Raw genomic sequence first — 144,179 nt, 5'->3', positions numbered from 1 at the left:
CCATCTTGACTTGTTTGACATGTTGCCCCATGCTCTGTAGATGTCCCTGACTGACATGCATTCTTACACCAAGCGTTGCTCATCACATAATTGTTCCTATGACTGGGCTGTGAGACATATTTATTATTACTCCGTTTCATCTATCAGAAATGTGAAAACTCTGCTTTAAATTTCCTAAGGAAAAAAACATTTATACCTGCCAGATATATCTCCTATCTGCCAGCAAGCTAGGAAGAAACCTTTAATGAGAGGAATTTTAATGTTTCTTCTTAAGTTTCCATTTTCAAATGTCAGAACACTCCGATGTTTCCATATATTTCTGAATTCAGCCCTAGAAAAACAATTGGCTCCCAACAGTCCATTTAAATACCAATTTAAGCACATTGGTTGGGGAAACAGGAGAAATCTTTATAGAAATCAGAATTTTATCCGAAAAAACTGACCTTTTAATTCCTTAGATTTTTATCACGTCTATAATTACAAAGTGTTGATCAGTTAGATCAGGAATATTTTGGATAGCCTAACCTAAACAGACTCCACATACTAGAGTCAAGAAATGACTTCTGGTGAAGAATACAACGTATTTGGCAATAATATTGCACATTAGGCAAGAAACTGGAGTATTTCTCCAAAATGGTAGGAGAATTGCCTCTTGAGATAGTTTGGAGTTACAACAACAGAAAGCAGTGCACATACACACACATTTTAGCCGGGCCACTTAGGCTTGTGACAATGGGAATTTTGTAAAATTTAGGGTTACTTCCATTACTGGATATTTCTTTTAATAGTCTCAGAAGATTAGAAGATCTTCTGAAAGGCATCTGGGAGATACTTGGGTATGATGGGGAAAGAGTAATGTTGGAGTTGTACAAGCAGAATAGTGTGATATATACTTATTCTTATGTTTGTGATAACATCTGCTGGTTTGTTTTAAACAGTCTGTTTAAGATTCCACACTGCCTTAAGTGCCTTGGCAAAAATATTGTGTACAGATGCATTAATAATAATAAAAAAATGTCCAAAAGAATGAGGTAGGCAGGAGCAAACTTTAGTTAAAATGTGAGTTTGTGGCAGGGAGACACATTTTATGTAGTAAATAGAAAAAAACACTAAAAAATATTTATGAGCTATATATATTTGAAGCTATAATATAAAAGTCAGAACACACTATTGGGGAGTCTAGCCCGAGGAAGGAATATATATTTTATATCTTCTTTTTAAAAACAATTTGTTGTGAATCAGTTTGTACATTGCTTATCATGCTATCATTTTTCATAATAAATGTGTTAGGACATGACACCCAGAACACAAATTTTCCCAGTCATGAGATTTAATGTTGCAGCAGAAAGTGACAATGAAATCATTATACATATTATTACTGCCGTACTGTATATAGTCTAAAAGAAGGCAATAATAACCTTGCTGTGTTTCATTAATTCACATGGTTTAACACAGAGATTTCTTGCAATGAACAACTGATCTGTCATGCCCCTGTCGTAGTCTGAATCCAAGGAGGAAAATGAACAGCTGACAGGGAGTAGGAATGTGGCTCCATTGGCTGTGAAGGAAACTGGGGAAGGGCAAAGTCTGGCTGGGCAGAGCAGGAAAGAGGTAGAACAAAGGAGAGGGAGTTCAGAGGAAGACCCAGGCCCACCCACTCTTCATCCTAGGGCACACTGGGAGGAAGGAGAAGAGAGCAATGTGGTTTGCGTGGCTTACGGGGGAGGAAAGGGCCCTGATTCCCTTCATTAGCCACAGCTGGGAAAGGAGTTTAAAAGAGATGCTCCTGGAGGCAGCTCTCCTTGAAGCATGAAATAAGAACAGGTCCATGAAACAAGGACAGGTCCATTTTTAACATCTCTAATCAACCTTTAGTTATCAAGGATCATGGATGAGGGTAGCTAGATTCCTTTTCTCTAGAAACAGCTGTGGTCATTAAATTGATCCCAGGTTTCCTAGATACCATTTCTATTTGTTCTTCCAATAAGAGTTGGATCCAAGCTGAACTTTAGAGAATAAATTTTGTTTTACCAGAAAAAAAAAGTTATCCCCATCAAGGATAGATGAACACATTTCCCCTAAAATCATGTGGGCCACCATATATCATACACTTCACATCATATAAAATCAGTTTCCATTTGATAGCTATCATAAAGGCCAGGACTACCAAACTGGCGGCCTATGGGCCGGATGAGTCACACGTAGGCCACACCCACCCCAGCTCCGCGAAGGAAAAAAACATTGTCACTTGATGACAATGTGATGCTGTGAGCTTGACACCTGTGATATAAGCTAATGCGTTTGATTCCTAAATTTCTTGGGGAGGAAATGAAGTCAAATGTATGCCTGATAGCCCTTGAGGAATATTCCTTGGTATTTGATGAAGAGCTTTTAAATATATCCATATTAGAAGAAAAACAAAGATGACCTGCCATGCATATCTCACTATGTTGAAAGTAAAAAGGCACAGGTTAAAGCTCTGGTGTCTTTAAATAAAGATACCTCAAAAATACATTGAGAAAAATACTAGTTAAGAGCCTAAAGTTTTGCACCTATTTAAAGTAGGCAACCTTGAGCAAAAGTGGAGATTTAAGAAATCTTGTATAACAATTCCTCATCACCTTCTGTTTTAAGACTACCACAGCAGCTGAGATGTCCAACCCTTTGCAGTGGCTCAGAAGAATGGGATGGCCAATTGTTATCATATGCCATTAAGGCAAGGGTCTTCAAACTTGGCAAGTTTAAGACTTGTGGACTTCAACTCCCATAATTCCTGAGCTAACATGATTGGTGGAGGAATTCTGGGAGTTGAAGTCCACAGGTCTTAAAGCTTTCAAGTTTGAGGACCCCTGCATTAAGGAATAAAAAGGAATAAATAGCCATATGCTGATGCAAGCTTTCCACACACAAAAAACCCAGCCTGAAACTCAACTGGAAAGATCCCAGAAAAATGACTAGATTATTGCCAAGTCTGCTTAGAAACCCAAAATAAGTTTATTGAGGTAATGCAAGATTTCTGATCAGGAACATGATGTTTCATCCAGACTCAGAAAGAAGGGTTGACTACCTGTAAAGCCCAGTCCATAACTTTGAATTATTGCACATGTGTCACTCTCTGAATTGAGCAATCATGGCTGATTCATTAGATTCTTTGTGGTACTGGCTATTTTAATGAATATTTTAGGAATTTTTTTTTCTTTTCTTTTCTTTTCTTTTCTTTCCCTTATGGAAATCAGCAACGAATCATGAAAAGCAATGCTCAAAAGCAATGTTGTTGTTGTTTTTCCTCCATTCACTATAGTGAACAATTATTTTATAGTATGTATTGGTTAAAACATCCATACAAATAAATGAAACACCAGCCAATGATTTCTTCCACTGACTTATAGGATCAATGCAACATATTTCACTGATTCTGCCATTGGTTTAAACTAAATTCCAGTTAAATTTAATTAAATTCAGTAAACACCTAATGTAAAACTGTCCATTATACCATCATAAACCACTGCAACTTTTTAAACAATATTACCCTGATTTGTTTATGTTGAAGTTGTTGAATGACTTAATAATCCACCAGACAGAACATTTTTTTTAGTATTTATTTGATTTGTCAATCGCTTACAAGATACAGGTATAAGAATAAATATAGTTTTGAATACATGAGATAGATACTTATAAGAAAAATAAAAAAAAAATAGGACAGGGACTGTAGGTACTATTGGTGTACTTATGCACGCCCCCTAAAGTCTTGAGTAGTAATCTGTTGTTTTCTCCTTTAGTAGAAAAAAAAACTAAGAGTAGCATTAAAAAAATACAATTCTTCCTTTAGATCTGGCGTCCCCAATTCGAAGTCCGTGGACAGGCACTGAGCTGTGGCATGCCAGATACCAGGCCACACAAACAAGCAAAGGCCCAACCACATGATGTAGGTAGCATTCAAAACCACGCCCCCTCAGGTCCGCAGGAAAAAACTCTCTCCACAGAACTGGTCCCTGGTGCCCAAAAGGTTGGGGCGGTTGCTGCTTTAGATTATCTATTCCTTTTGATCACTGAAGACATCTTCCTTTCCTGGCAAAACCAAAAATCGAACAAATCTGAAAGCACTAACTCTTCATCCCATGTGTGCCAGGCACACTTTGTTATATGAAATACAGCAGTTAAGTCATATTTTAAAAAGTATCTATCATTTAGTGAAACACAGTAAGAAATTATATTAAAACAGAGTTATCAGATCTGGACAGAAACAAACTCTCCATTGACTCTCCCCTGGTGCTCTGCTGGAAAGTTGCAGCCCAGATTTTATAGCCCTAGTAGCGCAGATTATATTGAACTCCGCATTAATTCCTTACAAATATTGATTTTTTTTAATGCTCATGAGTATGCTTTTCAGCTTTCAGTCTCCTGTAGTATGCATCATCATCATCAACAATATGCCTTATAGAGTTATAATTAGAGTTAGGCAACCAAATGTCCAGATGTTTTTGCTCTTCAACTCTTCAAGTATCAGCTTCTAGCCAACGCAGTTGTGGGTGTTGTAGTCTAAGCTTTTCAATGCTGATAAATTATTGTGATTGTATTATTTGAATATAATATAGATTAAGAACAATTCCACTGTGGTTCCTGGTGGGAACAAATTTAGAACTTCACTGCAGCAGATGTGTGGTGGATCCTGAATAAGTTGAAAGATAATTAGAATACAATCTGACTGCTGTTTGTCCTTCTGTAGAGGAATAGATCCATGATAGGGATGGGAGTGGGTTACACTAACTTTCTAAATTATGTGAAATAACAAAGATATCTCTTCTCTCATTCAAATGGTAAGATTTTTTTCAGGAAATGGAAAACATATATGTGCATTATGTATGTGATTGTGTAAATACATACTTTCTCTTGAGAGCAGGCAACAGAATTTCATTTTTAATGTGGGCTGGAGCGCTCACAGTTATTAAAAAAAAGACAAAAAGTTACTTGAACAGATAATTAGAACTGCAGAAAAACAATTGCTACCAACCTGCCTTCAGTCGAGGACCTGTAAACTGTACAAGTCAAAAAGAGGGCTGTGAAAATATCTACAGACCCCTCACATCCTGGATATAAATTGTTTTAACCCTCAAAATGATGCTATAGGGCATTGCACAATAGAACAACTAGACACAAGGACAGTTTTTTCCTGAAGGCCATTACTCTGCTAAACAACTAATTTCCACAACACTGTCAAACTATTGACTGTATTACTATTATTCTTTTCATCCTTCCTATTACCTATCTCTTCCCACTTATAACTTTAACCTTGTTGCTTGTATCTTTACAATGTATATTGTTTTATTTGTTTCCTAGTATGATTTGATTGCTTAATTAGTAACCTATGACTATCACTAAGTGTTGAATCTTATGATTCTTGATGAATGTATTTTTTTTTCGTTTTATATACACTGAGAGCATATGCACCAAAGGCAAATTTTTTGTGTTTCCAATCACACTTGGCCAGTAAAGAATTCTATCCTATCCTATCCTATCCTATCCTATCCTATCCTATCCTATTATCTCATCTCATCTCATATTATATCATCTTACCTTATAATGAGGAAAATGGTATTGACAAAGACTCCAACGGTGCATTCATCACTATTCTAAATGAATATCTACCTTGTTGCTGGTCACCTTTTCTTCATTTTTCTTCCACCTTTTCCAGCATTAGAGCTTTCTCCAGGGACCTTGGTCTTTGTATAATGTGTCCAAAGCAGTTTATACTCTATCTTAGCCCTGTCATTTGTACCTTGAGTGAGAACTCTGAGTTGATTTGTTGATGAGCTATTTGTTTGTTTTCTAGGTGGGAGCATAAAAGTTCATTCAGTGCTCTTCTCTTCTTGCTTCAGTGAGTAGGTAAATGGTTAAATGTTGCTTTCCTTTTCTGGTATTCCCTATAATAAAATGGCCAAATGCTTGAAGACTTCTTTTTCAAAGGTTATGTGAGGATTCAAAAGTATATTCCCAAAAATCCATTGATCTCACAATCTACAGGCTTCTGCATGTCTGCTGTGGGAAGATGTTTTGATGATTGTGAAGATCCATTCAGGCTGACTTGTAGAATCCACTTATATTGTGATTATTTTATATTCTATACAGAGCTTGTTTTTACTTGGTAAACAGTTACAATAACTACGTAAAACAAAAAACAAATTTGCCGGGTCTCTCCTCTATTTCTGCAATCCGCTCATAACCATAGGATTAATTCTTGCTAGATTTTTAGTGGAAGAGACATATATATATTATTTTTATTTTTTTTGAGAGACAAATGCTTTTAACTCAAGGATCAAGTAGAAGAAAACATTTAGGAAGAAAATCCTCCCTCAGCACTTTGACCACAATTTGGATGTCAAATTGAAATTCATAATGACCTTTCAAATATTATGGTTTATGGCCTTCTTTGTAAATGATGTACCCTTTTCAAGGATAGGATGTTTTGTCTGGGAATACTTTTTATCATAAATCACAGTTGTTTGCAATCCAGCAAGTAGCAAAAGATATATAAGCTCTAATCTTCAGAATAGCTCAAAAACAAATGTTATTAATTATGCAAAACTAGATGAGAGGTTTCATTCTTGATTATGCTAAAGGCCTATAGTCCTGTAGTATGGGTCTGAGGCTTGTGGTCAAAAGAGCAGGGGGGCCTAGAACAACTAGGCATGGCCAACTCAACATGGCCAACTTGGCACAGCCAACTGACCATGACCAACTTACCACAGCCAGCTTGCTGTGGGACAACTCACTGCAAAAGAGTTACATTAATATCAAAGAAATGATGGGATAGAATCATTAAGGAAAGGATACAAAAGGAGGGACAAAATGAAATGTGAATGACAACAATTAAAATAATTTTAATTACTTTAAATACTTAAGTTGAATTGTTGATTTGTCCTGCAGCAAGTTGTCCTATGGTGAGTTGGCCACTACGGGTTGGCAATGAAGAGTTGGCTGTGGCAGATTGGCCCATTTCTAATCAGTTGGTTTTTCTGATCTCCACCTCTGCTCTGCCTTTGTTTAGAAGCAAAATAGTTGAGCCAGTGGCAGGCAAAGCCCCTCTGGCTCTCTTAATCCACTGTGACATAAGGTCAACTCAGTTATACATGATAGAAAGAAAGAAGAACATATACTAATTTCTTAAAGCAGACTGTCCTGGTTTGAGCCAAGACTCATCATTTTTGTCTGTGGCTGGAACTGGCAGTGATTTTTCATGCCAACTATAACCTAATTCCGATTCATGCCAGTTTGCAGTAAGATGTTCATATCTGTAGGAGCAAAGGAGCTGAATCTAAGCTTTCCCAACCAGGCCTAAATAATGGATCTGGGGTAGTTTTCTTGTGGCACGTAAAACTGAAGCATGCTTTTCTGATTGTCTGGTGTATTGTTGATTACATTTCTGTATTCTTTTCAATGGAAGTAGCCATTCCATCTCCCCATAATTGCAATATATATATATTTGACATGTTTGCTTAATGGAAGAGAAGACAAATAAGACTATCATCATCCCCTTCCCATTCCTTCTCTTTCATTCATGTCTTTGTTCGTACTTTGCTCATACACACGCTTTCTGGAAAATTAGGATCCCAGATTTTGAGGATACATTTGAATAGTTATGAGGTAAACTTATACATAGGCTACAAGGTTGGCATGCAATTGGGGCCAGTGTCTGTACCTTCTTCCAAATGGTTACTGCCCCAGGATTTGCAACATCTGTATTAAGCTTTTACTTCTTTCTGCATCTGGATCACTGAAATGCTTAAGAAAGCTTTGCAGGGGGTAGGATTTGTGTAACACAGCAGAAGATGGAAATGCTTCTAGAACTTCAGCAGTGGGGCCTATGGATCCTCTATGGTGTTACGTACACGTCCTTGGCAACAGAATTAAAACTCTCTCAAGAAAAATTGAGCTTTAAACATATGTTTTCATAATTAGTCACCATTTCTAGAGGAAGGAAAAAGTTCTAAATCAAGACATTTTTATCTTGGAAAGCTTTATAGCTACCTATGTTCATTTCCTTTAAGTCTTGCCACCGGTTTTTGAAGATAAAATCCATTTTAAAACCCTGCAAGCCATATTAGAAAGTGATACATCACCGATTTGGTTCACCTCACAGCTGTTCAAGGCTTTTTCTTTCCTTTGCTGCCCTTGTCTGCTTCCAGCTCTATTTTTCCAGCTGTAAATATCCACTACCCCCTCTTATTCCTTCTTTCTCTCTAGATGTACGCCATTTATGATAACATTATCTGTCTTTGGGGTGTTTTCAATGGAACAACTTCTTTGCTACCAATCAAAAGTCATTCTGGTACTATTCTGCTGTTCGTCCTTAAAATATTTTATGGTAAGAAATATGATGGAAGAAGCAGAGGAAAAGCACGGGAAGATACAGGTGAAAGATATCAATCTCTGAACTGCTGTAAAAGGGCTGAAAATTAAGCCGAAGCATTACATAATGGAAGACTTTTCTGGATGTATTTTTCATCAGCTGTAGGAAGCCTCTTTCCAGATGTTACTTCAACCAGACCAAATCTCTGGAGCAACATATTTAGATTTCTTTATGCCCCTGGTTGATCTGGCATCTCACACCAAAAATAACAACAGCAACAAGGTCAAAATAAATCACACTGTTAGAATAGTTTCCTATAGCAACGCCCATTTAAGAATCGGTGTATGCTGCTTCAAATCAATGTATAAAAGTCTGATATAAGGATACTTTTTAATCTGCTTTTTTGTTTTGTTTTTGCATAACTATCTTTAGAGCTGCCTTCCTAATAACGTCAACTGGGGGAAAATCCATGCAGGAAATTTATAAACATAATTCCCTTTTTTTTAAAAAAAAAAAAGTTGAACTGGAAGTACACACACACACACACGCACACACACGTACATACACATTGCATCGACTATATTTTCTAATGAGATGGATTATGTACAAGTGTAATTTAAAAAATCCCCCAAAGACTTTAATTTTGTTTGTAAAAATAGCTTCTGGCATAAGATAATGATCTTTAAAGTGGTTGCAGTTTAATAAGATTTTCTTATGTCCCAGAATCTTTGATAGCTAAGAGCTGTGTTACCCTTTGGTTCATCTTGGTGATTAAACTTTTCATTCACAACCTGATTGCCAATCCTATCAGGTAGACCAGATTCAGAAACCGTTAACATATTTTTTAGTGGAACAGCATCTTGCAAATCTTAATGTGCTTGATTACTATCTTCAAATATCTGAAAAACTGGAATTTAGAAGACAGGGAAGAATTGTTCAGAGTTCTTTCTGGTACTGAAAGAAGTAAGTTTAAATTATAAAGAAATCCATGTTGAATGAGACGCAGTTCAGTGTAATGATTAAAGGTATCAGACAGAAAACCAGGAGATTTGTGACATCTAGTCCTGTCATTTTCTCCCAGCCTTAGGAAGAAGGCACTGTCCAAAAACATTGCCAAAAAAACTAGATAGACTTTTTAAGGCCATCACCAGGAGTCAAGACTAAAACTTAAAGGCACGCACACAAAGATTGGACATCTAAAAGAGTGGAAGAAACTTTTTCAGGAAATAGTAGACTTCCTTAACTGGATTTTTTTTAATGGCTAGAAAAGAAGTTTTAAGAGAGGACTCTCACACTGAGCAGAGAGTTGCTCTCCAAGGTCACTTTTTAAACCATTATATTCAATTATTTTATAAATGAACAATGCTAACTTGTAATGCTTTGCTAATGACTTTGGCCCCTAAAAATCTTTAAAGTTTAGCAATGACAGACAAGCTTTACTGTGTATAGGTTCAACCAGCAAGATTGCAGATGGCAGCCTAGATATCCACCAAAAGTTGGAAAGTATTTAAAACATAATTCCTGAAGAGTCTTACTAACTCAGTCATGTGAAACAGGTTTGTTTATCTGTTAAGAATATATATAATATTCATGTAATAGGTTGATGGATTGATTGATTAGGTGCCATCAAGTCACTGTTGACTCTTGAATTTTTGCCATAACAATTTGTCCCCAACCTGTTCCTTCAGATCTTTCAACGTCTTATGTATTGCCACATTAATTGAGTCCATCTACCTTGCTGCTGGTTGCCTTCTTCCTCTTCCGGCTAGTAAAATAGTGCATTTTATTTATTGTTTTTCTGTAGTTGTTCTTCACTTGAGAAGATGACACACAGAAATATATGCATAATTTTGCCCCTCCTGAAGTAGAGGAAGATATGCACATCATAAACTCTGCTCAATTTCTTGGAACTGAAATATCTATATTGGACTTAACACTTTCTTTTGGATCAAGCAGAGTTTTTTTTTAAATTACATTGCACTATGTGTATATTTTATAGTGGGTAGGCATATAGACCATTAAGAATGGACAATTCTGTCAGTTGCATTTCACTAAATTCCTCATCTTGCCAACCAGAAGCAGTATTCAGCTAGTTATTTATGAAAATAACTCAGAAAAATATGATATAAAAATGAATGTGACACTTTAATGCTGTATTTGGTATGAAGGTTTCCTATTAAGCTCAATGTTCAGGCATTTTTCCCTTAAGGAAATGGATTTTTGTAAAGTTCTCTTTGTAAAAAAAAACTGAGCAGGCACATGAACTTAGAATAAACATATTTAGCTTGCAAAGCTTAACTCCCTCTTTGCACAAAGTCTTCTCAAGTGTCATTTCTATGCTTCTAAATGCTCACAAAAGTTAGTGATAGGAAAATATGTGACTTAGGTGAGATGGGGGGGGTGGCAATGGTAGAAAAATGATCAATAAAATAAATAAATAAATAATAAATTCTTGCCACATTTTTCTTCTGCCAGTTTTCATTCAGTTAGATGAATGAGAATTCACTTTTGAGATTTCTTTCAAAGGAGATGAGAATTTGGTAAAATTCTATGAGTAGAAGTCTTATATGTATTTCTATGTGCACATATTATATTTATTTTTATTTATTCATTCATTTAATTTTTACACTGCCTGACTTCCAGTAGCTCTATGGGTACATTTTTACATATAAAATACATACCACAGATATGTATATACTATATATGTATGTAGGTACAGTATGTGTGTGTGTGTGTGTCTGTGTGTGTGTGCATGTGCATTTCTATATGTACATATTCTTCTTTGTATTTATTGATGAGATGGTTATGAAATGTATATGGATATACAACATATAATCTTGCACTGTAGAATTGTGTGTACGATGGTCTTCAGTTTTGTGTGCTTTAGATATTTCAATATTTCAATTAAAAAAGGAAGAGATCAATAGGCATTCTCATGGACTTTTAGAGGTGAGGAAATTTATGCAGTCAGGAAGGTCTAACAGCAAATATAACTACAGCAACTGACTCTTCTACCACCACTAGCAGAAGATCAAAAAGTACCTCTTAAAGAAACTATGGGAGGGTCTGTTTAACCTGGCTCATTTTATTTTTATTATGACAGATATGGGCATCCTTTTAAATACCATGCTTGTACTTTTATTAAGACATAACTGGAATATTTTCATAGGTCATTGTTTTAATAGTGGCTATAAAAGTCTGGGACATGTATTGCAACACTAACATACTTTTCTTTCTATATCACATCAATGGCAATGGGAACATCTAATCCTCTGTGTCTTGAAATGTAGTTCTTCCAGAAATGAAAGTATAGGAAAAAAAATTGTCCTTGAAAAGTCAGGAAATTTGGATTTCTATTATCTTCTCTCTTATGGTATCCAAGATATTTTTGGATGCTCATTTAAAAAATAAAGTAAAATCCTGGAAACTCTACTACTGTTTCATGCTAAAAATATACTATTCATCTAGAGTTAGCAGATACAATCTTGAAGAATCATAGCTTCAATGCTAGCCAGTAAAAATCATTTCATTGTACTGTTTTATTTCACAGCTATCTGAATAAAATCAAATAAAATGCAGTAGGTGATAAAGCCAATTTGGTGCAGTGGTTAAAGCACAAGACTAGAAAAAAGGTCTTGGGTCTCATTCTCTTGCTCCTTTTCAGAGTTGACAGTTGAATCATCAGCTTTCCATTTCACTATCAGCTACATCAAATACCATCATTGTCCTGCAAGCTGAGAGCCCTCTAATATCAAGAAATAACCAATTGAAATAGTTTCACCTAAAATCCTGTCAGAAATTTCACTGACAAAGGATATGAAAGGAAAGGAAAAAAAGGAATGATATAGAAAACTGAGGAACCTGCCAGAAAAACTCAAGAAAAGAAATTACCATAATACTATTACTTTACTACTATATACATCAGAAAGTATATGAAATCTGGAGAGTCCCTTGAAGGACCACACTATTGTGTTTTATTATGCCAATTATGTGTGCCAGGAACATTTCAGAAACTGTCTGGATGAGACTTCCTGTTTTGAGCTTCCCCAAAGATGGACCGCTGACCGTGATCATGCACAACTTTGGTTCGTGCTTCACCATCAAAGAACCCCAATCCTTTGGATTCGGGGAAGAAACTACCTCATAGGGGTGGTGGAGGAAGGGGAGACCGTCAGCTGGGTAGAGGGGAGTCGCAAATCCCCTCCCCGGCTTGGCAATTGCTCTCTCCTGAAGACACCTGAAGTAGTGGTCTAAAATGGCCACCCTGAAGAGGAAGATTAGACTGGAATAAGATTGTGCAGGAGAGAGAGAAAGAAGTGAACAGCAGGAGGAATGGGACGATATAATCAAATGGAAGATATCCCCAGGATTAACATTTCAAAGAATCTAAGTGGCGAAGAGAAAGAGAGAAAAAAAGGTGTGAATTGCTTTTGATAAGCATTGGGGCTTCGAAACCGCAAAAGGTAGAAGCTGGAGAAGGAACTATATAATCAGCTTGGATAAGTATACTTTGATTTTATATTGGCACTAATAAACCTGAACTATAGACTGTTAAAGAGGAAATTTAATATCAACTGGATTTGATCTTTTTCTTGTTGGAAAATTGTTTAAACAGCTCTGAATAATAGAGAAGAAAGAAGAAAAGAGCGGGTGAAGACTTAGCATAATAAAGAGTGCCATCTCAGTTAAACTCAACTTGTTTTTCTTTTAAAAAACTCTTGTTTCTTGAAATTGCATGGAAATTGATACAATAAAGCAAGAACTTTGAAAAATTGAAACATTGTAACAAAGAAAGATTAGGAAGACTCTGCTTTTGGATTAGTTGCTGATTCTGACATGAATTTGGCACTGGATTAGCGGAGACTTAAAAACTTGAGAGGAAGAAAAGTTGACTGTTGGAAATAAACTTTAAAGATACTATTTGGATTAAATTGCGAATCAGAAAGTTGTAAAATGGCGATTTCTCTTCTGGCATTAAAAATGGAACTCAGAAAAATGAAAGAAACACTACAAGAACGAGGTGAATCACTGGGTTTTGCTTTAAAATTTATTGAAAATGCGACAGCAGAATATGAACAACAAAGACAAAAGGCAGAAGAGGAAGTGGAGCAAATCATAGAAGAGACCATCTTTAGTGATCATCGAGAACCAAGAACTCTTGAAAGAAAGAAGAAAAGAGTTGGAAATAAATACAGGAGATTTAAGAAATTAAATAAAAAGGGGAATATCTGAAAAATTAAAAAAAGGAAAAAAGCAGAAATTCAAAGGGTGAAAGGAAGCTATAAATAGAGAGAAGGATAAAAACTGGAGTGAAAGCACAAAGGAGGAAAGAAGGGACAAGAAAAAGAATTTGGAAACAAAGAAATATGGGAATTGTAAAAAAAAAGGGGGGAATCCTTAATTGGACACAGAGATAATGGGTGATTATTATATAGAAAGGGGATTCTGCAAGGTATTGAGGGGTAATATAAATAAATTTATAGTTACAAAATAGGGACATATAAACTGACAAGATGGAAAAACAGAATTATTATTTTTTGGATAATAGAATCTAATGCTCTTCCTCTTTATGCAGAGAGATAATTGTAACAAATAATGGAATAAGTATATTAGATATATTGAAATATTTTTAAGATTGGAATGTTGGCTTTTTTGGTTTAAATATGAATGGAATAATTAATGGAATATGTGTATTAAATATATGGAAATGAATGAAATGATATAGGAGGAGAGCTGAAATGGAATTAACTTTAGGGTTTAGGATCATTTTACTGTTTGAATGAGTAGATTAATATGTCCTTTTTGTGGGGGGGGACTTAATGAAATTTAAAAGGAGAAAAATCATGCAGAATCTGATTTATATATGCTATGTAGTTTTAAAGGGAATATTAAGTTTAATGTTTTAGGTAATAATGTTAAATGTTCTAACGAGATTTAAAAGTGGTGAAAATAAATGAATGTATAACTTAGAGGTGGTGCACTTATATTGAGATTTCAGGGGGGAAACCAATTTATAGAAGAAGTGTCTTTTTTTATTAGAATTTAAGATGAAATATACAAATGTGACAGTTAAAAGTACTAAAGTATAATGATTATGAAGTTATCATAAGTGAATTAAATAATGAGATAAATATTTGGAATAATACAATAAAATAGAAAATGTATAAAAGCACTGTTAAGATAAGGAATTGGATATAAAAATTGAATATGTAACCATGGTCACATTTGTATGTATATGTGAAACCTGTAATCATGCTGTTCACTAAAAAGAGATGTTAAAATATGGAAAACTGAATAAAACTTGTTTTTTAAAAAAAGAAAAAGAAAATATCTGGGTGAGAATGTAACCACGTGAGTTCCCCCAAACTTCTCAGTGGCTTTTGATATTATGAATTAGAGAATAATGTCAGATGGCCTCAAAGACCAATCTTCCAGATCCTTTCGTAAGATTGGCATTTGAGAACATTGCTCAACAGTGTTCCAATGCTTCCTATCAAGCAGTTTCCAGAAGATAGCCTGGGGGGAGACTATTGTCTGACATCTAGATTGTAGGCTTACAGTGTCCCACAGGGTTGTATCTTGTCTCTTATGGTGTTAACACAGTTATGTGAAAATACTATGAGACGTATTTGAAACCCAATGCCACTGGCATGCTGATAATTCTAGGACAAACTTGGCAACTTGAAGATGTGAGGACTTCAATTCCCCACCAACAAATTTAATAATACTGAGCTTATTCTTCACCATCCTCTTGTAGATTGGCTTGTCTGTTTGGAAAGTCAATTTTAAGACCTCATACGATAAGAAAAGTAAGGTCAAAGACCCATAAGTAGATGCAGGTTTGATTTCCCTTTTAAACATATTATGGCTGTATTTGTCTGGATTTGAAAATGAAGCAGAACTGAGTGGTTAATATTTAGTTGGGAAGATATCTATGGAGATTCTCAACCATCCAGGTCATGGTTGTCCCAAAGATGCTTTTCCAAAAAGCAACTGCACTTTCTTGGTTTTTTTTTTCTTTGAAAACATTTTGCTTTTTATCCAAGAAACTTCTTCAATTCTGGTTGGGAAATCACCAGGGAATACCAGTACTATAGACTAAATTGGGAAGTTAAAAAAAAACACCAAAAAAAACCCAAACAATGGCAAACCATACGGTTCCATGTGGTTCAGTAGTATTGCCAGGAAAATGACATACTTATGTCCATGTAATTCCATAGAACTGAGTTTAACTTATGGTGTGTTCATTTTTTAACTACTGAATATTTCTACCAGTCAGATAAAATAGAAGGACCATTGAGGAGAAGCGGATGGTCTCATCAAGGCTGGGGCTCGGCTGTCTCTTCCTAGAAACTAAAGCTCAGTCCGAAATTCTACAAGGTAACCTATTGACAAAAGCTGCAAAAGCCACAAGTAATATGTAAGAGACAGGAGGATAGTTTTAAAACACCAAAGGAAAAGCTGCCAAAATGTGAGAAGAAATCTGGCCTAAGAAGAATATAGACCAACAGCTGCAGGACTGCAGTCCAGGCATTTCTAATAGTCTATAGCTTATTTTCTTTGCAGCTAGTTCCAGGAAACCTGGAAACAGAAGTCCAAAAAAAACGATGGGCTTGAGGACTAGAAGAGTGCTACTTCCCTTCCCTGGACTTCATGGCACAGAATACTAACCAAGAATGTAAAAAGATCTTATCTTGTCCCCATAATAGCAAAACAAATTCAAATCCAAGTTGGCAATCAGGTCTACAATATGTAACTGATCAAATTTGTGTATAAGATGCTGTCACAAAATTAAAGTATGGTAGGAATAATGGTTCATATTGTAATAAATGAGCTATACCATGAATTGCTTTAAATACAGGAAACTGAAAAATGTAGGTTATAGTTTAACTACGTCTTCCTACTCTCATTACAAGAACTCTCAGTACTTTGATTTATTTTAATCTCTCTAAAAAGTTCTGAACATGGGATTCATTTCAATTCAGGTATAATTTAAAAAATATTTCTATTTCAATCCCTCAAAATGCACTTTTACTTTTAATCTGTTCCTTTGGAATCACAACATTCTACTTAAAATCTAGAATCCATGCACACCAGGGATTTTTAGATCCAGCACTTTATTTTAAACAAAATATTACATGAGATGATTTCCTTGTGTAACAAATGAAACATTTCATGAGAGACAGACAATAGTTTAGTCTAATGCTGATATATGTTCCAGCAAATTTCACTTATTTTCCTGCATCTATAGATTACACCATCGAGTTAATAGTAACCTTCAAAAAATTTTCCTTTTGTGATACTCTAACATTCCTAATGGTATTTTGGCAGCTCAATATTGGCAGAGAGCTATGATCTTACTGAGTGGGGGGAGGGAGGGAGGGAGAGGGGGAAGGGGGGAGGGGGGAGGGAGAGAGAGAGAGAGAGAGAGAAAGAGAAAGAGAAAGAGAAAGAGAAAGAATAGCATTTTCCTATTCTTATTGGGGCATAACAGTCCAAACCTCATACAATGTATTCTAATATTGAGGCATTGAAATAGCCTAATGGTTTGATCCTCTTTTAGATGCCATGGAATTTTGCCTTATTTTATTAGTTTACTGGCAGAACATTTGGGATGGCTTAATATTAATATTGGGTGGGAAATAAAATTATACTGTATACCAGATGGTTCTTCATGTAGGTTTTGTTGTTGCCGGTCGTGAAATTGTGTCCAACCCATTTGCAACCCCATGGACAATGTTCCTCCAGGCTTTCCTGTCCTCTACCATCTTCTGGAGTCCATTTAAGCTCATGCTGACTGCTTCAGTGACTCCATCCAGCCACTGCATTCTCTGCCATCCCTTTCTTCTTTTGCCTTCAATCATTCTGAGTATTAGGCCAGTGAGTCCTTCCTTCTCATTAGGTGGCCAAGATATTTGAGTTTCATCTTCAGGATCTGGCCTTCTAAAGAGAAGTCAGGGTTGATCTCCTCTAAGACTGACTGGTTTGATTGCTTTCCAGTCCAAGGGACTCACAGAAGTCTTCTCCAGCACCATAGTTTAAAGGCTCAATTCTTTGGCGCTCAGCCTTCCTTATGGTCCAACTTTTCACAGCCATACATTGCAACTGGGAAAACCATAGCCTTGACTATAGGCACTTTTGTTGGCAGGGTGATGTCTCTGTTTTTTAGTATGCTGTAGATTTGCCATAGCTTTCCTCCCCAAGAACATCTTCCTCCCCAGGAGCATCTTTTAAGTTCTTGCCTGTTTAAAACAACACTTAAAAATGCAGTCATGAGAAATTAATGCATTATCATATTTTAAAAAGTGTTGCACATACCAACAAGTAGGCTCTAGAGAGAAAATAATACTTGACCCTCCCCATATTCAGCTACTATCAACAGACATTAAAAAGGACCATCATTAATTTTAACATACATACACACACATATACAAACACAATGTTACTAACAGAAAGCTAGGTTCTTAAGTTCTGCTCCTAGTAATCATAAAGCTTCCACCTGGTTCAGCATAGTTGAACAATAACTGCAACTATATGAAAACTTACTTGAGAATAGGTTTTAATTCTTTCCTGAGAATAGGTTTTAATACTATCTTTCCTCTTACTATACTATTTCTCCTCTTTAATTTGGACAGTGCAAGTCTGGCATAGTTCATAGCTTGTCCAAGAAGAGCTATTTTTATGAGTGACATTGTTGGTTAAACAGTTAAGAGACGAATCCTATATTATTAATATTATTGCTCTGAGTTTCTGGTTCTTCTATGGCATCAGATATTCAGGAATATACAGAAAGTTCCACAGCTCAATCAGTGGATACCCAAAGAATTCCAAAGGAATCATATTGCTGTTTTGTAAGAAAATTTGGGATCCGTTTTTATGGGGGAAAGAGGAATGTAAATATCTTTTATAAACATTCTGTTTTAGTATTATGCTTCTGTGGCTTTTAATTGTGAGATGATACATTCCATCTTTTCAGCACATTCTCTGCACATCCAAAGTTATTGCCACAATATGTTTAACTATTCTATGTGCAGTATCTACTTAAACAAAGACCATCCCCTCTGCTTCCTCTTTTAAAAGTCATTGTCGTGCTTTCTCTTTATTAGCTCAGAAAAATGTACTTCATGTGAAAAATAATTAGATTTGAATGAAATCAAAGAAAAAGGAGAAGGTAGGTGTTTTCATTCTTCATTTCATATTTTATGGTAATGTGCTACATTAGAAGGTTTGCTTTTAATGGCATTCAGCACCTCTTGATGGTGTGAGTGGAAGAGAAGTTTCAAATCACAAATCAGAAGGTAATGGAAATGTTGAATTTTCAGGTAAATTAGTAGCAATTTCTTTAAAAATAGCCAAATTGCATATGTTATGTAGGACAGGGGTGTCAAACTCACACCATCATGTGACTCATTGTCACTTTTTCCCCCTTTGCTAAAATGGGGGTGGGCGTGGCCAGTGCATTGCGCATCTGCCCATGGGAGACAAGTTTGACACCTCTGCTATAGGACAATATATAGAACAAAGCATGGCTATCTAGAGAGTTCTGGGAATTGAAGGCTACCCCTCTTAAACTTGCTAAGGTTGAAAAACACTGCTATGGAATATAACTCCAAAATTGTTAACAACCACTGCCCGTTATTGTACATGTGTGCTTATATAAAAATGTATATGAATTTATATGTAAGTATACATACACACAATTGCTGTTCTTATATTTTCAGCTAAAATATCCAGCAATTCCCACATGACCTTGGAAGAAGCTGCACAGATTTCAGCCATGAGAATAAAAGCAAAGAAAACTCATCCTCTCTTGAACTCATCTATAAAAGTCACATCAGTGTTTGTCATGAAATGGGAACTGTAAGTGACCAAATCACGGCTAAGAGTTCGGGCTTGATGGGCAATGGAAACTCCAGCTTTTTAATATGAACCAAGACCATGACACAGAGCCAATAATAAGCGGTCAGGAGTGGTAAGATAGACAACTTAGGAAAACAACTGTTTTTGCTTGAGAAGAAGAAGGGTTCTTGTACAGTAATGAACAGCTTCTTCTCTGTAACAGAAACAAAAGTAGTGCATTTTTATCTTGCTGAAACTATCACGAGCAGATGTAGAAGTATCTTCCACCACTTACATAGGAGCATAATTAATAAGGATTCCTCAAGCTGAAATTAAAGGGGTGTTGGAAGAATTATCCTTCTGTGTTCAGTTCCAAGTGGGGACAAAGACACTGGAAACATGGAGGCTGTTTGGGAAGATGGTTTAATGGTGGACAGGATTACATGCCCTGGATGAAGAAAGAAGGAAAAGGGCTGAGATGCTGAGAGACCCTTAGTTTTAATAACCTCTGTTGAGCCCACCTTAAGTCCTTTGTAAGAAATGTATCCCATTAGTTGTCAGACTCACAGGGGTGGGGGTCTTAATTAACTTTGTAGGCTTTGTCTGGACCACATGGCTTCACCTGAGTATTGGCTGATACAATCTTCCCAGGCCAGGGGGTGAGATGGATAAAGGCCTTTATTATGTAGAATACTCTGGCCTAGGCCTTAATGGCCCATTAGCAAAGGTGTGGGGGGTGAGTTTCTGCCTCTCTGAGTTTCTACTTTAATCTTTTTAAGGGAAATATTCTGCCTTTTTAATATTTCCTAGGAAATTTCAATTTTCTAGGAGAGGGGTGGGTGCTAACTTCCTACAGGAGCCTGCGCATATTTTATTTTACTACTTTTGTGACTTAAGTGACACAACAATCATTCTACAGTGAAGTCCATGGGGTTGCCTTACTTTTTTTTCAGTAGAAGGACTCCATGCCTCACATGCAGCAATTCAATAGGCATGGCTCTATGCCAGGAAAACTTTGCCTAATGAGTTTATGGTTTTCTATAGACCTTTAAGGCATGGATGTTCTGCCAAATGAAAGATAGGAAAAGGTTGGTGCTGTAATTACATGTACAAGTTGATCTTATAGCTTTAGGAGGAGTACCAGTGATTTGACTAATTGGCTGCCCACTTTTCAAAATAATACCAGAAGCTTGCTTATTTTCTTGCTCACTCAGTCAAAATCACAAGATGGGGGAATCCTGTGCCAGTTTTTTAGTCTGAAGCAAAATAAAATAAAATAATTTTAAAAAGCAAGCAGATTGACTCACAATTCTTTGAAAATGAGAGAGGATGGCCACTTTATAATGGAAAGATTGGCATGATTTTAGTGCCTACCCAAAAGATGACAAGGCTCTAAATTTAAAAAAAAAAAGCCTGCCAAATAAGGTAAAATCAGGGTAAAACATTGGATTGGCTTCATAGTTTTAAAATATACTCAGACCCACAGCTGCATATGCACTCATTCAGAAACCCTTCACTTATAAGACTATGAATTACTTGGTTGTGTTTTGAAGCAGAAGTGAATTGGGGCAGAGAAAAGCTTGGAATTTATAATTTAATGTGACATCTGATATCATTTCTCTTGAGTCTTAGTTTTCACCTTTTCCAAAACAAAGGAAATAAGGGATATAATGGTTTCATATAGCCATTGCTGCTTTCTGATTTTTAAAAAATTCCTCCCTCCACCCATCATTGTTTATGGTACATGATAGCTTTGTTTAGCTACCAAACTAGAGACTAGAAGAAGTTCATGGCAAAATACATTAGGGCTGGGAGACATTTATTGGCCTCTGAGGCTTTACTGCTGAACTGCTCTGCTAGAAGCATGACATTTCTGTAATGTACTACAAAAACTATATCTGAAAACTGATACCGAGAAAGCAGGTTGCCTCTATTTTGCTCTGTTCATTATGCATGTGCTTATGGGCAATATATACCTCTTCTTGTTCCTTTTTGTACTAAATTTCCAAAGTGGCTTAAACTGAACTAGGCATAAGTTAGCCCCAGTGGCTCCAATTTTAATGCAGTTAGAGCAAAGCGCAGAACCATTCTCAAATAGGCAAATGTTGAGAGCTGCTTACAGCCCTTCATTCAGAAAAAATCCCTATTTATCCATACTCTGCTTTAAAAAAAAAAACTGGTAGAAGTTCATAAAAGGACACATCCTCTTATCCCCTGGCCTTAAAGTATACACAAAAACTTTTGATGAGGAACTTTGTCAAAGGATTTTTGAAAATCCAAGCATACTTTGTCAAGAGTCAGCTCCATCCAGGCGGTTGCTGACTCACCAAAACTCTAGAGGAATAGAGTGAGTACGGGTGGGGTCTTTTGAGTTCTCTGCATATCCATATTGCTTCACATTAGTGCCATGTATGCCAAGCCATGTGAATTCCACTGGCAAAAAAATTGAAAGATCACACCAATACGTCAAATAAGGACAGCAGTTTAAATAAGGTATGGATTGATTTTGAAACTATGAAAGAAGCAGGTGTATGAACAATGAGCTCTGGATTCAGTGTGTTCTGCTTAGCTGGTCCAATAGGATATTTCCTCTTTCCCCACAACCGTTTTTCTTTTCTTTCTTTTTTCTTCTTTTTTTCTCCTCCCATGGATATTAGTATTGTTGTTTTCTCTAAACCTTTTTAACCTGTTTTCTTGCCCTATGTCTGAGCATAGGGCAACTTGTAACAAGGCTATGTAATACATTCTCAAACATGACATCAAGCGTATCACGTACTTTAAAATCTGGACCAAAACTCTATTTTTTTTTCCAAGCTAGTAGTATCTTTCCATAGCCACCAATCAGGTGAAGCTATTTTGTACAACAAGCTTTGTGCAATCGTAACCACAGTATTGATAAACACCAGCGAGGGTTACTTTGCACGCCAATGATTAAAAGTCACTGGATTAGTTTTCAGAATTTTTCAATAAATATCTTGCCAGGTGCAATTCCCTCCAGATGGGTCTCAAAGAGATGTGATATAGGTCATGTGTGGCAGCTGTTGAACCACGTCTAAAGGTGTTTGTAATTTAACAGTTGATCAGCATGCTAGATGCAACTGGACTAGAGCATGGGACATGAGAATAATAACTATTTGCCTCTTTTACTCAGCCGAAGCTGCTCCAAAACAACCAGAAACGAAGGCAGGCAGGCAGGCAGAATGGAGCACTGGATTGAACCGCGGGCGGCGGGGTGGGGGTGAACGGGCGCTTCGGAGGAGCTGCGCTGACAGGAAAAGCCACCCTGCTGGCTTCTTTGAAGCAGTTTCTTCCTGGGCCGGTGGAGGAGTGAGAGAGCGACTGAGAGAGGAACAAGGCAGACACCTGAGGGATAAGGCTGAGGGAGGGAGGCAGACACCTAGGGATGAGGCTGAGGGAGGCAGAGCTGAGAGGCGGGGCTTCTCAGCCATCCTGCGGGGACTTGTCCTGAGCCGTGGAGACAGCCGCGGGCTGCCGCTGCCCAGCGCTCAGTTTTGAAGGTGCTCCTCAGCCTGGCGCAGTTCCTGAATCTGCAGCTGAAACCCTCCGTTTTAAATGTCCCAATAGAAGAGAATATCTGTCGCTCAGGGTTGCAATGAGGAGGCATTGGCGCTCCCTGAACTTGGTGGTTTGCTGGCAGATGTTTTATTACCCGACTAGGTAACAACATCAGATGTTATCTAGTCAGGTAATGAAACGTCTGCAAGCAAACCACCAAACTTGGACTCCTCCCCCTCCCCACCTCCTTGAAAAAGTGTCCCCCCTCCCCCCCGGTCCTTGAAAAAGTGTTTCTGTGTGAAACTGGTCCCTGGTACAAAAAAGGTTTGGGACCACTGCCTTACAGGGTCCCAAAGACTCATTTCTGGTGGAGTTTGGGGGAGAGAAAGAAAGACTTTTGCTGCTTTCCTTGCATGCAGCCAAAAGCAGAAGAAGAAAGAAGCAGAAAGAAGTAGCCCAGTAGGCCAAGTTCCCCCCTCTGCCCTTTCCCCCCTCCCCTCACTACCTCGTGTCATTCACAATGCAATCAATGCAAGCCTTGTGTTCCCACGGGTCACGTGGGTAGCGCAGCCTTGTGTCCCCTCACAGCCTGGATTTCTCTGCAGACCACCAAAATTTTCTCATGGACCACCAGTGGTCCCCGGCCCACTGGTTGGTGACCACTGCTCTAATGCAGGCATCTCCAACCTTGGCAACTTTAAGCCTGAAGGACTTCAACTCCCAGAATTCCCAGCTTTGCTGGCTGGGGAATTCTGGGAGTTGAATTCCTTCAGGCTTAAAGTTGCCAAGGTTGGAGATCCCTGCTCTAATGAATCTTGAAATGATGGCTTCCCATAGGGTGGGGTTTTATTTGGGGACAGAATTGTACATTTATCTAAGTTCCTGTCCTATTTTGGGATTTGTGTGTGTGGGGGGGTGTATAATAAGAAGCAAACGAGAACAGCCTCTGAATTTCTTAGGCTGACCAGTGTGAGACCGGATTCCAGAATTCTTAAATTATTTTTCCTCTTTTAGAAGTTTCTCAGCTGCTGCTGTTGCTGCTGCTGTCTTCTCTCAGCCAGGCAGGCAAGTTTTTCAGTCCTTTCCTTAGTAGAGCTGTGGAGGAGGAGCTTGGGGTCCCTGGGTACAAAGGGTGATTTTTACTAGTGCTGTTTGGAAAGTGCTACAGTTCAATAGATGATGCTGGATAAACCATTTCTTCTGCATTCAGTGCATGGAGACATTCACTCTCTCCAAAGCTGGGAATCGGAGCGCAATGCTGTTGCGTTCCGTCCTCTCCTGCACATTACTTAAAGGCAAAGGCAGCATGTTAGGAAGAACAGAGGTATTTGTTCTGCCAGCAGAGCTGCTACTATCCCTGAGGGTGGAAGGGCGAGGGAAAGTGGGGGGAGTCCAATTCGTCTATGAGCTAAGTGATAAGATTCCCATGGTAGAGATTTTGTCTGGCTTTTAGTTTCCTCTCTGTCTTGCTGACACAGTGATCTCACAGGAAAAATATAAAACAGTTTTCAATTCATTCTCCCCTCCCTTTCTCTTTCTTCAACTCAACTGCTGAAATCAGCAGAGCTATTCAACATTCAACAGGGGCTGTTTCCAGTTTTCCTGCTACAGAACGATGATGAATATATATATATATATAACAGATAACAGATAATCAAGAGTTGGAAGGGACCTTGTAGGTTATCTAGTCCAATCCCCCGCCCAAGCGGGAGACCCTACATCATTTCTGACAAATGGCAGTCCAATCTCTTCTTGAAAGTCTCAAGTGATGACGCTCCCACAACTTCTGAGGGCAAGCTGTTCCATTGGTTGATTGTTCTCCCTGTCAGAAAGTTTCTCCTTGTTTCCAGATTAAATCTCTCCTTGTTCAGTTTCCATCCATTATTCCTTGTCTGGCCTACAGGAGCTTTAGAAAATAGCTTGACCCCTTCCTCCCTGTGTCAGCCCCTCAAATATTGGAAGACCGCTATCATGTCTCCCCTGGTCCTTCTCTTTACTAGATTAGACAAGCTCAACTCCTGCAACCGTTCATTGTATGTTTTAGCCTCCAGTCCCCTAATCATCCTGCTCTTCTCTGTACTTTTTCTAGAGTCTCAACATCTTTTTTATAATGTGGTGACCAAAACTGGATACAGTACTCTAGGTGTGGTCTTACTAAGGCTTTATAGAGTGGTATTAGTACCTCACTTGATGTCAATGTATGTATATATGTATGTATACACACACACACACACACACACACACACACACACACACACACATATATGTGGATGTATATATAAGTGTGTATATGGATCTTTGGTTATTCGGGTTTTCTCCCATGTAAAATTGGAAGTAACTTGGTGACATTTCGATGAAGTCTCATTCATCATCTTCAGGCTTGTGTCTTCGGCTTTGTGCTCCTCCGAGTAATGTGAGCTTGCAGCTGCTGCTTCCTTTTAACTGCTAGTGGGGGTCTGACTTGATTGGGTGGGGGCTTGGCTGTGTTCTGATTAGGTGGGGCTGTGTTCTCATTGGTTGGGGGTTTGGCTGTGTTCTGATTGGTTGGGGGTTGGCTGTGTTCTGATTGGCTGGGGGTGTGTTCTGTTCAGGTGGGGCTTGGCTGTGCTCAGGTTAGTCTTAGTTGCTGGGGGATTTGAGCTGGTGAGATGTGGTCTTGTTGTTTGGCTTCGCATTCGTGGTCATGCCACATCTTCATGGTGGGCGTCCGTTCGCTTCATGTATGGGTCAGAGGGGTTTGAAGTGGGTAGTGATGCAGCTGCGGTACGGCTCTGGTCCATGGTCATGTCTCATCATCTTTGTGGGTGTGAGTCTGCTCTCTCTGGCTCTCTCTTTCTCTCTCTACCCCTGAGAACGGAGCTGGAGACGATAAAGAATGATCGATCGGTAGCAAAATGGGGTGGGGAATTTGCCTGCAGACTTTTTTGGGGATTTTCCCAGGGTGTCTGCGGGATTTAAAATTATGAGTTTGGTGGTCCCTGAGGTCCAAAAGGTTGGCGACCCCTGCTCTATAATACATAAGTAACCTTCTCCGTTCTGCAGAACACTTACAGCAACTTCATAGCATCACTCAGCCATTGCTGAAGTGACATAAAGTCTATCCACATGAATTTTGGGTTTGGCTAAATGGCTCTAGAATAAGCTACAAATCACCAATATGGAATAAGCTATCATTGCCACAATTATGAGAGCAAATTTAATACTTGTTTCCTTTTGGAAGGGGGTTGTTGTGAAAGCAAAAGTTTTTAGGAGGCTGTGTTAACCACACAAATTATAATGGACTGTTAAAGGAACATTTCATCTGCTCTGAGGAAAACAGGTTGACCAACTGAATGCCTTTTTGTAGGGTCTCATTTTAATTCCAATGTAACTGAGAATCCAGTGGAGTAGAAAACATGGAAATGGAGAAACAAGAAATGGGGGTGGAGTCTTGTAATGCCTTTGGGGAATAGTTGGACCACTTGGGGAAAGACTGAGGTTTCTAGCTGAGGTTTCCAATTCACCCACTATAATACAAGCGGATTATCTTGGTTTTGTACAGGATTGGAATATATATTCACACCTTTGAAGGTAGGCACAAAATCCAACAATTGATTACTTAATCATGTACTACATTTTATGTGTATCTTCTTTCTAGGTAGACTTTCTTGCATGCAAGTTACTAAGTTTGAAGGAATCTCACTTTTTACAGCTACTGAGCCTTGGAAAGACTACAAAGGATTTTGGGTAACAGAAATCAATGGATGAAAAAAGAAAAGAAGAATTTCTTTTAGGTTGAGAAACCACTTCCTCAAGCTATAGGAGGAGAAACCATTTGATTAATTTAAGAGTCTGGCTTTTAGAGCATATTTATTCTGATTACTTCATGCTGTTGGAAAACAAAATAATAGAACATGAAAATGAATCTCTAGGAAAATATACGTTACTGTATATAGTAGAGTATGCAACTGATTATGTATTAGTAAACGTATACAACATCTTACCCTCGTATATATGGACAATGCTGCCTGATAGTCTCCACAGCCAAGAAAACCTCCAGGAAAAGAAAGAATGGGGTATGAAATTATATATTCATCAGATATGTCAACAATGACCTACTGAAAGACATTATATTTCACATGTCTGGATCCTCAAAGGTTTTTCTAAAGCCCCAATCATCTCTTGGGAGGTAGGGAATAGGGGGAAATGAGTCACAAACTTTATTTTAAATATCATTTGCTAATTTTAAGTTCCTATCATACAAAAGTATCTCACTGGTGGAGTGTTACTGTGTTACTGTGACCTAAAGCCCCATATCTAAGATAGCTTCCCATTCTCAGCATAAAATGAAGGGCTCTATGCAGTGGTGGGATTCAATATTTTTTTTACTACTGGTTATGTGGGCGTGGCTTGATGGGCATGGCTTGGTAGGCTTGGCATGGGAAGGATACTGTAAAATCTCCATTCCCACCTCACTCTAGGGGGAAGTTACTGCAAAATCACCATTCCTTCCGCACCCCACTAACCTGTTTTCCAGCTCCGTTCTCCTGTGCAGGGCAACAAAAGAAGACCCAGCCGATCAGCTGGGATTCAGGAGGCAGAGAATAGATGGGGGTGGGGCCAGTCAGAGGTGGTATTTGCCAGTTCTCCGAACTACTCAACTACTACTATTTAGTTCAAGTGACTTGAAAAGAGACTATTACCTATTTACTCGCAGTTCTTCAATATTCTGAGACAAATAGTAATAATAAATTCATGCTGGTCACCTAAATTCCTACAATGTACTATATATGTGTCTCTCTCTGTTTTTCTCTGTCTCTCTGTGTGTCTGTCTCTGTGTCTGTCTCTGTGTCTGTCTCTCTCTCTATAGGTAGAAAAAAGAATTTAAAAAAACTAAGAGAAGGATAGTCAATTTAGGATTCTACCATGACTAATTAATTGAATATGATCTCATGGAAAAAAATGATTGTTATTCAAATTATATTCTTATTTTATTAAAAAAAGGTTATTTTTTTAAAAAAAGGGCATTCAAAGTAGCTGAAAATTATGGAAGTTGATAATCAAGACATCTAAGAAGACACTACCCTGGGATAGTATTGGGGAGTGTACTCTGCAACTTTGGCCACTGAATTATGTACTATAGTAGCTTGTTGGTTCATTTTTTGGGGGACTTCTTATTAATTTTTTAAAATTGCACTGGGTACCATTTTTGTGTAAAACTAATTACTGTACAGTTGGTCAGAAGAGATGCACCACTGTTATTCTCTGCAACCACACTTTATAACTATAAGATCTTATGTTCATTCTCTTTGAAAGTTTTGAATTTTTTGTCTTGTAAATATTTATGGGATGGATATGATTTAAATTATTGATAGACTATTATTTTGTTGAACAATAGCTAGAAGCAATTCAAGACAAATAGAAGACCATTTAACCAGTGGGCACCTAGCTTGCAGTCGTCCTAACTTAACCTCTTTAAACAAAACATGAAAGTCTAACAGTGTAGCTGATCAGAGCCCTTAGCAATTAGTATAATATGAATACTGACATGATTTTCATGCCATGTTTCCTCAATCTTATGTTATCCAGACGTGTTGGGATTTCAACTCATACAATTCTGGGAATTTTTGCCTCAAGGGCATTGCCCAAGGAATATTGTTTCCTCTGGCTATCTACTCATTCCTTCTGCCCCACACATATTAATGGTCAACTTAAGAGGCAAGTGGCATATAAAACAACCACATTCATTTCAGTATAGTAATATAATCCGTCCAAGACATAATATACTGCCATCTAGTGAAAAGTGAGAGGTATATTTGAACAGAACTTCCCAGTAGGGAAGAAAAAAAAAACCAAAACTTTCTGCGCAAATAAGACCCACCTTAATCTAATGCGTACAAGATTCAAAGCCATGATTCAGATCAAATTTCTGAGGGCAGAAAGTTTGAGGTGAAAATAAAGTGGCTTAGTTAAAGCTTCTTCAAGATTCATATTTTTAAAAATCATCTTCAACCTTTAAGGCCATACATCAAAAACACCCGCAACTGCTTCTAAAGTTGGCAGAATAAAATGAAAATAGCATGGATGGTAAACTTTTTTATAGAACATTAACTGCCTGGTTTTAGCTGGATACCTCCAAGGGTTTGACTGCAATGCATTTTTGAAACGTTTCCCCTTCCCCTTTTAAGGCAAAGATAGCAGGGATGAGGAGAGGATAAAACAACAATTTCCAAATTGTCCAGTGCTACCAAGTTAACGCACAAAGTCTCCTTCTGCAACTTTACAACATTCAAAAACACTTGAAAAAGTGAGCTTTGCTTTTTCGTGCGCTCTTCTGTCATGTCAGCCTAGTGTGACATTGACGAATGATAGTTGATTTGCTCTTGGATGGGTCCTTCATTAACTCTGATCACTGGCAAACTTATCTTCTTCTATAATGCGCCCCCTCAATGCTAGTTTTGTATGTTCCAGGCTAAAGAAAGAGCACACTGGCAAATTTGATTTGTTTTTGACAGGCCTAGGAAGAATAAACATTGATTTGTCTTCATAGAATGAGGTAACTTTGTGGCCTCTAATCATTGATGTTTGTGGGGCAACAAGAGGATTGGCAAAACTTATTGGCAAGACATGTCCTTGTCTGGCCATGCTATGTAGCAAGTAGAAAAGCTGGAGGAAATCTTGACATTCTCTGAACAATCTTTCAGTTTCTGATGTCACTGTCTCTAGAAGTAATCAACTACTGCCAGCATATTCTTCTGAGAAAAAAAGTCAAAACTGTCTAATAGCCTTTTAACAAGGCTGATTTATTTTCTCCATATTTGTGCTTTTGTATTCCTCGATGATTCTATTGAGGCAAACTTTTTCTTTCCCATGAGTGTTTGCTTTCTTGAACTTGATGGACAGTGAAAATCTTTAACAATTGGTGTGATTCCATCTCTTTTCCTCCCTCCCTGTCTTGAGAAAGTCAAATAGCTGAGCTGGCAAGACTAAACTTACAGATCATTGACTATGAACTTTTCACATAATCATTTTCCATTCGACAAAAATAGTTTCCATGGTCTTTCCAGCAGGCCCATCTCTACTAGTCCTGTTCCTTAAAATGATAGAACACTGTATGTTAAGGACATGAGCCAACACAAGCAGGAATAAAGAAAAACTATTTGGATGGATAGTGCATAAATTAAAAAAAAAGGAAAAGGAAGTGCTTGGGGCATTTTCATGAAGAAATTTATTTCCTTACATTTGAGAAGGTACTATATTTTTATTCCTCACTTCATAGCAGTTTATGAGTATCTATATAAATCAGTTTTAAAGACAGAATGTTAGGAGTGTTTGAATTTTTCCCCATAATTGTAGAAGTATAAAAATCTTCAGACTTTGAATTCTTTTTCAGATCATCAAATCAACTCCAGTTCTCAAATTGAGCTTTGCAATATATTCAGGATAGAGAATCGGATGCAACTATGACTCTCGTGGAAATAAGAAGTTAAATATTTTCAAAAATCTACTGGAAGACAACAAGAGAAAGGTAAAATGCGATTAAAACTGGGGAATAAACTGGGAGCATAAAAATAAATGAATGATCTACAAAACAAAAAGTAGTGTGGGAGATGACTTAGTGTAGATAATTATTTACCTTTAAAATTTATCAAGGTAAAAAAAGGATTTATCTGAACAACAAAGCCTCTTAGCATGAATTCATTATTATTCTTTCAACTGAACTAATTCTAACAGATGAAGAAAGGATTGTTTCTCCTGTCTCATCTGCCCCCGTAATTCTGTTCTGGATGTTCTGTTCTGTTCTGTTCAATCAAACACAGTAGATCTACTGAAGAAACAGTTAATTCAATCCTTTTATCATTCTCTATTAACAGAAACTTTGAATGTTAAAGAAATCTGATTAATCAAGAATAAATTCTGAGTAGAAATAACTGACATTTTAACTCTTATTTTTAAACTACTACTACTATTAGTAATCCCTTTAGTATTAACAGTATTATGTACTCTCATTATTGCTACTTAACTGGAGTGCAATCAAATAGCCTGGATCCAGTTTAGGTATTCTCAAAAGTTTGAAAGTGCTTTATATGGGGTGGTTTGATGATAATTTCTTTTTTTTTCTTACAAGAACAATAGACAAAGAAACTCTGATCTTTGTCACAGTTTCTTCTGAAGATACCCTCAATTATAAAAGCAGGTTGTTACAGAGGATGATCGAATGGGAGTTACTGTCTTCAACTAATAAAAACATAGAACTGATTTTATGGCTTTTAAGATATTTATTCCCATGACCAAATAAATTACCTTTGATCAAATTGAAAAAGTAAAGCTATTTAAATAACAGTAAAGCATCAGTGACATATGGGGTCACCGTGAAACTCATAAATAGCAAAAATAAAATTCATATTTTGTAAAATTCAGCACACAGAACAAACCCAGAAGGGTGAATTCTACCCAGAAGGCTAGAAATACGATAGTGGGTAAGACAGCAAAAAGCTAGAAGTTAGTGAGTAGAAATTAACTTCTGGGGGCTCTATAAACAAATGCTTCCCATCCTGACCTGTCCTCAATATTATTGAGGCAAAGCATTGTTGATGTTCCCCAAAAGATGGACATTTCCATATTCAATATATAGTGAGAAAAATCAATATTTTATTTCTCTAATATCCACTTTCTATCTTCCTGATCAGTCTCTTCTGAATCTACTTTAGTCTTCATTTTCCTTTATGGTTTATGCTCCATCCCAGTGTCCCAGGGGCCCATATGACCCATAAAGAAGTAGGAACAAGTCTAGATCTGAAAATTATTTCTCAATCTTGCCTTCCAGATATCTCAGGTGGGATGTCACTCAATAAATTGGATTTTTGGTTTTTTCTTCATTGTCTAGAATAAGAGTGGGCAATCTTTTTATGGCTAGGGACAATTTTTTAAAATATAACAAGTCAGCCTATGGGGAATATAGTACTCCGGCAATGATGTAAGATGTAAGGTTACATTTTTCAATCTGATTTAGAGACTTTGTGGAGGTTGAATAATATATGTATGTTAAGACAATTGTAATTTTAAGACACCTATTTTGGTCCTTATTTCAATGGAAGCAAACTTTGTTCCATTAAATTTTGAGTCCACATAGGTGGAGAAGCCTAATCAATCATGACCATTCTAGAAAAGAAGGACCAGTCTTGATTAATGCTCCACTAAGAGATAGCTAGAACTGTAATCTAAACATAACAAATTGGGGAAACATTAAAAAAGAAGAAGTAGCAAAGTCATTTCCATATTGTTGTCAAGGATAATAATATGTGCCTGTCCATAAAATTACTGGAAGCAAGTCCAACTTGAAGTAGTCTTTACCCCTTGGGGGTGAAGTGGGGTAAATTGGAATAACCCAATCCTGAAATAAATTAGACAATCCTAAATTAAAACAGGCAATTCTGTCTCCATTTCAAAAGTCTAATCTATTTTTACCAACAAAAGAAAACACAATATATTCCCTCCAAGGATAGGAACTGAATGCACATACAAGAACTAAATAAAAATAATGTAGATGAAGAAAAACCACACTAAACTCAAGAGGTATTTTCCATCCTGCGTGGCTGACAATTCAGTAGTCATCCTACATAATATACAGTTACTAGAATTACCGTGTTTTACTGTAGGCAAACTTCAAGTGGACCAAAGTGAATGCTGGCCCCAGTCATTTGAAATAATAACACAGAAGTCTGCCCACCAAAGGCACGTGTGAGCCATCATATTGCAGGGAGCATTTTGCTGGATTTCCTTAGATGGGTATGGTTAAGCTAACTTGTTTGCTAAGGTAATAGGATAGTTTTGGTTTGAGGGTGATGGTGACATTTGAAAAGAATTTGAAATGATAAATTGCCCAGAGGAAATTGTTGCGCTGAGCCAACTTCTGGGGAAAGTAAGTGGTTGGTCCAAAATAGTCAATGTGCTTGAGTCCAATCCTGGAATTGTCATTAGGCTATGTATGCTCCAACAGGAGGCCCAAGCCAAACTGGAGCTCCCATTACAGTTCAGTTCTCAGAGAGATCCCAAGTGTGAAGACTGTAGAAAGTCTGCTTCCCATGCTAAATAGGTCCAGGCTGCCAAAGAGTGTAGAACATGCAGGCAGTTCCTTCATAACATGATAAGAAGGGATCATATCCAAGTTGCCAGCTTTGGGAAAACACTAAATATTTTACTAGCCTGCCTAATATGTAGACCAGATAAATGTGCCGCCATATCTTGGTTCATCTGTAATCTTCTCTCAACCTTATCTGTGAAATGAAGGGTTATAATGAGGTACCCCATGCGACTGGAGAAGATATGGATGCAGTCCATGTTCTGTGAATATTACATGCCAAATTTTCTTGAAATAGAGGCTGGAAGAAGCAAAGAAAAACTATTGTGATAATATCTTGGGAACTAACACCACAACCTTGTTGCCACTATTTTTCTCTTTATGCTCCGACAACTTCTTTAAGTTGTTCAAACAATATTTGAACAAATTATAATGAAACCATGTCCTCCTACTGAACAGTTTACAGTAGGTTTGAAGGATACATTATGGATGGTTTGTCTTGTGAAACTCATATGGAAAACACATGTTTTAATATGTGTACTGTCCACAGATAATTGTCTTTCTATTATTATACTTATGGCACATTACTATATGTATGACACATTCTTAGTAAAACTTTGGTTCAGAAAAAACATTGGTATTTTTTGAAACTGCAAATTCATACATTTGTAAGCTGTTGGTTTATTTAAACTGAGGTTTTTTTCCCAATCACTTTTGACATTTTGAATATTGTTTGTTATTTGTGAATGCAATCTTTCCTCTAAAATTGTTGGTGAGTCTCAGTCAAATTTAGAGTATATCTCATTCGCACAGCATAACAGCCAATGGATCTATATCAGGAGCTCAGCAAATATAGCCTTAAGCTGTTGTTTGTTGTTTTTTCAAAACCTAAGCTGAAAGCATGCTGTTGTTATAGATATGTTTTAACAGGCCTTTCTTACAGCAGGATCACATTTACTCTTTTAGGATTTTGAGAGCATTATACCAAATTAGGCTTGGTATATCCATAAAATCTTTCTCTAAATCCTCCAAATTTGCTTTTGAGAGAGGGGAGGTATGCTGAGGGAGGGAGAGGGAGGGAAAGATACATTGTACTAAGAAGTAAACATGTAAGTCTATACCAAAATAATCGGGATTCATTACGGCAGGGAGAATGCTTGTGATTTAACAGCCAAGTATCCTCCAAGGTTTTGCCCCGTAGGAATTATTCCAGAGTGATAATTTTCATCTATATTTTTAACATGCATGGAAGGTAGAAATTCGTGAAACTGGTGATGTCCTACTTTGGGGGAAATTCAAGCACTTTGCATTAAAAAATACACATTCATTTGATCTCTTTGGAAACCATGCAATAAATCAGCAACTGAATTTTCTAATTGGCTAAAATTGGTAAAATTTTCAGTCATTTGGATATTCAAAATACCAAGATGCTATGCTTCCTACCACTGAAACGCCTCAAAGACCAAATACTCCTGGAGAAAATTTATCTACAGTAGGTAGTTGCTGTGATGGCACATAGGTAATCAAAGACTACTTTCCATAATATTATGAAAATAGACATTGTTTCCCTTCTTAGAAGTCTTTACATTTATCTTATCTTATCTTGGACATCTGAATTTTTGATGATGATGATGATGATTTTGCTTTGTTCTAGCTTGATCTAATAGGAGTAGAAAACACACTTCAAAAGATTTTGCCATTTTAGTAAGACCACAGGAAACATTATTTATTAGCCATATTTATAGATCTCATATGATGCAGTTCCAATGGTGTTTCTTCTTTTAAAGATAAAAAAATGTTCATTGGTGGTTTTCTGAAAAAAAAAAAAACCCAGAAAAATATTCATTAATAGAAGCCACTACTGTGGGCTTCTATAAGATTGGACCATATTAAACACATCTAAATACAGAGATTCCTGGAATAAAATAATCTACCATTAGTTTTATAAAATATGGAAAAATGACTCCATCAGTGGAAAATGAGAAATTTTAATTAATATTACAACTGAGATAGAAAATAAACTGTAGAAAGGCACCAGGACATCAACAACATTTTATGCCAGCTGATACCTTTAAAAAAGATGCACTCATGGTACCTAGATAAAATATTTAATAACAGCAACTTCTTATTAACTCACAGCTTAGATTTTAAAAGAATCATTTTACAGTTTAACATTCAGGCAACTGAGAAAAAAATAGATTCCTGTTAGAATGTTCTCAGGCCAATTAAAATGAGATAGTTACACTAAAAGTTCTGATCATGATGGCTTCAAATTTGCTAGAGATTAATAAACTATTTTGAATGTATTTTGAGAAACTCAGACAAGTCAATAATTTTAGGAGAAGGCAGAGTCAAAAGAGGAACCAGCCTAGAGTCTCTAAGTAGCCATAAATGGACCAAGTCCAACCCCTCTTGAATTTCGTTTATCCTTACTTCTGCCAAGATAGTGCTTACTAGTAATTGAGTAGATTCTTGTGCATAGTATATTTAGTAATAAACTAGTTTGGAATTTCACATGGGGTCCTGATCTTTTACACCTGACAATAATTGTCTAAGGCTACCTCTTCTTGCTCTTTATTTCTTTCTCTCAAAAATTGAATTAAAATAAGAAATGGCATACCTGAAAGTACTTTATGCATATAAATTCATCAATTTTGTGATTGCTATCCTACTAAAACATAATGTCCTAGTTAATTATAATTGTTTTTAAAGAAACACTATTATTTAAACCAGGGGTGTCAAACTCACATCGTCATGGCAGCATCATGTGACATATTAGCACTTCCCCCCCTTCGCTAAACTAGGCGGGGGCATGGCCAGCATGTGACACATCCAGCCTGCAGGCCGGGAGTTTGATAGCCCTGATATAAATAATAGATTTAAGAGTCACAATATGAGTAAGAGTTGATCTTAAACTCTTTATGCGAAAATAAGGGAACAGTCACAAAACAAGACTAACCTGTCTGGTATATTCACTTTCTGTAAACCCATGATATGCCATCCCAAACATTTGTCTGAAATCTCACGAAATTGCCAATTCTCTCAAAATTATGGTGATCTTACCCCAATTCCAATAAGCAACTTTTGGAGATTGTAAACTCTTTGATTTGTTGCTTAAAACACAAATACATGATTGTTTGGGATTGAAGAAAACGTTCTGGTATTCAAAAGAACAGTGCTAATATCAATCACCTGTTGTATATTAATCTTGATAAACATGATATATGTGTGTGTGTGTGTGTGTGTGTATATATATATATATATATATATATATATATATATATATATATATATATATATATATACACACATACATACATATATATATATACATACACACATATATATATATACATATATATATATATATATATATATATGTGGATCTTTGCCTGAAGAGGGATATGACATCGAAGCTTACTAGATCATAAAGATCATAAAGAAACAAAACTTACAACCCAGCGACCTACTAGTAAGCTTCGATGTCATATCCCTCTTCACCCAAGTGCCAATAAAAGAAGCCTTGACAGCCATCCAAAACAAATACAACCCCCACAAGCACATCCTAGATCTGACCAACCACTGCCTATCCAATACATACTTCACCTACAATGGACAAAAATACAAACAAATAGAAGGAGCACCCATGGGATCACCCCTCTCACTTGTCATCGCAAACCTCTACATGGAACACTTTGAAACACAAGCTCTAGAAAAATACGACCACAAACCCAAACTCTGGCTCAGATACGTAGATGACACCTTCATAATCTGGCCACATGGGAAAGAAAAACTGAACAACTTCCTCACACACCTCAACAGCCTACACCCCAAAATACAATTCACCATGGAAACAGAAGCCAACAATCAACTTCCCTTCCTAGATGTCTTGGTATACAAAAGATCCAATGGCTCCCTAGGACACACCATATACCAGAAGAAAACACATACAAACCGCTATCTACATGCACTCTCACACCACCACCCAGCACAGATCAATTCCGTAGCTGAGACACTCATCTCCAGAACAAAATGCTTAGCCGATGAACAACACCAAAAAACCGAACTACACACTCTCACGAACGTACTAACAGCCAATGGATTCCAAAGAAAGAAGATTACCCACCTAATCCAAAAAGAAACCCCAACCAAAATCCAAGACAGAGAACAAGAAAACGGCAAAGCCCTCCTCCCATATATAAAAGGCACTACAGACAAAATTAGCAAGATCCTCCAAAAACACAGCATTAAAACAGCATTCTGCACAAACAGAAAAATATCCACCATCCTAAGAAACCCCAAAGACAAAATCGAATTAGAAAACCAAGGAGTATACGAAATCCCCTGCACTGCCTGCCCCACCACATACATTGGACAAACTAACAGAAGAATAAGTGCACACATTGAAGAACATAAGAACTCAATCAAAAAAGAAGAAACGACCTCCTCCCTGGTCCAACACCTCAAAGCCACAGGACATGAGATTGACTTTAAAAATACCAGAACTATCGCCAAAACCGAACACTTCAACAGCAGAATAATCAGAGAAGCCATAGAGATAGAAAAACGCCCACACAGCATGAACAAACGAGATGACACCTCCCGCCTTCCAGCCATTTGGAAACCCGCCCTCATGAACAGACGAGTACCTAACATGAAGAATGACACCAGACCCACACCCATGAGAGCCACACAAGATGCCACCACCACACTTCCATGTAGAAAACAGACTCACACCCACTCAGAAGATGAGACACGACCACGGACCAGAAGCTGCACTGCAGCTGCATCACTACCCACTTCAAACCCCTCCGAGCCATACATGAAGCAAACCGACACCCACTATGAAGATGCAGCACAACCACGAACTCGAAGCCAAACAGCAGGATCACAGCTCACCAACTCAAATCCCCCAGCAACTAAGACTAACCCAAGCACAACCAAGCCCCCACCTGAACAGAACACGCCTCCAGCCAATCAGAACACGGCCAAACCCCCTACCAATGAGAACACCCCCCCACCCAATCAGAACACAGCCAAGCCCCCACCCAATCAAGTCCCACCCCCACTAGCAGTTAAAAGGAAGAAGCAGCTGCAATCTCACATCACTCTGAGAAGCACAGAGCCGAAGACAGAAGCCTGAAGAGGATGAATGAGACTTCATCGAAACGTTGCCTAGATACTGCGAATCTTACACGGGAGAAAACCCGAACAACCAAAGATCCACATACAAATACCCGCGAGAACCTCAGAAAAAATATATATATATTTTGATCTCAATATAGATTAAACTTCAGATTTTACCAGTCCATGAAAATGATAACAATCAAATGTCAGAAAATATAGAAGCAGTTAATAGTGACAGTATTTCAGATTCAAAGGACATTGATTGGGAGCCGCCTCGAGTTGGGTGAAAGATGGGTGGCTATATAAATGTTTTAAATAAATAAATAAAATAGACAAAATTAATTCACACACACCCAAAGACACCTCCTCCCCTCCCCTTTATCTTAAAATCACTGCTTTCTGAAGTAATGTTGGAAAACTTCATTCAAATCAGAGGTGGTATTCAGCAGGTTCTGACCAGTTTTGGAGAACCGATAGTGAAAATTTTGAGTAGTTTGAAGAACCGGAAAATACCACCTCTGACTGGAGATTTTACAGTAACCTTCTGCCATGCCCACCAAAAAAAAAAAAAAAAATTGAATCCCACCACTGATTCAAATATTTAATTTGACTTTACTTACTTTACTAATCAGTTGTATGTTTTAATTTATTTATTTATTATCTCTGTGCCTGCTTTTTAACTGTCTCTTAAACAAAACGTTGAAGTTTTCCCCTGAGTATCCTTCTTTGCTTCTCCTCCCTTCCACCCATTTTTTCTATTATTGTAAAGATTTTGAAAATCTTTAATCTCCACCAACAGCCTAATATCTTAATATTGGTTTTCACTTTTTAAAAAAAAAAAATTACTCTGGGTCAGTCACTTTCTCTCTGCCCAATCTACGTCACAAAGTTGTTATGGGGAAAATAGAGAGCTGGAGGACTACCCTGACAGTCTGCAGCCATACTAAACACCCAACGAGCTTATCTGATCTCGGAATCTAAACTGGATTAAGCCTGGTTAGTACGTATGTAAAAAATAACCAGCACCTATAGTTATCCACACACCCACATTTTGCACCAATTGAAGCCTTTGAATATTCTTCCAGGGCAGTCTCCAAAATGTAGACTGAAACCTTAAAAAGCATTTATTCTTATAGTGCTGGATGCAATGGGATTCACTCTGCATGTGCATATACCACATTATACAGTATCTGGTGGGTTTGTCGGTCAGTTAAGTTTTTTTTTTAACTAAATCAAATACACCATTTAATCCCCTTTCTTAAATTGAAGTCTTGGAAATCAGTATAATTAAAATCAAGAAAAAGTCAGATTGCTGGTAGAGTTCTATAGGTCCAATTTCTGTAGGACCATTCCATCAAGGTTATGGCAACAAGCCAGGATATCTGTGAAGAAGAAGCCAAATGAGGACTGAGTTTCTTTTCTGTACTCTCCATCAGGAACAAAATCATGCTCAGACCCATCTGATCAGCAGTAGAACTGGAACAAGCTCTGCAGCTATCTCTACTGGAGCGACTCACCTGTCACACCACAATACACTGGGTCTTACAAGGGAAGACCTGCCCTGCTCCTCTTGTTCTCACCTGATGTTCAGAAAATCTGGTTTCTTTGTCAAGTTAGTTTACTGGGGTTTGCTGCATCCTTGTTGAAAAGTACTTTCTCAACCTGGAAAGTATTTTACTTGCTCTGGATGTTGCTTTCTTAGCATTAACAAAAGAGGATGTCATTCTTGTTGGCTGACCTGAAGCCCAATTCTAAACATATGTTGGCAGTGCAACTGTGCAAACTGTCTTGGAGCAGCAGAGCTTTAACACCATGCCGCCTGCAGCTTTTAGACCAAATTATCTTGTTCTGCTCTGAGGCAAGTTCCACATCAGGCCCATAGTTTCTGCTCCCTTTAGGGCAAGTTCCACATTATCAAGTTCCAATTATCTTGTTCTGCTCCCTTTAGGGTAAGTCCCACATCAGGCCCATAGGTTCAATTCTATTTATGAGAGGGTGCTTCTAAGATGGTGAATGATCTCAGTTCAAGTTCTATCTATATTATTATAAGGGTCTGATAGCTCACATGGCACATAATTGTTGTGTGGGTCTCTTGTTTATAAGATTCTAGTCCTATTATCCATTTTTAAAGGAGGATTAGATCATAGCATGGGGAGCACTGCTGCCTTACTCCAAAGTTTCTACAGTCAATGTAGCCCTCAAATATGCCTTTTTATCATTTATCATTCGTTTACCCTCATATGAATATGAAGAATGGATAAAGAAGAGTAATTATTTCTCATTTATTCAGCCTGAGAATCTGCCATAGTTCAGGGAAGGAAAGAAAGTTTAGATGAACAGAGAGTGTGTCAACGCTGAAGTGAAACTGGTAGAGGCCATTTTCTTGGTTTATCATTGCCATACTGTATGGGAGGAAGTTGGAATGCATTGCTAGACACAACATTGAACTTTCTCCTGAGAACCAAGGTCATCTTCTAGGCAATGGAGGAAAAAGGAGAAGAGTGCCTGAGGAGCCCGCCAATGAATATAATTGGCCAATGTGACCAGTGACACTGAGGGGGAAGAAGGGGTGATTACTGGATTGTATTATACTGAAACCTCAGAAAAGATTCAGAGTTGAGTTTTAACCAAGTGTACCAATATAATTTACCCAATAAAGAAGTTATTTGAGGAAGTGTTTGACCTCAGAGTTCTGAATTGCCTGGGTTTGCTGATAGGAACCTTGACAGAATGAATGAAACATATTTTGTTATGCTTTAACTTGTTTTATATGAGCACACTCAGTTATTCTGTTGGCAGATACCATGGGTGTTCTTATTATAAACCAGATAATTTATTACCTGAATTCATTAACTCAGGACAGAATCTGATAGAAGAATTATACAGATGTTCCTTAAGTCATTTTTAAAATCCCAAATAAAATTTACCAATAGGTTCTGGGATATCTAAAAACTAACCTGTGGTAGATTTATTTACAATGATTTAAACACATCTGTCATCCCACACTTGGAGCCAAAAATGTTCTCTGAAAGACACTCAGTTTATTGCTCTGCATTATAGTCCATATGCTCTATTCAGTCACAGCAGACAAACAACTGCATCAGGATGACACATTTGCAGAGAATTTTCAAAAAAGATTGTTCCCTTTCCGCTGTGTTTGACGCTGGAAAAATAGCGAGACTTGAGCTGATCAACTTTCTATTAAAAAGAGAAGGAGGAAGATGTGTGCTTGGCTGAAAAACAAAGAAAGAGATTTCTGGATCCATTTGAAAGTATCTAACCATAAACACAAATAAGACAAATAGCTGAATAAAATCTGTATCTTTCTTTCAAGGGGGACAAGCCCAAAGGATGAGCAAATAAAGAAGAACATGTTGGAAAATGACAGATTAAAAAAAGTGAATTTAGATGTGTCACAAAGGCTTTACAGTAAGCACGTGGCAGATTTAGTCATTCTCTTGATTGATTTAAGACATAACAAAAATTTCCCTTTTTAAGTAAATATCATGTCCAGTTTATATGGCTCATAAGTGCTATGTATCTGGTAGTTCTATCTTTATGTCAGATTTCAAGACATTACTTTTCCCAACATTTCCCCTAAATAAGGAAAAAGAAGAATAGCTGATTTATTGAGTCTTGTCATCTGCACCTCTATAACTGTCTGGTTTGGTTCTGCAACCCAACAGGACAGACACAGACTTCAGAGGATAATTAGGACCACAAAAAAAACAATTACTACCCACCTGCCTTCAGTCGAAGACCTGTATACTGCACGAGTCAGAAAGAGGGCTGTGAAAATATTTACAGACCCCTCACATCCCGGACATAAACTCCTTCAACTCCTTCCCTCAAAACAATGCTATAGAGCACTGCATATCAGAACAACTAGACACAAGGACAGTTTTTCCCTGAAAGCCATCATTCTGCTATACAAATAATTCCCTCAACACTGTTCAACTATTACAAAGTCAGCACTATTACTATTAATCTTCTCATCATTCCTTATCACCCCTCCCTTCCCACCTGTGATTGTAGGACTGTAACTTTGTTGCTGGCATCCTTACGATTTATATTGACTGTTTCCTAGTATGATTTGATTGCTAATTGTACCCTATGACTATCATTAAGTGTTGTATGTTATGATTCTTGATTCTTAATTAATGTATCTTTTCTTTTATGTAAACTGAGAGTATTTACACCAAGACAAATTCCTTGTGTGTCCAATTACACTTGGCCAATAAAGTATTCTATTCTATTCTATCTCCCTCTAGCAATAATCCAAAGAAGTCTTTGATATGATGTCCAGAATTTATGATGGCACAGAATTTTTGGCATATTTTGAGAATTTTGAGATTGAATGAAATGCTGCACCATCTTGATTACATGTCAATCTTGGCTGAACCCAATGCACCAGGAGATTGAGAAACACCGACATACCAATTTCTATATCTGCTATGCAAGAAGCTAAAATATTATTTTACTGGTTGATGTGAATATATGGATCAACACTCTCCTGGCTTTCATTTTAACAGCCAGAGAGATTTTATTTTAACAGAATTTATTTCATTTGGACTGAACTATAACTGAGGCAATTTCACAGATAACTTCAGATGACATCCCTAGCTGACTAAATCAGCATGTGGTTTAAATCATAACAAAATAACTCTCTCTCTCTCTCTCTGTCTCCCTCCTCCTCCTCCTCCTCCTCCTCTTCCTCCTCCTCCTTTTTAAAGCAAGCAGGCACATGTAACCCAAATGTGACATTTCAATGAAAATCAGCTCAGAATGGAAAGAAAAGTTCAAATTCCATGGACAAACAGAAGTATTGCCAATATCATAGCAATTTACTTCCTAAAAACTACAATATGACTGGTTGGAAAGGGATCAATTCCAGACTCCACCAATGACATTATGGGACCCACTTCTAAGTATTCAGTGAATATAAAATCCATAAATAGTTGGTAGATTTTTAGTTCAGATATGTGTCCTTTTAATATATTCAAATAAATCTATCAACTTTTGCATCTGGCTCATTACTGAATTTATATTATATTATGCTCTTCCAAGCCCTGGATCAGGATAGTTATTTGAGCCACTTTGGTTTTTGAGGAGAGGGGGGAAGGATTACTGTTTTACTTTTTGAGTTTTGTCATTGGTCAGTGGTCTTCATTTTTTCTTGGTATGGTGTTTTTTTGTGTTTATTTTTATCTATAAGTGGCCTAGAATCGTTATGGAGTTGGATGGCCTCAACACTGAAATAATTAATACATTATTCCAAATTAATTTTCTAGGGCAAGTAGTAAATAAACATTCCCTTTTGTCTAGAAAGACTATTATTACTGTGTTTAATATACTTTTTAAAAAGTAGCTTGGAATCATTGCACTTCTTAAAAACAGGCCTTGCTCTTTAAAATACATCTGCCTAAATAAAGGTTCCTGGGAGAGGTATCAGTTCACAGATGGTTTTCCTGGGAGCATATTGGTGACTTTTCCATGAGCGCATCTTCATAAGTTCATATTTACGCTATAAGCCAACGTATAGAAAGGATCTGTAAATATTAAAATCAATAACAATAACGTTTCAAAAGGCTATTTCAATTATATTTTTATTAATAATATTTATAAAATAGTCAGGACACCATCACTACAATAATTCCAATTTCCTCAAAGATAGCAGTAGCGTCAGGAATGGGATCCGACCAGTATAACTACCGGTTCTTTTGCTCTGCATTGCGCGCACATGCATGAGTCGCCTGAGTCACGTGAATGCAATTTACAACCTGCGGAGCTGCCCGGACAGCTGAACAACGCTGCACAGAGGTTGGAAAAGCCCCTTTTTCCTGCTTTTTCAACCACAGCTGTGTCGCACAAAGCAGCTGCAGTTGAAAAAGCAGGAAATAAAGGTCAGGTAAGAACCCGGGCGGGTGGGCGGCTCAAAACAGCAGCAGACATAAAACCGGTTTTATGTATGCTCTCTGTCTGCTGCTCTTCAGAACTACCGGTTCTACAGAGGTGGACAGAACCGGTAGAATTCCACCCCTGAGTAGCATGTAGCTGTTATAGTCAGAGACAAGTTACTACATGAGAAAAACTAAAAGTTAGGCCAAGCCAGGTTAACCAGTACCTACAGTAAATCTTATAATCTAGGGAGACAAGAAGAGAATAGTAAACCTTTTGTAGATAGTTGCTGTATCATGTGAATTATAGCAATGGTAGTGGGCAAGGGGTTCATGCTATTGTGTGAAAGAGCTTATATAATGCCCCAATTTCTCCAATTTTTTTAGACATTTAACACACATTTGGATGTCATGCAATTGTCCTTTGCTTCATTGTGCACATATGAAGATTAGCAATGTCTGAAACCCCACAGAACTCTGCATGCACTAACCTCAATTGCACATGAGCTAGCCTCACAGGAACTGAATTTTGAATTGCATTAAATGCAACCTAGTATCAATTTACAATTTCCACTAATTTAAATATTGCATTGTTCAAATTTAACAATTTACCTGCATCTCTTTTCTAATCTTGTGCTAAGTTTATTCTTTATATCCAAATTTCTATTGAGTCACACCCTACTCTCCAGAATAACCCCTAACAAATACACATAGGCAGATTTTTTTTAAAAAAAGAATAGTTTATATCCAACATACAAACACCTCCTGCCATGTTCTACCATCTCTTTTACTCTCACCCTGTAACCCCCCCGAGGTTCTTTTTCCTACCACCTCTGCTATACTTTTGACTTGATGTATCCACCCTAAAGATGTTAATGGGTGTTATGTTGAACATAAATATATAATCATATATCTATGAATCATAGAAGGGACCAGGGGTGGGATTCAAATTTTTTAACAACTGGTTCTGTGCGCTTGGCTTAGTTGGTGGGCGTGGCTTGGGGGTCATGTGACTGGCTGGGCATGGCCAACTCAGCATCACTCACATCGAGGCATGCATCTCCTCTCCTGGCCTCTCATGACTGTGGGGATGCTGCAATAGTCGTAAGTGTGAAAAACGGTCATAAGTCACTTTTTTCAGTGCTATTGTAACTTTGAATGGTCACTCCACACAAGCAAAGTACCAGCAAAGGAGGGAAAAATACCCCAGAGAAGTTCCAGAAACAGGAAGTCTAGTCCTACCAAGAATGTAATAAGAGTTAATGGAGAGGTAGTTTCTGTAAGCAACACCAGAATGTTTCCTTCCTGCCTTCCTTACAGGATTAGGCCAGTAATTTCCTCTAACAACCCGTTCTCCAAACTGCTTAGAATGTTAACAACCTGTTCTAGTGAATAGGTGCAAACTGGTAGAATCCCACCCCTGGAAGGGACTGATAAGAATATAAAATTCTGCTACACAGGCAAAATCTCCAGCATTGATGGTTGTGAATTTATTTAAAAAAAACTCTCTCAGTGCAGTCTATAGCCCATACAAGATCTCCCAAGCAAGGACCAACCAGATCTGAATCTGTGACTGAAACATCAATCATACAGTTTCAGGAAGATCTTTGCATCAATCTGGTTAGCTGGAAAAAGGCAACAGGTAGTAAATGGGCTAAATAGATTTCAGCTGTTGACACTGTTTAACTAGAGACTTTCAGATGGAGATGTAAAAGAATGTGGATTCAAAACTTTTCTGAAGTTTAAAATGAAGGCATGACAGGATGAAATTAACTTTGGACTAGCTTCCACTAAGTGGAACTCTGTCTAGAATTGTTTAAAGGGAAATAGCTCAGCTCATTCCAAGTCCCCGTTCCAAGTTCTTAGGAGAAGCGAGGCCCTGGGTCTCCTCTATTTTCCCCATTCCATGGGATGAAAGATGAGAGCTTGGCTTCCCTCACCTCCTGCCTTTTCTGCTGCTTCAGTTTATCTCTTTTCTTTTCTTTTTTTAAAGGAGGGCAAGGTAGGAGGCACAGCACTGCTATCCTCTTCCCACCAAAGGAAATGACAATAGCAATTAACAATTCAGACTTCTCTCTGTTACGGTGCAAGAGAAGGGAACTTAGGCAGGGTAGAAGTTAGAGGCTCAGTGAAGTCTGCAGATTATTTTGCAGGAAGCATGATTTGGGAAAGAGAGTGAAAGGAAATAAACTGCAACTTTTTCATGAATGCATGGCTAAGGTTGTGCTGCTTTGGTGTGCTGCTTTGGATTGCTCTAATGGCTAAAACATTTGGTGTCTGTCCCAGAAACAAAGCTGATTGAATCAGAAGCAAAAAAAAAAAAAGTGTATAATCAAACGCAGCCTAATGCTTATTTGGAGGGCACCAGCCTGTTATTTTCAACCACCCACCAAGTTACTGTCCACCCGAAAATCAGTTTTGGTGCCTTTTCCCATGGCATTATTTTCATTTAATTAATCCTGTAGATACATATTTCTTTGTTTTTGCTGCCTGGTGGTTTCTTCCTTTGGAATAAGATGTTTCACCTGACGAATTACAGCCCCCACTTTGATCATTGAACAAATGTGTTCAATCGTTAATGTCAGGTGGGAGTTATTTGTAATTTCTGAGCTGGTTTTTGGTCTATTTATGAAACTGCTGTATCCTGGCCTCTTTCTTTGACTTGATTTCTGTAGTGTTTCTTTTCTCAAAGTTGGAAGAAGCCTGAATGAATCTGGGAAACATAAATAAGTCTTATTGTTTTCCATGATGGTGAAAAGGCCAGCAAAACTGAATAGCAGTAGAAATAAGAAAATAAAGCTTTTAAATAAAGCTTTTATAATGTGTTGGACATTATATCAAAGCATTATCAAATCATAAAAATAATTGCCAGTCAAGAGAATGGAAGACTGACTGACTGACAACCCCAAATCTAGTAATGACAATTAATTTACATAATTTACAATTAATTCTATACCCACAATCAAGCAAGAACCAGCAAGAATTGTGAACCAGAGTGTGGGAATATTCTTTGCAATGGTGAATTCCATAAGGTCTCTTGCTTATTTTCCACTTCTCTACGCTAAGAAAACATGGGAATTCAAATAACAGATTTCAATAGATTATAAAGCTACCATATCCAGGCAAGACAAAACCAACTCAGAGGAACTTCTCAGGAGAAATTATTGGGGGTGGGGAGAGTCAATTTCAAGGACATTGTTGGTTTGTGTTTTTGCAAAGCTGATTGTATCAAGGGAAATTGAAAACTTTAAAACATTTGCTGAATCTCTTTGGTAGAGTTTCAAAAACTCCAATTGGCATGAAAGTTGACTTTTTCTTTCAAAATTTTCAACTTCAATTTAGAAATTGTGATATTTTGTTGCTTTTCTAAATTTATTTTTTGACAATCCGATTTTGTCCAGATATGCAACATCTATAAACAACATATTTAAAAATAATAATAGTAGGGTCTGATGTGTTGTGTTTTAGGTAATCTCAGCCTTTATTTAAAAACTCCAGAAATGTTGACTTTATCTATTGAATCCTTACCAAAGACTTGCGATAGACAAATCTGGTTGTTTGACGGTGTTACAGATATCGTAGCAGGATGGAAGCAGTTCTGCAATTGAGCGATGGCAAATTTATCAATGCCTATGGTGTTCAAATGATGCTTCATGTTAAGTCGGTCGATCGGTCACAAGAAGAGACGCGAGGCAGTGACTGGTTTAAAGCTCTTTTATTTCAAGTCAGATCTGCCCACCGGCTTGGAGTGCGGCAGCTTATATTGAACTGGTATAGGCGCCGCGGCCAATGACAGCCATTCGAATCACCCGCGATCGGCTCGGCCAATCGCAGTTGCTTCGTAACGGCCAATCAGTGCCGCACACTCGACCAATCCGAGTGCTGTGCATTTTAGCCAATCAGAACACAGGTTTACAAGAATGCAAATACATATACAGAACACTTCAGTTGTTTTGGGATTGTACCCAAGGCGCCTATTACTATTGGTACTATGCTTGCTTGCCTTTGCCACAGTCATTCTATTTCTATATGTAGGTCTTCGTATTTTGTTATCTTCTCCAATTCTTTCTCTTTTATTCTGCTGTCTCCAGGCACTTCCACATCCACTATCCAGACTTTTTTGTCTTTCTTATCAACAATTGTTATTACTATTGTTGTTGTTGGTGGTGGTGGTGCACACTGTCAGCCAGTTGTTTAGACTGGCATTTCTAACCACCTATCGAGTCCTTTCCAAGAACCTAGAATAGGCAGATGTTGGTGTTCGATAGTGTTAAAGGTAACCACACAGGATATAATGTTAAGCTGCTTTTATACACAGTACAAGTTTCATTTAGTTTATTCCCCTTGGGTTTTTTTTCTTATTACACAGATTCTTCACTTCACGGAGCTCTCCCCACCCAAAATATATGTTCTCATGACACATCATTGGAATGCATATATAATCATCTATTCTGTTTCTAATTACAGTGCACAGTCAATGATTTTTTTTTCAGAGAGCGGAAAATGGTTAGAAAAGCTTTAATTCTCACATTAGACAGAAATGATTGAAAATTCATTCCCTTTCTCGTGGAAGAAAATGAGACCACGTTTCTTATGGGTCAGACTTGGAGATCTGATCATCCATGTATGGTAAGTTTCTTTTTTTGCTGCCTGCTTGGGATTCTCAAGCAAGTTACAGGCCATGAACTATGTTTAATGTAGTAGGTCAGATATGCTGGCATGGCATCCATGCAACATTCCTGATTTTGTTTTTTTTAAAAAGCGTGCAGCTATGTATTTGCCTCATTATTCCATATTTCTCACATATTAATTCAGTGTATTGGGACTATCAAATATTGCATCGCAAATTCAATTTTCAGGGAAATTCTTACCAGAAAAAAAAAACCATGTAACTATTTTATCATTTTCTTGTTGCTTTTGTTCTCCCTTAAGCCATGATAACATGGCTCACCTGTAATAGAAAACACACACCATAAGGGGCTTTATTCATGTTCACAGATTGTGCAAGTTATTCTGGAGTAAATTGATCAGATTTTCAAGACAACAACTGAATCTGAAGTTTAGTTCTTTATTTCTTCAGATGATTGAGTGATTGCCTAAATTTACACCCTATCTCTAAGTTTATTCTTACACTCAAGATAGCTTACAGCAATTTTAAAAAAGATACTATGAAATATAAGAAATTGAATACAATTAAAATCAATGATCAAAATAATTCACAATTAAAAGGTTGGCAAAGGATGTGTTTTTTCTAAAGGCTGAGAAAGTGAGAAGGAGACAGATCTCTTTAAGAAGCAAATTCCATAGCCTAGATGTAATGGTATGTAAGAATGACCTTGGGAGACAGGGTAACAAGACACAACCAAGGGAACAGTCAGATAAGAGGCAGCATAGCCAACAGAAGGAATGTGGATGTTGCAAACATCTCAGAAGGGAATCTTTCTTGGGCTGAAAAGGCAAGAATTGCTAAAGTTCTGTTAATGTAACCTTACAATAACGTAAGGTCATTCTTACATACCATTATATCCAGGCTTATCTAGCATGGTTGACATTGGCTATCACATGGAAGAAGACTCCTTCTGAATAGTGGATAGCCACTTTTCTGGCAACAGAGCAGCTTCAAAAGGACTTTCCAGTTGATCTAAGCAAACATTCATAATTGATGAAGCAGTCTTGAAATCATCACAGCAGTTGTTTTGTGCTTTTAAGGTCAGTACCAGTGCCCTTGGTGGTATCTGGTATGCAAATGGAAGCCACTGCAGCATTATGTGATCCTGATCTATGCCCTGGTCAGCCACCTGCCTGTCATATTTGGTCTGAGTTACAATTTTGGAAATTTTTCAAGAGTAGTCCCGTGTAAAGCATACTGCAACAGTCATGATTGGTTCTAACTAAGATATCATTATTGCTCTGTAGGACCACAGTTGGTATGCTAGCTAAAATTTTGCAAAGGTGTTCCTTATTACAGTTGTGAAGTGACAGCTGGGGGAATCAGAAAGCAATCTCAAACTGTAAAGATGTGCTCTTTTGAGGAATGCAACATCATTCCAAATAGGCTTCATTTCAATCTCCAATTGTACCCCCTTGTACCTGGATTTAATATTTTGCTTGCTCTTCCTGATTCAATGTATTTTTAAGATTAGATGGTGTTCAAGGACACTGTGTGTTAGAAGGCAGGGATGAGTAGAGTCATGTGTGAGATGACAATGTCTTAATCAATGTCTTAGAGAAATATAAGTCTAATTCAAACTATATCAGAGCATTAGAAATTGAATAAAGGGGTTGCAATTAAAGTTTTAGAAACTTTGATTGAGTTGTTTCTCAGTTAGAAGACTCCTTATTCAATTGAATACCACATGGCATGGCAACATATCCAGAACTTTAGCTTTAAAGTTTAAATAATTTAATAGCTGCTTAGGACATAATTATTCCCAGACTGATTTGCAAATTTAGCAATTAAAAGGAATGCTTTTGGGGCTGTTATCAGTAGCTTTCTTGCTTGAATAGATCAGAGGTAGAGGACTGAAAATGGACACCCAGATAAAGAATTTAACTTGTTCAGTAAGTTTGCAGCTAATTGTCCATCTTATTGAGGATTTAAAATGTTTCTTAGAATATACCAATACTTTACTTTTAGAATAGTTTATTTCTAGGTGTTCTCAGGAGAGAAAAACAATAAAATTTTCAGGGCTCTTCAAAGATCTACTTGGGTTACAGTAAAGTAGAGAAAAATGGAGACGGAGTAATGGGTGAGAAAGAGAGGATAGAATTCAGGCTTAGCAAACTTCTCAACAATATTGTTAATGCTGACTGGGGAGTTCTGGGAATTGAAGTCCACAAGCCTTAAAGTTGCCAAGGTTGGACATACCTGCACTGGAGCCCACCTTGTTTAACACCTATGACCATGGAAATACATTCAATTAGGTTGCCAAAGATATGTAATAGACTGAGAATAACTTTGAGAGAAAGAAGTGCTGCATCTGAAACAATGATCTGATGAATTAAATCTGTGTCCAAAGCAGAAACATAATTTGAGTAAGTGGTTCAGTACTGATACTGCCTAGTTCTCTGAAACATTAAAAAGTGGAGTAGAGGCTCATTCAGGCCTGCAATTTTCTGTTATTGTAACCTCAAAATAAAAAGAGCATTAATATTCATTGATTTCTGGATAGGACTATCCCAAAGGGCTGACAGAATTTTACCCTTAACTTGAATAGCAATGCCATTATATAATAAAAGATGGTGGTTTACCAATGTAGTAACTAATTTCTTCCAGAATCCTTTTTGTGGTGGAGTCAAATGCTGCCCTCAAGTCTAAAAAGGCCACATAGAGGTTATTATTATTACTGTAGGTTGGTTATATATTTCTTAGCCAAGCGATGTAGTTTAATACATTGGTCCATGGATGAATGTTCAGAACTGAAGCTATCTTGTCCTAAGACCAAAATGTTTTGGAGGACATCCAACCCAAGAGTTTATAATGTAGGAATCCAGCATTTCATTTGCTAATGACAGATAATAAGCTAATTGGGTTGCAATTATTATTTATTTATTTTATGCCTTTGAGTCAGTGTTGTCGCCTGGTGAGTGCCTGGACAAGTCCTTCCAGTTTTATTGGCAAGGTTTTCAGAAATGATTTGCTATTGCCTTTTTTCTGGGGCTGAGAGAAAGAATGACTAGCCCAAAGCGTCCCAGCTAAAACTCACAGTCTCCTGATTTCCAGCTTGGTATCTTAACAGTATCACATTAGTCAGCTTTTTGATAAGCTGGCATAAGAATAGTGTTAAACCAACCTTTAGGGAGGCACAGAGTTATTTATGCATGGTTTCAATTTAAGATTTCTGGTGAGATTAAATCTTTACCAGGAGCTTAACACTTTTCCAATTGAAAAACTAACTTTTGGACCTCAAAAGGGGAAATTGGGACCCATTCAGAAAGAGGCTCATCAATAGCTGAGCAGAAAATTCACTGCCTTCAGGTTGATGTGATTTATATATATTCAGGGATATATGATTTATAAGATCCAGAAAACTCCATAAACTCAAGGGGGATTGGGTTGTTATCGGGGTGGGATTCTACCAGTTTGCACCTATTCTCTAGAACCGGTTGTTAACATTCTAAGCAGTTCGGAGAACCAGTTGTTAGAAGAAATTACTGATGTAATCCTGTAAGGAAGGCAGGAAGGAAACATTCTGGTGTTGCTTACAGAAACTGCCTCTCCGTTAACCCTTATTACATTCTTGGCAGGACTAGACTTCCTGTCTCAGGAACGTCTCTGGAGTTTTTTCCCCCTCCTTTGCTGGTACTTTGCTTGTGTGGAGTGACCATTCAAAGTTACAATGGCACTGAAAAAAGTGACTTATGACCATTTTTTACACTTACAACTATTGCAGCATCCCCACAATCATGAGAGGCCAGGCGAGGAGATGTGTGTCTCGATGTGTGTGATATAGAGTTGGCCACACCCAGCCAATAACATGATCACCAAGCCACACCCACCACCTAAGCCATACCCACAAAACCGGTTGTTAAAAATTTGAATCCCACCCCTGGTTGTTATGTTATCAATGTTTACTTTGGATAAAGATGGACAAGATGCTAAAACAGTCAATTGCCATTGTTAGCTATAGTCCGCTGTATTCCAGAATGGAGAGGCTAATCTAGAAGCTAATTCTAGTATAGATAGGTTAAGTCTAGAGAAGGAGTATCAAATTCAAGCCCCATGAGCTGGATCTGGCCAGTGGCATTCTTAGATCAGGCCCATGAAGCCGGCCTGGAAATAATAAAGGACTGGCCCGCAGTGCCTCTGCCAGTCAAAACAGGGTCCTCATGCTCCATTTTTGGCCTGAATAGCCTCCTGAAGTACTCTACCAGCCAAAACAGGATGATAGACTATTGGACAGACTGTTTTTGGAGTCATCTGGAGAAATTGTCAAATCATTTATGCTTTGTTCCTATACAAAAGAGTCAAGCCCCATAGCAGCTGGGGACTCTACATGTCCTTAATATCTACATTATGGAATTGAGATTATTTGTGTCAGAAAGTAATTCTCCCTTTGTCTGGAAGAGCTGTTTTGAATGCAAAGGGGAAAAATGCATCCTGAGCCTGTGTCAAATGCCCACCATGGCCACGCCCAACCCACCATGCCCATCATGACCATGCCCTGCCAGGTCATCCCCCCACCCAGCCCCCCAAGGTCAAACACAACCCTGATGCTGCCCTTAATGAAATTGAGTTTGACACCCCTGCTCTAGAGGCTAATTTTGCTTTTTCTCCTTCAAATGTTTCTTATAATTTCCTTTTTAGGAAGTGAAAAAGGAAAGGCTTTACAGATTGTGTGCATTCTTGTGGGGAAAGGATTTGGAATCTAGATATCCAAAATGATAGAGCCAATGTTTCCCATCTCTTTTACAGTGAATTGCCTTCCCTCCTGGTCAGGCCCTTGATATATATTTTTTCTATATGGCCCTAAACATGCTATTCCTAAATATGCTATATATCTTTTACAGGAGGCTACCCCAGCCTGAATTGAGATATTATTTACTAATACTGTACTGTAGATATACGATTCCCATACAAAAGCTATACTTGTTTCTCCTCAGATATGGAGTAGAATCTGTCTCACATGTTATTATTAAATTGTCTGTGGTATACTAAAATGGCAATAAAGCTTCATATTTCCAATTGTTAACAGCTTTAATTGCCCTTGGGACCAAGAGATCATTCTTCTTTTGAGTGACTACTCCAGAATCTTTACAAGGTAGACCAGACAAAAAAAAAAAACAATTCCATAGAGATCTGGACTGCTTTTATTGTAATAGCTAGAGTAAACAAAATCTTGCAAATCCAAGTCGTACTGTTTTAACCATTGCTTTCTTTGGTGGTGGCTCTTCTATTTTTCAAGACCATTCCCTAAGCTACTGAAGGAATCTCCAAGAAGGTTATCTTGGTATAGCTCCTAGAAATTGTCTGGTGCCTCCTCATGCTATTTAAGCATTAGCTATTAATTTCCCCTAATTTTCCTTTCACTAAATGTATAATATCACAGATCTGTTTTCTTATGCTTGGTCTTGAACTGTGAGCAAACTTGGATGACTTTAAATCATTTTCATTCTTACTTCACCAAGGAAGAATTCCAATGTGCCAGAAAGAGAACCTCCTTCTGCCCTTGGTCCAGATGAAGCATCTTGTCAGTGAGTGAAGAGTTCCTACAGGCTGGTCATGCCTCTTCCCTCTCCTCCAGTTGTAATGGTGTTGGATACTGCTGTGAGAATCTGACTCTCCTTTCAGAGAGGAAGGGAGGGAGGGAGGGAGGGGGAGAGAGAGAGAGAAAATAGAGAGAAGCAGCAGGGGGTTTTTTGTGTGTGTGTATGTGTGATATTTAGAATTATACCAAGGGAAACATGAAAGGATGAAATGACCCCCAGCTCAGTCACTGGAACAGAATACTATTTAAAGATTGAGCAAAAACTAAAGCATGGGTTGCGCTGGGAAAATACTTAATTTGTCACAACTTTTGTGTTGTAATGGGGGTTAAGACTTTGTTTGAATGAAAATGTCAATTTCTTTTTGCGGTTAGGGCTGTTAGCAAACAATGAACAATACTGAAACTGCAGAGTGAAAGGGGGAAATCTCCACCATCATATTGACATTGCATTTAACCAGTTCACCACTTCCTCCCTTTGCTATTTGATACTTCACACAAACTGTGAAATCTGTTACCATCAGAAGTGGCATTTTTAGGATAATATTTCTGCAGATCTTTATCACTCTATATGTTACAATCATAATTCCACTGGTTAGTCATCAAGCCAGTATCGACATGGGCAGATAGACCACATAGAGTATGATTGGAAATTCATAAGGTTCAATCAATGGTGGGATTCAAATTTTTTTACTACTGGATCTGTGGGCATGGCTTGGTGGGTGTGGCATAGTTTAGTGGGCATGGCAGGGGAAGGACACTGTAAAATCTCCATTCCCACCCCACTCCTGGAGGAAGGTTACCACCGGTTCTCTGAACTACTCAAAATTTCCACTACCGGTTCTCCAAAACTGGTCAGAACCTGCTGAATACCACCTCTGACCCAGGGGCAATCTTTTTGTGCCTTACTTTTTGGGAAACTAAAAAATAGCATACTTTGCTAAATTCCAGAGTTTGGCCTTCAAATGTCAGCATTACAAACTGCTGTGGAGATTACAAGAGGGGCTTGGTGGGAGTCCATGGGAACTTAACTCTCATTTGAGAACCCAACAAAATGTGCAGCAGAGTCAACCGAAACCTTGAAATATGTAATTTCAACATATCCATCAACCATTAAGAGGCTTGATAAGAAATGAATAATGAGAAAGGGGAGCTAAAGTATAACAAGAAAGAATTTTTGAAGCCTCCTTTGAGGGGGAATTTACAGACTTTAACCCTGTCTGAGTGTGGCTTTTCTTGCAGGGAGGCAATTCCTGCCATTTATAGCAGTCTTTGCTCTTCAAAATAAATAGTTATCCAATTTACATGACAAATGTTAAGAGGATAATAGCCTTTTGCTACTCTGGATAAGCCTTCTGAGAGGCATGTTTTAAAACTGGTAATATTTCAGTGTTGGTGTTTTTTTAAAATCAAGGCTAATTAAAATATTGTGGGGTTCAAGCTTATCACTTAAGTGCTGCTCTTCTGTTGATTTTTTGAAATTCTCCCATGGACACTTTAACTAGGTTCTCAAAGCATCCCAAATGTATTTGGCTATACGCATTATTCTTGACCTTATCCAAACTTTCAAGATTAACTGTGGGGATGTTATGATCTTGCCAACTAAAAATAAAATTATTTAAAAGTTCTTTCCCACCATACATTTATGAGACCAGACTACTAGTGTTCACCTTAAAAAAAAAGGCAGACTGGCAAAGAAGAAAACTTAATTTGGATTGGAATCCAAATTATCTTCCGGACATGACAGTTCAGTGCCATTTCAAAATTAAAACAAGACTGGTTCTTTCACACTTCTTTGTTAGTATTATTAGGTGTCTTTGAAACAACTTGAACCAATTTGGCCTTTATAAATTGCCATACACAGGAATTAAGCATTCCATTCTCTTAAAAGTCTGCACTTTTTTTTCTCCAATCCAATTGTTCTGAAAGGCATTGTGCAAGATGTTGTTTCATAATTAATGTGGGTTTCTTCTTCACATTTACCAGAAATCCCTCAAGAAAAAAAAGAAAGAAAGAAAAACCAAGACTTTCCAGCTGGTTGTGAGAAAGGCTAATAAAACCAAGCCTTAGGGTGTTTGCCTCAGCTTTCCCTGTGAATCTTTCCCTATTCTGCCAGTAATGTAGAAGGGAGGACAAAAAGAACTTATGGAGGGTTCAAAGCCATTCTAAAGGATAACTTATTAACACCAGATGCATGGATTTTACAGATTATTACATTTCACGTTTCCATTCCTGGAATCAGGAAGCACAAGACTGATAAAAATGGCACCATCAAACATCCCCCTGCCTTTAGCTATTTTTCCCCCAAGTTATTACATAGAAAAATTTCTGGGAGGGGTGTGTTGTGTCATTAATTTAGAAGAGAGCGAGCTATATTTATATCGGGAGAGTACAATTGCTGAACTGGGGAAACTCAGTCCCAGAATTCCAGGTTTGGACATAAAGCATCTTGCTAGGTGTCATGCCCCTGGTGGAGACTGACTCTGAGGGAGAGGAGGAACAGCCAACAGGGAGTGGAAGTGTGGCTCCTGAGGTTGTGGAGGAGGCTGAGGAAGGGCAGAGGCCGGCTGAGCAGGCAGAGGAGGACCCATCCCCATCCCCTATCCATCCTACGGCACGCAGGGAGGAGAGGATAAGGAAAAGACATGGTCTACCCAGGAGGAGAGGGCCTTGATTGTCTTCATGGGATGCAGGTGTGAGAACTGCATAAGAGTTTGGACCTGCATGCTAGCAAATGCTGAAAACAAAGAGTGTTTTATTCCTGGATGAGGTTTTTCTTGGTTGGCGTTCTTCCAACGGACTATACCTGGTTATCTTCTTGAAGTTTGTAATTAATTATCCTGGTCTGTCATGGAACTTTCTTCAGTGCAGTTTGTTTTTGGTTTTTTATTACTTCGTTATCTGCTCTTTGAGTTGGACTGTATTTCTGTCGTTTGGAATATTATTTTGGAAAGAGTTTAATCTCCAACTGTGAACAATTGAACAGTGAAGCCAAGCTGAAGGCATTAAAGAACATTTATTTACGTTTTGGTTTTTGTTACATTTGTGGGAGACTCTGGGTCATCACACTAGGTGTCGATTGCTGCTTTTATTATTGTTGAAGTTGTCACCAATATCAAATGGAGAAAATACTTCCAAACTGCTGTCCTTTGAGAGAGCTAGGTCACAAAATTCCTATGCTGAACTATTAACCATGATTTTGATCAGAGATGAAGATGTTGCAAGTAGAAACATGTTTCATTCTGGCAGAAATTTACCTGATTTTTTTCCCCCTGTGGACCAGTCGCTTTCAAAAGTTAAGCTGCCCACAAATAACTACAATCCATAGAACCATCATGCTTTCAGACGGAATTATCATGTTCGTGCTCACTTGCCTAATAAAGTAAAATACGTACAATGATGTTAGAATATGGGAACTATAGACCTTTGTTGACTATAGACTCTATGGAGTGGAGTGGAGCAGCACGAAACAGGAAACAGACATAGTGAGAATAGGTTTCAGGAAGACCTACAACCAGCCATCTTTCTCCATAATAGCTCTAGATGTAAGGAGTCATAACAGCCTTTTCTACATTTAGGACTGGAACAGAATTTTTCAGTAAATGAACTGAAATGAAAAGTTTCAATGAACTTTTCATAATGAAAACAACATTCCCCTCTCTTTTAGTATAATTCTGACTGTCCTAATCACATGTAAACTGTTGAGGTGTATGGCACAAGGATTTGGTTTAAGAACAAAAGTGGTATATAGGCAGAAGCATTTTCTCTCCAACAATTGGTGCTTCCCATCAACGACTGGGGCTTCTGGTTCTTTTCCATTATCACTCCATTAAACAAAGACAGGAGAAGAATGCTTAGAGGAAACACTATGAGAACTTTGTTGATTCTTGAAAGATGTATTGACACTTATGCATCAATCTTTGTGATAAAATAACCCTATATTATGTGGCCTAAAACAAAGGGGGTGGCATAGTTAATTACAATTGCTCCCTTGCTCCCAATTTTATATCTGGTAGCTCACATCTACATTCTGCTACTCTCACTTCTAGCTTGGTCTTAAAACAGTACAATGACTTTGAGTAAAGATGGAGTCAAGAAAGAGAACTTTAGGAAAAAACAAAATTCCAGTGGTGGAAGCCTTCTGTTTAAATGCTTTAAACAGATCAGTTAAGAACATACCAGTGGTGGCGATGAATAAATTCTGGGAAAGGAACAAAATACAAAACAAATAATTTATTAGAGGAGCATGCAAATTATCTCAGATCTTTCCCTGCAATCCCTTTCATTACAGAACCACAGTGCTTACTGCAAGCCACCCATTGCTAGAAATAAGCATTCCAGAACTCAGAAAAATATACTGCTGTCAGTTAATTATAAGTTATGCAACATATTTAGTTGACTTGTGATGACCAAATACTTTCTCTTGAGTTTGCCATTGGATAGATAAGGTTCAATAAGGGATAGTACTTTTCTATTGTTACTAAGTGGCTTTGACTGCTGCATCTTAGATAGAAATGCAGCTTCTTTTGACAGAAAAAGATTCCAAGATAAATCTTGCTGTTGCAAAGTTTATATTTGTGGCCTGTAGAATTTGTTGACAGCAAAGTAGGTTATGGGTGACTAAAGGCCTTTCATGATTTATTATCATGTCCCATTGTACCTGGTATTACATAAGGGCATTGTGTTTTTTCTAAATGAAATCTGGGTCAGTGACCTGTAATAAAGTTTGTCTTGACTTAAGGTTGGACATAGCAGTAGTTTTTGGTTTTGCTTCATAGTACACATTATACAGTACATACAAGTGGTTTTGCATCACATATGCAGCAACATAATTTGACATTTCTAGGTATGGAATAAGTAGTAGAGCTAAAATGGAAAACTTGGAAGAGGAGAAATTAGCAATGATGACACAAGAGCCACATAGTTGAATAATCAGAAATAACCATTTATTGTGGTGGAGGGATCATTGGCAAAGTAATCTAGCAGTTTGGTACAGGCTTTTTTTTAAAAAAATAATTTTCTTCAAAGCTACAATTGAGATTTTTTTTAAAAAGTACCAAAGCATTTGGGCTCTAAACAAGTGCAGAAATAAACTATTGATATGATCAATTTGCCTGCAACTGTGTCTTTGTGTTTTTTGCCGTGTATATTTAATAGGATATTTCAGACTACCCAACAATGGAAACATCCAACACTGACACAAAAGGAAAATCATTTCAAAACAAAAATGATCAACAGAGGGGCAGCAATTAGTCTTGTAATAAGCCTTGTAGGATGGTTTAAACACAGCCAAAAATGTATGTGAGCCATGAGAAATGTCTATTGTACATGACTGTGATTTGATTGTCTAGCTTTCAAATAACAGTTACTCATCTGTTGATCATTTTTGTTTGAAATGGTTTTCTGTTGTGTCAGTGTTGGATGTTTTGATTGTTGGGCTGCCTAGAGAATCTCTATGAAGATCATCTAGTCTCGTAATTGCTATATACTCTAGCTATTTCCTCAACACAAGATTTTGTGAAGTGATAATTTGCATTGAATCTTTGCCATGTTGATCAGTCAGAAATGTTAAATACATCCAAAAGACAGTATATGGTAGCCTATCCACTGAAGAAGACCCATCACTCACAGCTTTAAGGGAACCAAATTCTCCCTTCTCAGTAATGTACCAACATGTCATAAACAATTTGAATACAAAACTACAGGAGCCTTGTCTTTTAGCTCAATTATTAGACAGTTCAACTTGAATAGCCTACTAAATGCATCAATTTACACTCATTGTTTGGAGCAAAAAGAAAAAAAAATCAGATTTTGTCTTTGATACATAGATTTATTACAACAAACTTAATGACTTTTTGCAACCTATAACTTCAGCTGCTTCTTTTACATTTCCACTGGTACTGTATTTATGGAACACAAACATGTATTTCATGTTACTTTTCAGATAGGCAGTTATCCAATAGACACAAAGAGAGACAGAATAGAGACAAAGAGTCAGACAATATTGAAAAGTAGAAACAAGAGTTCTAGAAAAATGTAAGTATGGCCATAGTTGAAAAGGTGGAAATTATTACAGTAGCTTCACCCGTTCTCCTATGTCACTGCATTCTATATAAATGGGGGTGGACGTCTATTCAAATATTGTATAAAGGGTTTAAATAGGAGGAGAATTCCTATCAAACAATACTTTACTGGTGATCTAATCTTTCAGCAATGATACTGCTAAAAGTATGGATGCTTTTAAAGATTGAACCAACAGGCATATTTTGTTACTATATGTCAAATATTAGATTATATATCTTCTTTTATGGAAAAGTATTTTATTTTAAACCCATAATCTACAAGGATTCTTAGTGTTCATATAACAAATTGTTGCTTACCTTTGTGCAAATAATATATTGGATATTGATCCCATCGAGTTTTTTCATTATCAGCAGAATTTATTTTAATATACATTTATATTTAATTAAATATTTTGTATTATGACTATTCCCAATTAATTAAATAAGTTTGAGCATCTACATCCTCTTGTTTAAAAACCCACAGACCAGTTTACTGAAGAATTTGTATTCAGGTGATCACTTGTTTTCATATTATAGAAAGCATAACTAGTGAAATAAATGTGTCGTAAAACAGTAGTGACCTTTATTTTGATTGAGCTTCTATTGTAATAGTTCTGAGAATGGTGAAACTATTATTTTTACTTATTTTACTTCATTAACTTATTTTACTTTGTTCCAGATTTACAGTTGTGTGAAAGAACATTAAGCATAGTTAAAAATTAACTTTTAAAAATTCTGCAAAAAATACCTGTCCTTATTCATATTTTAACAATCTGTTGAGAAAGTTGCATTTTCTATGATTCTTTCAAAAAAAGAACCATGTTATATTTACTTGCATTAGTCAACTGAAGAATTTTTAGAGGAAAAAGGAGAAAGACATTGCATAATAGTGTCTGTTGACCACCTAAAATCAAAGGTACATGAAATATATTAAAATATTGCTAGCATATCCAATATGCAGAGGAAATACTTAGCATCTCAGACGGTCTCTATAATTAAATCAAGATGCAAGAGGAATGAGTAGACTGTTCCTTTATTATTGAGGGTTGGGTGTTAGCAAACAACTGAATAACAAAAGTTTTATCTTATTTATGTAATCATAAGAAATGGGGTTGGTTATAAAACAACCATCCAAAATATCAGTAAAATGCATTAGAAATGTATACACTACAGAAACTTAACTCTTGAACTCTTAAACATAATCTAACGCTACAAAATATTAAACATTTATCATTTGGTATCATCTATGAATCTGCTTTTCCAGCAATATGATTTTTTTTTAAGAAAATCCCAGTTGGTTGTCAAATAGTGAAACAAATCTGGAAGACTGTATTTTAACTAAAATAGACTACAGTTTGCCTAGTTACCATGTTCAGCTACCATGCTCAGCTACCAATCTTTTTTTTCTTTCAAGAAGTTTAATTCTCAATGCAGGAAAGCCAAAGACGTCAGTGGTGATTGTTATTGGGGTAGAAACAATTGCAATTTGCCATCCAGGGTAGCTGAAATGAGCTGTAATTTAAATGAAAAGAACCATGATTAGCTTATATATCAATGGGCCAAAATACTGGAAAAACTGCGTGAAAATGAAACACTTTATATCCATTTCAGCATATGGTCATCAGCAACAAAAGAAATCTCTGCTGTCTGCACAAGTAGCCTACGTCCTGTGAAACAGACTACAGCTACGAGGCATGAAATGTTAGTGAAACATTTTCTTTTTCTTCTTCTTCTCACAGCTGCAGAATTGAAAAGCTCTCACAAGGCAGCAGGGATCTCCTTTCACAGTTAAGATTAGACTGGATTGGAACTCATTACACAGCTGTAAATTAATTATGTTGCCATATGGATACCAATTTTTGTAAGCTTCTTCATGGCCTTGTATAGCTATACTGTATAGGGGTATATTAAGTATTCTCACTGAATATACTGTATATCTCATGCCTTTTGTGAGACCCGGGGCATGACACAAAAATAACCAAGTCACAAAAATAGAAGAAAGTCCCTTTAATGCCTCCAACTTGGCCCCAATGTCCAATTATCCTCGGCTGAATATCAAACTCTTAAAGAAAACAGTTTACGGAGGGAGTAAATGCAGTCTGCACCCAAAGTAAAGTTAATTCGAAATAAAAAAACCAACACAAACCACACTGAAAGAATTACTATGGCAGGCAAGGATGATTAATTGCAGACTTCTAGCAGATAATGCAGCAACCACAGTTGGGAGGAAGCCAAACACAGATAAGCTCCGACAAGAATGCACGCTTTGCTTCCACCAACTTTGCCATGCACAGGTCAGTTCAGTTCAGTCTTCAGTTCAGTAAACAGCAATGGTTCATGCCCCACATTTCCTAGTCGTACCACAACTAACTGTAATGACCTACTACATATTGACTTTACGTAAGATAGTAGAAAAGGCACTACGTAACCTAAAACCATCCCTATCTACTGGCCCCGATGGATTATGTGCATACTTCTTTAAAAAGCTCTCCTCTGCCATATTGGAACCCCTAAGCATTATATATGAGGTATCATTCAGAACCAGCTCCTTATCAAACCTATGGTCCTTAGCTACGGTCATCCCTATCTTCAAAAAAGGTGATCCCAGCCCAGAAAACTACAGACCAATCTCACTGTGTTGTGTCACGTGCAAAGTCATGGAATCAATCATTAACCAATTCATCACTCTCCACTTAGAGTCAAACAACCCACTCTCCAAAAAACAATTTGGTTTCAGGAAAAAATTGTCTTGCAATCTTCAACTCCTACACTGCAAAAACATATGGACTCCTCTACTCAACCAGGGTAAAGCTATAGACCCAATTTACATAGACTTCTGCAAAGTCTTTGATTCAGTGGTACATGACAAACTACTGTTAAAACTAAACTCTTACGGCATTTCCAATTCCCTCCATAAGTAGATTACTGTGTTCTTGTCAAACAGGCAACAAATATTAAAAATAGGGAGTGCTATATCAAACCCTGCTCCAGTTAACAGCGGTGTCCCCCAAGGCAGCATTCTAGGACCCACACTCTTTATACTCTATATAAGTGACCTTTGTGATCACCTTATAAGCAACTGCATCCTCTTTGCGGATGAAGTAAAACTATTCAACACTACCGACAATGCTACTATCCTTCAAAGCGACCTTGATTATGTGTCTGAATGGTCAAACATCTGGCAACTCCAAATTTCGACCAACAAATGCTCTGTCCTACACATTGGTAAAGAAAATCAATACACCAAATACAAACTAGGTGGATATGACCTTGTTGATGATCCTCACTTTGTCAAGGATCTTGGAGTTCTTATATCAAATGACCTAAGCGCCAGAGCTCACTGTAACAGCATTGCCAAAAAGGCATCAAGAGTTGTAAACCTAATCTTATGAAATTTCTCCTCCAGAAATATAGAATCGCTAACTAAAGCATACAAAACTTTAGCCAGACCAATACTCAAATACAGCTCATCAGTCTGGAATCTGCACTGTATATCAGACATTAATACAATCGAGCGAGTCCAGAAGTATTTCACGAGAAGAGTACTATACTCCTCTGCTCTCAACAGAATACCCTATATCACCAGGCTTGAGATTTTGGGCTTGGACAACCTTGAACTACACCACCTATGGTTAGACTTAAGCATAGCACACAAAATTATATGCTACAATGTCCTACCAATCAATGATTACTTCAGCTTCAATCACAACAATACAAGAGCACACAACAGATACAAACTCAATGTAAACCACTTCAAACTTGATTGCAGAAAGTACGACTTCAGCAACAGAGTGTCAATGCCTGGAATGCACTACCTGACTCTGTTGTTACATCCTCTAACCCCCACTCCTTTCACCTCAAACTAACCACCATTGACTTCACCTTTTTCCTAAGAGGTCTGTAAGGGGCGTGCATAAGTGCACCATCGTGCCTACTGTCCCTGTCTTATTGTCCCTATTTATTCGTACCTATTTCCTGTATTCTTACTCATGTTTATACTTATATCGATTATCTTGTAAGCAATTGACAAATAAATAAATAAATAAATTTGTCCTTTTAAACAGTGCTCCCAGCTGCAGCCCATGAAGGGGATCAGGACTCCTTCCTCCCCGATAGACCACACCACTCACATTTCTCCATTATCAGCTCCTCCCTGTGTGCCCTAAGTTGTAGAAGGGATGGGCCTGGGTCTTCCTCTGAATGCCCATGTGGCCTGTGCCCTTCCCCAGTTTCCTCCAAAATCACCAGAGCCACACTGTCACTCCCTGTCAGCTGTTCCATCTCTTCCTCGGAGTCACTCCAACAGGGCATGACACCATTTTTCTGCTGAATAGCATATATGTCTCCTTATTATTCACTTCTCGGTTCATAGCAGCCTTGTTGAGCAGCAGAGGTGGTATTCAGCAGGTTCTGACCAGTTCTGGAGAACTGGTAGTGGAAATTTTGAGTAGTTTAGAAAACCGGCAAATGCCACTTCTGACTGGAGATTTTACAGTATCCTCCCCCTGCCATGCCCACCAAGCCACACCCACAGAACCAGTAGTAAAATTTTTTGAATCCCACCACTGTTGAGCAGGTTCTATTATGACATCCTATTTGTCCCAAAGTTATTGGTATTCATCTGGGATTTGAATCCAGGATCAGAACTAGTTAATATTTGAATAATAGACCATCCAGAAATTAGAAATAGGTAGAGCTGTCAGAGGTGGTATTCAGCAAGTTCTGACCAGTTCTGGAGAACTGGTAGCCGAAATTTTGAGTAGTTTGGAGAACCGGTGGTAACCTTCTCCCCAGAGCAGGGAGGGAATGGAAATTTTACAGTATCCTTTCCTTGGAGTGGAATGGGAATAGAGTTTTTACAGTATCCTTCCCCTGCCACGCCCACCAAGCCACTTCTACCAAGCCATGCCATGCCCACCAAGCCGACAGAACCGGGAGTAAAAAAAATTGAATCCCCCACTGAGAGCAGTAGTACATACATACATACATACATACATACATACATACATACATACATACATACATATATATATATATATATATATATATATATATATGTAGATCTTTGGTTGTTCGGGTTTTCTCCCGCGTAAGATTTGAAGTATCTAGGCAACGTTTCGATGAAGTCTCATTCATCATCTTCAGGCTTCTGTCTCCAGCTCTGTGCTTCTCAGAGTAATGGAGATTGCAGCTGCTTCCTCCTTTTAACTGCCAGTGGGGGTGGAACTTGATTGGGTGGGGGCTTGGCTGTGTTCTGATTGGGTGGGGGTGTGTTCTCATTGGTAGGGGTTTGGCTGTGTTCTGATTGGTTGGGGGTTAGCCGTGTTCTGATTGGTTGGAGGCGTGTTCTGTTCAGGAGGGGCTTGGTTGTGCTCAGGTTAGTTTTAGTTGCTGGGGATTTGAGCTGGAGAGAGTTGTGATCTTGCTGTTTGGCTTCTAGTTCGTGGTCCTGCTGCATCTTCATATATATATATGTTTTCTGAGGTTCTCGCGGGTATTTATATGTAGATCTTTGGTTGTTCGGGTTTTCTCCCGCGTAAGATTCAAAGTATCTAGGCAGCGTTTCGATGAAGTCTCATTCATCATCTTCAGGCTTCTGTCTCCGGCTCTGTGCTTCTCAGAGTAATGGAGATTGCAGCTGCTTCCTCCTTTTAACTGCCAGTGGGGTGGGACTTGATTGGGTGGGGGCTTGGCTGTGTTCTGATTGGGTGGAGCGTGTTCTGTTCAGGTGGGGGCTTGGTTGTGCTCAGGTTAGTCTTAGTTGCTGGGAATTTGAGCTGGAGAGTTGTGATCTTGCTGTTTGGCTTCTAGTTCGTGGTCCTGCTGCATCTTCATAGTGGGTGTCGGTTTGCTTCATGTATGGCTCGGAGGGTTTGAAGTGGGTAGTGATGCAGCTGCAGTGCAGCTTCTGGTCCATAGTCGTTTCTCATTTTCTGAATGGGTGGGAGTCTGTTTTCTACATAGAAGTGTGGTGGTGGCATCTTGTGTGGCTCTCATGGGTGTGGGTCCGGTGTCCTTCTTCATGTTAGGTACTCGTCTGTTCATGAGGCGGGTTTCCAAATGGCTGGAAGGCGGGAGGTGTCATCTCGTTTGTTCATGCTGTGTGGGCGTTTTCTATCTCTATGGCTTCTCTGATTATTCTGCTGTTGAAGTGTTCGGTTTTGGCGATAGTTCTGTTATTTTTAAAATCAATTTCATGTCCTGTGGCTTTGAGGTGTTGGACCAGGGAAGAGGTCGTTTCTTCTTTTTGATTGAGTTCTTATGTTCTTCAATGCGTGCACTTATTCTTCTGTTAGTTTGTCCAATGTATGTGGTAGGGCAGGCAGTGCAGGGGATTTCGTATATTCCTTGGTTTTCTAATTCGATTTTGTCTTTGGGGTTTCTTAGGATCGTGGATATTTTTCTGTTTGTGCAGAATGCTGTTTTGATGTTGTGAATCAGCAAGATCCTCCAAAAACACAACATCAAAACAGCATTCTGCACAAACAGAAAAATATCCACGATCCTAAGAAACCCCAAAGACAAAATCGAATTAGAAAACCAAGGAATATACGAAATCCCCTGCACTGCCTGCCCTACCACATACATTGGACAAACTAACAGAAGAATAAGTGCACGCATTGAAGAACATAAGAACTCAATCAAAAAAGAAGAAACGACCTCTTCCCTGGTCCAACACCTCAAAGCCACAGGACATGAAATTGATTTTAAAAATAACAGAACTATCGCCAAAACCGAACACTTCAACAGCAGAATAATCAGAGAAGCCATAGAGATAGAAAAACGCCCACACAGCATGAACAAACGAGATGACACCTCCCGCCTTCCAGCCATTTGGAAACCCGCCCTCATGAACAGACGAGTACCTAACATGAAGAAGGACACCGGACCCACACCCATGAGAGCCACACAAGATGCCACCACCACACTTCTATGTAGAAAACAGACTCCCACCCATTCAGAAAATGAGAAACGACCATGGACCAGAAGCTGCACTGCAGCTGCATCACTACCCACTTCAAACCCCTCCGAGCCATACATGAAGCAAACCGACACCCACTATGAAGATGCAGCAGGACCACGAACTAGAAGCCAAACAGCAAGATCACAACTCTCCAGCTCAAATTCCCCAGCAACTAAGACTAACCTGAGCACAACCAAGCCCCCACCTGAACAGAACACGCCTCCACCCAATCAGAACACAGCCAAGCCCCCACCCAATCAAGTCCCACCCCCACTGGCAGTTAAAAGGAGGAAGCAGCTGCAATCTCCATTACTCTGAGAAGCACAGAGCCGGAGACAGAAGCCTGAAGATGATGAATGAGACTTCATCGAAACGTTGCCTAGATACTTTGAATCTTACGCGGGAGAAAACCCGAACAACCAAAGATCTACATATATATATATATATATATATATATATATATATATGTATATGTATATGTATATGTATATGTATATGTATATGTATATGTATATGTATATGTATGTATGTATATATCTATATCTATTTTTTTTTCTTAAGTTTTCGCGGTTATCTATATGTATGGTATTCAGATTTGTTCGGGTATTTCCTGACATCATTATAGTTGTGCTTTTAAAGTTGTAGCAACATTTCGGCAGAATCTCATCTGCCATCATCACACAACACAATACAGAAGTCTGATGATGGCAGATGAGATTCTGCCGAAATGTTGCTACAACTTTAAAAGCACAACTACTGTATAATGACGTGGGAAAATACCATATATATAGTTTTCGCGGGTACTTACATGTATGGTATTCAGCATTTTTCCGGTTATTTTCCCACGTCATTGTAGTTGTGCTTTTAAAGTTGTAGCAATGTTTCGGCAGAATCTCATCTGCCATCATCAGGCTTCTGTATTGTGATGATGGCAAATGAGATTCTGCCGAAACGTTACTACAACTTTAAAAGCACAACTACTGTATAATGACGTGGGAAAATACCCGAACAAAGCGGAATACCATGCATGTAAGTACCCACAAAAACTTAAGAAAACAAATATATATATATCTGAATAAATATATTTAATCATAAATGATTAGGGGTCAAATTGATTTGAACAAAACAAAATCACAGAATGTTCTAAATGTTATCTTGTGGTCAGTGTACATACTTGTTTATTAATTATTAACTTATCTAAAAGCTGGATGAACAATGCAATACAGTGATGCAACCCTCAATACAACAGGTACTAGAACTCAAACTTTCACATGATAATGAATAATTTCATGACTACTTCATTCAATATATCAGATATACACATTCATTTGCTCATGAATGGCTCAAGATATTTTCAGTCTTTTTTCTATTTTGAAGAAGAAAGAGGACGGGGGGGATGACTACAGATTTGAATATCTCTAAACTACTCAAAAAATGGAAAGCACTGAAGATCTGATTTGCATTTGGTGCATGCCATATCAAGGTCCTTCCCTTCCATTCAAACCATATGCATACCAATGTTAATCAATTAACCCACCATGCTGGTTGATAATAAATGCTTACATGTCCTCAATAAAGCAGAATACCCCATATCAGAGCCTTGTGATGTGGCTGCTGCTGACCTTATATAGTAGTCATAGGAGGGGCCTCCAATGCTAGATTTGACCCAGTGGCCACACTCTCTTTAGCACAAATGTTTCCCTTCCCTGAAGCTGATGGATTCCTCATTCATAATTCAAAAGAACAGAAATCAAACTTTGCAGGTCTCTGATTGGGTCAAACAGCCTTTGGGCGAAATCTCCACATTTTAAATGGTGCCTCTGAAAGTGATCATCCATCTAAAATCACTTATCTCTCTGGCTCCATAATCAGTGCTGTTGACTATATAATTGTCTCTAGAGACCTTCTTCCTTACGTTAAGGCCTTAGAAGGTATGTCTGAGTTTGCCAGCAATCATTTCCCAATCCTGCTCCAGTTAAATTTCTTCACTCAAGAAACGCATACTGAAGACTGCCAACAACCCTTTCTGATGCCAACAGGAAGAATCTAATGCCAAGTCAAATGGATCCCCCGTCAAAATAAAAAGATAACTGAGCTACTGACCTCAGATTGCCCATAGTGTCTTCAGTCTTTCCTGACTTCAGCTGAGTATCCTAATGTACTCAGAACTGTACTCAGTACTTGCAGAACTGTAATACCCTTACCAGAAAACTTCACCAGAATCTAATTCATCTTAACAATGCACCTTTTGAGACACCAACAGCACTATTCCAAGCCATAGTTTGACTAGGACTGTGTTACTGCAAAAAAAAAAAAAAAAGCACTTCATACTACTAACAGGCTTATGTATCTGATACCGCACTGATAGCTGCATGGACCACCTCCAGCAAAAAAGATACTACAAACAACTGCTGGTGTGCAAGGAAAAGGAAGCCATGAAAAGCAACTGAGCACGACTGATTCAGTAAGTAAAATCCCATGAATTCATTCTGCCATATCACATCAAGCTCCCAAAGCAATGTTCCATACAGGTTTGACTGTCACATTCCCCACCTCCAGTCACCAGAATATGGAAAACATATTTTCAGGAATTCTTCACGGACACCTCCATTGAAAATGGACATCCAGGCTAAAATATAGAAAATCTGACCATGTGGGTATCAGTGACAGTGATAGAAATCAAGAACTTTGTTGCTCAACTAAGAGCAGGGAGGACTATGGGGGAACACCCAATACCTCCAGAGGCCATTAAAAACAACTTGGACTTGTGAGCCTCCAAGTTGGCTTCATTCTTTACCTCCATTAATAGACCTAGGGAATAAGGATGATCCTGTTAATTATAGAGCACTTCCCAGGACAATTGTACACCTGTCCGCTACTTTCAGATACCAACCTTGCTACAACATACTATTGTTGCCAGATTCTGTTTAGCACTACTTAAATTTTGTTGGATGATGACCTGTACCATCAACTAGACTTAACGAGCACCTACTTCATCATACTAGAGTACTCTGTAATTTAATATACTAATTTTTACACTCCCCTGTAGCCATCTAATGTTACCTCTGATTTTCAATTCTTTTAGACTCTTGTTTGTTCTCTCTCTCTCTGTGTGTGTGTGTGTCTGTCTGTCTGTCTCTCTCTCTGTATAAATCTTTACACGCACACACACATATTCTAGATTTTCATTTTTTAGTCTGATGTATCCCACTCTTCTTAAGCTGCTATGACCATAAATCTGGGAACTCCGGGGCTCTTAGTAAAGCAAAGAAACCCAAAATCAGCCTGGAAGATGACAATAGCAAACCATAAAAACTACATAGATGCAATCATCAATCAACCTTGACTTAAGACCAATATTACCTTTTCTACTTCTCTTAGTCTATCACCATTACTAAAATAAGGAAGGAAATTTCAAATCTTTGATAGTTTAGTTTACTTTGTTGTCATTGCACATCATACAATGAGATTAAATACCATCTTCAGTGTACTATACAGTAGAATTTAATAGAGTTACTGCCCTGGGATAGAAGCTGTTTTTCAGCCTATTTGTCCTTGTTTTTATTACCCTGTATTGTTTGCCGGATGGTATTAGTTCAAAAAAAGGGTGCCCAGGATGAGATGGATCTTTGAGAATGTTTTGAACTTTCTTAAGTCAGTGGAAACTATAAAGCTCTTCCAAAGAGGGGAGAGGACAACCAATGATCTTCTGGGCAATGACATTAACTCTCTGGAGTGCTGTCCTATTTGCCACTGTTCAATTTTTAAAAAAAATTGATTTGTCAATCGCTTACAAGAGAATAGGTATAAGAATAAACATAGTTATGAATACATGAAATGGATACATATAAGAAAAATAAAAGAAACAATAGGACAGGGACGGTAGGCACGTTGGTGCGCTTATGCACACACCCTACAGACCTCTTAGGAAAGGGGTGAGGTCAATAGTAGACAGTCTAAGGTTAAAGTTTTTGGGGTTTGTGAAAGAAACCACAGAATCAGGTACAGTATTCCAGATATTGACCACTCTGTTGCTGAAGTAGTATTTGCTGCAATCAAGTTTTTAGTGCGGTTAACCTTGAGTTTATATCTATTGTGTGCTCTTGCATTATTGTGGTTGAAGCTGAAATATTCATTGACAGGTAGAACATTGTAATGTATGATTTTATATGCTATACTTAGATCAGACCGAAGATGGCGTAGTTCTAGGTTTTCTAGGTCTAGAATTTTGAGTCTGGTGGCATAAGGTATTCTGCAATGAGTAGATGAGTGTAGAACTCTTCTTGTGAAATATTTCTGGACTTTCTGGAGTGTTAATATCAGATACGTAATGTGGGTTCCAGACTGATGAGCTGTATTCGAATACTGGTCTAGCAAATGTTTTGTATGCTCTAGTTAGTAGTGTGATATTACCAAAGAAAAAGCTACGTATGATTAGATTAACAACTCTTAATATTTTTTTGGCTACGTAGTTACAGTGGGCTCTAGCACTTAGAACATTTGAGATGAGAATTCCAAGGTCCTTGACAAAGTTTGGATCATCAAAAATTGGCAAACCATACAGAGGTGCAGTAAGTTAAGATACTCTCTGTGGTGCAGCAGTAGAAGGTCACCAGCAGTTTTTCATTCAGTTGTTGTTTTCTGAGAAGTCTCAGGTAATATAATCTCTGCTGGACCCTTCTGACCAGTGCTGCAATGTGAGCACCCCAGGTCAGGTCCTCTTTTATGGTAACACCCAGAAACTTAAAACTGGTCACTTGCTCCACTCGGTCTCCATTGATAAGCAAGGGCTGGATGTCTGATCTGTTCCTTTTATAGTCCACTATAAGCTCCTTGGTCTTATTGGTGTTGAGGACTCAGCTGTCTGCACACCACAAAAGCAACCGCTCCACCTTATCTCGGTAGGCAGACTCATCCCCACTGGAGATGAGGCCCATCACTATTGTATGTAGTCCCAGATAAGAGGGTGTTTGATTAATCACTGAGATGATGCTGAATAGCTTTCTTTACAGCAGAGTGCCCTCTGCTGAAAATCCAGTTTGAAGTTCAAGGAAAATCTGTCAGGTTTCCTTGGGATATTAAAGAGAAAAAGTACTTTCTTTTTAATTCAGTTCTTTGTCTCAATCCCTCTGCTTGCACACCTGACTTCTAAAGAACAGAATAGTATTTGAAGCCTGACAGGGAAATTTTTCTTTACCATAATTCAGTTCTATTAGACTTTCATTCATTTTTTTCATCTATAGAATAACATTTAGGCTGACATTATTCAGGTCTATTTTAATTACACCGCTCTCTTCTTCCAAGTGTATCTATCTGAAAGATATCCCAAATCTTATTATCTCACTATTTTGGAGTAATTCGTCATCAAAAATTAAAATGGAATACTGATTTTTGATGACGTTTTCATTCTTTGGTATTTAAAACCTCTGCTGGAGATAAAATATGGCAGTTTTTTCTTCACAATATTATCAGTGCATAGCCATATTATTATAATTATTATTATTCTTTTCAGCCTTTTACACTTGCCATAAATACTGTGATTTACCTAATTTTCATTTCTTCTAAATTTGACTGTCTTTGCAGGGGCTCCAATTTTTACCAGGGCAAGTTTTTGAATTTCATTCACTTTCAATATGGTCTTAGTTGTGGATTTTACATTTTCTCATTTTGCTTTCTATTGATATTAACTTCTCAACTTTGTGTATATAAATATCTCCTAATGTAATATATTGCAACTTTATTCCTTTTTATTTTTCTCCTTATTCACAATTGATCCAACTAGTTTGTTCTCCTTTAAAAAGATACTGAACAGTTTTTAGTCTGTTCTTGATGTTCTTTTATCATTCTTTTTTTTTAAAGATATCTTAACCTATTTCATAATATACTCAATTTTACTGAATATATAAATCCTATAAATTGGGTTCTATAGGCTAGGATGGTTAAACAGAATTTGCTTCCTTTGCTATCTTTTGTTATAACCAGAGAAGCCTTTTATTATGCATTAATATTACTGTTACCAAAAATATAGCAGGGCAAAATAATAATTTCAGGTATTTTTCCTACTCCAATTTTCATCATAATACAAATTTTCTTACACTATAATGACCTATGTGGCATACTTTTACAAAAGAAACTTCGAATAAGTTTGCTTTTAAAATATGTGGTTTTTCTTCACCTCTGGAATGGCTACTTGTGTGTTGTGTCTTTGTGCAATTGTATCAGTTTGTATTGTTTCTTCACATATGGTTAAAAATCAAACAAGGATTCATTTTAGTATTTATAAAATAAATAACTTTTTGTATTATAATAAGACAAAAATAAACTCAAAATAAGTAATTATCCTTTTATGATATGACCTGTGTGGTGCTGCCACTATGATGCCATTCTCATTTTAATATTATCTCCTTAATAATGGGGAAAACTGGATGTGTGTGTTTATGTGGAGGGTGTTACTGAGATATGTAACTTAAGACTTGTACAACTTATGTTTTATAATTTCCTATGCCTGATTGTCAAAACAAACTTAATCCTAGATAAATGATGAAGTCCTTGAGTTCCAACTTTTATGTAATTCTAAAACTGTTATGCATTAAATTGATTAACCATTAAAGAACGTCATGCTTATAGCACATAAAGTCCAAAATGAATGTTTGCATTTTAAAGGCTTCTATCAAGGCAGAAGTATGATTTGGTGATTTTTGCGGTTCCCTGAGACCCTTACAGGGGGCTTAACAAAATGAAATAAATAAATATTTTAACAATGAGATTGTTAAAATATGTATTTCATCTTTTCTTCTCTCAATTCATCATTCCTCAATGGCATGAGCACGTGATAACATGAATTAGCTTTTTTGACTCACAAAGGCAGATTTTATATTGTCCTTTTATATTAAATAATTTGGTTTAAATTGGATTTCTTCAAAGAAGCTCAGCTTTTCTCAAGTCTTCAAGTCCAGTCCACCCTGGTTAATCTCACAAAAGAGCATGAGAAAAGTGCAATGAACAGTGGATCACAAACAATGAACAGTTTATTTTTCATACTGCATCAAGTGAAAAGTTCATAGTAACATGACCAAAGATACCATGAATCTTGTCCGATCGTAATCTTATGAAAATAGTAGCATCAAACATGAGGGGAAAAACTGGCAATATGGTTACAATGTCCCTTTAAGGACCAAATTGCTTAATCCTAGGAGACTTTTTATCAACAGAAAAAAACCCTGCTGACCAAAAGTAGATACAATGAGGATGGAAAAACCTTCACGCAAATGATATCAAAGACACTTTCGCAGAATAACTGAAGTTTAAAGATAAGGCAGAGGAGAAAGTTTAGATATCTTAATTAGCATATCACACACTGTTCCTTCCAACCTTTCTGATGTATTTATAATGAGGTTACATTCTTTGTAATTTCGTCAAAAATGATTACATCAATACCAAGTTGGAGGAATATCAGGGATCCAACTAGCTCTACTATCTTAAAACTCTCCCCACAAAATATAAAACATACTTTCTCTTTTTCCATGATTGCCGATAAAGTAAGTAGCAAGTTAACCATAACTGCCTCTGCTCAGAGCAAGAACTGGTGAGAAGAAGCCATATCTCACATAGGAATCTTGGTCACTGTTTAATATTTCCCACAGTGAGTCTTCTATTGCAGCAGCCCCTCAACCTTTTGGGCACCATGGACCGATTCTGTGGAGAGAGGTTTTTCTGTGGAGTGGAGGGGGCGTGGTTTCATGTGCTCCCTGCATCCCTTGGATGGGGCTTCATTTGTTTGTGCGGACCAATTGCAGGCATGCTGCAGACCAGTCCATGGACTGAGGGGCTGGGGACCCCATTCTATTGCCTCCACAGGGGAATAAATAACAGAGGGATGGAGCTTACAGTGTAACAATAGTTTTATCATTTGATGAAAGCTTTGGATCCTATGGATGCCTTTGAATACAGTTCCTGGTCATCTTCATACATTAGGTTCAAGTCCTGTTTAATAGTACACTACCTACCAATTTGCTATTATTAAACTTGGGGATCAAGTTACTTCTTTACAAACTTTTTCCACCCAGAGGCAGTTTCCTGCCTCAAGTAGATTGCTCTGTCTCTACTGAAACAGTGGGAAAAGACACAGATCAATAGATATTTAGTGCCTGCTTTTCAATCTGATCATCTAACAAAACCTATTTCTAGTTCTACAGTTTACAGAAAAATGGAGCGGGGGGGGGAAGTGACCTATCAGTTTTTGTGGTCTCAATTAGAATTTTCCTAAATTAGAGCAGTGTTTTCATCCTGCTGCCTTTCCTTCTCCCTACCTTCAGACAATATCAGACCTGATTTTGGAAATGCTGCCTTATTCTCAGTATTATATCAATCGTGTTTCAGCTTTGACTATTATGCAGAATAGCTAGTACTGTTTTTTTTAATTGTGAACAAAATAATAAAAAGAAAGCAGATACCTTTATAGCAGTAACTTAGTACTAAATTGATTGTGCAGCTGTGTGTAAAAAGGTAAGCAATTATCTGATGTAACCCAAGGACCTTTTGGGTTTTTATGTGTTCCTTTTTTTTCCTCTGAGACGCAGTCCAATCTATATTAATCTAACCTTTCCTCAGCATTTGAGAAGGATTGGAGAATAATCAAGATTACAGATTAGTTCCTTCTAATCAATTGTGACTAGACTTTAGACCCTTTTAGTTACAAACTCAATTCATATCATATTCAATTTCCTAGGTCTTAATTTCTCATTTGAAAAAAAAAGAGAATGATATGATAAAGGAGACTGCAAATATACTGTGGTTTTACATAACTGAATATAGCATCATCTGGGGTTTGCTTCATTTTTAAGCTGAATGGTATTAATATTTCAAGTTTGAATTCATGCAAAGATTTAATTGAAAATTGCAATCAGATTCTTAAAATATTCATAACTTTGTGTCAACCATACAGTATATACCATCTAGTACCAAATTGATTAATTACATTTTAGAAATGCAAGTAATTTATATTTCACTGAAAAAGTCTTCTGGCTTCTAAACAATAATAAAAATGCAAACTGAACCCAGATGTCTCACAAATGTGGTAGTTTGTATATTGGATTTTTTTTCCCCTAAGCTAATTTAGTTCTTCTGTATTGTTGTAATATACTGTAGAAATTCTAGACTGAAAAATTAAATGACAAATTTAAAGATGTCCCTTTACTCTAATCATTAAGAAGAGGCAATTTCTTCAATGGCAAGCTTTCATACAGGTTTCCTTCATGCTTGAAAAGTCTAACTCTTATAAAAGTCTAACTCTTAACAATCAAAATCTTTAGGCTACAGTCCTATATCCACACAAATTTAACTATAGTTGTGAGAAAAAATGACAAGGTGGTGCTATTATTTCAGTTTTAAAACCTGTAAGTAAGTTTAAATTCTTAGGAAACGTCAATGATGCATGACAGGAACAGAGATGAAACAAGTTATTATACCGGTGAAGTGGCAAATAACGAGCAGAATATTCTCAGGCTTGCAAGTTTTTTGCTCAATTGCTGGCTCGCTTTTCAGAACTTGAGATGGTATAGCACCAATTAGACTTGTTAACAGGTAAGGATGGTTCTCTGTTTGAGGATGAAATAAAATAAAAATGAATACTGAAGTCCTCTTTAGAGAGCCACTTTTGCTCTGCAATAACGTTTGAAAATGCCCTCACTAGGCCTATTCTTTGTGGGAAAGGGACTTTTCAGAAGAAGACAAGTAGCTTATAAAAACAAGCAAGGTGTGAATAAAATGAGTGTCAATGAAAAGTAGAGAGTGACTGAGAATGTGTAGATAGCTCTGAAAAAGCACGTTCAGGCCTCTTGCCTATAGCCCCAATGAATTTGCCTGGAGCTAATTCAGCCCTGGGCTAAGCTAGATTCCCCATTCCTGGCACAGAGAAAGCATGAATGCTACTGCTAGTCAAATGATTTTACCATACAGCATCTTTAACTTAATGAGAAACTAAGATGGAATTGAATCTTTTGCTATTTTTCCAAACCACAGTTAGAAAACTGCCGTGCCACTATTCATATTATGATTTCAGTTGACTGGATTTTCAAGGTTTTTTTTCATCTGCCCAAATTTTTGACAGAATCCCTGTGATCCTTCATCTTTTATAAATTTGGGACAGTGCCATCTGAAAAAAAAATCTTGCTTGAATGGAAAGGGTTTCTTTGTCAAACATTATACCATTATCCTGGATGATTTTGGAAGTACTTGTTATAATCAGCAGCTGCCTTTTCTAACATATATGAAAACTGAAACTTTCCTTAGTCTGTGATGACAGACTTGTGGATTTTGAAATGGCAGGTTGGTGAAAGTACATATTGAAAAATAAATAAGAGGCTTTTGGATTAATGCAGAAAGTCCTACATTGAACTGCATTAATATGCAAAAGTGATTTCATGGTTTAGCCAAGGCTTGCTCAATCTTAGGAAAATAACTCTGCTAAGCAGAAGAATGAAACAAAAAAAACAAAATATCTGAAACACTGATTTTAAAAGTTTGTTTTGATAAGGATCTATTTTGGGCAACTCCTTGCATATGGAAGATTAAATCAAATAGTTTCTCTAAGAAGGAAGTAACTTCAAAATTTTGGATACAGTACAAAACAATGATTTAAAAAAATAGGAATGATTTTCCCTTGTAATAAATTGATGTACTGTATTTTGTCTGTTAAGTACCAAAGGTGAAATCTGTTTTCAGTGTGAAAAAATTGTGATCGCATTGCAATTTGAATAGTATGCAAATATATTTTATGAATGTCAGAAAGGCAATCAATCTACTCAAATCCTTAAATAGTCTTCCCTGGTTGCATTACTACATCTGTTCACACAGAAGCAAGCCTAACTTTATTCTATTTTATCAAAATAAAAAAAGAAAGTCCCATGAAAACAAATGTATTATATATACCTCAAGAAACAAAGTCAAAATGAGATGCTGGTGTTTGAAAATAAATGGCACAACTTCTCTAGGTTGTCTCCCTTTCCACTATTTTAAATGTAACTTGCATTTTTAGTTTATTAAACTAGTTACTTGCATTTGATTCTTCTTGCAGAAAAATGAATAGGAATGACTAATATGGCACATTTCTGCAACTGGTATTTCTAGTGTGCAAGAATTCATACAGCTATTATTGTTGCTCAAAGACATATTATATTCTTATTTTCTGTTGGCCTCATTATGCCCACATGATAAAAGAACCTTGCTTTCTAGCTATTTACTTTCCTTTAAGGAAAATGTTTTACACATCATGGCAGAGTCAGTAGTCAAAACGTTGTTATACAGAGCATGCAAAATATTGAATTTGAGGAATGGAGATTCTTCCAACAAGAAAACTTAGGTTAACATCGCTTGGCTATAATTATTTTAAATTTTCCTTGCTATTATAGATGCCTCTGAAAGCACAGCAAAAGAAACAATTTTCTTTAACTCCTGACAATTTCAGCTAGATTAATAATTTTTCTATTATTTGGATTTAAGATTAAAAAAAACCACAGAATCGTAATACTCTTTAACCATTTCCTGGATCCTTAACTTCTCTAGTTAAGCTTGCTGGAAATTAGGCACAAGTAGAATATATTACTGAGAGACCTTGGTTACAATGACAATTTAGGGAGTAATTACTGTTGCTAAGCAATGGAATTGTACAGCATGATGTCACATGATCCCATTGCTTATCAACAACTTGAATACTTATATTCGGGGGAAGTTATAGAAATCCCATGTAAAGAGCACCGGTGTATAAGAGCAGTGCGATGGTTGAAGAAAAATGGCACACTAAGGAAAGGAGAGTGTAGCATGGTGTGAATGAAGGGAGGATGTCTATGGAGATTCTCAATTATCTTGGTCATGGCTATCCCAGAGGTGCACTTTTGGAACAAGAGAAGAAGTGCACTGCTTGAGCTCAGGCAAGCCAAAGGAAGAAAGGTGAACTACAATGCAAGCAAAATGGAGGCTAAGGAAAGGAGGGCACAAGTGCAGGTGCACAGGAAATCAGGGGGAGGGAGGACTTGGTAGACCAACTTGTGACCTTCCCATCAGGCTTCCCCACTTATTTTGCTTGTGATAAGTTATCAGAAAATGGTGACCACAAGAGACTGCAACCATCTTAAGTGCAGGTTGGTTGCCGGTGCCTGAATCATAATCATGTGATGCAGGGGTGCTGTAATTGGCTCAACCTTTGAGGGCCAAATATAAGTTCCACTAACTCAGCATCATTGTACCTTCAAATGGTCACTGAACAAACAGTTGGTAAGTGATGACCACCTATACATCAGAATATGGAGTATATGTATCAAAAGAATGCCGTCCCCAGCTCCACACAATTAGATTTGTTGAAATGTTGCGTGAGTTTGGTTTTAGAAGACAGATGAAATTTCAGTTCACATGTGAAGATATTGAAATGCTGTGATGTCAAGATCTGTTGAGCTTTGGCATAGCAACTTTGGAAGTCTGGATTAAATGGGTGAATGATTTATCCACATTTCCCTCTAGCAAGGAAAAGTACAGGATTGTTTTACTAATGACAGTAGCACTACTACTGACAAAGCTCAGAGGAATCTCTCTCTTTAAATTTAATTGACATATAGACCTTGGTCACTTTGCACTGTAATTCAGGTGTTTCATACTTGGCAACTTTAAAATGTGTGTACTTCAATTCCCAGAATTCCTCCAGGTTAGCAGGCAGTTAAGTGAATGAATATTTAATCCAGTTGTAAAATAATTTCTTCTTCTGTGAAATAATTTCTAAAACATTTTTTTATTGAAATGACTGGGAAATGGCAGAAAAAAATACAGAATTATTTCTTTACCCCTGGTCTGAGTGTATTAATTATATAATCACTTTTGAATCCAGGCAGTCTTTGCAACCATTCATTTAGTGTTCAAATTTACATTGATACTGGAAAAAGTGACTTATGGCTGATTTTCATACTTAGAATTGTTGCAGTATTACCATGGTCATGTGATCAGTATTTGGGCACTTGGCAACTGGCTTGTATTTATGACAGCTGCACTGTCCTGGGATCACACAATCATCATTTGTAACCTTCCCGGCCAGCTTCTGACAAGCAGTTACGGGAAGCCAGATTCATTTAACTACTGCAATGATTCGTTTAATAAGTATGGCAAAAAAGGTCATTAAATTGGGCAAAACTCACTGAATAATTGTCTTGCTTAGCAACAGAAATTTTGGGCTCAATTGTGGTTGTAAATTGAGGACTACCTGTAATAACTATTGATATAGTTCATACCTTTGATCACAAATATTTGCATTGACTCTTATTTCAGAAGCTACTTATCCATGAAGTTGATGACCTACATGTTAAGTAGGCTCAGGAAAGTGTTTTTTCTCCCAGTTCTCATGTTTTGTAAAATATTTTTCATGGCCCAAAACTGAATCTTTGCCTATTTTGCAATTGAATTCAAGGTTACTGAGTTCCATTTCCAAACTTTAAAAGATGAATCAGAGATGGTAAGAGTAAACAAACTTTCTCATCAGCTTAACTTTAAAATATATAATGTCACTAGAGATGTTATAGAGTTTTTTCCCCATTTCCCTGGTCTAATCTTCCCCTCACCCTGCCACATATATCTGCCATTAGCCCATTATGGTTGTATGAGAGAAATCATACAGGTAAAGCATCTTTTGGATTAGTCAGTGAAGCTAATTTGAACATTCCAGATAAAGTGGCTATTGATGAATTTCTCCTGAAAGTGCACATTTAATCATTGGGACTTAAACTCATGTACTTATAACATAAGCAACTCTTGTGTACAGCATGACTAATAACTTTAGTCCTTTTTCATATACCAGATGTTAATAAGTATTTTGAAAACAAACCCTATGTATCTCTTATTGGCTGTTATTGTGTTAAAGCTGACATGGAAAGCTAGAACATCTGGCAGAAAGGAAAACAAGATTTCGATATATGTATTAGCCCATTCTCTCCAACCTACATGTAATCAATCTTAAGAGAAAAACAGTCATCTAGATTGCCATTAGAAAGCCTCCAAGTTTTGGCATCAATAATTTGAAGCTGAATGATTTCATTTTTATAAGATTTGCACAGGAAACTGCTTCCTGATGTTTCCTTTCAAGGTGGAATATTGCACACAGTCATTGAAGGTTTTAGAAGGATTGGTGTGAGCTGCCAACAATCAGTATTTTAGACGTTGGAACTGTTTGTTTTTTGAATCTATTTCCTTATTTGCTTCACCCCCCCTTTGTTACTTTGAGCACTTACTCAAACCTGAAGTGAGTTTATTCTATCCAATAGCTACTAATATGAATCCTGAGGTCTTCTAATCCATTTCAAACAAAAGGCATGCTTTTTAAGTGGAGCTGGAGGTTAATTATTATCTTTCCATTCTGCTATCCTTAGCTAAGAGAAGCCCTCCATTTCATAATAGCTCCTCTTTCATTTATTTGTCTGTCTGTTATGTCAGTGTTTGCGGGGGTGGGTGTGGGTGGGGTGTCTAACCACCTAATGCAAAAAGATCCATTGCTCCCTCTCAGAATCAACAGTAACCCTCCTTCTGACCACTGACTAGAGTGATACATAGTCAGGAAGCAACAACAGTCAGCTGAGCAAGCAATTTAAAATGTCCTCTTTAAGGACTCCTCATGTGGCATCCTGCTGTCAAGGATCACATATTGTTTCTGAGAGCAACAAAGCTTAGACATAAAGTCAAGAGAATAGCAGATCCAGATTTATTTCAGTTCATTGTAGATCTTGGTCCATTATCTGATGCATCTGCTTTGTTGTGATGAATGTAAGAATAACTAGTATTTGTGACAGGAATACTAGAACCAAAAGAAGAGTCTTGTTTTTGTCTGTCACTGTGTAAAACCTGATGGTCAATAGCAGTTCTGAATTAAACGAAAATATAATTACATATTTGAGAGCCAGGTTAGAAACAAGGAATGGACCTAGTGTGGACAATATTTTCTAAGCATTCCAATTAATATGAAACATTAATTTAGTTCTCATATTTATTTATTTTTCTGAATGAAAAATAACTCAAAATCTATTCCAAAATAATTTTGGAGCATCTCTAATGATGATGGCAGATACTTTATATGCTGGGAGCATAGGATGAAAGTGTCAGTCTTTAGAGTTCAGGATAAAATTGTTATTCTCCAATGTAGCAGAGAATAAAAAGGGCAATAATCCTACCTCCCCATTTGTTGCCTGGTTGACCAGATCTTGTTTTCAGCAGCTTTCTCTTTTAATCTCCTGGGCAGCCCTGGCCTCTCAGCCCATCTTTTCTATCCAAACCTTGCCTCTCTGATTCATTTGCACAAAAATCCCCTTGCTTCTCCCATGCTGTATTGAGTATGAGAGATAGTGGTAATTCCTAGAAGGGAGTGCTGGAGTATTGTTTTATACATATACAAATAAATAAATTTTACTAAACTTTTCTTTGGCAGTGAGATAACAAACCTCCTTATCCTAAAATAGGGAACAAATAAAAAGCATATAAAAGAAATAATTTTACAAAATGTTTGAGGCAAAACTTTCGGACCTCCCCAATCACTGAGCCATAGAACTGATTACAGTGAAATTGATCTCAATTTTTTAGGATATAAAATTGCTGGTACAATTTCACGATTCCTAAAACAGAAAAGGTAGTACTAAGAATAATAAATGCAACTACAACTCCACACAGTCCAAGAACTGGTTTTAGATAATATTGCAAAATTTTGTTATTAAAATAAGAAGGAATCAAAAAAAATCTGGCACTGATAACTATACAATATGAATATGGTTGGAAGATAACAACAGATAATCATTGTGGATGTCCTATTACCCTTGATATAATTAATTTCATTCCATTAATTTTTATTGTCCTTGATTACCATCTAGTATCACTTGGTGCTAGGTGGTATATAAATTTAATTAATAAAATAAATAGTTTGAATTAAAATCTCCAAGAAATGCTGCACTGTCAAACAGAAAAATGTTGTGGCTGCAGTTATATATCCTTATTCATAAACTGTTATTTCTGAATGAAGCTACCCCAATTCCTGCCTCATGTATTCAATAGATCATACTTCCTTCAGTGAATACAATGTTTTAAATTATTCATGGCAGATGCTGTCTACAGAAAATGGACATGTTTATTATACCTTAGTTATTGGTTCTGGCATCTTGGCATGCTGAAAACTACTGATGCAAAATGCAAAGTGTGGGAAACTAAACTTTAATAACCAAACATCATTCAGTGTCAGCTGCACCCAAATAAAACCTGCATAATGAATGGACACACTGCGGTTTCTTTATATTCATGTATAGATAGGTGCTTAGATACAGACACAGAGATCTGTCAATTTAAATTAAGTTGGGTAGATTTTTTTCTCCTGTCCAAAAAGCAAGTGTTTTTTAAATCACTTTCGTCTTGTCATCTTTTAATTTTATTTATTAAATTTATTTGCCACTCATCTCATTGCAAGGTGACTTTTCAAATATCCATTTGCAGAGGGATGTGCAAATTATTCCATTGTTTTGAACTCACAACGGTCCTTTAAATGTTCAAAGCATGGAACAAACCACCTCATATTCTAAAGTTTTGTCACAAACTCAGTGCTTAAAGTAGTGTTTCATTTGCAGAACATTGGAGTACTTTGATATCCCACTGTAATATTATTATTATTTAATTCTTGCAGCCATTGAGATTTGGAAATTAATTAGGCATAAAATAGCAGTCATCACCAGATGTCAAACTAACTTGATGGCATCTCAGTACCTAACTAGGTATAAGGTTGACTCAGCCTTCCAAACTTCTGAGGTTGTTAAAACGAGGACTTAGATTGTTGGGGGCAATATGATGACTCTGTAAACTACTTAGAGAGTGCTGTAAAGCACTATGAAGCAGCATGTAAGTCTAAGTGCTATTGCTATTGCTAACTAAAGATTAGCTAATTAGAGATTTATTGGCTGGAGTCCATAGAGGGAAGGAAGTGATGGGTGAAGCACATGAAAAAGACAAAAGATGGTGGCGCCCAACTTAGGAAGGTGAGGCTCTCGCTCCTGGAGTGCTATCAGCCTATAAAGCCACCGCCTGCACCAGAAATCATCTTTAAAGCTGCCACCTGCGCCAGAAACCGTGAGTAAACTGGAGCCCAAAAAATGCTGGATTCCGAAGCCCTGGAGCCCTAATCACGCTGGCGGAGCTCCTGCTAGCCAGAACAATTGGACCATTAATCGGCCTTCTTCGGAGAGCCTTCCCAAAAACGTAAAGCAGAGCCCCCCAAAACCCGCTGAATTCCGGAGCCTTCCTCTCCTTCCCCAGAGAAGCGGAGCTCCTTCCCTCAAGCCCTATTAACCACACCGGCAGAGCTCTTGAACTGGATCACTTGGAGCCAGCGGAGAGCGAACAACGCATCTTCATTTAAATCCCACACACAGCTGATCGGAGTTCCACACCAGACAACTGTGTCTCCACAGTTTCCCTGGAGCCACAATGATCACGCCTTGCTCTTCCACATAATCAGAAATTATATACATTTCTTTTCAGATATCAAGTGAGATACTGCTAACTTGACGTAACCTTAACAGCAAAATAATTGATCGTCAATGGAATTATAATGGGATTTTTTAAAAAATATGCTGAGAAATGGAGGCAATACAATATTTAATTAACAAACGTTCAGAAATTAAAATTTGTAAGGAAAAAAATTAAAAATACCTGGGGAGATGATGGATTAAAAGCCACGTTGATTACGGATTCAGTGTGTCCTGTCAATTTATAAGAATAGGTGCTGGAATGCTTCTCATATATGTAAGCCTGAAAAAGAACACACATTTAAAGTTGCCAATAGCCCATCAGGGAACAAGAGTTTTTATTTTAAATCCCTCTTAGCAAAATGTACACTTATCAAAAGTCCAGCCCTTCATAAGATAATATTGAACAACAATCCAATGCTTCCTTTGCTCAAGGACATTTGCGGGGAGAGGAAGGTAAAGTTAAATTCGATTTAATTATTTACATGTGTTCATACACACCTGAAAAGGGGATAGGGTTTTGATCATACAGTCACAACTTGACTTTTTTGAGCCTAATTTGGACTCACCTGTTATTAATGCTACACTCTATTGACTGATTGTAGGCAAGGCAGATACAAATGCGGTGGGCTTTGATTTGCTAGTTGTTGTTATTCATTTGAATTAACAATGAGAACTTTAGGGTTAGCTTAAATTCTGGAGAGTTAGAAGGTATAAAAATAAAGGTTCCCAGTGTGTACCATCATTGGCTACTGAAATAATGTTTTGATTCCTTTAAACCGCTTAACACCATTAAAAATAGTTGTTGCAGAGATCATGCTACCCTATAGTCCATAAAAATATTCTCAGAGTACATAGACTTGCCTTCTCCAGAAATCATACATTTATTCATTTTGAACACAAAATGAATTTACAAAATCTATCTGGATCACATTTTTATTATTACTCATATTACCAATGAGAACCAGTTCTGTGTAGCAATTTAAGGTACCAGCTAGAAACTAGGAGGCAATGAATCCAAGTCTTGGCTTAGCAACAAAGACAACTAGAATCTTTGCGCCAGATGTTCCTTCTCAGCCCTTAATAAATAAGGCAATGGCAAGCTATTTCCAAAAAATGTTGTCAAAAAATCTACAAGGACTTGTCCCAGCAGTCAGCAAGAACCATGAATGACTTAAAGATACACACAAAAAAATCACCAATTGATATTACTATTAATTGTATCTATATGCCTAGTACTATTCAATATCAATATTTTAATAACTCAACTACTTTCAGAAACATGTATCTATTTTCAGACATGATTTTACAAATAATATCAAAGTATTTTAAATAATTCAAATTATCTACTTATCTACAGTATAAAACATGTTTGACTAAATGTGAAAATAAAGTGTTGTTTGCATCCAGAGTATATGAACAATTGGCGACTGAGAAGCCGTCTGTATGTTAGCTGTTAGACAAGTGTATATTTTGGACTTATCTGTGCCCTCAGGGTCACCTAACGGTGCAAATGGGTGTGGAACCTTCTTGGAGCTGCTGAAAGACCTGTGTTGTAAACAGGAGGTAGGTGCTGTCACATCCCTCCCCCTCTGTTGAGAGAGAACCGTTCAATCCTAATGTAGATAGCCTCTTTGAGCCCTCTTTCAAACCAGAGGATCCTTCCTCTCTGTCCAGAATGTGGACTTCATTGTTTTCAAAAGAGTGACCTTTGTCTTTCAAATGCAGATCGAGTGCTGAATCTTGTCCTGATTGATTTATTCTTCTATGTTGTACCACTTGTTTCTCCAATGTACAGATCTGTACATGATCACAACACAATCCTTTCAACAGTTCCAAGAAGGTTCCACATCCATTTACCTTATTATAGTGAGCCTGAGAGCACAGATAAACCTCCAAATGGTCTTAATGATTCTCGCGAAGAATGCTAATGACTAGATGACTGCAACAAATATAAATCCTTCCATTCCCTAGTATTCACTCAGAACCAAAGAAGCTTCTTGGATAAGAACCAAACTTGATTGCAGGAAATACGACTTCAGCAACAGAGTGGTCAATGTCTGGAATACTCTACCTGACTCTGTGGTTTCTTCCCCAAACCCCAAAAACTTTAACCTTAGACTGTCTACTATTGACCTCACCCCTTTCCTAAGGGGTCTGTAGGGGGCGTGCATAAGCGTACCAATGTGCCTACCATCCCTGTCCTATTGATTCTCTTTATTTTTCTTATATGTATCTATTCCATGTATTCATAACCATGCTTATACTGTTATCTTATAATCGCTTGACAAAATAAATAAATAAATAAAAATAAATAAGTGAAATGTCTTCAAAGAAACAATAAAGTCCAGTTGCCTTTTGAAAAAAACATCTTCGAGACATGCACTCATCTAGTTAGGTAATACCTGACTTAGCTGTTGTACTTGTGAGAAGAACCTTAAAGACCACAGATTAAACATGAGCTAGTAATACGTTGCAATTGCCAAAAGAGTCAATGCAGTCTTCACCGAGAATGGTCAAGATCACAGGGAGTGCTAGTACTATTTTTGTGTCCTGGCCAGGCTTCACTTGAAATACTTGGTGACATACACTAAATAAATAAATAATTGTGCCCAGTTCTGGTCACCACAAATATAAAAAGGACAATGAGAACTTGAACATTCTGTCTCCTGAAGTCATCAGCACTCCATCACTGGCATCTTTCAAGACAGTGATTTTGTGGCATGCTATGAGTATTCTTGCATAGACAGAAGACTCCAAGATCTCTCCCAATCCTATGATTCTATTCTTGCTTAATACTACCTGTACATTTCTATTAGATATCTCCAATATGTATTCATTTCAATAAGGTATCATTTAAAAATATGCAAAAAAAAGTGTTGGGTGTACCTTTATTTGAAACAGCCATTTTTCTACTCAAGTATTTCCATATTATTTTAAATAACTCCTATCATGTTTCAATAAATACATCAGCACAATCTATTTACCCTATTTATACATAGGTCTTCTGTGTTACTTCTATAATATTCTATGTTTAAACATTAGTAAATATTTAACTGAAAATATGTAGCCTTATTTTAAGAAAAGATCCTCAAACTATGTAAACTATTCAACCACAGAAAAACCTTGCCTTTTTTAAAAAAAGACACATAGGAATGTTTCTAATGTCCCGTTTCTGTTGTTATAAATCAAAGGAAAAAAAACAGAAAAGGCTTTAACTACTTTTGTCTGGTCTGTACCAAATAGTGAGATAAATTGGTTCATACTGGAATCCATAACTACACCCATAAGAAAGCACATATTGTACTTGCTGCCATTTTCGTTTTGTTTAATTTGGTATATTTGCTGTTATTTTATTTATTGTCTTATTCATTTTTTTTAATTTTACTATTCTGTAATTTTAATTTGTTATGAAATAACTACTATACAAATAAAATAATTCATTCCATTGGGAAGAATCTTAAAATCTGAGTCCAACTCTCATAATAAAGTGAGGCTGCAGAGTAATCCCCATTTAAAAATGGCTGGAAAAATCTTTTTGGACAGAATTTGCCATGAAATTTGGTTTAGTGCTCACTGTCAGGTAATATATATAGTGGTATCTTTAACAACTTTGAAGCACAGCAAAAGGAAAATAACTTTGATGAGACGAATGAATGGCAATATGAACAGTTAAAATACTTTTTAGTTACATTATTTGGATAGACGAGGCCAAGAAGTCAATTCCATGTGAAGACTAGGATTATTTTAACTGGGACTGGCTTTAATAACAAAATCTTGTAAGTCTGATTAGGCTATACTTCCTCCTCCTCCTCCTCTTTTTTATATTCCAGTGAATCAAAAAGGTGTCTGTTTGAGCAACTTCCAAATACTGTATTACCTTGTTTCTCAGGACTTAAAAAATGGTGCAGTCTCTTTTGTCAATAGTTCTTGAGGGGGTTTTGGCGCTCTCTGAGCTTGCTTGTTTTCTTGCAGACTTTTCATTACCCAAACAAGATAACATAATCAATGTACACTTATTTGAACCCTAGGTACAAATATTATCCTTTATTGGCAACTGTTTTATATATTACTGTCAAGGTTATCTTTCTTCCTGTGTACAGGGGCCTTCACGGCTTCCAGAATCTGGGAAACACTTGTGTATTGAAGAAAGCTTGACAGACACCAACCAGCAATTTACTATCATGAATATGAAAACCGCATTAATTTCAATTATACATACAGAATAAAGAATTGGAATAAACTACTCTGTAAAATCAATGTCTCCAGGTTTTTAAGAAACATGAAGTATATTTTATACTATTTAAAAATGGCAAAAACTGTTTATTGGAGTTTTCAGTGAATGATTATAAAAAGCTAATTTATTATCATTTTCATGTTGGAGATGTAGTCAATTTTAAGACATTCTTTTGTAGGCAACTAGTTACTTATTTATCAAATAGTATTATTATAGTTCTTGGAAGGAACTTGAAAGTTCAGAATCATCAATGTGTTGCTATTCCACAAATTTAGAATTTCAATTTATGCGAGTGCCCATACAGATCGTGCTCAAGTTACCACAGTTCATTTAGTGACCTTCCAAAGTTACAACAGCACTGAAAGAAGTGACATGAGCATTTTTCACACTTATGATCTTTGCAGCATCCCCATTGTCATGATTTACATTCGGGTGCTTGGCAACTGACTCATCTTTATTCTGGTTGCAGTGTCCTGGGGTCATGTGGTCACCTTTTGCGACCTTTCTGACAAGCATAGTCAATGGGGAAACCAGAGTCACTTAACAACTGTGTTACTACTGCAGTGATTTACTTAACAAATGTGGCAAGAAAAGTCATATTAAAATGGGGCAAAACTCACCTAACAAATTTCTCACTTAGCAACATAAATTTGGGGTTCAACCGTGGCCCTAAATCATGGTCTATCTGTACTATTGTGAATAAGCTGATTACAGGCACAAAAGCCAGCTTGGTAAATTTATCTCACAGAGTTGTTATGGGGAAACTAGAAGGAGGAAAGAGTATTCTCCACTTTGAGCTATTTATAAAAAATAGTACAGGTAGGATAAAAAAAGTCTAATAAATAAATTCCTGGAAAGATGACTGTACACCAGACTGTAATGGTGGTTAATTGAAAGTTGCCAGCTTTTGGAGTATCACATTCTGTCAGAAGTAAACTACTATACATACACATTTATCTTCAGATCCACAAGCAATGAATTGGCCACAGGGAGAAACACTAATTCCACATGGATGACTGCGGCTATTATGACCTTCAAAACGACGCTCACACCTGCAGAAATTTAACAAATTTAAGTACTACGAATTTTAAAATAATGCTTCTAAATTCACTCATTCTTTGAATTACATATTCTATTTATCTCTGACTCATAATCAACATCCAACAGGCAGCTGATTGATTGATTGATTGATTGACTGATTGATTGAATGAACAGAATTGAATACGATACACCATAACATGCTCCAGTTGCTTAAAAATAAGAGAATTTAACTATTTTGTGTATTACACTATACTTAAACTCTCTTATTTAAATAGATTTTTAAAATTAAAATATTATTGAATTTTATAAAGGTATTATGTACATACGTAACAACAAATATATAAATTATAAAACTATTGGAAGACATATATAAGCAGAAAAAGTTGTATTCATGTTAAATATCTCAAGGAAATAGTATCTTCTTCAATTAGTATCTTCTTCAATTATGACTTGCAGTGCTAGATGCAGAATTGACTTTGTTACGTTATTAGGACTATTTCTCTATTTCTATATGTTCAATTTGCTGTTCTCTGGGCATTACATCTGTTGTGATTAGGAAGAGAAATTCAATACATTTAATCAGCAAATATTTGCAAATATTTTGTTGTGTTGATTTACTTAGTCCTAGTATATTTTTTAACATTTAATTTTTAATTTTTAGAACATATATGTAAGAAGGGTAGTGATGCATGAGACATTATGTATATGCTTAGTGATATATGTACACTATTGTATTCAAGAAACATAAATTAGAATAAAGGTACTGTTCCTAATTTAGCTAAAAACAGATAATTGATATGAAGATCTATGATTTTCCTTTCCCAATTTTGATGAATGAGTTGTAGGGATTTGGTATCTTTCATTGAATACCGGCATCAGTTTATTTTCCAATATAATTTTTAATTTCTTATACAGGTTCAGAAATTCTTCAACACTGTTCTACCTGATGTCTTTAAGACATCAATGTAAGAAACATTAATTAATAGCCATGATGCAATGAGATGTGTCTATGAATTGGGAGGTGGTGTGATGGATTTCAGTAATGCAGCAGTTTCCCAGGAAGGAAGGAACACAACACATTCCAAGGAAAGGGGGGGGTGATACAAGAGACAACACAGTCTGGAGATGGATCATGGAGGGAGGAAGAGATTGAGCATAGCTATTCCCTAGAGTCTCCTGGGGTATATTCATAGGTTAGGGGAATATAGCTTTAGTCTGGCAAGATTCTGTCTATACAGCATAAGCAAACAAACAACTGAACTTTGGCTGGATTGCTGTTCTTGGTTGAAACCTGACACAATAACATAATATGACTAAATAGCTTAGAAAACTGTCTTTAATAATAATAATTTAATACAGGAAACATTCTTGAGATCAGTTTAACTACAGTCTTTCTGGCAATTATATGGAAGCTATTTGCCACTATCTTTTTCCAAGTCCTTCCGGTCTACCTATAGTCCTGGAATTTTCCAGTGGCTACCCATCCAAGAGCTAATCACTTTCCATCCTGCTTAGTTTTTTGAGATTATCCAAGAAAAACAATGCCCCATATCTACTGCAGCAAGAAATTGTTTATCTCAAAAGAAATTTATAAGAGGCTTACCACTGGGTATGTTCAGAGGTATTATTCACAGTGGTTATTATATGCTGCAGAACATTTTCAACAAATCATATGGATAAAATAAAGGAAATAAATGTTCCTACTACTAAACATTTGGGCATTCCATAACTGAGTACAATATCTTCTTTCTTTTCTGTGTGAAATAGATGGAACTCTATAAACAAATCCTCACTCGCATATTTTCTCTTTGATTAATAGATGAGAATTTGTTACATTATAGTAACAGCTAATTTCTTAACTCTTGGAGGTCTCAGATTTATATATGAGGATGGTGGCTCCCAGTTTATGGAAATATAAACCCATTTTGTCTGTTCCAAAAGCATAAAATAAATCCCAAGGCTTGTAGATCTTATTTGTGAAGAAATAGTTTATCTAAGCTGCTTTTGAAATTTGGCTGAAAAACAAATAAAAACCTTTACACTTCAATCAACTTTTTACAGTGGAATCATAATATAATATACAAATATAAAATTCATGCTAATAGTTCTCATAATATACAATTATGAAATCCAGACTCATATATCTCTATGGATAAACATTCATGGATCAAGATGTTCATAGATCACGAAGGACATGTATCTTTTCCTCTATTCTGACTTAACATAGAAGCAATTAATAATTCAAATGCCACATACTGCTGAAAGCAAAAATATTTACAAATGTTTTATAGAAATCAGCTTATTGGTGGTATTCTATGCAATTAAATCTTTGTCACATAACTTTTAGGTGCTACAGGAAAGGCTGGGATAACTGGGTTAATATTCTTCACATGCAGTCTATGATCAGGATATAGGCAGAAAATGCCTGAAATAATATTAGGAGAGTCTAAAGCAAACCCAACTTCTCTATATTTCTATGCTCTTTACATTACAAATTGCTGCAATATAAGCTTAGAAATAGATGACAAACTTTATTTCACTAATAATTTCTATAATGATTTGCGTGATTTTTCTTTACAAAAAGTATGCTTCTGAAAAATTTATTACCACTTGTTTATTGCATTTTTATTCCAACATTCCATCAAAGAATTGTCCTCCCTGTGGCTCATTAGAGAAAGATTACATTTGTAAAATGTAAACACAGAAGTAATTCCAGTAGCAGCAGAAGGTACCCCTAACTGTGGCAACACAGAGAGAATGACTTCTTTTGCAATTTTAAAAGTATGAATTGGCTCATAAGGCAGAATAGGATCCTTCAAATAAATTAGGTCTAAATTATATATAAAACTATAGATCATAACCAACATTTTGACATGGTTCCAGGAACAGACTGCCAGCAGTGGAAGGGTATTAAGAAGGGAATTGCATATTCCTTTTAATCAGTTCTAGACATCAGTCTGGCTGCAGCATTTTGGACTAGCTCTTTTCTGTTTCTCAGTGCTTTTCTCAGACTATGTTATGGTAGCTCAATAGCTTGTGTCATCATGGCCAAATCTGACATCTTCAGGAATGCTTAGAATTAGATACCATCCTGAACTGTGCCAACACATTTCTGGACACCACAAAAACCTAGGTATCCAGGTTCATCAGGGAATCCAAAAGGACCCATAGGCTCTGGGTTTTCACAGATAAAATTACCCATCCAGCGCAGCTTGAAGCATTTCTGTCTTATCCTGTCTAAATTTCTCCCAGCATAACCATCTGAATCCTCACTCCAAGAACTGGTGTCTCACGACTTTGCTCAGTCTATAAGCTTAAACTGTACAGGTATTCCTTATTTAGCAAGCACCACTGAGTCTGGCAACTCAGCCAATAAACAAAGTGGTGTCTAACTGAAATTGAGACTGTGTTTATGATTACAGACTGGTGAAAGTCATAAATGTGAATATTGGTTATAAGGTTACCATCATAACTGAAAAGTGATTGGCATTAGAGACTGTTATCTTCTTCATATAATTCTTGTAATTTGTGAGAGATTTGTGCTTTTAGTGCAGATACGAAACTAAGTTGCTCGAAGATCCAAGGGACTATACGCCTGACTACCATGGATGAAAAAAAGAGAGAACTACCCCAGCCTGCGAACTTCTCATTTCTGGGGAAATCTGATCAGCCAAATAAATATGTAGTCAGAATTTTGGCATGATCCAACCATTGCTACGTTCTTATTTCTGTTTTTATATAAAAGCTTCCTAAATTTGTGCACAAACAATTGCTGTTGCCTCTGATAGAATATGTTGAAACAATTCTACAGCTTCATTACTAGAACTTTTGACCCAAGGACTGTGGTATACTTCCATAAATGAGTAGGTGCTGGTAAATATTATTTGTTTTCATATATAAAGAATGCCCACATAATTTGGAATTCAGATTTTAACATTTCCATTAAAATTTCCATTACTAGCCTTAGTATTAGGAACCAAAATGGACAAGACCATCTACGGTATCAGCCTCACAAAGTCAACTGCAGCTGAGCAGTTAGTGCTAGTCATAGCACACTACCATCAGTGGTGGGATTCAATTTTTTTTACTACCGGTTCTGTGGGCGTGGCTTGGTAGGCATGGCAGGGGAAGGATACTGTAAAATCTCCAGTCAGAGGTGGTATTTGCCAGTTCTCCAAACTACTCAAAATTTCTGCTACCAGTTCTCGTCAGAGCCTGCTGAATACCACCTCTGACTACCATGATGTTAAATTAAACCAGTCAACAGCACTGACAGAGACAATACAAACTAGAGGAAATATAAATAGAAGGAAGAAAAGGGAGGGAAGAAATCAAATACTCTAGAAGTAGCCAACAGTATAGCATATTAGACTATATAATTTAGGATTACAATATAGATAAATTACACAGACTGTATTTTAACTATTTTACCATACCCCCTCAAATCTTAAATTAATGTTTTAAAAAGAGACAGCAAGTGAGTAACCTGTTAGAAAAATTAACTTTTTACTCTTCATGAATAGTAGTTAAACCAATTGATAGAAAAAACATAAGGATATAATGCAGTTAACTTTTTATCCCAAATATTTCATTGTATTATATTTAGACATTTGCTAGGAGTAATAAGCCATTATTGTTTCAAAAAATGTGCTAATTCCTATTTAAAAGGTAAAATTCTGTTGGGGATTTTTTTATAGAGTTGCCTCCAACTTCTTCCAGGCTAATTTTTTTCCAAAACATTTGCCTTGGACATTTAATGATTTACAAAGATCTCCCATGTGTACTTTCCTGTACTGCTTCTGTAGTTTGTAACCCTATATTGAAATATTTTTTTCAGTTCAGACAAGTGAACACTTTTTAAGAATAAAAAAGTGCATTCCAGTTTGTTAAGTTCATTGTAATTTTTTTAAAATTTGTCACTTGAATTGGGGGGGGGGGTAACATAATGCCATTTCATTCATAACAACAAAAACTAGAGTCAAGAATCAATGTATAGGTAGGTTACATTATACCATAAATAATGTAAACTTGCATATTCAGTTATAATCAACAAAAATCCTGTGGTGTCTCAGGAAGAAATGCATTACACATGTTTTTGTAGATTACAATTTACTTCATCAGATACAATGCAAAACTGTACGCAACAAATCGCTAATCCTTAAGTAAAGTGGTTGTGGAATTCTGCCAATTGGGTTACATCAATTTTTCCCTGTGTTACATTTGTCTGACTTATATGATTACATACCCATACTCCCCAATCTCTCCTCCTGATGAAATTTCTTCTTTTATATTTATCTTTCCCCAAGCTTTTATGATAGTTTTCCCTCAGTCACTGGCATTTCATCACATGACTAAGTTACATTTTAATATAGCAATATTTAGATTTTATTATTGAGAATGAGTTTAAACTAAAGAACCTATGCAATATTCTCCATGTTTTTTTCCCAGTTTAGTCTCATGCAAGGACAAACGTAGACTGTCTATTTTTTATCATGTGCCACAAAATATTTATTGGTTGTTTGTGTGCTGTGTTCAGAAAGCTGTGTCACCAAAGCACATCTGCATTTGAGGAAGACAAAATGCCACAGAGTAAACATTTTGTCTTTAATACGACCCCACAATCATTTTTGCAATTTTGTACTCCCTAAATTATATGATATCTAACAGAAACCATAAGTTAATTTATGCTGGGGATAAATTATTTATTTATTCAGAAATATTTATATGTTGCCTTATTTCTGAACTGTTCTAAGCAGCTGTTTCAAAGATGGACTAACCAAACTTCACCAAATCATGCAGAAGTTCCATAACTTTGCAAATATCAAGTATTTCAAAGAAGTCAGTATGAAGTCTTGCAAGAAAAAACATTAGAAAGCACTTATCAAGAATTACCAAAGGAAACATGGCAAACAGCAAAATGACTGGCTGTTACCTCAATGTTCTCAAATCCCAAAGTTTGATACCATCACCAATAGCTGCTGTTAAAAAGAGATTATAAGCTTCCTGTGGTTGACAGCTAAAAGATGATCCCTGCAGGAAAAACAAACATTAGTTTAAAATTACAGTAGCATGTGTAGTTTAGAAAACATTTCCACTGTTGAAACTCCACACAAGAAATGTAATAATAAATAAAATAATAAAAACCAATATTGACAAAGGATCAGATTTTTCTTCAATGCAAATGTCATACAGCCATTCAGACAATTATTAAATCTAACTTTCACTTTCGCTCATTGACGCTTATCTTGTTACTACAGTTTGGAGTACATTTATAAATCATATGAATTGATTTTATTCAAAGTGCAACTCTAGGAAAGTAAAAAAAGCCATTTTTGAGCCAAAGGAAATCACTTTATAAAACAGATTCATTTCCTAGATCAACCATTATCTTAAGGCTTTAAATTCTTTTATTTTTATTTTATTTTTTCGAAGTATATTTCAAACTGTTTTACAATCTTTTTTCATTTAAGATAGACCTTTATTAGGAATTAACTGCTTTTCTAATCCTTTTCAGATTAAAAGGAATCATATAAATATTTGAAGCATTAAACAAACATTGAAAGACCAGAAAGACCAGGTTATTGTTTGCTTATTTATAACATTTCATTCCTTTTTTTGTCACTTAAAATAAGGCCAAAATGAGGAATGCTGATGGTACTATGTTGAAAAAAAGGCAGAAAGACAAATTAAATTGCAGACAGTCCTGGACTTACAACCATAATTGAATTTACAATTACGACTATAAGCTGTGATGGTCATTAAGCAGGTCAACAAGTGACCACACTCAATTTTACGACGTTTCTATGATTTTATGAAATCTCACAAATTCTTGTATGAGAAAGCCAAATTTGCCAACAGAGTTTGACATTTATTTGATATCCCATGACTTTCCTGTTTTGCATGAAATCATGGAAGGTAAGATTTAATGATCTCCCCAAAACTGAGTTCCCCCTTTGTTAAAAAAAAATGTTCAAGTTTCTGGGTCATCATATGAGATTATATAAGGGTACACGGCATCTGCAAAGCTTGTCAATCCCTTGTTAAAATGAGATTAAGGTTAAATGTGCTTTAAACAATATAATTACAGCAGAAGTCTGAGTTAAATTGACAATAGTCCCTTGCATTCAAAAGCAACTGGAACATTTCTGAGGTCTGGAGATGATAAAAAGGCACCCAAGAAACATAGTTTTGGAACTATATTTATTACGGAACAGAGTACCTTGTGGCTAATGCTAGGCTAAGAAATGGGAACACTGGATTTATAATCCTGCTTAGGCTTGCTGGGTTGTATTAAAATGTTGTTGTCTCTTATCCAAAGCTCTGATTCAAAGGTGAATGTGTGTAGTCCAGTAGACAATAGGATGCCTCATTAACTTTATTAATCAAAGAGCCAGGCACAGGAATCTATGTGGTGGTTCTTTCTGAAAGTTCTGGCATCCTGAACACTCTCTCTCTAGACCAGAGGTTTACAAAAATAGCATTTCAAATGTAAATTGAATCTAATAAACACATATTTCTTATTTTTATTGAACAAAAATCCATTGGCCTTATTCTGGTACTATTCTGCCAGAGGAACTGATTATTCAATCCCATATCATGATCTTCTTCAGAAGATTACAACACTGTTCAGTGATGATTTGGGGGCAATCACAGGCAAGAAGAGAAATATGAAGTGTCACTATGTAAGTAGAATGTATGCTCCTAAAGCTTGGATAAAGCCCTTAATTTTCCACTAACCCTGAATTGAACGCCAAACAGTGAATATTGCACACTAGGCTAATACATTTTATTGGGTGTGAGAAATAACTAGGAGGCTAGGAAAAAAAACGAAGTAAAAGCAACAGACAAGTCAATTTATCTCATAGATGGCAAGACAGACCAGACAGGAAGAAAATTAAACAAAGGTATAATGATGTCTTCAAAGAGACTCCACATTAATTAACCCCCTGGTAAATGAAGCTGGGAAATTTCACTTACAGTTTCCAAGTTCCGTATTTACCAGAGGTAAAATTAAAAATTCCTTTCTAAATCTATATATTTCTTGCTTCCTTGGTCTGGCCAGCTACAGTACACGGGACTTAAAACTAAGCTTGAAATGATATCAGTGTACCATGGAAAGGGTGGGGTGGGGGGGACTTAATTAACTGTATAATCAACAAACCTTGTGTCCTTTATACTCAGGCAACCTTGTGAGACTTAAGAATACATTCCACCTGAAGCTGGATTACAGTAATTGTTTTCAGAACAAAATAGTTTTGGATCTTATATGTGGTGGTAGCATAACAGAAAACCCCCCAACATATATTATGTATAAGACTAAAAATGTTTAAAGCTAACAATTTGATAATTTTATATAATTTCCATTTATTTTAGTTTATATTCTATTGCTTTTTTAAATTATACATATAATTTCAAATTATATAATTTCAAAAAACAATAAAATATAAATTTCTAACATAAAGGGAAATTATATAAAATTATCAAATTGTTAGCCTTAAAAATTGTTAATTTTGTGTGTACAAATACATATGAATGTATATGTGTGTATGTATATATGCATATATGTATGTATGTGTGTGTGTGTGTGTGTGTGTGTGTGTGTGTGTGTATATATATTTGTTTTCTGAGGTTCTCGCGGGTATTTGTATGTGGATCTTTGGTTGTTCGGGTTTTCTCCTGCGTGAGATTCGAAGTATCTAGGCAACGTTTCGATGAAGTCTCATTCATCATCTTCAGGCTTCTGTCTTCGGCTCTGTTGCCTAGATACTTCGAATCTTACGCGGGAGAAAACCCGAACAACGAAAGATCCACATACATATATATATATAAAAGTTTTCGCAGGTACTTACATGTATGGTATTTAGCTTTGTTCAGGTATTTTCCCACGTCGATGAACACAGTACAGAAGCCTGATGATGGCAGATGAGATTCTGCCGAAACGTTGCTAAAACTTTAAAAGCACAACCATAATGATGTGGGAAAATACCCGAACAAAGCTGAATATCATTCATATATATATATATATATATATATATATATATATATATATATATATATATATATATATATATATATATATATTTCAAATATCCTCTTATATAATAGGATGTGCATCTTCTGGATTGCACCTTCATTTTCTACCCCTAACAGCATCTCTTCCCAAAGCTTTCCCAAAAGTATTTGCTTAATACAGCCATGGTGTTTTGCTGCCAGCATTTTTGTATGAAAGTTGAATATTTGTTGAAAAGGTTTATATTGGATTGTAATCTTCCATTTTTCATGAAAATAAAACCAATTTCATTCCCCATGTGGATGTATGTCCACAAATTTCAAAGTGAGCTCTGCTTAACTAACTTAAAGTCATTCTGCTGACACTGGGAAAATAAAACAGAGGAAAGGGCCAACATACAACAAATGACGCTTGTAGGGTTTAGTACAGTTAAGTGTTGTAACAGACCAGTCTCATAAAACAATATAAAAAACTATGCTAAAGTCATTTTAAGGAACTGTTTCAATGCTACAACAAAAAAGACATCCAAGATGTATGGCTGTCTGCAGCCTGACTAATGAGCTTAACAGCATAAGGGATAAGTCAGATAATATCCCAGTGTGTCTATTCCTTAAACTATTGGCACCTAAAATTAAAAGATTTGGTGGATAAGCAACTAAATACAAAATCTCACCCATACAACTTCGAATCCAAAGTTTGGTTCATGCTATAGGCACATAAGGCTTTCTTAAATTGATAAAAGAACAGTCTTTTCCACTTTCTAGAACATTTAATACGAATCTTCCATATCCTATGACTTGTTTGGATGAGTACACTTAATTCATATTATAGCAATAGCAATAGTACTTAGACCTTTGCTCTAAGCAGTTTACAGCCTATTGCCCCCAACAATCTGGGTCCTCATTTTACCCACCTCGGAAGGATGGAAGGCTGTGTCAATCTTACGCCTGTGAGATTCGAACTGTAGCCTAGATTGCAGAGTTCTATAGCTTACAAACAAGAAGCTGCACATAAAGTCTGTCCAAACAATCACCTTACAACTAAAATCCCAAAGGAAAAAATATACAATTTTATCACTTACAGAATTGCCGTTGACTAAACTAAAAGATTATAGAGGAAAGGTATGTTGAGCTCATTTTAAAGACTGAGATGAAGAATAAGGAAAAGGGTAGTGTCTAAAATGACAAGATCCATATAGTTAAACACAGATATACCACTAATATCAGATAGCAGGCCTAAACATTCTATATAGATGAAACTCTCAAAGAATTCTAAGAAAACCACTTAAAATGAATCATACTGCACCAGGTTTTTGAATTATTTAATTGATGTTGCTCTGACTATATTACACAAGGATTAGAGAGTTTTTTATTAGCTCATGGTAAAGAAAAAGGTACTTGCAAACATTACAACCCTAGCCTCTCAACAATCAAAGGCAATTTGATTGCCTAATTTAGGCAATATATATCAAACCATTTGTTTTGCTAATATATTTAAGAAATCACATTACATCTACTCTACAGTACAAAAATTAAAATCGTTAGAAGTGTTTACTTGCTTTTGTTTTCATTTATTTACCACTCAGCTTCAAAAGTACCTAAGTCAGCACATTTCTGGAGTATATGGAGTATAAATCTTTTGAATGGGAACAGAATAAGTGATTCATAAATTCTTATGTTCCAAGCTTCTGTTAGTAATCTCTTACAAATCTAGTTTGTAAAGTGGCAGATTAGGGCACAAGTTCAGATTTATATTATGGCATCACAAATCATGATTTGAGGTTAAGTCATGAAAATCATTACTTTTAGGTTTCCTTATATCACAGAGATTCACAGAACCCTGAAACCAGAGGTGGTATTCAGTAGGTTCTGACCAGTTCTGAAGAACCGGAGAGGAAATTTTGAGTAGTTTAGAGAACTGGCAAATACCACCTCTGACTGGAGATTTTACAGTATCCTTCCCCTGCCACGCCTGCCAAGCCACACCTACAGAACTGGTAGTAAAAAAAATTGAATCCTATCATTGCCTGAAACCATAATTAAGATTTTAAAGGCAGTCTTCTGCATGAAATGCCAATGACCCTAGAGCTGATCCTATGTTGATTGACCCATGTACATATTGGAACTCAACATCATTCCACTATTTAAGTATTGATCATACTTAGTGTGACTCCATAAATATATGAAATGTTACTATAAGTATATAAACATGATGTGTGTGTGTGTACATATTTACAATTTAGTAGCTTGACAGCAGGAAACTTGCCAAGTCAGTGTATAGTCTGGACTAGAGGTTAAAACTTATATGCATATATTAGAAAAGGAAGCATACATTTACTGAACATAAAACTCTGCAGGATACTAATGTTTCTTTAAGTAAAACATTATTCATGGAATAGAAACTTAAGAAGAATAATCAGTCCAAATTTATAAAAATGAATGTCTTCTAATAAAGTTTTACCACAAGGGAAATCAGTGGTTCTGTTACGCATCTTGCCAAATCATACTTTATGTACAATGTCATACTGTCTAAACATGCACTGTACTAACATGGAATAAATTAGCACATAGGAAGGAGGCATTAAAAGTATTGTTTAGACTTACTTCCCTTCACATGATGGATACATGACCTATTATGGTAATGACGCTGCTATCATTCTCTCTGTGACAAATATCTAAGATTATGATGCAGTTTATAGTTTAAAAATAAAAAACAAGCCTAAATTAAAAAGCAATTAGAAAAAAAATTATTTTTTTTCTTAATGTTCTTAATAATTGAACTAAGCTTGAATACTTGGGAATAGATATATAATTGAAACCAAGAGCACTTGCCTCCTAACAATAGTGTTGGAAGACTGGTGTGCAAATCAGTGAGCAAATTAATTGTAAGAAACATACTAAAGCAATACATTTACCACTGGAGCATAAAATAATTTATATAATATTTCAGAAAACTAAAGATGGGGGGTGGAACTCACTAATGGATCTGAAGTTTTCCAGTTACATCTGTGAAACAGCGTTTCTTTCTAAAATCCCGAGTATGCTAATAGAACATCAGGCAGTAGCTTTTGTAACTCATTGGAATTGCAAACATGTTTTATGGGTGTTTTTTATGAAAAATAATGGTGTACAAACTTATGGTACTTCAGGATGAAGCAACAGACTCTCTGAATCAAAAATACAGCATCTATTGCAACTTTCCTGATTTAATTCATAATATTCCAAAACAAATTTTTAAAAACAGACCACAACATTGTGTACATCTTTTACTTTGGAGTATTCACAAAGACAAAACATTTGACAAAACAGATGTCAAATAACTGAGTTGAGCAACACTGAAACAGTATTTGGTAGGATTGAAATATTCAGACTGTACTTTAGGCAATAATATTGAATGCATATCTACATTCCATGTAACCAAACAGCCCCAAACGTACATACTGAAAAACTCCAGAGATCTTATGATTTCCATAAGCACAAAACAAATGTGCATTTACAAAAGAAAGGGAAAATAAGGAGGGAAAATAGGACAATATAATAATTTCAGTGAACAATCAATATATTCAGTGGAGGTGGCTGATCAAGTAACAACAGATCCTATCTCTTTCCACTCTTCCCTCACCCTCCTCACATGTGATTAGATTTTAATGTTTGGCTTTAATTTATATGTGTTTTAATGTACCTGTATAAATACATTTTGAGGGGCAGCCCCATGTAGAGCATGTTGCAATAGTCAAGATGGGAAGTGATTAGGGCATGACTGACCATGAGTAGGGATTATTGGCTCCTTATGACTATAAACTGCCCAGAGTTACCCTGTGGTAAAATGGATGGCTAATAAATTGTATAAATACATACATACATACATACATACATACATACATACATACATACATATATACATAGTGTACATACATACATTGCTTATGGAATGCTAATTGGTTTCAAAGAAAGTTAAAATGAGAACTTGAGGGAAGTTGAAAGTACTATCTTGGGGTGGGAAGAACACAACTGGGCTGCCTGAAATCTGTACTGTAAGCTTTTGTTGAAAATGCCATATATTTAAATTGAAAATAGAAGCTGGCTTCAGGTCTCCAACCCACAGCACAAATTATGTTCAAAGAAGTCGCAGAAACTTGAATGGCTATAACTGCTTGACACGCAGATCCGGAGGAGCAAAATTAGCATTACTTGCCCAGATCTTCCATCCAATGTAGCAGACATTTTCCCAGCCAAGATAAAAGCATTCAAAATATAAATCAAGTTATCCTTTGCAAAGTTTGAAAGTATTTAATCATTAGTTTGCTCATATGTGTACTTACTGTATTCATTTGTACTTTGGGTAATATTGGAAATATAAACAGAGATTGTGCCTACCTTATTTTGGCAAATTTGGTGAACTGATCTAGAATGAGCATCTCTTATCACTGCTGCACTACGGCCCACATTGAGGTCAAATATTTCTAGTGCTCGGTTACTCCCAGCTGCCAATACAATATCTGTAATTTCTGTTAAGTTAAAGTTCCATTAGATAAATTATACGTTACAAGTACAGCAGTCAGCATTTCTAGGCTTTCATTTGTCAGGAAAAATATGCCTGCATTTAAATAATTTACTATAGGAATATCAAGCTTTTAACAGACTAGAAGGCAGAGTTGGTCACATGGAGTTCCACAGTTAGCACCATACAAGTAGATGATTCCACATGATCCCAGGTTTCAGTCACTAAGGCATGACAATAGTTGCTAGAATATGAAAGCTCATAATACTTATTATCTTTGTGATTTATTTTTGCTTATTATAGTTAGTCCTCAACTTATAACAGCTCAGTTACAATGGTGCTGAAAAAACCTATGACCATTTTTCACACTTAATGATCATTGCAGCATCTCTAAGATCATGTGATCGATCAGACACTGGGCAACTGACTCCTATTTATGATGGTTGCAGTGTCTCAGGATCAAGTGATCTCCTTTTGTGACCTTCTGACAAGCAAAGTCAATAGGGAAGACACGTTCACTTAACAACGGTGTCACAGCGTTGTTCACAGCGGCAGTGATTCACTTAGCACTGTGGTCATAAATGGGGCAAAATCTACTTAACTGTCTTGCTTAGCAACAGAAATTTTACACTCAATTGTGGTTGTAAGATGTAGACTACCTATACTACAATAAAGAACTATAGTTAAACAACTAATGCCTTTTGCAAAACAGCAACAATAATAATGATAAGAGGATACAAGAGTAGAAATCGTTCACTGCTGAAAGGCTGGTAATTTCCACTGTAGAAGCCATTGGAAATTTCTGTATTGATTTGCAAATACTCTTTGTTCTATATCTGCACAAATAAAGCATATAAACATGTATCTGTATCTTGTGAAGAACCTATATTTACTCCAACCCATATTTCAAAGTCTTTGTTCTAGCATCTATTTTTTAGTCTTATCTTTTCTACTTTGGGGAGATATAGGATCCAAATATTTTGCCAAAAAAGTAAAGATTTTCTTAAAATATACTTCTTGTTATCATTAAAAAAGAACGGCAGATCTTTGTCTTCCATATTTTCATTAACACACACCAGGTACTGTATTAAGTTACATATACATTTTTCTTTTAACCTATGAAAATAATATGTATGTTCTATCTAACAAAGAACTGCAAAATGTAAAACTTCTGAATATATCCCAATAGCAAAAATTAAAGTTCCTTCCCATCACAGTGGAAAATATTGTTTTCCTAGACTTATACTGGGACAATTGACAAAGAATTTCAGCTATGCAATATATGCAAGCTCAGCTTGATAGTTAAAATGTCAAATTCTTCTGTTCCACTCTTTGCGCACTTGTATTATATGCTGGTTCCTGTCCAACATGATATGAGTGGCTCTCAGCTTATGCAATGGGCTTGTCATCCCACCTCCAGTATGATTTTTCCCTAGAGTTTGCTTTTAAGGCAGCATTTATTTTTATTTAATAGCAAGAGAGTTGCCAAAAGGAATGGGTGGGTTTTTCCTCCAAAGAATTACCTGCACAAGCCTCCTGAACCTGGCAGAGAGGGGAAATAGGGAGCAGGGAATTTTAACTCTTTTTAAATCAGTGATCCAACCCTGAATCAAGAGTCTGTGCTGTGGAATCTGCAATACAGTAAAACTCCTATTTATTTTGATTTTATTCTGTAATGCAAATTATAGGCCTAAACTGCTTAGTCTGGATCAGGAATGCAACAAGGCATAACAAGTTCAAGTTTTCTGTTTTCATGCTATGGAACCTGTCCACTCACTCCAAATTTGTAAGGGGGAGGAATCAATAGTAAAACTATGAAGTTCAGTCCAATGCTATTTAGCCCAGGGGTCTCCAACCTTGGCAACTTTAAAGACTTGTGGACTTCAACTCCCAAAATTCTGGGAGTTGAAGTCCACAAGTCTTAAAGCTGCCAAGGTTGGAGACACCTGATTTAGCCCACACCTAACTATGATAATGTGAATGAGCCATCACAATTGAAACTATCCCATAAAGTATAACTTTAATAGAAGAGATTTAACACATTATTCATGTTTCTGTCTATGTTCCACATTTTTTTTTCCATTTCATCTTTTTTCTAAATCTGACTCACCAGATAGAAAAAATGTCAGAAATAGCACAGTGATACATACGTGGAAGAAATTGGGGAAATTGAAGTTACATAAATGGTTAATAATGTAATGTAATAGCTTTTTTCTTAGTTTTCCCTGTACTATGATTCCATCTGTCAAATGGGAAATGGCTTAGTTTATAAAATCAATCATTCCCATTTTCTTTCATTTCCGATTCTTCTTTTTCAGTTAAAACAATAGACATATCTCTACTTGACTTCTTTTAATTTATTAATCAGTTAATTCTGTTTAGTAATGCTTTCTAAATACCTATTCGCACTTTCTAAAACTATTTTGAAACAGCATATTTTTATTATTCCAAAAGATAATAAAGCCAGCTTTAATTTTTCTTCTTTTTTGATCTGGTTTTTTATGTTTTAAGAATGACTATTTACTTTAAAAAAATAGTAGCTATAACTGATTACTCTATCAGAATGCAGCAATGTTATGCATCCTTCTGCAGTGGGGTAATATTACATAACTCATAACTCTAGAAATAACATAATGGAAAATAAAAATAAAAAAGCAATAATAATTCCACAAAAGTTTTAAAATTAAATCTGATATAATGCAAAAAAATCCACTTAATTCTGATCAGACTCAATCTTCTCTCTTGGGACACTTTTCATTTTGATAATTGTTTTTATTTATGGCAAAATTTATACTTGTTATACAAGTTAATATCTACATATTTTGCAGTATACATAATGAATATTTAATATCAGTACAACCTTAACAGCTATAACAAATCTATATAAACAATGTTTCTGTTTCTGAAAGCTACTGCATAAGAAACCTCACATTTTATGATTTTTTGCACTAATACTGGTGTTTCTATACTGTTTAAAGAACTATTGAATGGCTTGCACACGTCAACAATATTACATTTACATTTACTGTTAATGCTACTTTAAATACAATCCTATATATTTACATACCGTTTTATCTCATCTTTACTGGTGTCAAGATAATATCTTAATAAATAAAATTCTGCTCCACAGGACAGTAATATGAACGTATCTATATAATAAAACTGGGCTGATCGGATAGATTTGTGAAATATTTCCTTTCCCTGAAATTAAAAATACATATCATATATCCTATAATTCTCATTGAAAAACATAGGTAGTTTGTTTTTAGACTACTGACATTTCATTTATTTTTCAAACTGAAATATTTTTAATTACTAATCTTAATTTATCTTACATTGTTCTTTAGTGCAGTTTAAAGCAACATTTATCAATATTTTGAAACTCCAACTCCAACAACTTAACCAATACACCAACCATTATTTTTTATTGGTTTTGTTTTCTGGTTTATTTATAATTTATTGCATTTATATCCCACCACAATCAATTCAACTCATGATGAGGGATGGAAAAATTTGGTCACATATTTTTACTTCCACCAAGAAATATTCCTTTTTTGTTTGTGTGTTTGTTCCTTGCTTTTGCCTTGCAGTTGGTAATTTAAGGAGACAGAGAAACAGAAATTATTAAATCAGTTGCACTGAATATGTTGAGTAAAGAAACCAAGCAGAGGAAAGAATGTCATGTTAATTTTTGAGTATAAGGCTTAGGAAATGTGCATTGTTTCCATGTCCACATTAGATTATTGTTATTCTGATTTTCTTTTAATAGTACAAATACAGAATGACCACATAATCAAAAATGACAAAAAATATTCTCAGCATTGACTGGCAAATTCCTCCTTCCAAAATTTAACTGTGACTTCCTATAACTCAAAATCAAAATAAGAACATGAATATATATATATATATATATATATATATATATATATATATATATAGATCTTTGGTTGTTCGGGTTTTCTCCCGCGTAAGATTTGAAGTATCTAGGCAACGTTTCGATGAAGTCTCATTCATCATCTTCAGGCTTCTGTCTCCAGCTCTGTGCTTCTCAGAGTAATGGAGATTGCAGCTGCTTCCTCCTTTTAACTGCCAGTGGGGTGGAACTTGATTGGGTGGGGGCTTGGCTGTGTTCTGATTGGGTGGGGGGGTGTTCTCATTGGTAGGGGGGTTTGGCTGTGTTCTGATTGGTTGGGGGGTTAGCCGTGTTCTGATTGGTTGGAGGCGTGTTCTGTTCAGGAGGGGGCTTGGTTGTGCTCAGGTTAGTTTTAGTTGCTGGGGGATTTGAGCTGGAGAGTTGTGATCTTGCTGTTTGGCTTCTAGTTCGTGGTCCTGCTGCATCTTCATAGTGGGTGTTGGTTTGCTTCATGTATGGCTCAGAGGGGTTTGAAGTGGGTAGTGATGCAGCTGCAGTGCAGCTTCTGGTCCATGGTCGTTTCTCATTTTCTGAATGGGTGGGAGTCTGTTTTCTACATGGAAGTGTGGTGGTGGCATCTTGTGTGGCTCTCATGGGTGTGGGTCCAGTGTCCTTCTTCATGTTAGGTACTCGTCTGTTCATGAGGGCGGGTTTCCAAATGGCTGGAAGGCGGGAGGTGTCATCTCGTTTGTTCATGCTGTGTGGGCGTTTTTCTATCTCTATGGCTTCTCTGATTATTCTGCTGTTGAAGTGTTCGGTTTTGGCGATAGTTCTGGTATTTTTAAAATCAATTTCATGTCCTGTGGCTTTGAGGTGTTGGACCAGGGAAGAGGTCGTTTCTTCTTTTTGATTGAGTTCTTATGTTCTTCAATGCGTGCGCTTATTCTTCTGTTAGTTTGTCCAATGTATGTGTTAGGGCAGGCTGTGCAGGGATTTCGTATACTCCTTGGTTTTCTAATTCGATTTTGTCTTTGGGGTTTCTTAGGATGGTGGATATTTTTGTTTGTGCAGAATGCTGTTTTGATGTTGTGTTTTTGGAGGATCTTGCTAATTTTGTCTGTAGTGCCTTTTATATATGGGAGGAGGGCTTTTCCGTTTTCTTGTTCTCTGTCTTGGATTTTGGTTGGGGCTTCTTTTTGGATTAGGTGGGTAATCTTCTTTCTTTGGAATCCATTGGCTGTGAGTACGTTGGTGAGAGTGTGTAGTTCGGTTTTTGGTGTTGTTCATCGGCTAAGCATTTTGTTCTGGAGATGAGTGTCTTGGCTACGGAATTGATCTGTGCTGGGTGGTGGTGTGAGAGTGCATGTAGATAGCGGTTAGTATGTGTTTTCTTCTGGTAGATGGTGTGTCCTAGGGAGCCATCGGATCTTTTGTATACCAAGACATCTAGGAAGGAAGTTGATTGTTGGCTTCTGTTTCCATGGTGAATTGTATTTTGGGGTGTAGACTGTTGAGGTATGTGAGGAAGTTGTTCAGTTTTTCTTTCCCGTGTGGCCAGATTATGAAGGTGTCATCTACGTATCTGAGCCAGAGTTTGGGTTTGTGGTCGTATTTTTCTAGAGCTTGTGTTTCAAAGTGTTCCATGTAGAGGTTTGCGATGACAGGTGAGAGGGTGATCCCATAGGTGCTCCTTCTATTTGTTTGTATTTTTGTCCATTGTAGGTGAAGTAAGTATTGGATAGGCAGTGGTTGGTTAGATCTAGGATGTGCTTGGGGGTTGTATTTGTTTTGGATGGCTGTCAAGGCTTCTTTTATTGGCACTTGGGTGAAGAGGGATGTGACATCGAAGCTTACTAGTAGGTCGCTAGGTTGTAAGTTTTGTTTCTTTATGATCTCGATGAACTGGAATGAGTTTCTTACGTGTGAGTTGATGGATTCTGCATAGGGTTGTAATTGTTTGGCAAGAAATTTGGCCAGGTTTTGTAGAGGTGAGCCTATGGAGCTGACTATTGGTCTGAGTGGGGTTCCTTCTTTGTGTATTTTGGGGAGACCATAAAGCTTGGGGCATCTGGATGATTTTTCTCTGGGTATGATTCCTTGCTGGATTTCTTCACTGATGGGGGAGGCTTTTATTTTGGATTTGGTAGTTTTTTCTAGGTAGGTGGTGGGGTCTGTCTTTAGGGGTTTGTATGTGGGGTCTTGGAGTAGGTTGGTTAGCTTGGTTTGGTAGTCAGATGTGTTCATTACCACTGTCGCATTGCCCTTGTCTGCTGGTAGGATTATTATGCTGGTGTCTTCTTTCAGGTTAAGTAGTGCAGTTTGTTCTTCTTTGGATAAGTTGCTTTTGGGTGGTTTGCTAGTGCAGAGGATGTTGGTGATTTCGAGTCTGATTTTGTTAGCATCATCAGGGTTGGTTTTGGTCAGGCTGGTTTCAACTCCACATATGATGGTTTCTGTGGGGATGTGTTTGGGGGTTCCACCCCCACTGGCAGTTAAAAGGAGGAAGCAGCTGCAATCTCCATTACTCTGAGAAGCACAGAGCTGGAGACAGAAGCCTGAAGATGATGAATGAGACTTCATCGAAACGTTGCCTAGATACTTCAAATCTTACGCGGGAGAAAACCCGAACAACCAAAGATCTACATATAAATACCCGCGAGAACCTCAGAAAACAAATATTGCACCTCTACGGGGAGGAAACCCACCATCTGACCAGGACTTATGAAAAACTTGAAGTCCAAAGAGCCTCCATTTTATGTGACCTTGCATTCCTATGCAACTGCCGAGATCAAAATTTAATTCCCACAAGCTTCCAATTGAAATTCCACACCAACAGAGCAGCCACCAAACGCATCCTTAAAAGAACAGAACTGGCCCTAATTAGAAATGAACTTCACACAAAAAGGTTTCTCCTAGACCAAATCAACAAAGATCTCCTCACACTCCACCTCAAACTCAGCAACAAGATTCACCCTCTACTTTGGGACAAATCCAAACAACTCGCTGTCTGGAGAGCCGAAACACAGACCATCCTCAAGACAGACACACAGACCAACAAACTCAGGAAACTACAACAATGCCAGAAACCAACTCTTCCCCCCCCCACAGCCACACATGAAACAAACAGTGCACAACATCTCAGACAAGATCCTCACTGAAGCTGAAACCAAGATCCTCTCAAAAGGATTCAACTTTGCTGTCGCTCCCAAACACATCCCCACAGAAACCATCATATGTGGAGTTGAAACCAGCCTGACCAAAACCAACCCTGATGATGCTAACAAAATCAGACTCGAAATCACCAACATCCTCTGCACTAGCAAACCACCCAAAAGCAACTTATCCAAAGAAGAACAAACTGCACTACTTAACCTGAAAGAAGACACCAGCATAATAATCCTACCAGCAGACAAGGGCAATGCGACAGTGGTAATGAACACATCTGACTACCAAACCAAGCTAACCAACCTACTCCAAGACCCCACATACAAACCCCTAAAGACAGACCCCACCACCTACCTAGAAAAAACTACCAAATCCAAAATAAAAGCCTCCCCCATCAGTGAAGAAATCCAGCAAGGAATCATACCCAGAGAAAAATCATCCAGATGCCCCAAGCTTTATGGTCTCCCCAAAATACACAAAGAAGGAACCCCACTCAGACCAATAGTCAGCTCCATAGGCTCACCTCTACAAAACCTGGCCAAATTTCTTGCCAAACAATTACAACCCTATGCAGAATCCATCAACTCACACGTAAGAAACTCATTCCAGTTCATCGAGATCATAAAGAAACAAAACTTACAACCTAGCGACCTACTAGTAAGCTTCGATGTCACATCCCTCTTCACCCAAGTGCCAATAAAAGAAGCCTTGACAGCCATCCAAAACAAATACAACCCCCAAGCACATCCTAGATCTAACCAACCACTGCCTATCCAATACTTACTTCACCTACAATGGACAAAAATACAAACAAATAGAAGGAGCACCTATGGGATCACCCCTCTCACCTGTCATCGCAAACCTCTACATGGAACACTTTGAAACACAAGCTCTAGAAAAATACGACCACAAACCCAAACTCTGGCTCAGATACGTAGATGACACCTTCATAATCTGGCCACACGGGAAAGAAAAACTGAACAACTTCCTCACATACCTCAACAGTCTACACCCCAAAATACAATTCACCATGGAAACAGAAGCCAACAATCAACTTCCCTTCCTAGATGTCTTGGTATACAAAAGATCCGATGGCTCCCTAGGACACACCATCTACCAGAAGAAAACACATACTAACCGCTATCTACATGCACTCTCACACCACCACCCAGCACAGATCAATTCCGTAGCCAAGACACTCATCTCCAGAACAAAATGCTTAGCCGATGAACAACACCAAAAAACCGAACTACACACTCTCACCAGCGTACTCACAGCCAATGGATTCCAAAGAAAGAAGATTACCCACCTAATCCAAAAAGAAGCCCCAACCAAAATCCAAGACAGAGAACAAGAAAACGGAAAAGCCCTCCTCCCATATATAAAGGCACTACAGACAAAATTAGCAAGATCCTCCAAAAACACAACATCAAAACAGCATTCTGCACAAACAAAAAAATATCCACCATCCTAAGAAACCCCAAAGACAAAATCGAATTAGAAAACCAAGGAGTATCACGAAATCCCTGCACAGCCTGCCCTAACACATACATTGGACAAACTAACAGAAGAATAAGCGCACGCATTGAAGAACATAAGAACTCAATCAAAAAGAAGAAAGCGACCTCTTCCCTGGTCCAACACCTCAAAGCCACAGGACATGAAATTGATTTTAAAAATACCAGAACTATCGCCAAAACCGAACACTTCAACAGCAGAATAATCAGAGAAGCCATAGAGATAGAAAAACGCCCACACAGCATGAACAAGCGAGATGACACCTCCGCCTTCCAGCCATTTGGAAACCCGCCCTCATGAACAGGCAGTACCTAACATGAAGAAGGACACTGGACCCACACCCATGAGAGCCACACAAGATGCCACCACCACACTTCCATGTAGAAAACAGACTCCCACCCATTCAGAAAATGAGAAAGCGACCATGGACCAGAAGCTGCACTGCAGCTGCATCACTACCCACTTCAAACCCCTCTGAGCCATACATGAAGCAAACCAACACCCACTATGAAGATGCAGCAGGACCACGAACTAGAAGCCAAACAGCAAGATCACAACTCTCCAGCTCAAATCCCCCAGCAACTAAAACTAACCTGAGCACAACCAAGCCCCTCCTGAACAGAACACGCCTCCAACCAATCAGAACACGGCTAACCCCCAACCAATCAGAACACAGCCAAACCCCTACCAATGAGAACACACCCCCACCCAATCAGAACACAGCCAAGCCCCCACCCAATCAAGTTCCACCCCCACTGGCAGTTAAAAGGAGGAAGCAGCTGCAATCTCCATTACTCTGAGAAGCACAGAGCTGGAGACAGAAGCCTGAAGATGATGAATGAGACTTCATCGAAACGTTGCCTAGATACTTCAAATCTTACGCGGGAGAAAACCCGAACAACCAAAGATCTACATATAAATACCCGAGAACCTCAGAAAACAAATATTGCACCTCTACGGGAGGAAACCCACCATCTGACCAGGACTTATGAAAAACTTGAAGTCCAAAGAGCCTCCATTTATGTGACCTTGCATTCCTATGCAACTGCCGAGATCAAAATTTAATTCCCACAAGCTTCCAATTGAAATTCCACACCAACAGAGCAGCCACCAAACGCATCCTTAAAAGAACAGAACTGGCCCTAATTAGAAATGAACTTCACACAAAAGGTTTCTCCTAGACCAAATCAACAAAGATCTCCTCACACTCCACCTCAAACTCAGCAACAAGATTCACCCTCTACTTTGGGACAAATCCAAACAACTCGCTGTCTGGAGGCGAAACACAGACCATCCTCAAGACAGACACACAGACCAACAAACTCAGGAAACTACAACAATGCCAGAAACCAACTCTTCCCCCCACAGCCACACATGAAACAAACAGTGCACAACATCTCAGACAAGATCCTCACTGAAGCTGAAACCAAGATCCTCTCAAAGGATTCAACTTTGCTGTCGCTCCCAAACACATCCCCACAGAAACCATCATATGTGGAGTTGAAACCAGCCTGACCAAAACCAACCCTGATGATGCTAACAAAATCAGACTCGAAATCACCAACATCCTCTGCACTAGCAAACCACCCAAAAGCAACTTATCCAAAGAAGAACAAACTGCACTACTTAACCTGAAAGAAGACACCAGCATAATAATCCTACCAGCAGACAAGGGCAATGCGACAGTGGTAATGAACACATCTGACTACCAAACCAAGCTAACCAACCTACTCCAAGACCCCACATACAAACCCCTAAAGACAGACCCCACCACCTACCTAGAAAAAACTACCAAATCCAAAATAAAAGCCTCCCCATCAGTGAAGAAATCCAGCAAGGAATCATACCCAGAGAAAAATCATCCAGATGCCCCAAGCTTTATGGTCTCCCCAAAATACACAAAGAAGGAACCCCACTCAGACCAATAGTCAGCTCCATAGGCTCACCTCTACAAAACCTGGCCAAATTTCTTGCCAAACAATTACAACCCTATGCAGAATCCATCAACTCACACGTAAGAAACTCATTCCAGTTCATCGAGATCATAAAGAAACAAAACTTACAACCTAGCGACCTACTAGTAAGCTTCGATGTCACATCCCTCTTCACCCAAGTGCCAATAAAAGAAGCCTTGACAGCCATCCAAAACAAAATACAACCCCCAAGCACATCCTAGATCTAACCAACCACTGCCTATCCAATACTTACTTCACCTACAATGGACAAAAATACAAACAAATAGAAGGAGCACCTATGGGATCACCCCTCTCACCTGTCATCGCAAACCTCTACATGGAACACTTTGAAACACAAGCTCTAGAAAAATACGACCACAAACCCAAACTCTGGCTCAGATACGTAGATGACACCTTCATAATCTGGCCACACGGGAAAGAAAAACTGAACAACTTCCTCACATACCTCAACAGTCTACACCCCAAAATACAATTCACCATGGAAACAGAAGCCAACAATCAACTTCCCTTCCTAGATGTCTTGGTATACAAAAGATCCGATGGCTCCCTAGGACACACCATCTACCAGAAGAAAACACATACTAACCGCTATCTACATGCACTCTCACACCACCACCCAGCACAGATCAATTCCGTAGCCAAGACACTCATCTCCAGAACAAAATGCTTAGCCGATGAACAACACCAAAAACCGAACTACACACTCTCACCAACGTACTCACAGCCAATGGATTCCAAAGAAAGAAGATTACCCACCTAATCCAAAAAGAAGCCCCAACCAAAATCCAAGACAGAGAACAAGAAAACGGAAAAGCCCTCCTCCCATATATAAAAGGCACTACAGACAAAATTAGCAAGATCCTCCAAAAACACAACATCAAAACAGCATTCTGCACAAACAAAAAAATATCCACCATCCTAAGAAACCCCAAAGACAAAATCGAATTAGAAAACCAAGGAGTATACGAAATCCCTGCACAGCCTGCCCTAACACATACATTGGACAAACTAACAGAAGAATAAGCGCACGCATTGAAGAACATAAGAACTCAATCAAAAAGAAGAAACGACCTCTTCCCTGGTCCAACACCTCAAAGCCACAGGACATGAAATTGATTTTAAAAATACCAGAACTATCGCCAAAACCGAACACTTCAACAGCAGAATAATCAGAGAAGCCATAGAGATAGAAAAACGCCCACACAGCATGAACAAACGAGATGACACCTCCCGCCTTCCAGCCATTTGGAAACCCGCCCTCATGAACAGACAGTACCTAACATGAAGAAGGACACTGGACCCACACCCATGAGAGCCACACAAGATGCCACCACCACACTTCCATGTAGAAAACAGACTCCCACCCATTCAGAAAATGAGAAAGCGACCATGGACCAGAAGCTGCACTGCAGCTGCATCACTACCCACTTCAAACCCCTCTGAGCCATACATGAAGCAAACCAACACCCACTATGAAGATGCAGCAGGACCACGAACTAGAAGCCAAACAGCAAGATCACAACTCTCCAGCTCAAATCCCCCCAGCAACTAAAACTAACCTGAGCACAACCAAGCCCCCTCCTGAACAGAACACGCCTCCAACCAATCAGAACACGGCTAACCCCCAACCAATCAGAACACAGCCAAACCCCCTACCAATGAGAACACACCCCCACCCAATCAGAACACAGCCAAGCCCCCACCCAATCAAGTTCCACCCCACTGGCAGTTAAAAGGAGGAAGCAGCTGCAATCTCCATTACTCTGAGAAGCACAGAGCTGGAGACAGAAGCCTGAAGATGATGAATGAGACTTCATCGAAACGTTGCCTAGATACTTCAAATCTTACGCGGGAGAAAACCCGAACAACCAAAGATCTACATATAAATACCCGCGAGAACCTCAGAAAACAAATATATATATATATATATATATATGATGATAAAGCCTCATCATAACCTAAATAGCCAGGATTTATTCGAAGGCATTTATTTATAGTATCTAGGCATTTTCTGATTTTATAAGACCTTAGATCTATAACAAAAGAACCCCAAAATTCCAAATACAATGATCTGATGAGTACAGCATGAAACAAAGCCATGTTTCTGTTAGCTGGACAAGTCTGCACACTTGCATAGAGGAAAAACTGTTTTACAGGCTGTGGGAATGGTGCTGATATCCTGAATATTGCACCTCTGTTTCTGCAGCTGCCAAAGGATTTTTCCTGTGACCCTGAGGACACAGACAAACCCCCAAGTGGCTCAATGACTCTCTAAAATAATGCAAATAACCAGCTGTCTGTTAGGAATATAAATCCTTCCATTCCCCACTATCCATTAAGAGCTGAAGAAACTTCTTGGATGAGAAGTAAAATGTCTTCAAAGAAAAACAAGGAAGTCCAGTTGCCTCTTGAAAAAGCATCTTTGGGACAGTGATAAATATCTACACTTCTCAATAGTAATAGATAAGCATACAGTCTTCTGCTGAGTCTCCCTTTGGAGAAACATTTCCAAAGTTGTTACAATGCCTTGGCCTTGACCAGTTGTGGGATTCAATTTTTTTTACTACCAGTTCTGTGGGCGTGGCTTAGGGGGCGTGGCAGGGGAAGGATACTGTAAAATCTCCAGTCAGAGGTGGGATTTGCCGGTTCTCCGAACTACTCAAAATTTCTGCTACCGGTTCTCCAGAACTGGTCAGAACCTGCTGAATATCACTTCTGGCCTTGACCAAGATAAACTTGGAAAAGAAAATCTGTTTTGAACTTTAGAAAGATTATCAGGAATCACATTTCAGGTGGTCTCAGTGAGTTATGCAAGATTCATATCCACTCTAAAAATCAAGAAACATTAGAGTGGCCCTAAATTGCCCAAGAACTGCAAGAAAGACAAATTGGTATCATGAGCATGATAACTAAAATGTGAAATGTCACTGCTTTCCCCCCCGCCCAAAAAAATAACAAGCCTTCATTATTAAGATATTAATGTGCAACATATTCTAAATCTATATGATTAAGTATGATCTTGGTAGTCAAAGGGAATCCAGAGTATCCCAAATCTATTTCACTTAAAAAGCGTAATTACCAGACATAAAGCAGGTTCTGCGCTGCTAACTGACCAGATCTTTAATGTTCTGTCTTCAGAAGATGAAACAACCCAATTATTGTCATGGCTCCAACCTACTGAGGTAATAGCACCATCGTGTCCTATTAAAAATAAATACATTTAATAATTATCAGAAATTCTTAAGAAATCACAAAGTAAAATCTCACATTAATCAGCTATGATGTCACACTATTTTTTTTCTCACCTTTTTCTGAAACTGCAGAATGTTCTGAAGCACCAAAAGAGTATCTAGAAGTTACACTCCTCGATACAACCCAAAGTATTTTTATACAGAAATATTGATGTTCCCTTGTGCATAATCATAAACCCATATAGAGACTTCCTAACAAGGCTTTCTGTGGCACAATAAGGATGAATATTAAATGGCAAGTAGGATGATCAAATTTTATCAGGGCCCAATTTGGTGCTTTTTTCTTTCTTTTCATAGATCACATTTCATACAGGAGAACTTGAAAAACAAACTTTTATAAAGAAAAATAAACATATACAGAGCTGGGGCTTTAACTCAGGGCAGATCTCTTTCAGGGTCCAGGATAGGAGACATACATTTTGTGAGAATGGGAGTGGGTTTAGATGGTTATTTGGTTTTAATTTTCCTTTTCTAAGGTATGAACCCTAGAATTTACAGATGTCTGTTTTGTTCACCAACAAAAGCCAGTAGAAAGCTGTACAGGTAATAATCACTTAACAACCATTCATTTAGTGACCATTCAAGTTGCAATGGCACTGAAAGAAGTTACTTGCAACTCATCCTCTCATCTACAACCATTGCAGTACTCCCCACATTACTATGATCCAGATTTTGGCAACTTACAGCAATTGCAGCATCCTGCAGTCATATGATTGTCATATGTTACCTTCGCAGCCAGTGTCCAACAAGCAAAGTCAATGATAAAGCCAGCAGAAAGTCACAAGTCATAGTCACATGGTGTCTTGTTTAATAATTGTGGGTGATTTGCTTAATAACCATAGCAAAAAGGCTATAAAATTGGGTAGGGTCCACATGATGCCTCACTTAATGACTGCACTGCTTAAAGATGAATTTTCCAGTTCTTATCCTCTAAGTTGAGGACTATCCTGTATTTCCAGTTACAGGTTCTTTTCTGATAAACTTAAGCAGCACAATTTCAAGAAACATAAAGAGCTGCAAAAAAGGGAGTTATGGTCTTTATGCAGCCCATAGGCTGTCCATTCCTGCTCTATGTGAATCAGAAGAAAAAATATAAAGGTGGCACATTCAATGTTTGTAACTTCAAATATGTTTAATTCAAATTACTAACGTTAATATACTTTAAAATCCTAGGCTGTCCCCTAGTGCCTAGCAATGATATTTTACTGATTCCATTTTTAATAGAAAAATTTTCCATTTTAACCATAAGAAACCTCTGTCAGCTAAGAATAAATAGTACGAGCCTCACTTTTTAAAAACTCTAATAATTTTTGGAATAAAGGGCAAACTTACTTTCCCTAGGAAAAAAAGCATTTCCTTCTGGAGCTGCCAGCCATGGATACAATTCTGCTGTTAGAACTGAACAGTGAAATATGTGTCCTTAAAATGAGGGAGCCAAGACTGAGTAAAATGAGGGAGCCAAGACTGAGTATGCCTTTAATTAATGTAAAATAAAGTGGAATTATCAATCTTTGTTTCCTGTACAACAGTAATGTTTCCATTACTGGCTCTTATACATATTAAGTTAAGATTAGCTAGATATTCTCACTTGGCCAGCTCCTAAGCAGGTCTGTTCCAGTTGTTAATTGATTTTTCTATTTTTATTATTGTTTTCATAAATGCAAGAAGATTTGTTGAATTTCTTCTGGACATTTCTGTTATTATTTGGAACTTCAATTTTGCTTTTATCATATTGGAATGGAAGACAAAGAAATAAGGATAGCTAAGAATAGAAAAAACTATAATGAATGTACCTGAATAAACAGTTGGTTCTCCTATAAGGTTTGATTTGAATGCCAGCAATGTTTTGTCAGCTAAACCACAAGCCAATAATTCTCCATTTCCTAGAACAACGAGAACAGCAAATTAATCTAGCATAAATAAAAAATGCCAAAAAATATAGAGAGACATATTCTCAGGCCAGAGTTGGCCATGTGTAAACACAGAACTGGTTAGCTTTAAGGTTTCCAAGTGCTACATCAAGTAACTATTAATATTAATAAGCCATAGATAGTTGTCATTCCCCCCCCGCCCCCACATACCTGAATACTGAATACAGCATATGGCAGTTGGTTTATCGGTTACATTAATTTGCCTCACACTTTCGGTTGGAGGAGATTTTCCAAGTGGATAGTCTTCCTTCTTTCTTCTTCAATAATAAAACAAAATTAAAAAGAGAAAAAAGCAATTAGTGAAGCAAGAATAAAGGAGATTTAGCATTTCACTCTATACTACCAATTTTAAATTGTGGCAGATATACCACAAATAGAACAGAACAGAACAGAATAGAATAGAATACTTTATTGGCCAAGTGTGATTGGACACACAAGGAATTTGTCTTGGTGTAAATACCCTCAGTATACGTAAAGAAAAGCTACATTCGTTAAGAATCAAGAATCATATCATCTGCCAATTCTTGCAACTTAAATTCTTCCTTTTTAATTTTCATCCCTTTTTATATTCTTTTCATCTCTAATATTTCCGTTTAGCACTTCCAAGGTTAACACAAACAACAGGGGTGATAGTGGGCACCCTTGTCTTGTTCCTTTTCTTATATCATTCTAGTTTTCATTCTAGAAGACCCACTAGAAACAGCATCAAAATTGATAGAAAAGATAGAGACATATGGAAAGGTGGCTGGTTTGAAAATAAATAAAGATAAGACAAAGATCTTGACACAGAATATTCTATCAAGACAAAAGGAAGAACTGGCAGATCTATTGAAAATCCAGGTTACGAATAAGATCAAATATTTGGGGATACACTTGACAGCAACATGCAGTACATTAAAAGAGAATAATTATATCAAACTTAACCAGCAGATAACACTAGATTTGGCGAAATGGGAAAATTTACAACTGTCATTAATAGGGACAATATCAACAATCAAGATGAATATACTACCCAGAATTTTACATTTGTTTCAAACAATTCCAATTAGGCTTGGAAAAGATTACTTTGAAGATTTAAATAAAATTGTGTTGAAATATATATGGCAAAGTAAGAAAGTGGGAATAAAGTTAAAACTTTTGCAAGATGCTAGAATAAGAGGAGGATTTGGTTTGCCTAATTGGGAGTTGTATTATCAAGCTACAAATTTGATGTGGGTTAAGGAATAACATTAAGAAATACCAGATTGTTGAGATTAGAAGGGCATGATCTGTTGTTGGGGTGGCATGCTTTTCTAAGGTATAAAGGAACTAAAACACAGGGGTATTTTAGAAGACATTATATACGGGAGTCTCTGTGGTTAAACTGGGAGAAGACTAAAAGACAATGTTATTTGAAAATTCCAGTCTGGCTATCGACTATTGAAGCATTTTCTTATCCTATAATATATAAAAAGGAACAAACAGTTAGATATGGTGAAATATTGAATGAAAAGGGTGAACTTAAATCTATACAAAAATTAGAGGAACAAGGTATAAAGATGAATTGGTTTTCATATGCACAAACACATTCAAGGTATGATAAAGACTCTAAAACAGAAGGTTTTTATGATAAACTGACTTAGATAAGATTTTGACAGGTACTGATGAAAAGGTGATTTAAAAATTGTATGGATGTTTGTTAGAAATTAAACTAGAAGAAGAACAAGTTAAAGAAACAATGATTGTTTGGGGGAAGAATGTTGGATATGGGATTGATCTAGAGAAATGGCAAAAATTGTGGTCTCAAAATTATAAAATGACAATGTCAACAGCATATAAAGAAAATTTGTATAAGAAGTTTTACAGGTGGCATTTTCCCCCAACAAGAATAGCAAGAATGTTCAAGAATAAATCTGAAAAATGTTGGAAATGTCATCAGACACCTGGCTCATATTACCATGTGTGTGGACATGTACAGATGCTAAAAAATATTGGACTAAAATCCACATGTGGTTGGAAAAAATGACAAAAAAGCATATAGATTTGAAACCAGAGATATTTTTATTGGGAATTTTACCTGAAATATATAGTAAAGAACCGAAATACCTGATTGTAAATGTATTAACAGTAGCTAGGATTGTATTTGCTAAAAATTGGAAAAATGAGAAAATACCATCACAGGAGGAAATCATTAAGAAAATATTGGAATGTGCTGAAATGAGTAGACTGACATTTGAAATCAGAGAACAAGATGATAAACAATTTTATAAAATGCTGTATGTATATATATTCTATCAATAAAATAAAATAGACAATAAACAATAAAATATAGTAATGAATTATGTAGATTCTTAGAAAATAATAAATGTATAAAGATGTATTCTTTTCTTATTATATCTACAAAATGATTCTAGGATAGATTTGAGATGATAATATGAACTGTCATAAAACAAATAAAGTAAAATATGATTATTTCATAAAATATTAACCTATTTAATACTTGACTGAAAATAGGAGAATATATACAATGTAATTGTAATTGAAGACTACGGAATGGAAGCACAAAACAATTTGTAAACCAACCGGCATGCTGTATGTATATATATGGAAGATGGCTTGATGTTTTTATGTTTTGTTTGTTTATGTTTGTTTTAAAAACCAATAAAAAATTTAAAAAATAAAAAATAGAAAAAAATAGAAAAAAAAGACTCATAATGTACAACACTTAATGATAGTCATAGGGTACAATCAACAATCAAATGATAAATTGTTGAAAAAAAATTAACATTTTGCTTGATTGTGTTACACTATTACTGCAGGATAATGCTTTTGGTATGAAACATGTTTTTGTATTCATTGAACAATTATACTACTTACTGTCTCCAACTTCTCTTGTATTCTGATGGCAACCTGCTGTGTTTTATTTTTGAATTTGGAGAGAACATGAGCAAGCTACAACAGAAGGAAAAAAAAGGCTCTAATATAGATGATAATATTTATTACTCTGTTATCCAGAAAATCTCAGAATCAGGAAAAAAAATACCAAGTCCATATGAAAGAAGGAAGAATTAATACCTGCTCCATCTCTAATCAATTATCAACTCTTTCTTCTAACACAATTTTATTTTTATAAAATCCACTGATCAACTGCATGGGTGAATTTAATACAATGTGATGCTTGGACATAATTACATGTATAAAACTAGGAGATTTTTTTTAAAAATTGGTCAGTTACTACTATCCATATCAACAAGTACATTCTACTATATGTTGTACAATAACAAAAGTTTGAAAGTAAGTGTAAATATTTTAACAGTACTGCCAATACATACTTAAATTCATGGGCTTCCCCCACTCCAAATAACTCCCTCTCTCACACTCATATCTAGCTTGCCTTCACTCCAAATGACTCTTGAGCAGAATCAGAAATAACAACATAATACAAAGGAAAACAGCTGCAGAATAGTCACTGTCAGGGAACAAAAACATTTGTCCGCATAGCTAGCAATTCCCAGAGTCTGTTCTTCTATCTCAACCCAAGGCACCAAGAAAATCCCAAATTTTCAGGGAACACTTAAGGATGGACAAGTTCTAGGCAGATCTCCAAGGGAATGTTATCCGAAAGGGCAGTTACAATGACAAAGAAAGCCATTTCTGGCTCCCACTAGATGAAGTTACTTAATTGAACCTGAAGCAAGCCAGCCCTGTCAGAACATGGAGGAAAGGCAAACTTGGTAAGAGACGGGCAATCTCTGAGATAACTATACCTTATACCCTGTGGGGATGAATTTTTGATATGTTTTGATTGACAGAACTACTGCTATTTAACAAAGGAGGGAGGATTACCAGTAAGAGAATCACAATTGGAATCTTTTAACACTTTTATACTTTATGATTTAAGAATATGGTTCTAAGTTTACAAGCAATGCTCCTTGAAATCTTAATTCTAATTAAGATATCAAGGGGTTGAGGAAACATTTCATTTTTGGCTCTATTCCACCACTAAAAAAAAACAAGGTAAAATATGCAAAATAGAAAAATGGATTAATATGCTAACACTGTTCTATTTGCAGAACAGAATTTAAACTTGGATGATTTTAACTCAGAGTCCAAATTTTAATTTTATAAAAATAATTAAGCATTGCTTCAGATTAGGTAGTTGGATTCAGCTTCCAAAATTAAAAGGGGGGCATAATGAATAAATGTATAATTTTACTAATGAGCGGTTATACAAATTAATTTAACATTTTAGGCAATCGTAGTACTAAAAACTTTGGACTTATCTGCATGGTTATATTAAATTAAATTAGTATTTTAAACTCTTTATTCCTTATCTTTCAGGCCATTTTACATTAAAATACCAAATCTTTATTTAACTAAAAGAGACAATTTTTATTTATTAACCTTCTATGCCTCCCAACTTGCCAAAGTGACTATAGGTTGCTTACATTCATTCAATAAAAATAAAATATTAAAATAATAAATTGTTATTAAAAGCGACAAACTAAATTTACCAGCGTAATTTGCACTCACTGTGGTGCTGATGTATAACCTGATGATTTAATTTTGTTATGAAAAACCAATGGCTTGTCTTTTATATGTTTTTTTGTACCTAAAGTAAGAAACATCTATAGTTAATATAAATTTCATAGTTAAGTTTCAAGAAATACATATACAGAGATAAACTAAAAGTATACTTTGGATATCCTGAGCCACATATATCAGGTAATGGGACTTCTACTCATACAAATAGCACATTGATCTGTTAATATTGTTCATTCCAGTGTTACATGGACACAAAAAGATATGTAACTTTGTTCCCACTACATTTGTTAGACAAAATAATTCTGTTTTTAAATCATCATTTTAAGCTAATCTTACATTATTAAAAATATTTCCATGGTGTTTTAGAGACAAAACAATATGTAACATCAAAAGACATCAGACACAATAGAACTGATTTTCTAGCGTAAGAGTAGTTCACCAATTGCTGATGATAAGCTGAGTTTCCTTTCAGTTCACCAGAGGTTCTTTAACCTGGATCCTTATAGTGAGATGGCCGGACTTAAAAGTTTAAAGACTTATTTCAGATTGGTACATGGACTTCTTGTGTATTTTCCAATGATTTCAATGGAGAAAATACATTCAGATCTATTTGTATGTATATTTTCATTGAAAAGAATGGGAAATTTTATGTGGGAAACAGGGTTCTCTTTCTCAATATCTATGATTCCATATCTGCAAAGGGTAACAAAATACAGAGTAACACTGAGATGCTATGCTGGCTTCCTCTTAAATATCTTTCTATTTATTTCTCTGGGTTAGAAATTCCACATTTTAAAAATGGCAGGAGAAAGTTTGTGCCTCAAGAGTTTTTTTGCTACATTTCAGAAGTTGATGCATGTAGACAGAATTAAGTATTTTGGTAAGATACTTCTTTGACACCCTCAATTAAATGTAGCCACTACAGAATCTATTACATTGGTACTAATAGTGTAGTGAGTTTGTCAGTACACTTCATGTACTTTAGATGATGAGATATAGACAAGAGTAAGTTGGCTTCCAGGGAAACCTGTAATTAGTTTGGATAGAATATCATGAGCAAGCTTGGAGTAAATTGAGGTTTTGGTTGCATTTGGGGTATAATGGCAAAACGGGCTGGTATTAGCAGGGAATGCTGCATGGGGCTTAGGATGAACAATGGCTGTTAGAGTAAATAACTTTTCGTTCAAGAAAAGTTGTTATGTGAAAGCTCTGACTCATCAAATACATGTTTGTCAGCAGGGGTCAATATTTATGGACCTATCTGGTAAATACCATGGCATATAGTGACTTGGGATGGATAAGGAGTAAATATTTCAGAATATGAAATAATGAATAAAATGGGGGGAAGGTAAATATAGCTGACATTCAGCCCTCAATTAGTTTCCTCCTTTGCTCAATCTTTGCTTTGGGATGTTATTTTCAATGTATTAGTCGAAGGTTTTAATCACTGCAGAATTTAATAAATTTACCTGTTTTATTTACAAGTTTGGCTTTTTCCTTCTTCAGGTACAAGGGAGAGGTCACAAGAAGAGAACATCTGAAACCACAAATCAAAAGATATTATATATTTAACTACAAAATGCTCACAACAATTGACAGAAAAGCAATACTAGAGATATTGCTTTCAGGATAAATGGTTAATTCACTACAGATAATAATACATCCCTGGTACTGCAATCACCTATATTATTTATCTATGAACAGCTCAAAATGCAGTCAGAATGAAGGATTTTCCCATTTGATACATTTTTACAATCACACTTTACTTGGTAGAAATGTAAACTGACAAAGGGACCTTAAGCAAGCTACTTTTCTTGGCTTCAGGTGCCTGTTTACCAGTTACTCACCTTATTTGGATATTGCAATCTAAATAATACAATTTTATAATTAGATAACCTAAACTGAAGATAACCTACATTAAATATATTCAGTGATTTAAAATGCAGTATAAATAGCACTTATTGTTGTTTTCCACCAAACACTACTGTTACACATAGTTCTTGTTTTGAGATTATACTTGGAACTGGAAATTCAGTTATTAAGCAAAATAGTCTAAGTGATGAAGAAGCTTCTTGGATGAGAAGCACAATGTTTTCAAAGAAAAAACAGAAAGTTCAGTTGCTGCTTGAAAAAGCACTTTTGGGATAGTCTAAGTCATGGGCATTAAACTTGCGGTTTCACGTTGCCATCATGTGATGTATCGCAACATTTTTTCCCTTCACAGAGCTGGGGTGGGCATGGCCTGCCCATGATGCAGCTGGCCTGCAGGCCGCCAGTTTGACACCCCTAATCTAAGTGATCTTACTTCAGCTGTTTTACAGACCTATGAAACACTCCCTAAACAAGGCAGTCGCTAAATGAAAACTACCTATATATTATTCATAAAAAGACATATTTCTCAATCCTACAGTTGTGAAAAAGATGTTTTTCCATTACAATATTTTAAATTAAATTTGTTACCTAGATACACAATTGCTTGTCTGTTAGCAATATATTTTCATAAATGTGGATGAGATAAGTCTAAAGTCTCATTTCAAATATTTATCCACAGCTTAAAAACAAAATATGTAATGGTATACAAAATCAACAATGATAAAGAAAACAAACCAATTGATAATTTTCCAGGAGATCTCTAGTTTTTAATCCTTTTCACTCATTTTTTTACCATTTCTGCTGTTATTTCTGTTTGATTTGATTTTTACTAAATTCATCTTTTCATCCTTTTATCTCTATTCTTCTAATAGTTCTAATAATACTCTAATCTCTTATGTAATTATTACTATTATTTATTAAATTATATGCAGCCTGATTTCCAGTGACTAGAACCTCTACAAATTGTCAGAAACATTTTCAAACAAAGAAACTATAAAAAAGAATAAAAATGGCAGAAATAACATCAATAAATAAAAAGAGCTGAACTTTAAATGGGGTTAAGTGTAATGATCCTTTACCTTGCAACAGCAGAAAAGCCTTCTTCCCTTCCATTTAAAAGGAGACTATTCTGCTGGCATCTCAACAGAGCAGCAACGTTAACTTCCAGTAAAACTATTTTGTTCTCCAACATAGAAGTTAGCAAACAGAAAACCTGCAGAAAGACAGTCACAAAGCATTTCTCTCTTTAACGCAAATAAATCCCTCCCTGATAAAGAGATTTGCATCAAGGAATGGAATTCTACTCATTGAAGATCCATCTGGGAAGATGGATAGAAGGTTAAAAGGGTACAGCTTTGGTCCAAGAATATGAGACACAGGCCAAAAAGGAATGGGCTTTTCTTGTACTGAGAGAATAGGGAGAAGGAAGGCTAAGTCTCAGTCTTGGTGAAAGGTGCATTAAAAGGGGTCTGTGGGAGAGCTTGTTGTTGATGAACCTCTTGGGGGAATGGGTACATTAATTAGGCTGGGGTATGGAATTATTTTAAAGGTGTATGTTATTGTTTTGGTCAGAGGACGATATCGCTACCCTCCACTCTCTTCTAGCACTGATGATGTTACTTAGTTGGGGTAATGAAACCTCCGCAAGAAAGCAACCAAGCTCAGAGAACACTAAGGACCCCACATCTCAACCCTGAGCTACAAACATTCTCCTTTGTTGATAATGTATCTCAGTGGAGAGTCTCAAAGGCAGCTTGAATGGGAGAGGCAGCCAGGAGGGACCATATTTGGGAGAGGCAAATTACAGCATCGATGGACAGAGATATCATGATGGGAGGCAAGGATTTGTTAATACAGAAGAAAGGTTGGAGAGTTTGCAGCCATTTTCTACTTTTAGCCCTCCAGTCTCCAATCTTAAACAAGGTAATGGAATTGCTGAGAGGCTTGGACTCAAAACGGATGCTGTAGAACTTTAGGTAAGTTGACGACTGTATTGTTGGATGATCTACTGTATATACTCGAGTATAAGCCGAGTTTTTCAGCACATTTTTTGTGCTGAAAAGACCCCCCTCGGCTTATACTCGAGTGACAGATTCCCCTCTGAAAAAAAAATGGTGTGGAGCTCCGGAGCTGGGCAGCCGCTTCCCTGCTTCCGTGTTTCCTTTGCAACTTGTAAGCATGGGGGTAATCGGAAGCAGAAAAGTTCTTGCATGGTTTCCAAGGCGTCCCCTCTCCCCCAAGTCCTACCTCCTCCCCCCACCTCCGACTCAATAAGCAGCGCTATTAATTTGGACTACCGGTAGCAGGTTGCTGACTGGCTGCTCTTCTTTGCTCGCCCTGCTCTTTGCAAATGCAAAATCCCGGAGGCCTCTGTGGTTTTTGCATTTGCAAGGTGCAAAGCGGCGGCGGCGGATCACGCATGCTGGAAAGGAGAGAGAGAGAGAGAGAGAGAGAGAGAGAGAGAGATCATAAGAATGGCTCTTGCTTTTTTCGCCAGCCCCAGGCACTGGGGGCTTGCAAGGGAGAGAGTGACTCCTGCCTCCCACTGTCGTCATCATCTTCTTCTTTTGGGTTAGTGAATCAATTAAACCTTTCATGATAGTGAGATCGTTCCCCAAATTTCCCTTAAATCAGGGAAGAAATCAGAAACAAACCTTTGGACTGAGAATAAGCCTGTTCCTATGATGCCATTTTTGTTCACTGCAGTGTGAAAAGTGTGAAAAAACTCACTGCAGTGTGAAAAGTGTGAAAAAACACACTTCTTTTTTCTTCATCTTCTTGTTCCCTATTTACTGGTCTCTTTCAAAGAGGAAATTGTGAACATCAAACTTATTCTCAACTGTCCTAGTGAAAGTTTTAATTAGATAATAATTTCCTCCCCGTGGCATTTTTAATGCCAAGAGTGAATGGAGTTAACTTGCAATTGAGTATTTATGCCATGTTAATTCATGCCATCTTGACACTAATGAAAGTAACATGCCTTTTTAGTTATATTTCATAGAAGTCTCCTATTACTTCAGTGCTATTACCATTATCACTGGGGCTTCTAAAACCTAAAGAAAATTAAAACGTTGAAATGTGAAGTTTGCAACTTTTAGTTCTTAACTAAAACCTGGATTGAGCCTTATCCTGGTTTATTTTCTGATTTGGATCATGACATCTAGGTGAAACTTATTGTTGAGACCATATTGGTTTTGTTGACTCTCTTTTCCACTTACAGAGCTAGTTTACTGTTTTTCTTTGAAATAAATATTCAAAAACATTTAACCTACTGATGCCTCGATTAATGTAATTTTATTGGTATCTATTTTTATTTTTGAAATTTACCAGTAGCTGCTGAATTTCCCACTCTAGGCTTATACTCGAGTCAATAAGTTTTCCCAGTTTTTTGTGGTAAAATTAGGTGCCTCGGCTTATATTCGGGTCAACTTATACTCAAGTATATACAGGGTATTTATTGTAGAAAGATGTATTTTATTCTTTTTTTAAAATTTATTTTTATTATATGTACTTGTAAACCATTTAAATTTGAAGCAATATATATCACACCAGAAATAAAACAAAGTTAATTTGCAGTTTTTAAATTAAAAGGGATTGTCCTATATTGAATATTTTAAAATGAGTTTCTCACCTTTCCATTGACTGCCTTCCTCGTTAAAGCACAGGATCCAGCAATCTGAATACTAAGACCAGTGAAGTCTTCACATGCAACCATATATAAGTAAAACAAAAAATTTAAAAAAAAATCACTAAAACAACAATGAAATCCTGAGTCCATTTCATTTCTTATATGTGTTTTAGATAATAGACAAATTATTTTAATTTCAACCTTTGTGAAAGGAAACAAATTAATATTTTTCTAGTGCAATAATCAGAAATTAAGAAACAAATGTTAATGAACTATTTATTGTTCACTGCAAACAGAAATCAAAGTCTTTCATATATGAAATTAAAGTAATATTTATTTATTAAAAGAAAGGAAAAATAGTATGGATTATATTTAATAAGTAAATATACACCACCTTTGTAATGTAAAGCAGCTTCCAACTCAAAGTTTGCATTGTTAATTATGAATAAACCAGTAGAACTTCCAATCCACAAATACTGTGTACCCTCAGCAGGAAATCTACATTAAAACAAGGTATACTTTTAAAAAAATCCTCAAGTAACTTCATTTTATAACATGTCATGGCTTTTTGAACTGGAAATTGCACACAGATAGAATTTCTAACCACTTAAGTTCTGTACTCTTCTTCCAAAAACCATCTAAATCTTTTTTTAAAACCTGCTCAACATTGTAAGCGAATTACTTAGAATTAATGATCACAACAGAGTCAGAAAAAGAAGGCTGTAAGCCTAAATGAGATACAATTCAAACAATGCTATTACTTCACTACAAGATGCAAGATGAGACTTTTCAAATCTCTTTTGATTTGTCTGATTTATAAATGGCATATTTTTATTAAAATCTTTGGTATTCTATATTATTTAATTATCACAATATCCCCATTATATAATAACCTTTAAAGTTATAGTAATATTTAAATCTATTACAGAATATTATATACATCTGTCTGATTATTTTTACATATTATAATGTAATTTAAAAAAACAGTGTATTATAAAATAATTGCATGTGTCTAGCTTAATGAAAAGAAATATTAGGGGTGACATGATAGCAGTGTTCCAATATTTGAGGGGCTGCCACAGAGAGGGAGGCAATCTATTCTCCAAAGCACCTGAAGGCAGGACAAGAAGCAATGGGTGGAAACTAATCAAGGAGAGAGGCAACCTAGAACTAAGAAAACATTTCCTGACATTGAGAACAATTAACCAGTGGAATGGCTTGGCTCCAGAAGTTGTGGGTACTCCAGCACTACAAGTTTTCAAGAAGAGATTGGACAGTCATGTGCCTGACATCGTGTAGGGTTTCCTGTCTAAGCAGTGGGTTGGACTAGAATACCTCTAAGGTCCTTCCGTTATTTTGTTATATTGCCTGCACTTTAGCTGAAGAACCCACTCACCTAGATTCTTTATCACCAAAATTTGCTGGATTATCACAGTGTTCAATTCTAAGGATTGGAAAGGTAGTTTCAACCGCATCTTCTTCTTCTATATTGCTTATAATACATGTCTGAGAAATATTCTGAATCTGATCTGGAAAACACAGAGATGTCATTATAACAGAAATAGATTAACTAAGATATTCCGTGAAAACTACAAGAAAGTGTAGCTCAATATGTTTTATTAAGTGTGGATTCATTGGACAATTTCTGGGGTGACATTTTCAATTATTTTACAGTGAGATATACTGCATTTATAGTTTTGGAACAATGTGCGGTTTAGCTTCAGTTTTGGAACAAAAAATATGGTACAAATTCAGCAAAACATATCACTGTAAGTCATTTATCTTGCTGTCTTCACTGTCTTCATGCTCTGGTACATTGATATAACAAATTTAATTAACAAACAGCAGGGATATTTCAATTTTTTTCTAAATTTCTGAGTTATCCTTACTTTTTTGCATCCTTTATGAAAGCACTTATTTGAACAATAGAATTAATATCTTCCAATCAAAAAGTGTAAATTAGAACAGCACCTATTCAGTTAAATTATTTGCTAACCAGTAAAATTGTAAAATGTTTGTGTAATATTACCCAAATGCTCAAACTTTGTTATTTTGTTGTAAAACTTTTTTCTCTCTTTCTTGAAATTAATATGAATTACACAGCGATACTTATGTCCACTAATCAAGCTGAATATCCACAGCTGAAAGAAAAAAAAATACAATCACTGCAGCTTACTTTTCAACATTAATCACTGTAAAAATATTTTTAATTTTATTATCCCTGTTCAGTAGTAAGCATGTGGCCACTGAATTGAGATACCACGCCACATCAGTAAAATGGTTACAGTTAACATTCTCAGTTTCTTAAATGTCACCAATATTTGGCAACCAACTTTTTCTATTCAAAGTTTAGTTTGGGCTATACAAATTACAATAAGAATAAAGAAAAGGCCAGTCATTTTGATTGGGTTATAATGTGCAATTTAAATTCACTTTTGTTGACTTGCCTTTTACAATTGCAGTATAAAATAAGCAAACGCTATGTATGGAAAAGGTTAATATATTTTTCTTGGAAGTCAGTATTTAAAAACTGAAAAGAGAAAAAGAGTGAACTATTTTCCATATATAATGATATTTTGGGAATTTCTTTTTTTTAAAAAAAGTTTTAAAAACAATTTTATTGACAAATTTAAGAACGTACAATTTCAAAAATACAGAAACAATAACATAGATTTTTACATTTGTTGTCGAATTTGGTGAGTCCTAAAAATCGTTATTGGCTAGTACTAGTTACATATTCACACCTTATCACATCCTAAGTACTAAATAATTCACAATATACTCCATTTATTTTCACGTTGGATTATAACCACTCTTCTATTACTAATACATTCATGTTTTTTAACTAATAAACACAAAAATATTATAAATAGCTAATATTAATAATAGTAGTAACAAAGAAAAGAAGATTTAAAACCTTTAATTGTACTTAATATATTATGAATCACTGGATATAATTTGTATCTTAGGTTCATTTATATGTTTCCCCTTTTATTGTCTACCCACTTATGCCATTTGTCCCATATCCGATAATAATCTGTATCCTCCTTCCCGTTAATTTTAAGCGTAAGCCTCTCCAGTTGGGCACATTCATATGTTTTCTGAATCACAACCTGCATTGGATTTTTCCAATATAGTGCTAGTGAGATACGTGTCGCAGTTAATAAATGGATGGTCAGATATTTTACTTTAGCGGGGTAGTCCCCTTTAATTATTCCCAACAAAAATAGCTCCGGTTTCCACTCCAGTCCACTCTCTATAATTTCTTCTGTCCACGTTTTAATTTTTAGCCAATATTTCTTTATCTCAGGGCAGGTCCACCATGAATGAAAGTATGTACCAAATTTCCCTTTACATTTCCAACAGCAAGGATTGGCTGTCGGAAATATTTTGGCCAATCTGGAAGGCGCCAGATGCCATCTGTACATCATTTTGTATACATTCTTCTTGTGCGCTTCTGATTTGGTTAGTGTCAAATTTTTCTGCCAGATTTCTTCCCAGTCATCCAGATCAATGCTATAACCAACCTTTTTTTCCCAAGCCAACATGGGATCTTTCACAATTTTCTTGGCCATTTCATATTCTAATAAATAATTATATAATTTGGAAATTGAGCTTTTCTTAGGATTTAGAAGTATTTTATCCAAATATGTAACTTTTACCTCAATTCCATATTCTTTCATGTCTTTATTGTATCTCAATTTTATTTGAAAATATGACCAATTATCAATAGCTATCTCTTGTAATTCTAATTCCTGTTTCATTTTAATTCTTCCCTCGCTATCTAATATTTGATAGTATTTAAGTTTTTTACTGATGTCCATCGTGTTTAAATGAAACATTGCCTCCATCGTTGAGAACCACCTTGGGATTTTAGTGTAATGATTCTTTCTTATTTCAGTCAAAACTTTAATTAAAGACTTTTGGAATACATGTCTGGTAAAATATAAATTGTTTTTACTATTCGGGTTCCATAAAAATGCATGCCAGCCTAGCTGTAAATCATGTCCCTCCAATTGTAAAATCCTGTTATTCCTTAAGTCAATCCAATCTTTTATCCACACTAATGCTGCTGCTCTATAATATGTCTCTCAGACAGGTAGTCCGAATCCACCCCTGCTTTTATTATCTTGTAAATAATTTGTTTTATTCTTGTTTTCTTCTTTGCCCAGATAAATATCATTACAATTTTATCCAAATCTTTAAAGAATTTTTTGTCCAGCAATATTGTGATTGTTTGAAATAAATATAATATTTTAGGTAGAACATTCATTTTAACTGTTGCTATTCTATCTAATAATGAAATTTGCATCTTATTCCAATTTTCCAAGTCCTTTTCAATCTGTTTCAGTAATTTAGTATAATTATCCTCTCACAGGTTTAATGTTCTAGCTCTTAACCAGATTCCTAAATATTTAATTTTATTTACAATTTGTAATCCCATCTTTTCTTCCAATTTTTTTTTTGTTTACTATTTGTTATGTTTTTAACTAACATTTTGATTTTTTTCCTTATTAATTTTTAATACTGCCAATTTACCGAATTTGTCTATTTCATTTAGTAGAGCTTGTCCTGAGCCTATTGGGTCTTCTATGACAAAAACCATATCATCTGCAAAGGCTTGTAATTTATATTCTTGGTTTTTAATTTTAATTCCTTTAATTTCCTTATTTAATCTAATTCTATCCAGAAAAGTTTCCAAAATAGTTATAAAAAGCAGAGGTGAAAGCGGACATCCCTGTCTGACCCCCTTCCTTATCTCTAATGATTTGGTAATTTCTCCATTTAACAATACATTGGCCTTTTGTGTGGCGTAGATTGCAATCAACATTTTTATGAAATTATCTTCAAAAGCCATCAAATTAATCTGCTTTTTCATAAAGTCCCAATTTAAATTGTCAAAGGCCTTTTGTGCATCTAGGAAGACCAAAGCCATTTGGCTTCCTGGATGCTTTTCATAATATTCCTATATATCTATTATTGTTCTTGTGTTATATCTGATCTGCCTCATGGGAAGAAATCCATTTTGGTCCGGGTGAATTTTATTACTAAGTATTTTCTTTAATCCTTCTGCCATTACCGCCATAAAAATTTTGTAGTCTGAGTTTAAAAGGGATATTGGTCTGTAATTCTTTGTTTGGTTGGCATCTGTGCCCTGTTTCAGAATTAATGTTATGTATGCCTCCTTCCAAGATTCTGGTATTTTAGCATCCAATAATGCCGCATTGCAAACCTCTAATAATATTATCTCTAATATATCACCTATTTCTTTGTATAGCTCATTTGGTAACCCATCTGGGCCTGGCATTTTATTTCTTTTTTGTTTTTGAATTGCCACCTTTAACTCGTCTAGAGTTATTTCTTTGTTCAACACCTCTTTTTTGTCCTCTGATATTGGATAGGGAGTTCCTTCTTTCAAGTATTCTTCCACTTTATTTAAGTCAACTGCTTCTTGTTTATAAAGATCTTCGAAGTACTCTCTTAAAATTTTCTTTTTTTTCTCCTGGTCTGTCCCTATTATTCCATTTTTATCCTGTAATTGGTATATCATTCTTTTCTGATTTTCTTTTCTTAATTTATATGCCAGCCACCTTCTGGGTTTGTTTGCATGTTCGAAATAGTTTTGTTTTGTATATAATAATTTTTTAATTAGTTCCTCTTGATCTAAAATATTCATCTCATGTTTAACTGATGCTAGTTCATTTCTGATATACTCATCTCCCGGGGTTTCCATTTGCTTATTTTCCAATTTCTCTATCTTTTTTGATAAAGCTTTCCGCTTCCTCTCTCTTTCCTTGTTTCTATTTGCTATATAAGCTATCGATATTCCCCTTAAATATGCCTTCATTGTATCCCATAGGTTCTGCAATGAGGTATCCTGTTTTTTATTAAATTTGAAAAAGCTGATCAATTCTTCCTTAACTTTTTGAATATATTCTTTCTCTTTAAGTACTTGGGATTAAGTATTGAAATTTTGGGAATTTCAAGCTACACGTGATACAATTTTAAAAAAATCATGGAAGAAGGCAATGGTCAATTATCTTGTCATTTGGAAATAGATTAATTTGAGACTTCAATAGAAGTTGTGTATGTACTATTGAACTGTGATCTAAACCAGCTCATCGGAAATCAAATATGAATTTTCTATCTATTATAAAAGTAAACTACAAATAGTCACATTGTGCATATACTTATTACCTGTCCATCTGCACAACCAGTGATAATCTGTTTATTTGCTTCATCAATAAAGAGACTTAAAAGAGGAAATGCTGTTTAAAAAAAAGAAGTCCTTCTTGTTATTAATGTATTATAACAAAAACTCTAGCACCACCTATAGTTCATTTAAAACTGTTCTATAATACAAGCAGTCTCCCAGATTAAGACCAACCATTCCTAAATTTGCCTTTAACCTGAATCTGCATAGAAGTCAAAACAAATAAAAATAGACTACCCATGTCTAAAAATGGCAGACTGTGCTATTCTTCCTCAAGTAAACACACTGCTGAAGTTTTCATGAATTGCTGAAAATAGCTATATATTAAGAATGTGCAACTTCAGAGGTTTGAATATCACACCATTCAAACTCATATTAATAGTTAATTAATTAATATTAACTCACTTGTTTTGCAAAATTATGCTGCAGACAAAAGCATGGGTTAAGAACTTAATTTCTTATGTTTTCTGCCTTCCCCTACTTCACAGCTTCTCCATTTCAACTTCTCTCTCTAGAAGCTGCCTCTCAAAAATTTTCAGAGGCCTTTAGCTTGAATACTTTATTTATTTTATTATTTTATTTTATTATTTTATTATATTTATTATATACACATACATACACATCTGATTCCCAGAGATTCTTCATTCGCATGCAATGAATCTTTATGCTTCATATCCTTGCAATGAATTTCTTATGGATAGGAGTACTGTTGAATAGGTAGCTGCAGCATATATATGCTAGCAATAATACTAGCATATATTGTTTTATAAAATGAACATAGGTTGGTAATGAATCATATGCATCTAAATCCTACCTGTTATTACTGCTGATTGATATATTAGCAATCCAATACAGTAATCCCAGACCTTTTGGAAAAAAACATGAGATTAAATAATCAGTTTACAGCACCATGGAAACAACCAATGTGATGCCCTGTAAACAATATACAAGTCAAAATTTCAAATAAATTATTCACTATGTTTCTAGCACTTCTAATCTATGGAATTAGAGCACTTCTAATCTCTGGTGTTTAGAGAAAATTACACCTACAATTCACCTAAAAGGCTTACATTCTCGTGACAATAAAATATCATTATCCTTCAACCAAACATAAAAAAACAAATTTTTCAGAGGAGATTTGCTCTACACTCTTAAAATCTAATAAGTTTTCAACTGATTTCACAGAAATACAGAAAACAAGCAATACAGAATGACCAGAAGTTAATGATATTTGTTAACATTATATAGTTCAGGTTTGTAATACTCCTCCTAATATGAATTGCTTTTCATAATGCTTATTCCTCTGATTTAAAAATCTCCATTTTATAATATTTAAGTATTTTTACTTTTATAAATCTGCAATGAACAGATTTTTAAAAAAGAGAAACATGGCCTTACTTTAAAACTTCTATCTTCTGAAATCGATATAAGTATATTTTTCTCCCAAGTACAAAATTCAGCAGCAGTTACCGGTGCTAGATGGCCTTCTAGTTCAGCAATTATTGCTTCATCCTGACATCAATACAGGGGGAAAAAAAATGTAAATGGCATTTAAAATGTTAAATTTGACAGAATGTGATTATTTATAACATTTTAATAGATGTGAAAAATTCTGATGCTAATATGGTCACCGACAAATTTAACAACCTTGATTGATTTAATCAAACTTAATTAAATTTCAAAGCCACCTTACATATACGAGAGAGAAAAAATCCCTCAACCTTATAGCATATCTCCAAGCAAAGTCACTGAATCACAATTTTGCTTTAGTTATCACTTCCATTAAATATGAAATGAAATTCTGTAGCTACTTTTAGGCTTCTCCCCCATGTCTTCTGTGTTACCCTTACCCTCAATTTTAATATTAGATCTAATATCATTATATATCTAGTTAATTTCAAACTACTTACAAAAGCTTTGTACCATTCACATTTAAATTAAATCAAAATAATTCACAGCTTAGTTGTTGGACTACAGATGTCCCATGGTGGTGTTTCTAGATGTAACCCCCCCCCTTCCCCCCGCTGCTAGCAAGTTTGGATTTACCTCATTTACATAGAGTAGCTTTATCTGTCAGTGTTGGGGGGGGTGTGTGCTATTCTCCTTGATAGTTTTTGATCAATGATCATTGAGCTTCCAGCAAGCAGTCAAGAGCCCCAAAACCAAGATGACACCGATCTGTATAATTTACATCATATTCTAAGTAGTATATAGGCTAATTACATAATATTTTATAATAATCAGAATGAGGATAAAGAGGGTGTCATCTTGTATTATTTCCCTTAGACTTTAATTTGCCACAAAGGCACAAATAACAAGCAAATTACACATAGGCATTAACTAATCAAAGGCATGGATGATCTGTAACCTACTCAATGTTATTGTTACAGTGTGATTCTTCTTCTCTCAACATGTGGAAGTCTGAATAAGTTTATTATCTTTATCCTTGAATAAAGCAACATAATCAGAGATAATCTGACTTGTAGTTCATAGTTTCCTTTCGACTGAGGAAGGATATTACGTAACAAAGTGGGTCTGGCTTATATTGTGAAGCTGGCACTTTGATCTTGCTTATACAAAAGATGAGAAAATATGCATTGTCAAGCAAGCAGTTTTATTGTTCTATGGGGTTGCAAAGATTATTGGGAATGCCTCCTAGTATTACCACATTGTCTGTTACTTTGAAAAAAAGCCTCTTCTTTTACAAAATGATAAAAACAGCTTTCAACTTTTGCTTATTCTATGAAACAGCATATGTAAATAAATTATTTACATATAATGTTTCATAGAATTTATAAAGTATTTATTTTACAAACTGTGCATGCAATCGAACTGTGAAAAACATTTTAAAATGAACCTACAGTAGAGCTGTGAAAAGCATTTGGAATGGAAGCGTTGTCAATTACACTGCTCAATATTTTCCACTACACTAAAGCAGTGGAATCCGCTGGAGGGTAGGATGCAAAGGCTATTCGAAAGCTCTGTGGGCGTAAACACTAGTGGGAATTCCAGTGGAAGCCATTTCTAATATGGTTTTACCTTTGCATTTAGCACGTAGATTCGATTACCAGCACATACTGCCACAGTCTGATCATCTGGACTAAAACGAACATAAAGCACCATCCCCAGAAGGGTTCCTATCACAGTACCTTGTGGCATTAACCCTGCCGTAATTGAAACAAATCATTAAATTATTAAAAATAATTCCATCAACTGAAGGGTCAACAATGATAAGTAAGTAAACAAATATCCTAATATCATACAAATGTTCTGAAAAGATTAATAACGTAGTTATATCTTAAAGAACTTCTTGCAACATCCTATTTGACTTCTCAGAGTATGGCTCACTGAGGTCAGTCAATTTATACTATATCCCGGTAAGTGGATTGAGAGGTACAACTAAAGCAGCTAAATTGTTCGTGTTGCCCTTCCAGACTTGGCTAGAAATTCAAGAAAAAATCAAATCTGCACATTGCATACAAACATGACTTTGAATTTATTATTATTATTATTATTATTATTATTATTATTATTATTATTATTATTATTATTATTATTATTATTATTAATAATAATAATAATAATAATTGTTGTTGCTGTTGTTTCCTAGTATGATTTATAGTACCTATGTCTACTTCTAAGTGTTATACCTATGATTCTTGACGTATTATCTTGAGAGCATTTGCACCAAGACAAATTCCTTGTATATCCAATCACACTTGGCCAATAAAGTATTCTATTCAGAGGTGGTATTCAGCAGGTTCTCACCAGTTCTGGAGAACCGGTAGTGAAAATTTTGAGTAGTTTGGAGAACCGGCAAATCCCACCTCTGACTGGAGATTTTACAGTATCCTTCTCCTGCCACGCCTACCAAGCCATGCCCACAGAACCGGTAGTAAAAAAATTGGAATCCCACCACTGATTCTATTCTATTCTATTCTGTTCTGTTCTAAAAATAATACAGAGAGTATCTGAGTTATAACTATTCATTCAGCAACCATCTGAAATTACAACACTGAAAAGAGTGGCTTATAATGGTCCTCACACTTCTGACTGTAGCAACAACCTCATAGTGATGTGGTCAAATTCAGGTGCTTGGCAAGTGGCAAGTGGCATATATTATTGTTCTGGAGTTTTGTGATCACTATTTGTGACCTACCCAAGTGGCTTCAGCAAGCAAAGTCAAGGAGGGAAATCAGATTTGCTTAACAACTATATATTCACTTAAGAACTGCAGTGATTCACTTTATAACTGTGACATAAAAGTCAAAAAATTGAGTGCAATTCATTTTAACAATTGGTTCGGTCTCAATTGTGGTCATAAGTCATCTATCAAGGACTACCTATAACCATGCATGAAAATAAAGACTAATTTACAATAATTTGTATACTATTATATCAATCACTTTTCTCTGAATTCAACCTACATTTGTATTCTGGTATCACATACAGTATACTACATTCAGAAATTGTTATTTGAAGAGATAAAACTTAACATTAATTTCTAGAAGGAACTAAACATTACAAATAAAGGAGATGAACATTCAAATTTGACCTTCCATTACAGGAGAAAGCAAAACATTTTAACTTTGGACACATTTAATAATATTTTTGAAGCATGAATTCAGAATTTAATAAGAGTGCCTTCCTCTATAGATAAGACTATAAACCTTATAAGGTTTATAAAGTTACTAATTCAGTTATTTCAACCATGTATCTCAATGTATTCCAATTATCTAAGTGAAGCATTCAGTTTTATGTATTAAAATTTTCTTTTGGGATTATGATTTGAACAAAACCTATTCAATACTTATGTTTTGTTCAAATCATAATGCAAAAAAATGTAATCTATTTTCCATTGTAAAGAAGTCCAAAGCATATTGAATGTATCCCCAAAAGCTAACCTTCTAGCACCTTATTTGTACATTCATCCAGATTCCAAACTATCACATAATCTTGTGAAGCAGAGCAAATAAGGAGAGGATCAACTTTGGTCCCAAATGCCAGTGCAGTAATTGCGTGATGATGACCTATTAAACGCAATGGCTGAACAACATCATCATTTTGGTTATTTTAAGGCAGATGCAGTGCACAAAATCAAAAAGAGTAAATTTCTTCTGAAATGTTCTTCATAGATCTTAAGGTAAAATATACAGTATACATAAAATCATATTAGATACAGCAGTTTGCTTTATTGTTCCACACTCACATTAGTTTTTTAAGACTGCTCTGAAAAAGTAGGGATTCTTCACAGCAGATTGGGGATCATGCGGTAGGCAAGCATATCTGACCACTACTAAATTCAGCTCACAATTAAAAGACAACTATAGGTAGTCCTCGACTTACAACCATCATTGAGCCCAAAATTTCCATTGCTATGCAAGATGGCTGTTAAGTGAGCTTTGCCCCATTTTATAACCTTTGTCACAGCTGTCAAATGAATCACTGTATTTGTTAAATTAGTAACACACTTGTTAAGTGAATCTGGCTTTCCCATTGACTTTTCTTGTCAGAAGGTCACAAAAAGGTGATCACATGACCTTGGGACATTTCAACCCTCATAAATAATGCCACTTGGCCCAATATCTGAATTTTGACCACGCGACCATGGGGATGCGGCAATGTATGTGTGAAAAACAGTATAAGTCACTTTTTTCAGTGCCATTATAACTTTGAAAGGTCACTAAAGTTGTAAGTTGAGGACTACCTGTACGCTAACCTAAGCCTTCCCTAGCAAACATCAGTCTAGAATAAGCTTTAAGCAGGCAAAGTTCCAAAATAAGAGAAAAAAAAATAAGGAAATATTTTCCCTGTAACATTCTGTATGTGTGTGAGGGGGGTGGGGGGGATTGTAAAAAATAAAAACGGGAGGAAATTAAAATATGGGCATGTTCACAAGTAATAGATAATGATGGCTGAACCCCAGTAAAGTTCTGTGAATGTGGCAGGGCAGTCACAGGATGAAAACTTCATCTGGAATTGCACTAAGAAATCTAACATTAGGCAAACACAAAACTATGTTGCATTTTTGCCATAATAAGTAGATGATAGTATCCCTTTAAATATGAAAAGTGTACTTTACGTCATCACTGGTATCATATTTGCTGTTCCTGGACATGTGCTTTTAACCACTTCTATATTCATTTCAAAAGGATTAGTACAAGTGGTGCTTGCGGACTGTTTTCCCTAAAATGTTACTTTCAGCACTAATGCCCACAAAGAAACTGGTATTTAACCTGATGGTTAGGCTCATCACTCATATTCCAAATACAAAGTTCATTTCCATTTAAGGGAAAAGCACAGTAATGGAGGCTACAAGCCAGCTGAACATGTGATTCTGGCACTTTCGATCTAAATACTTGTTTTTCAAGAACAATGCTGCTGCTGTTATATCCATCTTCAATGGAGCAGAGGTCCATGAGGTTTTCCATAGTATACCTGAGACATAACAAATTGAATATAATTATATCACTCAATATATTTAGAGGTACTTTGTATTTACATATTGTTCAAAATATTGTGTACAATACTTTAACCTTAGTAAAAGTAGTCAAGGGTCTAGTTTAGTCTCCCAAACTTATAAAAATTGAATAATCATAATTTAAATCATTTTAAGATAAAGTGAATGATACAATCTATTTAAAATATGAATTTATATTAATGTTACAGTAAAATGTGCAATTCCATTGGATAAGTATGGGGGACTGCAGACAGAGGCAGGAGTTAGAATTTCTGAACTCTAAATGCCAACAATTCTATTAAATACAAACGATAAGGATTGTTGTGAAACAACCCTTGCTGCTTTAAAATAAAGTTTTAAAAGTCATTATAAAAGTACAAATCATATTATATATGGAAACCTAGACTTATAATAATCCTTTAAATACCATTTGAACATTTCAGATATTATCAGTTGTGACGTGGAAAACAAATATATATTACTGGTTTTAATTTGTTCCTGGTCAGAAAGAGGTTATTAGAAAACATAACAAAAAATGCTGCAGCAACGAGCTGGGATTCATGTAGATCTTTTTAAACAAGGCAAGGAGGTATCTCACCAGGCTCAATGTTGCTTTGCAACTACAATTCTTATGGTCCTGGCAGGATCACGTTTTCTTGAAGTACCATAAAGTAAGCTTATTTAAGGCTTGCTACCTTGAATCCAGCCAGATTGGTTTATATAATGCTTCCAGATCTTGCAAATGTCTAGTCAACCACAAAACAACAAAGAGCTCCCTTATTATGAAATATCATTGCTGCCAATCCAATAGTTCTCTGGATTTTGATAGGTCAGATCAGGTACCTCTAAAATACATTTATTTGTTGTTTTAGTTTTGCAAGCTGCTTCAGCTCGGATAGTTCTGCTTTGCTATCGTGGAGAAACCAACCAGTTGGATTGCACACTGGCTTTTCTGTGAGAAAGAGGTCCACGAGAGAAAGGATCCTGGGGAAAAACTGAACTTCGTCCAGACTTTCTCCCGCGAGGATTCCACGGTTAACAACGGGGCGTGAAATATCCACGACCATGGGGGACTGGAATGAAACGGAATCACGATCGAGTACAGTACAGATCCCAGCCGCGAGGCAGCCCGGTCGCCAAATATGCAGCGCGCCGCACTTTTTTTCAGTGTGGCGGCAAATCAACCCGCGAAGACGTCAATCCCAAAGCAGCTTCTTGCTCGGGGGAAAAAAATCCTCGTTATTATCTTTACCGCGCGTGGCTGCCACGACTGTTGCTCGCAGGCTCCTGTGTGCGAGATTAGGAGGTGAATGTAAATCTTTCCCAGCTGGAAGGTGACGGCCGCCTGGTTTCCTAGGCAGCAACGATGCTTACGGCAAAGCCTCGGAGCCAATTCTAGACGTTGCTTTCGTCTTCGTGTGAGTTTCGTTCAAGCAGTTCCGAAGAGCCGGGAAGGATTGCGCTGTTCTGTATGGGATGGAGATCCTTTTCTCCTTCCTTTTCCAACCGGTCTTTAGGGGTAATATGCCAAGCTCAAAACCGATATGTGGGCGATTTATCTATCTCATTTTCCTGGAGAGAATTGTATTTTTGAAATTTTGCCTGCAAGTTCAGAATTGATAAATTGCCACCTGTTTAGATTATGAATGATTCCAGAAAAATAACTGTCTTCTTAAAGAACAAATAATCAAGAACAAAATGACTGTTGCTAAACATACACTCTTCAAGAGGGTTACTGTACTATGTTTACATAACAAAAAATTACAGTAGATTAAAACACCTATATTTTCCTCTATGAGTGCCATAACTTAAGAAAACTCAGTTTAAAAAATGATGACACGAACAATTATGCAACTTACATTTTTACTAATCTTAAAGGCATATTGTCTCAATCAAAATGACCATTCAGTTCTGCCTTAATGGCTAATTAGTGCCCAGTTTTGTACAGGCTGCTATTTAGTGATCCTGACCTGTATACCATACAGCTAGGTTACAATCTAAGCTGATTTTCTGTACTGTTACATATGCAAAACTTCATATTCATATACATACAAGGACACACACAACAGACACACACACCACATACAAAAATGTATTTATGGTATGTATATATACAAACACATAGATATGAACTTCAGATTTATTTAAACTTATTTTATATATCCCATTGCTACAGTTGAGTATTGTCCTAACACATTTCAAAATATCTTTTTTTCAAAATCTTGAATATGTATGTTTTTGGGAACAAAAATGGCCGAATGAAGTATTTTTATGAAAGTTTATAGTAATTTAAACACACACACACACATTCTGGCATATTTTTTTGTAGGCCACTTCTTACATGTCCATGAGTTGTCACTTCATATGCAGCCTCTTTTAGTTGTATGCTGATGTCAGACCAAGTACTTAAAGAGCTTGCATTGTGACATCACAACACACTTTTTTATATGTCTATCA

At 36.5% G+C, this 144,179-nt stretch overlaps 1 protein-coding gene and 1 long non-coding RNA gene across 4 annotated transcripts; both read right to left on the bottom strand.

Moving 5' to 3' along the window:
• Positions 1–58,929: 58,929 nt before the first annotated feature.
• On the bottom strand, positions 58,930–143,138 carry WDR27 (WD repeat domain 27). Of its 3 annotated transcripts, XM_087937902.1 has the most exons (25): positions 142,321–143,137; positions 141,499–141,700; positions 140,167–140,308; positions 138,302–138,426; positions 136,661–136,774; positions 136,077–136,128; positions 135,247–135,317; positions 131,078–131,189; positions 130,445–130,577; positions 129,443–129,546; positions 129,052–129,119; positions 126,500–126,633; positions 125,018–125,085; positions 123,537–123,615; positions 121,881–121,955; positions 119,175–119,281; positions 118,887–118,976; positions 116,922–117,043; positions 106,398–106,531; positions 104,069–104,166; positions 103,207–103,328; positions 95,753–95,850; positions 89,729–89,831; positions 84,727–84,825; positions 58,930–61,565 (listed from the first exon to the last, which is right to left on the bottom strand). In XM_087937902.1, exons 2-25 carry the CDS (start codon positions 141,691–141,693, stop codon positions 61,515–61,517), a joined length of 2,496 nt encoding a protein of 831 aa, XP_087794028.1. In that variant the 5' UTR covers positions 141,694–141,700; positions 142,321–143,137; the 3' UTR covers positions 58,930–61,514. The 3 variants fall into 3 exon arrangements, 2 of the variants coding, with proteins under 2 accessions (XP_087794028.1, XP_087794032.1); XR_015744431.1 differs by lacking the exon at positions 89,729–89,831 and having other exon boundaries at positions 142,321–143,138; XM_087937906.1 differs by lacking the exons at positions 103,207–103,328; positions 104,069–104,166; positions 106,398–106,531.
• Positions 128,034–128,287, bottom strand: LOC148127673 (uncharacterized). The gene is made up of 2 exons (XR_015744446.1): positions 128,180–128,287; positions 128,034–128,145 (listed from the first exon to the last, which is right to left on the bottom strand). It is a non-coding gene; the product is annotated as an uncharacterized LOC148127673 (long non-coding RNA).
• Positions 143,139–144,179: the final 1,041 nt, after the last annotated feature.

Source organism: Pseudonaja textilis, chromosome 1 (genome assembly GCF_049901715.1).
Source record: "Pseudonaja textilis isolate UNSWEBS1 chromosome 1, rPseTex1.2, whole genome shotgun sequence".
Taxonomy (NCBI): Eukaryota; Metazoa; Chordata; class Lepidosauria; order Squamata; family Elapidae; genus Pseudonaja; species Pseudonaja textilis.
The sequence above is the reverse complement of the archived record's forward strand: the minus strand, read 5'-3'. Positions and strand labels throughout refer to the sequence as shown.

Excerpts from the sequence above, each read along its gene's own strand:
- WDR27 (XM_087937902.1), bottom strand. The coding sequence starts at position 141,693 with ATGGAAAACCTCATGGACCTCTGCTCCATTGAAGATGGATATAACAGC. Across the intron at positions 129,547-130,444 it reads TTTGGTGATAAAGAATCTAG|ATTTCCTGCTGAGGGTACAC; the intron begins GTGAGTGGGTTC and ends GTTTTAATGTAG. Across the intron at positions 103,329-104,068 it reads AGTGAACGATTTCTACTCTT|ATATTGTATTGGCAGCTGGG; the intron begins GTATCCTCTTAT and ends CAGAAATTACAG.